Source organism: Salmo salar, chromosome ssa10, assembly GCF_905237065.1.
Source record: "Salmo salar chromosome ssa10, Ssal_v3.1, whole genome shotgun sequence".
Classification (NCBI taxonomy): Eukaryota; Metazoa; Chordata; class Actinopteri; order Salmoniformes; family Salmonidae; genus Salmo; species Salmo salar.
In genome coordinates this window covers 24,227,371-24,365,617 of record NC_059451.1, presented here as the reverse complement: position 1 = coordinate 24,365,617, position 138,247 = coordinate 24,227,371, and the positions used below count along the sequence as shown (strand labels likewise).

General features: G+C 46.7%; 1 protein-coding gene across 1 annotated transcript; it reads left to right on the top strand.

Annotated features, from left to right (window-relative positions):
* Positions 1-30,674: 30,674 nt before the first annotated feature.
* trabd2b (TraB domain containing 2B) lies at positions 30,675-132,842 on the top strand. Its single transcript, XM_014216488.2, has 7 exons — positions 30,675-31,211; positions 34,399-34,968; positions 91,252-91,398; positions 101,200-101,374; positions 129,439-129,535; positions 131,431-131,691; positions 131,903-132,842. The coding sequence occupies exons 1-7, from the start codon at positions 31,104-31,106 to the stop codon at positions 132,138-132,140; spliced, it is 1,596 nt and encodes a 531-aa protein (XP_014071963.1). The 5' UTR covers positions 30,675-31,103; the 3' UTR covers positions 132,141-132,842.
* The last annotated feature ends 5,405 nt before the right edge of the window (positions 132,843-138,247 follow it).

Sequence of the window (138,247 nt, the reverse complement as noted above, 5' to 3'; positions counted from 1 at the left end):
TTGACCAAATACTTATTTTCCACCATAATTTGCAAATAAATTCATTAAAAATCCTACAATGTGATTTTCTGGATTTTTTTTCTCATTTTGTCTGTCATAGTTGAAGTGTACCTATGATGAAAATTACAGGCCTCTCTCATCTTTTTAAGTGGGAAAACTTGCACAATTGGTGGCTGACTAAATACTTTTTTGCCCCACTGTATCTATTCACACATGTAGATGACAACTTAGTTCTGTTTATTAAACCCCCTAAGGTCGGTGTCCGCGCCCCTGTACTAATCCAATTAGCTTAATAAAAAAATCCCCATAGAAATCTGTCAGTTTAAACTACAGATATCAGTTTTTTGCATTGGATTAATTTCAATCGACCGCATCTGCCCATGTCGCACTTTCACATCTGAGGTGAAAGGTGACTCTTCTCACAAAATCGTCTGTAGCAACCAAACGGTTTGGCCTAAAAAACTATTATGATCCCTCAATGGAAAGATGAAACTCTCACGAATACGATGGTGTTCTCCCCCACAAGCGTCTTGGGACTCGTCTGAAGTCGGTACAGCCGATCTGCCAACTTCTGTCTGTATCATCCCAACAGTTGCTGTAGGACACCCACAGGCCTCACAAGACTCATCTGAAGGTCCCCAGGTACCAGTTGAAAAAATTAATAGAAGTATATATGGAGACTATTAAGTACCAAAAATAAGTGGTTAAATACATGTAAAAAAAAAAGTACAAATGTTTCCTGATCTTTCTTATATCTCTCAGATATATACAGTGAGGGGAAAAAAGTATTTGATCCCCTGCTGATTTTTTATGTTTGCCCACTGACAAAGAAATTATCAGTCTATAATTTTAATGTTAGGTTTATTTGAACAGTGTAAAGGCTGTCGTCGGAAGAAGTGGACCAAAATGCAGCGGAGTTAGCGTTCAACATATTTAATACGAACAACGTGAACACTATACACAAAACAAGAAAACTGACAGCCAACACAGTCCTGTCAGGTGAAACACACTAAACAGAAACAATTACCCACAACCCCCAAATGAAAAGTAGGCTACTTATGTGTGACTCCCAATCAGCCACAACCCTCTACAGCTGTGCCTGATTGGAAGTCACACGGCCAAAATAAACGAAACAATCAACACACACACTTCTCTTCTGCCACGTCCTGACCCAACTACACCCTCTATTGATCAGGATGTGACAGTACCTGCCCCTCAAAGGTGCATACCCCGAATGCACCTACACTGAAACAAAAAAAATCCCCCCCCAAAAAATGTCTCCCCCCTAAACAATAAGGGAGGGAAGGGTGGCTGCCGTCAACGACGGCACTGTGCTACACCCCCCCTCCCCAACCCACCTAACCTGGAGGTGGATCAGGTGCGGGACGTGGCCTCCGCTGCACCCTTGGCGTCACCCACTTAGGTTGCGCCCCTGGCCGCACCGGAGGACTGGTGGGCGACCCTGGTTGCACCCGGCTGGCGGGCCACTCTGGCTGATCCGGGCAGACGGGCCACTCTGGCTGATCCGGGCAGACGGGCCACTCTGGCTGATCCGGGCAGACGGGCCACTCTGGCTGATCCGGGCAGACGGGCCACCCTGGCTGATCCAGGCAGACGGGCCACTCTGGCTGATCCGGGCAGACGGGCCACTCTGGCTGATCTGGGCAGACGGGTCACTCTGGCAGCTCCGGGCAGACGGGCCACTCTGGCAGCTCCGGGCAGACGGGCCACTCTGGCAGCTCCGGGCAGACGGGCCACTCTGGCAGCTCCGGGCAGACGGGCCACTCTGGCCGCTCCGGGCAGACGGGCCACTCTGGCAGCTCCGGGCAGACGGGCCACTCTGGCAGCTCCGGCACGGCGGGCCACTCTGGCAGATCCGGCACGGGGGGCCACTCGGGCTGGGCCGGAGGACAGGCGGGCCACTCGGGCTGGGCCGGAGGACAGGCGGGCCACTCGGGCTGGGCCGGAGGACAGGCGGGCCACTCTGGCAGATCCGGCACGGCGGGCCACTCTGGCAGATCCGGCACGGCGGGCCACTCTGGCAGATCCGGCACGGCGGGCCACTCCGGCAGATCCGGCTCAGGATTCACCAGGCTGGGGAGACATGAAGGAGGCCTGGCTCTGGGCGCAGGCCCTGGACTCACCAGGCTGGGGAGACCCACTGGAGGCCTGGTCTGAGGAGGCGGCACGGGCTTGACCAGGATGGGGAGACCCACTGGAGGACTGGTCCGTAGAGGAGGCACGGGCTTGTCCAGGATAGGGAGACATGCAGGACACCTGGTTCTGGGCGTAGGCACAGGACGTGCAGGGCTGGGAAGACATGCAAGAGGCCTGTTTCTGGGCGCAGGCACAGTCTTCACCAGACAACCAGCACGCACCTCAGGACGAGTATGGAGAGCTGCCTCAGGTGACATCATATCCACGACACGCTCCGTAGGGCGAATGCCGTGCCTTATGCACCAAACTAGCAGCTCTCTCCTCTCTCTCTCCTTTAATTTCCCCATTAACTCCTTCACAGTCTCTGCCTCGTACCCCTCGCTCACCTCCAATGTCAACCCGGCTGTCTCTGGTTCCGACCTGGTCCCGTGTGCCCCCCCCAAAAAAATTATTGGGGCTGCCTCTCGTGCTCGTTGCGCTCTCTCTCCTCATAGTATCGCCTCTCCGCTCTCTCCGCTTCAATCTCCCACTGCGGGAGGCGATAATCCCCAGCCTGAGTCCATGGTCCCTCTCCGTCCAGGATTTGTTCCCATGTCCACGAGTCCATCAAGCTGTACTCCTGGTGCTGCTCCTTCCTCCGCTGCTTGGTCCTTTTGTGGTGGGTAATTCTGTAAAGGCTGTCGTCGGAAGAAGTGGACCAAAATGCAGCGGAGTTAGTGTTCAACATATTTAATACAAACAACGTGAACACTATACACAAAACAAGAAAACTGACAGCCAACACAGTCCTGTCAGGTGAAACACACTAAACAGAAACAATTACCCACAACCCCCAAATGAAAAGTAGGCTACTTATTTGTGACTCCCAATCAGCCACAACCCTCTACAGCTGTGCCTGATTGGAAGTCACACGGCCAAAATAAACGAAACAATCAACACACACACTTCTCTTCTGCCACGTCCTGACCCAACTACACCCTCTACTGGTCAGGACGTGACAAACAGTGAGAGACAGAATAACAACAAAAATATCGAGAAAAACGCATGTCAAAAATGTTATAAATTGATTTGCATTTTAATGAGGGAAATAAGTATTTGATTCGCCCTCAATCAGAAAGATTCTGTCTCCCAGGTGTCTTTTATACAGCTAACGAGCTGAGATTAGGAGCACACTTTTAAAGGGAGTGCTCCTAACCGCAGCTTGATACTTGTATAAAAGACACCTGTCCACAGAAGCAATCAATCAATCAGATTCCAAACTCTCCACCATGGCCAAGACCAAAGAGCTCTCCAAGGATGTCAGGGACAACATTGTAGACCTACACAAGGCTGGAATGGGCTACAAGACCATCGCCAAGCAGCTTGGTGAGAAGGTGACAACATTTGGTGCGATTATTCGCAAATGGAAGAAACACAAAAGAACTGTCAATCTCCCTCGGCCTCGGGCTCTATGCAAGATCTCACCTCGTGGAGTTGCAATGATCATGAGAACGGTGAGGCATCAGCCCAGAACTACACGGGAGGATCTTGTCAATGATCTCAAGGCAGCTGGGACCATAGTCACCAAGAAAACAATTGGTAACACACTACGCCATGAAGGACTGAAATCCTGCAGCGCCCGCAAGGTCCCCCTGCTCAAGAATACATATAGATGCCCGTCTGAAGTTTGCCAATGAACATCTGAATGATTCCGAGGACAACTGGTGAAAGTGTTGTGGTCAGATGAGACCAAAATGGAGCACTTTGGCATCAACTCAACTCGCCGTGTTTGGAGGAGGAGGAATGCTGCCTATGACCCCAAGAACACCATCTCCACCGTCAAACATGGAGGTGGAAACATTATGCTTTGGGGGTGTTTTTCTGCTAAGGGGACAGGACAACTTCACCGCATCATTTGACGGGGCCATGTACTGTCAAATCTTGGGTGAGAACCGCCTTCCCTCAGCAAGGGCATTGAAAATGGGTCGTGGATGGGTATTCCAGCATGACAATGACCCAAAACACACGGCCAAGGCAACAAGAAGAAGCACATTAAGGTCCTGGAGTGGCCTAGCCAGTCTCCAGACCTTAATCCCATAGAAAATCTGTGGAGGGAGTTGAAGGTTCGAGTTGCCAAACATCAGCCTCGAAACCTTAATGATTTGGAGAAGATCTGCAAAGAGGAGTGGGACATAATCCCTCCTGAGATGTGTGCAAACCTCGTGGCCAACTACAAGAAACGTCTGACCTCTGTGATTGCCAACAAGGGTTTTGCCACCAAGTACTAAGTCATGTTTTGCAGAGGGGTCAAATATTTATTTCCCTCATTAAAATGCAAATCATTTTATAACATTTATGACATGCCTTTTTCTGGATTTTGTTTTGTTATTCTGTCTCTCACTGTTCAAATAAACCTACCATCAAAATCGTAGACTGATCATTTCTTTGTAAGTGGGCAAATGTACAAAATCAGCAGGAGATCAAATACTTTTTCCCCCCACTGATATATATATATTTATTTATTTTTTTAACCTTTATTTAACCAGGTAGGCAAGTTGAGAACAGGTTCTCATTTACAATTGCGACCTGGCCAAAATAAAGCAAAGCAGTTTGACACATACAACAACACAGAGTGTTTCAAGGACAGCTTTTTTCCATCTACGTAACATTGCAAAAATCAGAAAATTTCTGTCCAAAAATTACGCAGAAAAATGTATCCATGCCTTTGTTACTTCTAGGTTGGACTACTGCAATGCTCTACTTCCCAGCTACCCGGATAAAGCACTAAATAAACTTCAGTTAGTGCTAAATACGGCTGCTAAGAATCCTGACTAGAACCAAAAAATTTGATCATATTACTCCAGTGCTAGCCTCCCTACACTGGCTTCCTGTTAAGGCAAGGGCTGATTTCAAGGTTTTACTGCTAACCTACAAAGCATTACATGGGCTTGCTCCTACCTATCTTTCTGATTTGGTCCTGCCGTACATACCTACACGTACGCTACGGTCACAAGACGCGGGCCTCCTAATTGTTCCTAGAATTTCTAAGCAAACAGCTGGAGGCAGGGCTTTCTCCTATAGATGTCCATTTTTATGAAATAGTCTGCCTACCCATGTGAGAGACGCAGACTCAGTCTCAACCTTTAAGTCCTTACTGAAGACACATCTCTTCAGTAGGTCCTATGATTAAGTGTAGTCTGGCCCAGGGGTATGAAGGTGAACGGAAAGGCTGGCGCAACGAACCGCCCTTGCTGTCTCTGCCTGGCCGGTTTCCCCTCTTTCCACTGGGATTCTCTGCCTCTACCCCTATTACGGGGGCTGAGTCACTGGCTTACTGGTGTTCTTCCATGCCGTCCCTGGGAGGGGTGCGTCACTTGAGTGGGTTGAGTCACTGACGTGGTCTTCCTGTCTGGGTTGGCGCCCCCCCTTGGGTTGTGCCGTGGCGGAGATCTTTGTGGGCTATACTCGGCCTTGTCCCGGGATGGTATGTTGGTGGTTGGAGATAACCCTCCAGTGGTGTGGAGGCTGTGCTTTGGCAAAGTGGGTGGGGTTATATCCTACCTGTTTGGCCCTGTCCGGGGGTTTCATCGGATGGGGCCACAGTGTCTCCTGACCCCTCCTGTCTCACTCCAGTATTTATGCTGCAGTAGTTTATGTGTCGGGGGGCTAGGGTCAGTCTGTCACATCTGGAGTATTTCTCTTATCTTTTCCGGTGTCCTGTGTGAATTTAAATATGCTCTCTCTAATTCTCTCTTTCTCTCTTTCTTTCTTTCTTTCTTTCTTTCTTTCTTTCTTTCTTTCTTTCTTTCTTTCTTTCTTTCTTTCTTTCTTTCTTTCTTTCTTTCTTTCTTTCTTTCTCTCTCTCGGAGGACCTGAGCCCTATGACCATGCCACAGGACTACCTGGCTTGATGACTCCTTGCTGTCCCCAGTTCACCTGGCCGTGCTGCTGCTCCAGTTCCAACTGTTCTGCCTGCAGCTATGGAACCCTGACCTGTTCACCGGACGTGCTACCTTTCCCAGACCTGCTGTTTTCAACTCTCTAGAGACAGCAGGAGCGGTAGAGATACTCTCAAAGATCGGCTATGAAAAAGCCAACTGACACTTACTCTTGTGTTACTGACTTGTTGCACCCTCGACAACTACTATGATTATTATTATTTGACCATGCTGGTCATTTATGAACATTTGAACATCTTGGCCATGTGCTGTTATAATCTCCATCCGGCACAGCCAGAAGAGGACTGGCCACCCCTCATAGCCTGGTTCCTCTCTAGGTTTCTTCCTAGGTTTTGGCCTTTCTAGGGAGTTTTTCCTAGCCACCGTGCTTCTACACCTGCATTGCTTGCTGTTTGGGGTTTTAGGCTGGGTTTCTGTACAGCACTTTGAGATATCAGCTGATGTAAGAAGGGCTATATAAATAAATTTGATTTGATTTGATTTTATGCATGGAGTAAAACAAACCTACAGTCAATAATATAGTAGAAAAATAAATCTATATACAAAGTGAGCAAATGAGGTGAGATAAGGGAGGTAAAGGCAAAAAAGGCCATGGTGGCGAAGTAAATACAATATAGCAAGTAAAACACTGGAATGGTAGATTTGCAGTGGAAGAAAGTACAAAGTAGAAATAGAAATAATGGTGTGCAAAGGAGCAAAATAAATAAATACAGTAGGGGAAGAGGTAGCTGTTTGTGCTAAATTATAGATGGGCTATGTACTGGTGCAGTAATCTGTGAGCTGCTCTGACAGCTGGTGCTTAAAGCTAGTGAGAGAGATAAGTGTTTCCAGTTTCAGAGATTTTTGTAGTTCGTTCCAGTCATTGGCAGCAGAGAACTGGAAGGAGAGGCGGCCGAAGGAGGAATTGGCTTTGGGGGTGACCAGAGAGATATACCTGCTGGAGCGCGTGCGATAGGTGGGTGCTGTTATGGTGACCAGTGAGCTGAGATAAGGGGGAACTTTACCTAGCAGGGTCTTGTAGATGACCTGGAGCCAGTGGGTTTGGCGACGAGTATGAAGCGAGGACCAGCCAACGAGAGCGTACAGGTCGCAGTGGTGGGTAGTATATGGGGCTTTGGTGACAAAACGGATAGCACTGTGATAGACTGCATCCAATTAATGAGTAGGGTATTGGAGGCTATTTTGTAAATGACATCGCCGAAGTCGAGGATCGGTAGTATGGTCAGTTTTACGAGGGTATGGCAGCATGAGTGAAAGATGCTTTGTTGCGAAATTGGAAGCCAATTCTAGATTTAACTTTGGATTGGAGATGTTTGATGTGAGTCTGGAAGGAGAGTTTACAGTCTAACCAGACACCTAGGTATTTGTAGTTGTCCACATATTCTAAGTCAGAACCTTCCAGAGTAGTGATGCTGGACAGGCGGGCAGGTGCAGGCAGCGATCGGTTGAAGAGCATGCATTTAGTTTTACTTGTATTTAAGAGCAGTTGGAGGCCACGGAAGGAGAGTTGTATGGCATTGAAGCTCGTCTGGAGAGTTGTTAACACAGTGTCCAAAGAAGGGACAGAAGTATACAGAATGGTGTCGTCTGCGTAGAGGTGGATCAGAGACTCACCAGCAGCAAGAGCGACATCATTGATGTATACAGAGAAAAGAGTTGGCCCAAGAATTGAACCCTGTGGCACCCCCATAGAGACTACCAGAGGCCCGGACAACAGGCCATCCGATTTGACACATTGAACTCTATCAGAGAAGTAGTTTGTGAACCAGGCGAGGCAATCATTTGAGAAACCAAGGCTATTGAGTCTGCCGATGAGGATGTGGTGATTGACAGAGTCGAAAGCCTTGGCCACTTCAGAAAAAACAACTATCTGTTGTTCAATGTGGTGAATCTGTTATTCAATGCGTTTGAATGGGCTAATAGCAGTAAGGCCAAATAAAATGTTTAATTAAATAAAACATTTGATACTTCAAGGGGTCTTAAAATTCTAAATCAAACAGCAAAATTATAGTTGGTATGACCTTTAAACAATTCTGTATAGTTTAGTACAATTTTAAACAGACAAAATGGCGGAAAGATAGGCTCACAATAACTGGTGATGAGTCCTTAGACTACAGTACTAACGCTTCTTCTTCACAGTTGATTTACCTCTGTGTGTCTGAGTGAGCATCATGGGTATGGAATTAGTAGCCTGCTCTCAGACACAGTCATGATTAATTGGGGAGCAGAAAAAATGAAATATGTTGCCAACCACAATAATGGCCCTGGTGTACATTTTAAGCACAAATAGGCCGATATCCATGGCTTTCCTGGTCAGCATCACTGACTTTCATAAATAACCAAATTAGCACAGCTTCAGTGCTCAGCTTGAACCCAGGCACTGGCGATGCAGAGTAATCTGTTATTCTAACTCACCAAACAGAGAAAAACCCTGTGAAGATATTCACTTCAACAAACGGAGACCATTTTAACAAGTCTCAATGGTCCATGTCTGTTTAAAAGTCCCTAAGTGTTAAAACATTACCTTGCATTATCTTACACTGAGAAATACTTTTCATTTGACTGAAGCAAGGGTAAGTAATGAGGATATTGGTTTACAAGGTGGTCCTTGGTATGCATGTCAGACTCCATGTCTATCTATGAGGGGTCAGTGTTCCTGGAGTTGTGAATTGATGTGTTTTTTAAGTGAACAGGAAAAGTGACAATTTCAACACCCCTATAATTACTTCCACAGTAACACGGAGGGTGACTTAGCAGCAGGGAAGTTAATTAGGCCAGTGTATTCACGCTGGGGCCGGTCCAATCCTGGTCCCCCTGGGCTGTGGGCTGGCTGTGTTTGGTTTGGCTCAGTGCCGCTGGGCTGGTGGAGGGTGCAGGTATCACACCTGATTAATGACTGGCTCCTCTGTCCTCAGGAACTTCCTGTTGTCCTTGGCTGAGCCTTCTCGATCTGCTCTCTTCTCTCACTTTATAACACACATTGACACACACGTGCACGGACGCATACACACACTAACACATGTACACACATGCAACTACACTTTAAACTTTACTAATGTGTTATTCATGTGTTGTAATCAATTTCATGAACGTGTTGTACATATCATTGTGTGCATTTCTGACCTGCTGTGTGTCCCTTACATTCCTCTATATGTGACCTCGGTGTCTAGTGTTATAGGGGTTAAATGGGTTAATGGAATCAGTGGAGCGCTTGCTTGGGAAACATTGAGGGAGGTTCTCATAACAGCCTCCAAACTCATTCCTCCATTCCCCATCTCAGTGCCTCGGTCTCATCTTTCTCCCAAAAGTCTCAGCCAGCCCTCGTGTTTCCCCTCACCAAGATTCCCCCTATCAGCCTGAGAGAGAAAAAGATAGATAGAGAGAGAGAGAGAGGGTGAGAGAACAAAAGACGTGAGAGAAACTAGATAGAGGGAGAGTGAGAGAGAGAGAAAGATTTAAAAAAAGAGAGAGACAGAGAGAGTTAGAGAGAGAGAGAGACAGAGAGAGTGAGAGAGCGAGAGCGAGAGAGCTGCCTAGTCATCTGTGTGGCCCACAAAAGGGACTGACCAGAGAACACACTAAATTCTTCTGTTTGTCGGCTTCCAGTGTCAAGAAGATAAATGGTTCATTATACCATTTGTGTGAGTGGGTGTGAGGACTGTATCAGAATATGTGAATTGCTGACTATGTTCAACTATATTTGTGTATGTTTTGAATCATGTCTGGGACAAGGTCTGGAGCTATGGCTGAAGTCTAGATGTGGATGGGGCTGGGGCTAGGCCTGGGCCATTTGCAGAGGCAGGGTATAGCCTCTGGAGTGGGTTGAGACCAGATCATTATGAGATTTGTTTTAAAGAGGGATGGTTAACCACATAACGGCCCTGCTGACGGAGAGTTGAATGGCCTCCTGGGTTTGGGGAGGCTCAACGAGGCACTGGGTGATAAATCACAGACACTGCAGGAGGAGACCACAGGGCCAGCCTTCCTTTACCATGCATTTTAGCAGGCCTGCCTTAGAAAACACTGGGCTACACACACACACACACACACACACACACAATAATTCCATTTCCAGCCACACTAATTCCATTTCCAGCACCTCAGCCTGTATTTGACATAACATCCATTCGATTTTAACGAGACAATCCAGGTTTACAGTAATGTGCTGAAGGGCATATCAGCTAGTATTCCAAACCAAAGGATTTTATTAATCACTAATCCTCCTTCTATGCCTTACTGTGACACTCTGTCAGATCCATGGAACCATCACTATAAACCATCACCCACACTATAAACAGATATCCTTGTCGGTCTGTTGGATAAAACATCTCAGTGGTGAAGGACAAGGTGTTTATTTTTAGAAGCATAATAATGACTTAGTGGACTGTAATTCAAAACCATGCATCACTTTCATCACAAGGATGATGTGATTACTATAATTGTACAGATTAGAGACATTTAGAGACATTTATGTAATGTTTATGTACCATGCTCATATGATTTTTCGTCTTTAGAGCCAAGATCTGATGGAGAGACATGGCTAAAATACTGATATCAAATGTTGTGTAATTTCCTCATATCTACAGTGCATTGGGAAAGTATTCAGACCCCTTCACTTGTTCCACATTGTTACATTACAGCCTTGTTCTAAAATTGATTAAATAATTTGTTCTCTTATCAATCTACACACAATACCCCATACAGTGAAAACAAGTTTTTAGAAATGTTTGCTAATTTATTACAAATAAAAAACAGAATTACCTTATTTACATAGAGTATTCAGACCCTTTGCTATGAGACTCTAAATTGAGCTCAGGTGCATCCTGTTTCCATTGATCATCCTTGAGATGTTTCTACAAATGTATTGGAGTCCACCTGTGGTAAATTAAATTGACTGGACATAATTTGGAAAGGCACACACCTGTCTACATAAGGTCATACAATTAACAGTGCATGTCAGAGCAAAAACCAAGCAATGAGGTCAAAGGAATTGTCTGTAGAGCTCCAAGACAGGATTTTGTTGAGGCACAGATCTGGGGAAGGGTACCAAAAACATCCTGCAGCATTGAAGGTCCCCAAGAACATGGTTGCCTCCATCATTCTTCAATGGAAAAAGTTTGGAACCACCAAGACTCTTCCTAGAGCTAGCCACCCGGCCAAACTGAGCAATCGGGTGAGAAGGGCCTTGGTCAGGGAGGTGACCAAGAACCTGGTGGTCACTCTGACAGAGATCCAGAGTTCCTCTGTGGTGATCAGAGAACCTTGCAGAAGGACAACCAATCTCTGCAGCACTCCACCAATCAGGCCTTTATGGTAGAGTGGCCAGATGTAAATTAATCCTCAGTAAAAGGCACATGACAGCCCGCTTGGAGTTTGCAAAAAAGGAACCTAAAGGACTCTCAGACCATGAGAAACAAGATTCTCTGCTCTGATGAAACCAAGATTTAACTTTTTGGCCTGAATACCAAGAGTCACGTCTGGAGGAAACCTGGCACCATCCATACTTTGAAGCATGGTGGTGGCAGCATCATGCCGTGGGGATGTTTTTCAGCGGCAGGGACTGGGAGATTAGTCAGGATCGAGGGAAAGCTGAACGGAGCAAAGTACAAGAGCGCTCAAGACCTCAGACTGGGGCGAAGGTTCACCTTCCAACAGGACAACGACCCTAAGCACACAGCCAAGACAAAACAGAAGTGGCTTCGGGACAAGTCTCTAAATGTCCTTGAGTGGGCAAGCAAGAGCCCAGACTTGAACCCGATTGAACATCTCCGGAGAGACCTGAAAATAGCTGTGCACCGACGCTCCCCATCCAACCTGACAGAGTTTGAGAGGATCTGCAGAGAAGAATGGGAGAAACTTCCCAAATACAGGTGTGCCAAGCTTGTAGCATCATACCCAAGAAGACTCGAGGCTGTAATCGCTGCCAAAGGTGCTTCAACAATGTACTGAGTAAAGGGTCTGAATACTTATGTTAATGTGATATTTCAGTTTTTTTTTTTTTACATTTGCAAAAATTCATAAAAACCTGTTTTTGCTTTGTCATTATGGGGTATTGTAAGTCGATTCTTGAGGGAAAAAACCTATTTAATACATTTTAGAATAAGGCTGAAATGTAACAAAATGTAGAAAAATTGAAGAAGTCTGAATACGTTCCGAATGTACTCTGAACAAAACTTTGAATGCAACAAGCAACAATTTTAAAGATTTTACGGAGTTACAGTTCATATAAGGAAATCAGTCAATTAAAATAAATTCATTAGACCCTAATCTATGGATTTCACATGACTCTAAAAAGACATTGGAGGTGGCTTATGGTAGAGAAATGAACATTCAATTCTCTGGTAACAGCTCTGTTGGACATTCCTGCAGTCAGCATGCCAATTGCACGCTCCCTCAAAACTTGAGATATCTGTGGCATTGTGTTGTGTGACATAACTGCACATTTTAAAGTGGCCTTTTATTGTCCCCAGCACAAGGTGCACCTGTGCAATGATCATGCTGTTTAATCAGCTTCTTGATTTGCCACACCTGTCAGGTGGATGGATTATCTTGGAAAAGGATAAATGCTCACAAACAGGGATATAAACAAATTTGTGCACAACATTTTTGAGAAATAAGCTTTTTGTGCGTATGAAACATTTCTGGGATTTTTATTTCATCTCATGAAAGATGGGACCAACACTTTACATGTTGTGTATATATTTATATAAAACAGATATTTCAAAGCTTTCATATAGAAATCAGATACTTTCATATCGACTTGTCCTTCCTCAAAAAGCTCACTGCCGTCAGACAGTCAAAGACAGAAGCAGTCCTATTGTGCTCCACAACCTTAAGTTCAACTTCACACACAGTTTGCCTGACACCAGATCCAGTTCTCCTTCCTCAAACACCATCCTCTCTTTCTTTTAGACAGACACATAGCAATAGAGCAAGCCAAGACAAACAGGAACTCTGGGATTGTTGGCATTTTTTCTCTCCATCTTTTCCCCCTCTCTCTGGATGGTAACTGGTGGTTGGGCTCTGAAATGTTTCAACCAAACAGAGAATTCTCTGTCAGGGCTTAAAGGGGATTAAATCTCACATTACAGACTGCGATTCATATAGACGTAGAATCCAGAGTCTTCTAAACAAAATGTGGACCTGTGGTGTGGACACAGGCTCCAGGCATAAGCAACAGTTTTTAGGAACTCAGTCAGGGTCTCATTTTACTGTTGAGAGTTAGAATAGTAGAATACACAATGTGCAATTTCCAAATGTGGTTGTGCGTCAGCAGTTTTTCTCTTCTTATGTCAGACACTGACAGTCACTCAATTAGCCATGTCAGTTAAACATTTTTAGATTGTTAAATTCGTCTAGCCAGCTATCTAAACTTATAGTAATCATGGCCAAATATCGACCGGGCACACAGGGCATGTGCCCAGGGGCCCTGACCTTCAGGGGGCCCACATTGATTTTGATAGTCACTTTCACTCAGATATCATAAACAGGGCATACGTCTTGACAAAATGGGTAGAATTGCAGGAAATTAGCTGTAAAACTGAAACATTCTTCTCTCTGCCTCATGGCAAAATTAGTAGAACTGCTTGACATTTTTTCTAAAATTGCTAAACTTCTCTCAGTCCCATGGCAAAATGTGTAAAATTGTAGAAATCTTTAAAACTGCAACATTTTCTCTACTGCCCATGGCAAAATGTGAGTTGCAGGAAATGTACTTTAAAACTAAAAAAAGAGGGGCCCCACTAAAATATTTTGCCTGCGAGGTGAGGGAGGAACCCCCAACTAAATCTCGCTTAGGGCCCCCAAAAGGCTAGGGACAGCCCTGTGTGGACATGAAATAACTGAAAATAACTGGAAGTAAGAACCACATTTATAAAGAATATCTCCTCCAATAATGCAGACGTCTTGAATTTATGTCTGTCTGTATGGAAAATTGTGACATTATCAAACATAAAGAGACTTGCATACTTCTGACAAAATGCATGACTGTCTCTGTCTTCAACCTTTGACTTCTCTAACTAATTTATGTTTTGGTGCTTTAACACATGACTTTGGTACTTGGAGGGCCTTGATGTAAACAAAGTGTGCCATTATTATCATTTAGATAAGCCATCTACCATTAATGTTACATGTCTCGTCAACTAAATGATAATGTTCTTCAACCACTAATTGAGCAGGGATCATGTTTTCAAACATGGCGGTGTTATGATATGGTCTGTGTACACTGTGAGTGGGTATTGAATCACAGCCTGTGTCGCAGTGTTACCTGCCCCCACTGTCTATATATCTACAATCACATGCCTGTCAACCAGCCATGCCTCATTTAGACCCTGGAGATACATGATGAACTGAAAACTAACCGCTGACACCAGTTCTGACATGCCCAGTTGCCCACAATGGATTTAACACAAACACAATTCTCAGAGGTTTATAATATGACCTGGGTGGACTGAAATGGCTCCACTTCTAGAATCATGATAAGCGAGAGAACAGTGACAGTTAGAACAGCAGGCCTTGTGAAGGACCTTTATGGACTCAACACACCACTCACTGAAGGACCTTTATGGACTCAACACACCACTCACCGAAGGACCTTTATGGACTCAACACATCACTCACTGAAGGACCTTTATGGACTCAACACACCACTCACTGAAGGACCTTTATGGACTCAACACACCACTCACTGACGGACCTTTATGGACTCAACACATCACTCACTGACAGACATTTACATTTACATTTAAGTCATTTAGCAGACGCTCTTATCCAGAGCGACTTACAAATTGGTGCATTCACCTTATGATATCCAGTGGAACAACCACTTTACAATAGTGCATCTAAATCTTTTAAGGGGGGGGGTTAGAAGGATTACTTTATCCTATCCTAGGTATTCCTTAAAGAGGTGGGGTTTCAGGTGTCTCCGGAAGGTGGTGATTGACTCCGCTGTCCTGGCGTCGTGAGGGAGCTTGTTCCACCATTGGGGTGCCAGAGCGTCGTGAGGGAGCTTGTTCCACCATTGGGGTGCTGAGCGGGAACTGTGCTTCCTCAGAGGTAGGGAGGCGAGCAGGCCAGAGGTGGATGAACGCAGTGCCCTTGTTTGGGTGTAGGGCCTGATCAGAGCCTGAAGGTACGGAGGTGCCGTTCCCCTCACAGCTCCGTAGGCAAGCACCATGGTCTTGTAGCGGATGCGAGCTTCAACTGGAAGCCAGTGGAGAGAGCGGAGGAGCGGGGTGACGTGAGAGAACTTGGGAAGGTTGAACACCAGATGGGCTGCGGCGTTCTGGATGAGTTGTAGGGGTTTAATGGCACAGGCAGGGAGCCCAGCCAACAGCGAGTTGCAGTAATCCAGACGGGAGATGACAAGTGCCTGGATTAGGACCTGCGCCGCTTCCTGTGTGAGGCAGGGTCGTACTCTGCGAATGTTGTAGAGCATGAACCTACAGGATCGGGTCACCGCCTTGATGTTAGTGGAGAACGACAGGGTGTTGTCCAGGGTCACGCCAAGGTACTTAGCTCTCTGGGAGGAGGACACAATGGAGTTGTCAACCGTGATGGCGAGATCATGGAACGGGCAGTCCTTCCCCGGGAGGAAGAGCAGCTCCGTCTTGCCGAGGTTCAGCTTGAGGTGGTGATCCGTCATCCACACTGATATGTCTGCCAGACATGCAGAGATGCGATTCGCCACCTGGTTATCAGAAGGGGGAAAGGAGAAGATTAATTGTGTGTCGTCTGCATAGCAATGATAGGAGAGACCATGTGAGGATATGACAGAGCCAAGTGACTTGGTGTATAGCGAGAATAGGAGAGGGCCTAGAACAGAGCCCTGGGGGACACCAGTGGTGAGAGCACGTGGTGCGGAGACAGATTCTCGCCACGCCACCTGGTAGGAGCAACCTGTCAGGTAGGACGCAATCCAAGCGAGGGCCGCGCCGGAGATGCCCAACTCGGAGAGGGTGGAGAGGAGGATCTGATGGTTCACAGTATCAAAGGCAGCAGATAGGTCTAGAAGGATGAGAGCAGAGGAGAGAGAGTTAGCTTTAGCAGTGCGGAGAGCCTCCGTGACACAGAGAAGAGCAGTCTCAGTTGAATGACCAGTCTTGAAACCTGACTGATTTGGATCAAGAAGGTCATTCTGAGAGAGATAGCAGGAGAGCTGGCCAAGGACGGCACGTTCAAGAGTTTTGGAGAGAAAAGAAAGAAGGGATACTGGTCTGTAGTTGTTGACATCGGAGGGATCGAGTGTAGGTTTTTTCAGAAGGGGTGCAACTCTCGCTCTCTTGAAGACGGAAGGGACGTAGCCAGCGGTCAAGGATGAGTTGATGAGCGAGGTGAGGTAAGGGAGAAGGTCTCCGGAAATGGTCTGGAGAAGAGAGGAGGGGATAGGGTCAAGCTGGCAGGTTGTTGGGCGGCTGGCCGTCACAAGACGCGAGATTTCATCTGGAGAGAGAGGGGAGAAAGAAGTCAAAGCACAGGGTAGGGCAGTGTGAGCAAGACCAGTGGTGTCGTTTGACTTAGCAAACGAGGATCGGATGTCGTCGACCTTCTTTTCAAAATGGTTGACGAAGTCATCCGCAGAGAGGGAGGAGGGGGGGAGGAGGATTCAGGAGGGAGGAGAAGGTGGCAAAGAGCTTCCTAGGGTTAGAGGCAGGTGCTTGGAATTTAGAGTGGTAGAAAGTGGCTTTAGCAGCAGAGACAGAAGAGGAAAATGTAGAGAGGAGGGAGTGAAAGGATGCCAGGTCCGCAGGGGAGGCGAGTTTTCCTCCATTTCCGCTCGGCTGCCCGGAGCCCTGTTCTGTGAGCTCGCAATGAGTCGTCGAGCCACGGAGCAGGAGGGGAGGACCGAGCCGGCCTGGAGGATAGGGGACATAGAGAGTCAAAGGATGCAGAAAGGGAGGAGAGGAGGGTTGAGGAGGCAGAATCAGGAGATAGGTTGGAGAAGGTTTGAGCAGAGGGAAGAGATGATAGGATGGAAGAGGAGAGAGTAGCGGGAGAGAGAGAGCGAAGGTTGGGACGGCGCAATACCATCCGAGTAGGGGCAGAGTGAGAAGTGTTGGATGAGAGCGAGAGGGAAAAGGATACAAGGTAGTGGTCGGAGACTTGGAGGGGAGTTGCAATGAGATTAGTGGAAGAACAGCATCTAGTAAAGATGAGGTCAAGCGTATTGCCTGCCTTGTGAGTAGGGGGGGAAGGTGAGAGGGTGAGGTCAAAAGAGGAGAGTGGAAAGAAGGAGGGAGAGAGGAATGAGTCAAAGGTAGAAGTGGGGAGGTTAAAGTCACCCAGAACTGTGAGTGGTGAGCCATCCTCAGGAAAGGAACTTATCAAGGCATCAAGCTCATTGATGAACTCTCCAAGGGAACCTGGAGGGCGATAAATGATAAGGATGTTAAGCTTGAAAGGGCTGGTAACTGTGACAGCATGGAATTCAAAGGAGGCGATAGACAGATGGGTCAGGGGAGAAAGAGAGAATGTCCACTTGGGAGAGATGAGGATCCCAGTGCCACCACCCCACTGACCAGAAGCTCTCGGGGTGTGCGAGAACACGTGGGCAGACGAGGAGAGAGCAGTAGGAGTAGCAGTGTTATCTGTGGTAATCCATGTTTCCGTCAGCGCCAAGAAGTCGAGGGACTGGAGGGTAGCATAGGCTGAGATGAACTCTGCCTTGTTGGCCGCAGACCGGCAGTTCCAGAGGTTGCCGGAGACCTGGAACTCCACGTGGGTCGTGCGCGCTGGGACCACCAGGTTAGAGTGGCAGCGGCCACGCGGTGTGTAGCGTTTGTATGGCCTGTGCAGAGGGGAGAGAACAGGGATAGACAGACACATAGTTGACAGGCTACAGAAGAGGCTACGCTAATGCAAAGGATATTGGAATGACAAGTGGACTACACGTCTCGAATGTTCAGAAAGTTAAGCTTACGTTGCAAAAATCTTATTGACTAAAATGATTAAAATGATACAGTACTGCTGGCTGGTGAAGTAGGCTAGCTAGCAGTGGCTGCGTTGTTGACTTTGTTTGAAAGAGTAGCTGGCTAGGTAACCTCGATAGTTTCAGTACTACACATTAACATGATACAAAGGCAACTATGTAGCTAGCTAACATAACACTAATCAAGACGTTCCTTTGCAATGTAGTTAGTTTCTACAATGCTGCTCGTCGGTAATAGTTGGCTAGGTTTGGAAATGGCGTCGCGGGGGACGAAAAATAGCTGGCCAGCTAACCTCGATAATTACTCTAAACTACACAATTATCAAACTATGACAAACTATGACAAAGACAACTTATTGACTAAAATGACTAAAATGATACAGTACTGCTGGCTAGTAAAGTAGGCTAGCTAGCAGTGGCTGCGTTGTTGACTTTGTTTGAAAGTGTAGCTTGCTAGGTAACCTCGAAAGTTTCAGTGCTACACCATTATCATGATACAACGGCAACTATGTAGCTAGCTAACACTAGCTAACCTGGCTAGCTAACCTCGATAATTACTCTAAGCTACACAATTATCTTAGATACAAAGACAGCAAAGACAACTATGTAGCTAGCTAACACTACACTAATCAAATCGTTCCGTTGTAATGTATTAGTTTCTACAGTGCTGCTAGTCGGTAGAAGTAGGCTAGCTAGCTAGCAGTGTTGACTAAGTAGGAGAACGGTGGCGCAGCGCAGCGGACGAAAATAGCTGGCTAGCTAACCTCGGTAATTACTCTAAACTACACTATTATCTTAGATGCAAAGACAACTATGTAGCTAGCTAACACTACACTAATCAAATCGTTCCGTTGTAATGTATTAGTTTCTACAGTGCTGCTAGTCGGTAGAAGTTGGCTAGCTTGCTAGCAGTTGTTGACTAGCAGTTGTTGACTAAGTAGCAGAACGGTGGCGCTGCGCGGCGGACGAAAATAGCTGGCTAGCTAACCTCGATAATTACTCTAAACTACACAATTACCTTTGATACAAAGACAGCTAAGTAGCTAGCAAAAAAATTGCTCAGATCAAACAAATCAAACCGTTGTAATGTAATGAGATGTAATATTACCTGCGGAGCGGACTGCAGCACGACTACTCGCTCCAAACCCGGAACTTTCAGACCTTTATGGACTCAACACATCACTCACTGACGGACCTTTATGGACTCAACACACCACTCACCAATGGACCTTTATGGACTCAACACACCACTCACTGACGGACCTTTATGGACTCAACACACCACTCACTGACGGACCTTTATGGACTCAACACACCACTCACTGACGGACCTTTATGGACTCAACACACCACTCACCGATGGACCTTTATGGACTCAACACACCACTCACCGATGGACCTTTGTGGACTCAACACATCACTCACTGATGGAGCAGAAATCCAATTCAGCTGGACAGCGGGCTGTGTATCGCAACGTGTGCCAGAAATGACTCATGAAATAATATTTGGGCAGCTTCAATATGAAGACTGCAATATCAAAATGTGACAGTCATCACTGAGTGTTTCCAGTGAGTGAGTGGCCGTAATATTGGAGCCGATGTGATTTTCAAACATGGTCCCGTTCCTCGCCTCAGTAGGTTTTTCTGTGCTCACCCCTCACTCATAAATCAAGTGGGTAACCTGTTGTGCGTGCTGCTGAGTTTTTAACCTCCCAGCATGCAATATGTGTTTTAACTCTACGTGGTCCTTCCCTCAAACCCACACCACTAAAACAAACCCTGTGTATACCTCAACATGCGGTCCAGCCTCCAACACACTCCACTCACAGCCCTCTCTACCTCGCCACAGCACTGCTTTGAGCTGATGTGTGTCCATCGGGTGTCAGGGTAATGGATGAAGCTGGGCTCTGCTACCCACTGGAGCGCATTCCTACTAATGGGCTTTCCTGGTGGGGGTATTAACCTTCACACCATGCTGCCTGCTTGCTACCTGGGTCTGGGACTGACTATGCTTGGGGCGAGGTTGAACATACCTGTGAAATCAGCAACAATTCATCTTCTATGAGGAGGGCAAGAGGCCTGGTGTGGACTAGCGGCTGTCAACATTAGTGTTGTTGATGTGCTAGGCTGGAGGCACAAGGGACTGAGCTATAGAGCTGAACTCAGCTTTCTACCAGGTTGAGGAAGGATATAGTGTCCTTACCCAACACACTGTATTGCAGTACACAGTCTCAGCTTATAGTGCATACAGTGCAGGTAGATGAGAGGCATAACTGTATACAGTATAAATACACGCGCACACACACACACACACACACACACACACACACACACACACACACACACACACACACACACACACACACACACACACACACACACACACACACACACACACACACACACACACACACACACACACACACACACACACGGCCAAAGAGACACAGTCACAACATCCTCCCAGAAGTAGAAACATGGATCCTGGCAGGACAATAAATAAATCAAAAATGAAAGGAGAGCGAGGTGCATTTTCTTTTCTTAGGCATAGAGTAGATTACAGTATAAACCTTGACACATGTTTGGGATCAGCTGAAGAAGCAGAAGATTACTTCTACTCTTTTCCTGGAAGGCCTCTCTGTTTTGTACGTGTGTGTATGTTGCAGTTCACTCACAAAGGCCTGTTTCATGTGTTTCTTCTTTGTTTGGGAGAGGGGGAGCTGAGGCGGCTTCCAGGCGGGCCCTGCTGACAGCACTTCAGCTCTAAGTCTAGCAGGAGAACAAGTCAAGTGTGAGTGAGGAGAGGCTGTAGAGACGCCCAGAGAGGTGTGCAGTCTGGACAAGGAAGCAGGCGGACTACACACATGAGGAGGGGTGGGGGAGAGCTTCACTGAGCAGACCTTTCCTCCTTTCCGCCACCTTTCATCCCCATAGCAGAACCTATTTGGTACCAGGTAGAACTCTTTTGGGTTCCATGTAGAACCCTTTCCACAGAGGGTTCTACATGGAACCCAAAAGGGATCTACCTGGAACTAAAAAGGGTTCTCCTGTGGGGACAGCCGAATAAGCCTTTTTTCTAAGAGTGTACAGTCCATCAGACCATCAGTGGTTTTAGTTCTGTCACTCAGTGGATTTACTACCATGACAAATGGAACAGGGTCTTCTGGGTTATGGGAGACCAACACAGAGTCTGTGCCACTCTGAGCGCCTCGCTTTGATCAAGGAATGGAAACCAAGACAACCAAGCAATGACCAGACCGAGATGACAGAGAGAGGGAACTGGAAAAATAAGGGGGAAGACCATAAAAAGAATAACTGAAAGGAAACAGAGAAGTAGCTCTGCATTACATTACATTCATCGTCAACATGCCCTTGAAAAGGGCCTTTCAAATGAAATTCCCTTGAAACCACTCAGTCCCTCCCTCTCCCACGGCCTCGTGCTTCGTCCTGGCATTTCTCTAGACCTTATTAATCACTGAGATCTGAGGAGCGTTATCTGTGAAGCCTCCATGCTGCGCTATCAGTCAAGGCGTCAGGGTTAAAAAGTTCTCTCTCGCGCGCCAATATCTGTGTGGGTTGTGAGAGTTGGGGATCGTGTTACAAGCTGGAGGCATGTTGCTCCCTGCGCTGCAGCCCAGGAAGACCCAACAGAGCACAGTGTCGGCCATGTTGTACAGGCAGCACTCCAGGATAGTTGTCTTGATAGGATCTGAGGAATACCAGACCTTCTCCAGCATCTTATCATGTAATGGCTGACTGACTGTGAACTACTGAACGCCTGAACTAGGTGTTCAGCAGCTGACAAAGAAGAGTTAGTTCTGGTCAAGTTAGATCATAAAGGCATGATTGATGTAAAATAGATGGGTAAATATTCAGACTTGGGAGCGAAGTCAATATCCTGAAGATTGAGCATTCCCAACATACACAGACACACAACCATCCACTCATAAAGTCATATCCTGAATGATGTTATAAGGCCCAGCGGCAGTACACAGTACCACCCCAGAGTTGGTGAGTTAGTCTGATGCTCAAGACAAATACTAAATAAACTGTGGATGAACGCAGCATAAACAAAGTTAAGGTTTCGCCCCTGATGAAAACGCTGGCATCCACACACACAGCTTGCTGCGGCTCCAACAGAGGACAGGCTTTATTTCTCTGGGCAGAGCACTGGACTCATGGCTCCTGTCCCTGGTCTGCTCACGCTACAGACAGAATGAAAAAGTAGAGCACAAAAACCACACCCTATAACATGGGACGGACAGCTGTATCTGAGCATCGTCTGTGAGCCCACAGAATCCATTTCTTTGGTTGCGATAATATCCTTATTGGTCGATATGCTTTCTGAATTCAATGCTGATCCCATTGTTGCAAAACCTAGAAATGAAAGCTGCTTGCAATTTAATCTTTTTCAAAACTAAATGAAATGTTAATCTTCAAAGGAAGGTCACGTCTAGATCTCTATTCAATACAGTCTAAAGAAAACTGAGTCTAAAGAAAGACGGATCCTAAAAACAGCATGCAGGGGTGTCTGTGGACCAGTAGGACCTGGAATGACATCATACTGCAAGGTGTTTATGTGTTTCTCTATGAGCCGTTGAGTCGGGGTTTGGCGCATTGGTTTCACAATCACTCCAACCAGGATAAGCTGTCTGAGAGACCAGAATAGCAAATGTGAAAGGACTGTTGACTGACAACAACGTCATACAACAATGTCATATTATTTCCATAATATTATGATATCCACAGCATCCTTTGTCTGGCTCTGAGCTCTACAGTCCTGTCACAATGGCTGCTGTAATCCTACATGATGACTGGAGACAGAGTTGTATTCTTCTTCACTGATTCTTTTACAATGCAGATAGATTTACTTATCAGCAGGAGAAACTCCAGTCATTCCCCTCTTCTCCTGTATAGGGAGGGAAAAGGCTAACAGGGACCCCTGAAAATACATCATACAATGAGTCCCATGCGCTGTGATCAATGGGAAGATGCAATGCATCATGGGATCAGAGGACGAGTGAGTGTGCCAGCCAGTCCTTTGATGTGAGTGCTCAATGTGCTTCAGAAGACAAACACAGGGGTCCATTTGTGTGTGTGTGTGTGTGTGTGAGAGAGAGAGAGTGAGAGAGAGAGAAAGTAAATATTACTCATTTTCAGTGGTGTAAAGTACTTAAGCAAAAATACTTTAAAGTACTACTTAAGTAGTTTTTTGGGGTATCTGTACTTTACTTTACATTTTTGTCAACTTTTCCTTTTAGTTCACTACATTCCTAAAGAAAATAATGTACTTTTTACTCCATACATTTTCACTGACACTCAAAAGTACTCGTGACATTTTGACAGGAAAATGATCCAATTCACCCGCTTATCAAGAGGACATCCCTGGTCATCCCTACTGCCTCTGATCTGGCGGACTCACTAAACACAAATGCTGTGTTTGTAAATTAATGTCTGAGTGTTGGAGTGTTTTAAAAACACAAGAAAATGTGCTGTCTGGTTTGCATAATACTTTTGATACTTAAGTATATTTTAGCAACTCCATTTCCTTTCGATACATATGTATATTTAAAACCGAATACCTTAAGTCTTTTACTCAAGTAGTATTTTAATGGGTGACTTTCACTTTTACTTTTTTATTAAGGTATCTGTACTTTTGCTACAGTATGACATTTGGGTAATTTTTCCACCACTGTTCATTTTCCACAATGGAAACTTAGATTATTCTAATTTTCCACTCTATCACATATAATCTAAAGAAAGGAGAAAACTAATTCCAAGCAGCAAAACATCCCCTGACTGTCACCCATTCCGTCTCTCTCTCTCTCTCCAGTCTCTCCTGTCACCCATTCCATCTCTCTCTCTCTCCCCAGTCTCTCCTGTCACCCTTTCCGTCTCTCTCTCTCTCTCCAGTCTCTCCTGTCACCCTATCCATCTCTCTCTCTCTCCAGTCTCTCCTGTCACCCTGTCCGTCTCTCTCTCTCTCCAGTCTCTCCTGTCACCCTATCCATCTCTCTCTCTCTCCAGTCTCTCCTGTCACCCTGTCCGTCTCTCTCTATCTCTCCAGTCTCTCCTGTCACCCTATCCATCTCTCTCTCTCTCCAGTCTCTCCTGTCACCCTGTCCATCTCTCTCTCTCTCCAGTCTCTCCTGTCACCCTATCCGTCTCTCTCTCTCTCTCCAGTCTCTCCTGTCACCCAGTCCGTCTCTCTCTCTCTCCAGTCTCTCCTGTCACCCTGTCTGTCTCTCTCTCTCTCTCCAGTCTCTCCTGTCACCCTGTCCATCTCTCTCTCTCTCCAGTCTCTCCAGTCTCTCCAGTCACCCTATCCATCTCTCTCTCTCTCCAGTCTCTCCTGTCACCCTGTCCGTCTCTCTCTCTCTCTCTCCAGTATCTCCTGTCACCCTGTCTGTCTCTCTCTCTCTCTCCAGTCTCTCCTGTCACCCTGTCCGTCTCTCTCTCTCTCTCCAGTCTCTCCTGTCACCCTGTCTGTCTCTCTCTCTCTCTCCAGTCTCTCCTGTCACCCTGTCTGTCTCTCTCTCTCTCTCCAGTCTCTCCTGTCACCCTGTCCATCTATCTCTCTCTCCAGTCTCTCCTGTCACCCTATCCATCTCTCTCTCTCTCTCCAGTCTCTCCTGTCACCCTATCAATCTCTCTCTCTCTCTCTCCAGTCTCTCCAGTCTCTCCTGTCACCCTATCCATCTCTCTCTCTCTCCAGTCTCTCCTGTCACCCTGTCCATCTCTCTCTCTCTCTCCAGTCTCTCCAGTCACCCTATCCATCTCTCTCTCTCTCTCCAGTCTCTCCAGTCTCTCCTGTCACCCTATCCATCTCTCTCTCTCTCCAGTCTCTCTTGTCACCCTATCCATCTCTCTCTCTCCAGTCTCTCCTGTCACCCTGTCCATCTCTCTCTCTCTCTCCAGTCTCTCCAGTCTCTCCTGTCACCCTATCCATCTCTCTCTCTCTCCAGTCTCTCCAGTCACCCTATCCGTCTCTCTCTCTCCAGTCTCTCCTGTCACCCTATCCATCTCTCTCTCTCTCTCTCCAGTCTCTCCAGTCTCTCCTGTCACCCTATCCATCGCTCTCTCTCTCCAGTCTCTCCTGTCACCCTATCCATCTCTCTCTCTCTCCAGTCTCTCCTGTACCCCTATCCATCTCTCTCTCTCTCTCTCCAGTCTCTCCAGTCTCTCCTGTCACCCTATCCATCGCTCTCTCTCTCCAGTCTCTCCTGTCACCCTATCCATCTCTCTCTCTCTCTCTCCAGTCTCTCCAGTCTCTCCTGTCACCCTATCCGTCTCTCTATCTCTCCAGTCTCTCCTGTCACCCTATCCATCTCTCTCTCTCTCCAGTCTCTCCTGTCACCCTATCCATCTCTCTCTCTCTCCAGTCTCTCCTGTCACCCTATCCATCTCTCTCTCTCTCCAGTTTCTCCTGTCACCCTATCCATCTCTCTCTCTCTCTCCAGTCTCTCCAGTCTCTCCTGTCACCCTATCCATCTCTCTCTCTCTCCAGTCTCTCCTGTCACCCTATCCATCTCTCTCTCTCTCTCCAGTCTCTCCAGTCTCTCCAGTCTCTCCAGTCACCCTATCCGTCTCTCTCTCCAGTCTCTCCTGTCACCCTATCCATCTCTCTCTCTCTCTCTCCAGTCTCCCCAGTCTCTCCTGTCACCCTATCCATTGCTCTCTCTCTCCAGTCTCTCCTGTCACCCTATCCATCTCTCTCTCTCTCCAGTCTCTCCTGTACCCCTATCCATCTCTCTCTCTCTCCAGTCTCTCCAGTCTCTCCAGTCTCTCCTGTCACCCTATCCATCTCTCTCTCTCTCTCTCTCTCCAGTTTCTCCTGTCACCCTATCCATCTCTCTCTCTCTCCAGTCTCTCCTGTCACCCTGTCCGTCTCTCTCTCTCTCCAGTCTCTCCTGTCACCCTGTCCATCTCTCTCTCTCTCCAGTCTCTCCTGTCACCCTGTCCGTCTCTCTCTCTCCCCAGTCTCTCCTGTCACCCTATCCATTTCTCTCTCTCTCCAGTCTCTCCTGTCACCCTATCCATCTCTCTCTCTCTCTCCAGTCTCTCCTGTCACCCTATCCATCTCTCTCTCTCTCTCCAGTCTCTACTGTTACCCTATCCATCTCTTTCCAGTCTCTCCAGTCACCCTATCCATCTCTCTCTCTCCAGTCTCTCCTGTCACCCTATCCATCTCTCTCTCTCTCTCTCTCCAGTCTCTCCTGTCACCCTATCCATCTCTCTCTCTCTCCAGTCTCTCCTGTCACCCTATCCATCTCTCTCTCCAGTCTCTCCTGTCACCCTATCCATCTCTCTCTCTCTCCAGTCTCTCCAGTCTCTCCTGTCACCCTATCCATCTCTCTCTCTCTCCAGTCTCTCCTGTCACCCTGTCCATCTCTCTCTCTCCAGTCTCTCCTGTCACCCTATCCATCTCTCTCTCTCTCCAGTCTCTCCAGTCTCTCCTGTCACCCTGTCCATCTCTCTCTCTCCAGTCTCTCCTGTCACCCTGTCCATCTCTCTCTCTCTCTCCAGTCTCTCCAGTCTCTCCTGTCACCCTATCCATCTCTCTCTCTCTCCAGTCTCACCTGTCACCCTATCCATCTCTCTCTCTCCAGTCTCTCCAGTCTCTCCTGTCACCCTATCCATCTCTCTCTCTCTCCAGTCTCTCCTGTCACCCTATCCATCTCTCTCTCTCTCCAGTCTCTCCTGTCACCCTATCCGTCTCTCTCTCTCTCCAGTCTCTCCTGTCACCCTATCCATCTCTCTCTCTCTCCAGTCTCTCCAGTCTCTCCAGTCACCCTATCCATCTCTCTCTCTCTCCAGTCTCTCCTGTCACCCTATCCATCTCTCTCTCTCTCCAGTCTCTACTGTCACCCTATCTATCTCTCTCTCTCTCTCTCTCTCTCTCTCTCCAGTCTCTACTGTCACACTATCCATCTCTCTCTCTCTCTCTCTCCAGTCTCTCCTGTCACCATATCCATCTCTCTCTCTCTCTCTCCAATCTCTCCTGTCACCCTATCCATCTATCTCTCTCTCCAGTCTCTCTCCCTCCTCCTGATTGCTGAGAGATAGCCATCCACTGCATGTTATTACACGCAAGTGGGGTGATCTTACAGCAGAAACAGTGGAAAACACACACAACCCCAGAGCATCCTGATGTACAGTAGTCAACCTCCTACTTTCGACTATGTTGTCCAAAACATTGTTTCAGTCTCTGTGTGCTCCACAAACACAGAATCAGTCATAGGAAAAACACGGAAGTTGAACACAGATTGAGCGGTAGATAGGATAACAGCCGGTTTCAACATACACTACTGTATCTCTCCTCCCTACCATCCATCCATCACTGCCTGGAGCCACGTTATATATGATGGAAAGTTTTCTGGATCAACTGAACCCCTTATGACAGCCTTCCCCTCCCCACTACTACACAGAATTTTACCCCTCGCTACCTACAGGACATCGGGAAAGTGAAACCACAATAAGAAAGAGTCAATATTATTCAAAGTACACAAAGCAGGAAGATGTTTCAGCAGGCTGAACATGGAGAGGGGGAGAGGGGGAGACAGTGTGTAGTGTAGCTCAAGGCAGTGTGTGGATGAAGGGGCAGGACGGGCTGAAGCCTGAGCTCCACAGTCAATCACATTGTCAGCCTCTCCTGTGAAGTAAAGAAGCCTGAAGCAGTGTTGGGCCATTCTCTAGACACATCATCATCATCCATACTCACATTCTCTGTGATATTCTTTCTTTATCTACCATCACTACGTCAAAATCTGTCTCTGACTATTGTCAGACTACGTCTCTCTCACCCCTTGTCCTCTGCAAGCTACCGTAAAAAGTGTAGGTATTAACGCACTTCTGTATTCCACCACTAGGGGTCCCTCTTCACATGATGAACGCCATCATACATTGTGACACCGTAAAACAGTTACAATGGACATGAATGTGTCCTCTTTTATACAAAATAGATGTGTAGACACAGAGAGAGACAGAGCTAATACCTCAGCTTTGGTCTTCTGCAGAGCATCAGGCCGGCTGTCATGAAAGCCACATGGACATGTATACACAAGACCCATAGAGCTGTGGGCCAGCATGTATTACCAGAGGACATTATCAGAGGACATTACCAGCAGGCATTACCAGAGGACATTACCAGAGGACATTACCAGAGGACATTACCAGAGGACAATACCAGAGGACAATACCAGCAGGCATTACCAGAGGACATTACCAGAGGACATTACCAGCAGGCATTACCAGAGGACAATACCAGAGGACAATACCAGCAAGTACTACCAGAGGACATTACCAGCAAGTACTACCAGAGGACATTACCAGCAGGTATTACCAGAGGGCATTATCAGAGGACATTACCGGGCTGGCATTACCAGCAGGCATTACCAGAGGACATTACCAGAGGACATTACCGGGCTGGCATTACCAGCAGGCATTACCAGAGGACATTACCAGAGGACATTACCGGGCTGGCATTACCAGAGGACAATACCAGAGGACAATACCAGCAAGTACTACCAGAGGACATTACCAGAGGACATTACCAGAGGACATTACCAGAGGACATTACCAGAGGACAATACCAGCAGGCATTACCAGAGGACATTACCAGAGGACATTACCAGCAGGCATTACCAGAGGACAATACCAGAGGACAATACCAGCAAGTACTACCAGAGGACATTACCAGCAAGTACTACCAGAGGACATTACCAGCAGCCATTACCAGAGGACATTACCAGCAGGCATTACCAGAGGACATTACCAGCAGGTATTACCAGAGGGCATTATCAGAGGACATTACTGGGCTGGCATTACCAGCAGGCATTACCAGCAGGCATTACCAGCAGGCATTACCAGCAGGCATTACCGGAGGACATTACCCACAGGCATTACCAGATGACATTACCAGCGGGCATTACCAGCAGGGATTACCAGAGGACATTACCAGCAGGCATTACCAGATGATATTACCAGCAGGCATTACCAGAGGACATTACCAGTGGGCATTACCAGAGGACATTACCAGGGCCTTTGTTAGGGCTCTCTTTCACTTTGTCCATGTGCATGTGTGCACTCACGCACATACTTTTCTTATAAGCATATTATACCGTAGTGATCAATGTCTGAAAATGGACATTGAAAATGCATATCAACGCCAGGTCCAATCATGGATGTATTGTAAAAGTTTCCCCACTACCAAGATAACTTACGAATGGAATTGAAACAATGTGCACATGCACAGAATAAGAGCTTTGTCTAACTTACTGTCCCCCTCGTGCTATCTCTTTCTCCCTCTCTCTGTGTCTTGCTAACACGTCCCCAGACATCCATTTTCAGGAGTGAGGGTTTTCTGTGGTTTGCAAACAGAACATTAACTTTAAAGTATTTTCTTATGCAGTCTGTCTCTGGTCTATATATGCTGTAAATCCTGGCCGTTGTCCAGGAATCTCCTGCATGCAGCCGCTCATAAGCCTCGTCTAACCAGCCAAGAATGTGAACCAGCCTCCTTCAAAGAGAAGCCTTTCACAAGGTGTGGTTAAAGCAGGTAACTGTGTCTGCAGGTGGTCACATTACAACAGAGAAGGCTGCAACTGAAATCACCTGTCTTGCACAAGAACTAACTGCAAGGGGAGTTGCAAGGGCAAATAGGTACATTCGGATTAGATATGAGTAGGCCAAGTTTAGGAGGTAGGTATTCTTATACTGATGCATGAAAAAAGCTACTTTGAAAATGTTTTCATAACCAATACTGTGGGGTAGACATAAATCAAACCCTTAGTAGACTGATTTGGAATCAGTTCTTAGATGAAACAATCACAAGTCAGCTCAGCAAAGTGAATGTTAAAAGAAACTTAAGCAACAACCCCAGAACAAACAGATAATTTGTTACATGTGTATCCAGAATCCAGTTGGAGAAACGTGAGGACAGTCGGAGTCAAACACAGACCAGGCGTCCAGAGATGAGAGGAGAGGAGTGAGGAGAGTTAAAATAAGACAGAGGACAAAGAATGGCTTGTCCAGGGCCTTTCTGCCATCGCCCCAGTGAGGAGGCCCGGGTGGCACTTGTTTGAGGGGCTCCCATGATAAATGGCCCACTACTTGATTCTGTCACACTGTCTGCCACGTGGACAATAACATGGGTCATGGCATAGTTTTGACACTGTGGACTGAAGAGAGGGAAAACTTTGTCTCTCAACATGGCCATTCATCGGAACCATTCAGAATTACACATGATGACCATATCTAAGAGGGCTATTATAAGATAAATAAATAAAAAACTCTTCACAGTTGTCTTTACTGAGATGTTTAATTGTAGGCATTAATCACTCATGACACTGGGTCTAAGGGCCCATATTAAACTCTTGTGCAAAACGTGTCAAACAAGCAATGACAGTGATAAATGTGAACCAAATGAAAATGAAACATGTGACATGTTTAACAGAATTACAGATTTTTTGAAGGACTCCTGGCTTGAAAGGCACCAGACTGGCATTGCAACATTGTCTCTCACCTGCCCTTTCGGTGGTTGGCAACATGGCATTGCATTATTTTGATTCGTGCAGGGTTTTAAGCACTGGAATTACAGATGACAGTTTGAATAACTCCATCTCCCATATCATCTCTCACTCACACGCAAAGCTGTGCTCTCCCTTTCCCCTCAAAACCTACGCTCCCCTCCTCTTAAAATAAGCAGTTGGGGAAAATATTCAAAGCGTACCACCTCTTCCTCCTCCACTCAACAAGCCAGGCTTCAAACTTCTAGAGCGCACTGCGAAAACTTTCCCCTGCAACTGCTGAAAAACCGACTGACACAGGACAGCGCCGAGTGAGAAGAGACAGGGAAAGCAGAACGCGTAGCCCGTTAATAGTTGCCTGGGGTTTGGGAATGGCGGAGAGTCGGAATGACCTATGTCCTCCTTCCGAATGGCACATGTGAGCCGAACCCTGTCTCCTCCGGGTCTATTTTGTTACATGTTAGGAGGCGAAAGCCAGTAAACAGCGAGAAAGAGACAGGGGGAAGATTGAAGTATCTACAACAGCCTGTCGACACCACTATCCTCTCATCTCGAGATGGTCTGTCCGCCAGGACTTCGATGGTTCCTACTTACCGCTCTCTTGCACGCTGTCGCACCCCGGGACACCCGCGAGAGACCGAGGCAATGTGACCCACCGAAGTCGGTGAGTTGTGCGGAGTAGTTACAGTTACTTACCCGTTTCAGTAATGTCATGAGGCAATGTCACACATGAAGATGTCCTTGAATGGATAGATTCAAGCCTTTTAGCTAAATATTTTGGTTTAATTGCAAATGTACGTGTCTAGTCTATAACTGCCCCAGTTGGCTACAACAAATTATACAATTTAAATAAACGCACTTTTACGCAGTGTTCCTGAATAAGTTGTCTTATGTGCAGCGGGTAGGCCAATATAAAAATAGTGAGATATTGTGTAGTTATTGGCTTTTTGTGTAACAACCAAATTAATAACAACAACTTTTGAGTTTTATTGTTATGGAAATATTGTCATGCTATAATAACTACCTACACGTTAAATACAAGAACACTAATTATGTTTATAGCAACTTTATTAGGCTACCGTATTATTGTAGTATACTTATCACATGTATTATTATTATTATTATTATTATTATTATGCTATTATTATGCCATCATATTTTGTTAGGCTAATCCATTATTTCAAGGCTTCGTTAATAGGCCTATAGCCTACAAGTTGAAGAGGGAAAGCCCATGGCCTATAATTGAAACAATTTCCAATCAGCAAAGTTGCTTCCAATGGCACCTCAAAAATAAGTTATTTTACTTGACATAGCCTATTCTTGAGTTTCCTCATAAATCTGGGCCTGAAAAATGGAAGCAGTTGCCAAGCGAAATATGGTTCATGCGCGCCTACCATATGCCTGTTTATATGACACAAGATAGTGGGGAACACAAACGGGTGACTTGACTTTACATACATTTATTTGGAAAAGTTTCAATTACCTTTCAATCCAAACTGATCAAGTTTCAATGAAACACGACCTATTAAAACAGTTATCGGGCATATTTGCAAAATGATGGAATGGGCTTGTTTTCACAAAGGGAGTCAGCCCATACCAATTCATTTCATTTGAGTGTTATTTTATCTGGCCAGGACCATGTTGCACATGCTCCCGTCTGTATGTCTCTCAGTGTGAATTTCTCATATTTCTAATGAATTTTCTTCTGATTCTTCTCTTGTGCTGTTGCGTTGGCTGATGATAGAGACAATGCGTGCGGTACGCGTAGGCTACATGACTGGTCTGGTCTACATGACTGGTAGACTACAAATTCCCAGATAGAAACGCAATAAGCCTACATCATAACTGAAATTACATGACTTCAGCAATAACGTTAATTACAGTTCATTTTAACGGGGCATGATGTGATCTATTAATATAATACAAATGTGTTATAAGACATTATTGAAAATATTTATCAGGGTTGACTTGATAACATTGCTAGAACATAGTCCACAAAAGAATGAAATTGTTGGTATTGTTAACCTGCATCTTATAATGGCATTGTTGTCAGGGTCCAGGGATGGACCGTATATGTTGTTCCCCCTTCATGTGATTTGTAATACGTCAGTACAGAGGTCTCTGTTTTGTGTTAAAAGTAATTACCCAATAAAATTGAGTTGTTCACATCAGTGCTCCGGAGCGAGCTAGAAACAGCGCGCGAGGAGCTCTCCTCAGGTCTAGGCTCGGCCAAGTCAAGTAAAACGGACTTCAACTATCCTTATTCGATCGTAAAGAAGTCTTCCTGTCTCCGTGAAGACGAACAGACGTTTGACGATTTAATGATTAACAAATGATATGTATAACGTTACCAAAATATATAGCCAAAATATAGCCTAGTCAAAATGTAATAGTAAGAGCTGTAGGCGTCATGCATGCATTTATTTTGTTGTACTTAGGCTACGCTAATGTGAAAATAATTTTCAAAGAAACGTTTTGAAACGTCTTATTAATCACAAATTGCAAGTTTGAGAGGATGTGCAAGCATTTTAGTATAAAACATAGTTCAATGCAATAATTAGGCCTAAAATGAAATTTATGATAATAACAATCCCTTGCAAAAACAATAATATTTCCAAATATTTAATGCCTTTTGACAGGGTTTTGAAATCCTTTAAAAAATGTAATTTAAAATGACAAATGTTAGCATGGCATTGGCATTACAGTTGTTATTACAACTGGGGGAGTTTTCATTGAATTAGGGTAGAAATAAACATTTAAAGGGGCTAGATAGCATAGATAGCATATGAACATATCATGAAAGTCATTAAATAAATGTTTAGAATTACAGGAACTGTGCTTTAAAACGGCAACATTTTCTCTCAGCCTCATGGCAAAATGTGTACAATGTCAGGAAATGAGTTCTAAGACAGCAACATTTTCTCTCAGCCTCATGGCAAAATATGTAAAATAGCATGAGATTTGCTATAAAAATGCAAATGTTTCTCTCTGGGTGAGATTTGGCCTTTTTGGACCATGCTGGTGGACCCAGCGAAACTGTTCAGCTACTGATACAAATAAAAAAAATCCTCAATCCCAGCATATTACCAGCATCTCTATGGTTTGACTTATGTTTTGCAGAGCTATGATCTATGGATGTTTTTGTAAAGAGGACATAAGGACCCTCGTCAAATCCCTGGAATGTTAATGAACTGTAAGAAATAGACACATAAACAAAGCTTTTTCCATTTTATCAGACTTTTATAGTGTTCAGTAAACCAGATACAGTAGCCACGTTTAACAAAATGTTCAGCAAAGGCCTATTTGTGTGCATTTTGTTGTTTGTGTAGGCTATCCAATGGCTTTTGCAAAAAAAGTACTTCCTCAAGTAAAGGATATCCCAGTTAGGTGGGTTTCAGCAGTTTTATATGGTTCAGTATGTTTATACTGCTGTAGCAACCCTTGAAAAGCTTCCCAGCTTCACAGAGGCATTGGCAGCACAGCTATGCACCTCAACAATACACTGGGGTCTGTTTACAAGGAGAAAGCTTCACTATAAACTCATTGCCTCAGAACAGCAGACAGACAGACAGAGAGCAGCACAGTGGAAGTTAGCTGACAAGGTTTCATTGAGTCCCTTGCCTTTATCTCCAGCTGACATTTCAACAGATTCTATTGCATTGACCTGTATCTCAACCAACTAAAAAGCCTGTTTTGAATCACTAAATCACAAAAAGTACTTTTGACTTAACTACTGTCAATGGCCTTTACTCAGAAGGTTAATTTACTCTATTCAAATACTGATTGTCATAAACTATCTCTCGCATCTCCTCCTCCCCATCCTCCCCCTCAACCCCCCTGCGCCCCCATAGCAAACCGACATGAACTCTTTCCTCTGGACGGTGGAGCGCCCAGCTCCCTATCCCCCCTCCTATCTCTTTGGGACCATCCATGTGCCCTATACCCGTGTGTGGGACTTCATCCCAGATGTCTCCAAACGGGCCTTTCAGACCAGCGCCAACGTGTTCTTCGAGCTAGACCTGACTGACCCCCTGACCATCTCCAAGTTGACCAGCTGCCAGCTGCTGCCCCACGGGGAGAACCTGCAGACCCTGCTGCCCCGGGACCTGTACCGCCGCCTCAAACGCCACCTGGACTACGTCAAGCACATGATGCCCTACTGGATGACGGCAGACCAGCGGGGCCGGGGGCTGTACGCTGACTACCTCTTCAATGCCATTGCAGGGAACTGGGAGAGGAAGAGGCCTGTGTGGGTGATGCTGATGGTTAACTCTCTGACAGAGTCGGACGTGAGGTCGCGGGGGACTCCCGTACTGGACCTGTTCCTGGCCCAGGAGGCCGACCGCATGGGGAAGAGGACGGGAGCGGTGGAGCGGGTGGAGGAGCAGTGTCACCCCCTCAATGGACTTAACTTCTCCCAGGTAAGAGAGGGGGCTGTGGAGACGGTGGGTTTTGGACATGATCATTGGAGTTGGGGGATATGTGATTGTTGGATGCATTTGGTTGGCGGCTGGGTGCAGGGAGTTGGGAGATTTAATAGAAGGGAAGTCTTGGGAGGAGTTAGTGGAGAATGTAGAAGATGACAATGGGAGGAGTTAGTGGAGAATGTAGAAGATGACAATGGGAGGAGTTAATGGAGAATGTAGAAGATGACAATGGGAGGAGTTAGTGGAGAATGTAGAAGATGACAATGGGAGGAGTTAGTGGAGAATGTAGAAGATGACAATGGGAGGAGTTAGTGGAGAATGTAGAAGATGACAATGGGAGGAGTTAGTGGAGAATGTAGAAGAAGACAATGGGAGGAGTTAGTGGAGAATATAGAAGATAACAATGGGAGGAGTTAGTGGAGAATGTAGAAGATGACAATGGGAGGAGTTAGTGGAGAATGTAGAAGATGACAATGGGAGGAGTTAGTGGAGAATGTAGAAGAAGACAATGGGAGGAGTTAGTGGAGAATATAGAAGATGACAATGGGAGGAGTTAGTGGAGAATGTAGAAGATGACAATGGGAGGAGTTAGTGGAGAATGTAGAAGATGATAATGGGAGGAGTTAGTGGAGAATGTAGAAGATGGCAATGGGAGGAGTTAGTGGAGAATGTAGAAGAAGACAATGGGAGGAGTTAGTGGAGAATATAGAAGATGACAATGGGAGGAGTTAGTGGAGAATGTAGAAGATGACAATGGGAGGAGTTAGTGGAGAATGTAGAAGATGATAATGGGAGGAGTTAGTGGAGAATGTAGAAGATGGCAATGGGAGGTAATATGATTAGAAACAGTATGTTTCAAAGCTGTGTAGATGGTTTTAAAGTTATTATTGTGCCTGAGCCTTCCAAAACAGACATGAGCGCTGAATCAGCTGACGAGGTATCACGTTGACAGCGGTAAGTGTAACATGAATTAGTGAAGGTGTGAGGTAAAAGAGTGTGTGGGATGGGTAGTTCTCTTTTCACTGGGCTGACTGCCTGTCTTGGTGCTATGATACAACCACTGTTAGTATCTTTCTCTGTAACTTAACACTGAAAGATGGACCGAATAACCAAATGACTTGATGACAAAAACATGGGGAGTATCCGTGTCTTATATCTCCTTGGAAGGGCTATAGAGGAAGGGTAACATGGAGGTCTAAGTAAAGGATGGCCCAGGAATGGTTAGGGGGAGGTCAACTCAAGTCAATCTTTCCAAACTCTGGGAGGTCCAAGCATGCCTTTGATGTGCTAGGACTGGGAGGCTATTCCCCTGCACACACACACACAGACACACACACACACACACACAGACACACACACACACACACACACACACACACACACACACACACACACACACACACACACACACACACAGACACAGACACAGACACAGACACACACACACACACACACACAGACACACACACACACACACACACACACACACACACACACACACACACACACACACACACACACACAGACACACACAGACACACACACACACACACACAGACACACACACAGACACACACACACACACACACACACACACACACACACACACACACACACACACACACACACACACACACACACACGGCGTGCCTGGGCCTCCGTGTGACAGGGTGCGGAGCTCCTGCGCTAATTTGAGAGGCACTGGGCCCACACAGCCTCTCCTCTTTCATCAGCACCTCCTAACTACGCTGTCAAAGAGCACACACACACACACACACACACACACACACACACACACACACACACACACACACACACACACACACACACACACCACGCGTACACGCATACAGCTGTCCTGCACATGCATGGGAACCTGGAACACAACTGCCCTACAACGGAGCAATGTTGCAAGCCCAAGTCATGAACTGCTTCTCAGTGTAGTAGTATACAGGATACAGTGATAATATAAGTCTAATTTCTAATGACCACAGCCTGGAGCTAACACTCTATCATTAAAGCTCTTGGTGTAATGCCTGTTATTTCCAATGAGAACATGAGTAAATCACCAATACAAAGTATTGGACGACTGCCTGCCTTTCTATTGTTCCAGGGAAGGGAACTTTTTATAAGGCAGGTGTATTGTTGGATAACATTTGTGTTGTTGGAGGTTATTTTTTCTAAAATAATAATGAATAACTTGAATAAACTCTGTAGCATAATGGACTTTTGGACTTTTGAGCAAGCAACTTACCCCCCATCTCAAGTTGTATGAAAAGAGTTCAAAACCTGAAATGAAAGTGACATGGAAACAATTATAGTCAATTATAATTTGCAATGTAATTTGAACACTATGGTTGATTGGATCTCTCTCTTTGGTGATTGGATCTCTCTCTATGGTTGATTTGAACAAAGATGAGGTCAGGCTGACAGACTGAAAAAAAACGAGAGAAGAAAAGCAAGAGAGAGAGAGAGAGAGAGAGAGAGAGACGGTGAGGGAGGGAGGGAGAGCAGGGAAAGACTGATGTGCATCATGTCAGTGCGAAACCTAATCTGAAACATGAGCTCTTCTTCTTCTGTGGTGGCTAGATCTGACAGCTCCAAACCCTACTGTCCACATATAATTTGTTCCCAATAAACGTAGCTGCTTACAATATGCTGTAACTTGCCGCTCCCGCGTCACCAAGAGGGTCTCCGATGGTGATTCTTCATCGGCCATAATTATTTTCATACTGTAGGCACCTGGCCCCTGCACAGCCAGTGACCTGGAACTGTGTGGCTGGACCTGGGGCATGGGCTAGCCCAGCTTCGCATCCCCTTCCCTCAGATTCTCAGCATGGGGACAGTGTGGTGGCGTCACTGAGTCAACCATCACCCTGGGTCTCCTGACCTCACAGGAAGTGATCTGTCCGGATGAGAGGTATAACTGATAAACAGTTTCCCCCATGGTGAGAAGTGTACCCTGTGGTAGAGGCCTTCATGGGTCCAAAAAGTTGGACCCTGTTCTGAAATGGACATGGTGCTTTCCCATCCGGACCTGATATGCATAAATACATTTTTTAAATATAGAGACCAGTTCCGAATGGACCGGAGAACAACTAGACCCATTCCGTATAGACCTGGTCGGATCCAGACCTCGTCTGATCCAGTTGAGGGAAGCAGCAGAAAAGTCCATTTTTAAGCTACTTTATTAACCGGAGCTGATAAAGCGCAAGCGAGAGGAGGTAGAGATAGATGACACTCTAGCAGGGGTAGTGCTGTGTGTGTAGGCTACTGTGAAAGTGAGCGAGTGACACGTGGAACGGGGAGAAGAGAGAGATGAGAGACTGCAACCAACAAGCCGATTCGCGCTATAGTAGACTAATATCTACCATGACTAGGTTATTTATCTTCCAATAGGGTTACGTAGTACCTGTGTTGACAGCATCAAACCGTGAGAGGCTAGTTAAGCTAGGCTAATTGAGGCTGTATGCGCTTTCTCGTCCTACACAGTTACAAACAACTACTAACAACTAATCTCCTAACTTTTGCCCCTCATGGAGGCTCTATGACTGCAGACTATTGCCACTTTGATGACTTATGACTGGCCAACAAGCTACAGTACGCGTGCCACTCTCGTGAAAAGCAAAGAGCAGCAGCATAAATTAGAAAAAGAAATCCTCTCGCTCTCTGTCTACTGCAGCGGTCATCTTCTGATCTATACTTAACAAAAATATAAACGCAACATGTAAAGATCCCAGAAATGTTCCATACACACAAAAAGCTTATTTCTCTAAAATGTTGTGCACAAATTTGTTTACATCTCTGTTAGTGAGCATTTCTCCTTTGCCAAGATAATCCAGCCACCTGAGAGATGTGGCATATTAAGAAGCTGATTAAACAGCATGATCATTACACAGGTGCACCATGTGCTGGGGACAATACAAGGCCACTCTAATGTGCATTTTGTCACACAACACAGTGCCACAGATGTCTCAAGTTTTGAGGGAGTGTGCAATTGGCATGTTGACTGCAGGAATGTCCACCAGAGCTGTTGCCAGATAATTTGTTAATTTCTCTACCATAAACCAACGTTGTTTTAGAGAATTTGGCAGTACAACCGCAGACCATGTTTAACCACGCCAGCCTAGGACCTCCATATCCGGCTTCTTCACCTTCGGGATTGTCTGAGACCAGCCTCCCGGACAGCTGTTGAAACTGTGAGTTTGCACAAAGTATTTCTGCACAAACTGTCAGAAACAGTCTTAGGAAAGCTCATCTGCGTGCTTGTCGTCCTCACCAGGGACTTTCTTTACCTGACTGCCATTCGGCGTCATAACCGACTTCCGTGGGCAAATGCTCACCTTCGATGGCCACTGGCAGCTGGAGAAGTGTGCTATCCACAGATAAATCCCGGTTTCAACAGACAGCGTGTATGGCGTTGTGTGGGCGAGGGGTTTGCTGATGTCAGCGTTGTGAACAGAGTGCCCGATGGTGTTGGTGGGGTTATGGTATGGGCAGGCATAATCTACAGGCAACAAACACAATTGCATTTTATCGATGGCGATTTGAATGCACAGAGGTACCGTGACAAGATCCTGAGGCCTGTTGTTGTGCCATTAATCCGCCGCCATCACCTCATGTTTCAGCATGATAATGCACGACCCATGTCGCAAGGATCTGTACACAATTCCTGAAAGCTGAAAATGTCCCAGTCTTCCATGGCCTGCATTCTCACCAGAAAATGTTACCTGTTGAGCATGTTTGGGATGCTCTGGATTGATGGGTACGACAGGGTGTTCTAGTTCCTGCCAATATCCAAAAACTTTACACAGCCTTTGAAGAGGAGTGGGACAACATTCCACTGGCCACAATCAACAGCCTGATCAACTCTAAGAGAAGGAGATGTGTCACGCTTCATGAGGCAAATGGTGGTCACACCTGATACTGACTGGTTTTGTAATCCACGCCAAAACTTTTTTTTTAAGGTATCCCTACAGATGGAGCTCTGGCGCACTTACAGACCTGATAGAACTTTGGTTTCTGTGTGCAGTAGCAGTGAGGCAGCAGTGAGGCTGTGGAAACAAAGGCTTGGGGAGAGCATTTTTCATCTCCAGAGCTGTGGAGGGCGATGCAGGCAGACAGACGGGTGGGCCAGCCAGCACCAACCACTCTCCAAAGGCACGCTATCCACAGCAAGGGGGAACCTGCAGGAAGCCAGGACGTCTAGAGGAGTGCAAGCTGGTCACCGTCCAGCAGACGCTTTCTGAAAAAGTCAACAACAACCACAGGCACCTCTCTCCCACTCCCCCGTCTCAGTGCACTACATCCATATCTACATGTAGACCTGAGCCTCTGCTGCCTGCGTCTCTCCGTCTCTGGCCTGGTGTATAAATACCCCTATTTATTTACTCTGGTTCACTTTGCAGCTAAAGCACAGCCCTTGTCAGCGGGAGATGACATCACAGCTGTGGCCCCTTTCTCTGTGTTGGGGTCAGAGGTGGCGACGGGGCTGGCGGAGCAGTGGACCGTGAGGAGACTGTGAGTTCTGAGTTAGGAGCTGAACGTTCATGGGCCCCAGAACAGAAAAGGCTAAGTTACTGGGCTATTTTCCAGGCAGGTCACCCGTGATATCAGTCAGTATTCGACATCCATCCATGTCTGAGGACTTCGGGAGATGACGTGGAAACCGGCCACTAGGGGCATCAGTAAGTGCTGTCGGTTTTGCTAGGGCGTTCTGGATGGGGATGGCGGATGGGTGTAAGCATCTACTTGTGGTTCGAAAGGTTGCATGTTTGAATCCAGCGATAGAAAGTTGTTCTTGATGTTTTTGTTTTAAGCCTATCCCAAATCTTAACCCTTACCTTAACTATTCAGAGTTAATGCCTAAATTTAAGAATTGGGACTTAATGCCTAAACATAACCTTAAACACATTTAACGTTTGAGAAATTTGGATGAACGCCTAATTCTGACGTGAGACAGTGAGAGCTTGTTGCGATTTTCACTGTGACCTGGAGAGGGAGTCTCCTCAGCTGTAGCATTGTCAGCTTAGCAGGGACAGATCTGGTTTCTCCTCAGCAGGAGCTTGGGGTGCCCTGTGGTGCACTGTGACAGACACGTCTATTTCATTCAGCCCTGCCCCCGACACAGCTCAGTAGTCCTTCTCTGCTCTAGTAAAGACTTTAGGTTGAGACTTTCTGCTGTGCTGACATAGCATACAGTATGGGCCTCTCACATATTGTGGTTAGGTTGGTAAAAATATCCAGGGGGCATTGCCTTCCTATGCATACACAGAGTTTTGTTTCTCTAATTTAATACGTGTTAAACTGAAGATCATACGCTGAGTCTGAGATGATACGCTGAGTCTGAGATGATACGCTGAGTCTGAGATGATACGCTGAGTCTGAGATGATACGCTGAGTCTGAGATGATACGCTGAGTGACCAGAGAAATAAAGATCTCCCTTGTCTCGACAGGGTCACGGAGAGCACTGATGAAGACAAGCTGTGTTCAAAACACACATCTCCCGGGTGTCAAATCAAATCATGACAGAACACTTTTCAGTGTGTTCATTGGATGGCTCTCGTATAAATAACGCATATTTAAAGGGAGGAATTAGGTAACATATGACCTGGTCTTTAGTCAAATGTTTACATTCCATGGCTGGTGTGTTAGGATGGGTCTGGAGCGCTCCTCTGGCCGCAGGGCCTGGAGACAAGTGATGGAAAAAACAGTCGTCTCCTCTGCTCCCTAACCTGGCTCCTTCTGGCTCCATGCTCCCTCCCTCTCTCTTTCTCGCTCCATGTCTTGGGGCTGTCGCTGTCCCACTGCTCAACTGTACACACCTGGATCTGAACACACAGAACAGAAGAGTAGGAGAGTATAGTTCAAACACCGGGCCTCTCCTACTATGTGTCTACTATGGTTGGTACTACGACTTTGCAACTACGTTGATTGTTACATTGTTGGAAAGAAACCCCAAAGGAAACACTGGTAGATGTTCAACATCCATCCTCTTTACGAGTGACGTTAGAGGATGATGTCAAGCCTCATATGACTCCTAGTACAAATATGTAGAAAACTGCCGGGCAACACGTATCAGACAGGATATTTCCTGGCTCCGTTGGCAGGCGGAGGGCCAACCCCCGCTCTAATGACTTAATTGGCTTCTTAATGACTAAATTGCCCTTCTGCTACCCAGAACCACTTAGGCTATTATACACTGGCCAGAACAGTGGCTTACTGGGTTCCAGTGAGGAAGAGAGGCCAGATGTGGATGTAGAGTGAGTGGTGGGAGTGACGACTGTCGCTACAGGATATCAAAGAGATGGGGTGAATACAGGTTATATACTATTGGTTCAGTTAGACACAAGTTGGTCAGTTTCTTGCCGGTCAAGGATAATACTTGGTATTTCTATTCTATTCCATTCTATGGTTACTCCATAGAGCCACATCTCTGTGGTCTTGAGAAACACCATGTCCCCTCTCCCACCTCTCAATACCTGGCCAGAGGAGAGGACCTACTGTAGATAAGTCATGGATTCACCACACTGTCACTGAGGTAGCCACTATAGCGAGACAGTGGGCTAGAGAGAGTGCTATCCCATACCGTTGGGTTCCCAGTACCAAAACCATCCCTTTCCTGTTTCAAACGGAACACGGGTACCCATCTTTGTTTTAATGGCCGCTCGTCACGCTACGGATCATTATCCTCCTACTCCTGCTCTTTCTCTCATAGCTGACACTGTCTCTCTTTCTCACATACACACACCGCAGTGATCCATGCAGTGAAATACACACACGTACACACACGGACAATGAGAACATGGGTAACAAACGCCAAGCAGATCAGTCTAGGGGCAACAAAACAATGGAAACAAAACAGTGGATTTGGAGGTGGTCTCGCTGTGCCTCTGGGCAGGGGCATGTTTTTTCCTGGCAGGGTAGGTTGGATTGCGTTGTCTGAGGTAGCGGCTGATTGATCGCAGACAGGAATGTGACTCAGTGATTTCCTGAGCAACCACAGTTTCCCTGCTTGGAACCCTGTTGTCTGTCAGAGCGGGATAACCATCTTAGATCTGAATCACATACATTACAACCACCTTAACATTGCAGCTCCATGACTTGGTGTTGATGTGTTGTTGTCTGTGCACAAATGCTCACAGTCACAGATCACTAGCCTTGAGAAATTAAGTGTTTGTTTGTGTGTGTGTGTGTGTGTGTGTGTGTGTGTGTGTGTGTGTGTGTGTGTGTGTGTGTGTGTGTGTGTGTGTGTGTGTGTGTGTGTGTGTGTGTGTGTGTGTGTGTGTGTGTGCGAGCGCGTGTTTGTGCGTGTGTCACCCTCATAGGCAGGCTTGTCAGGGCTTAGGGGAGCATTAGTGGAGGCCTTTCACTGAACCCTGCTTTAATATGACCCATGCGTTTCCTCTACCCTCTGTGCCCTGTCCCCAGTTATACACACGCCAGTGAAGCACTTCAGTTCCGCTCACCCCCACCTCACCCCCAGTCTCACCCCAGTCTCACCCCCACCCCACCTCAGCCCCACCTCAGCCTCACCTCACCCCCATCTCAGCCCACCTCACCCCCACCTCACCCAAATCTCAGCCCCACCTCACCCCCACTTCAGCTCCACTCAGCCCCACCTCAACCCCGTCTCACCCCGACCTCACCTCACCCCTTCAACGCCCTCAAAGCGTTTGATGCTCGACTCTGCACCTCTGTACCAATCTTGTGTATTATTAAAGAGGAAGTGAAACTCAGTTCTGAGTCTTTGAGTCTTTACCTATATCCCTAAGGAAGGAGTCCATAACTGTTTGAGGATGATTGGTTAAGCAGGGATGCTCTTAGACTGGCCATTTTCTTTGTTGAATCAGTCCTGATTGAGGTCACACCCCAGACTATTCCTCTACTGCCACTGACAGAGTCAGAGTGGTGATGACTCAGGTCGTCCATCCACCCCAGCCCACAGACTGATGTGAAACCCGCCAGTTGAAGCTCTTGAAATGGAGCTCCGCTCATAAACTTTTACTGGGGTGCACATAAATCCACTGATTCCCGCTGTTCCCCCGCGCAACCGCGTGGAATGACGCCCACCCCCCCAGTTCCCTTGTCCCTCCCCAGGCCAGCAAGGAGGGAAGGCAGGACGCAGGCTCCACTGACATTAACAAGGCCTCAAACACACAGGCACTGATACCAACTCACTGAGCTCTGTGGGGAGAAATTACAGCAGAGCAGTTAGTCCAAACCCCATTCATCCATGTTTAAAAGCACTCGGCTCAGTCAAAGTTATTTTTGTTGATGGATAGTTTCATGAGAACACGTTGATCCCTGGGTCCAGCTTGGCTCTGGGTTGACCCAGTGATGGAGTAGTAAGGTCAGGGCTGGAAGGGATAGCTGCAGTGCCCACCAGTGTTAACACAATGTTATCAGTAAGGAAGAGATCCTTCCCAGTGTTCTGATAGGAAGGTCATGTTTCACTCCCCATCCCCGTCTCTGATGGATCGGCAAGGGTGTAACTGGAATACATGACCTCATAGTGTGTCTGGGGGTGGGAGTGTGTGTTTGTTTGCGTGTGTGTCAGTGGAGGCTGGTGACGTGAAAAATTGAGGAGGATGGGAGACCCACGGCACGGAGACGACAAAGTGTGTTTAAAAAAATCAAATTATTTTAACCTAAAGCATTTAATAGAGACAATTATAGTACAATATTATGGGGAATGGGAATGAGAGGGCTACTTACACATTGCTGGGAAGGAATCACAGCAGTGGTTGAATGAGGGTATGAGTCATGTGTTGAGGTTTTCAGAGGTTTGACTTCAGTGCAGGACAGGGGTTGAGGTGTTCAGAGGCTTCAGTGCAGGACAGGCTCACCATGAATGGACCGTGTTGGAGAAGAGCTCAACTCTTCCACTGAGGGCAGGACAGGATTTGACTGGGAAGACAAAAAACAAAAACACACTACTCTACATAGACAATTGGCAGGTCTACTCACATTTCTTGGAGAGGAGAGGGCACATGAGACGTGGCTTCAGTCAGGAGAATTGACAACGGTAGTGGTCATCACCTCTTAATCAGGGAACAGGAGGGGACTTAACTGGAAATACAAATAGTATATACATTCCATTACAGCAGCACCACCATAGGTTTGGTCAACAATTTTCTCCATGAAGTTAAGCTCAGACATCTCAGAATTCACAAAGTCAAACACAGACTGTGCATCTCTCCCACTCGACACATCAAAATAGCTCAAGAAATGTTCCTGGATAAAGCCCTGATCAGACTGGTGGCACAATAGGACCCAGAGTGATGGGGCAATTTTTTCCCACTTATCTGGTAACCTAACCAGGAAAACTCCGGACCCTACCCTATGACAGTGATTAATCAGTTTTAAAAAGGTTTTATACTGGCTATGACGGGATCCCTTTTTCTGATCAGGTCTGTTTTTAAACTCCTGGAAAAAACTCATGGCCATGGGGAGGATGAAAACCCTGTCAAACTGCAGCAGATGAATTATATTTAGACTAGACTAACAGGGGGGTTTCCTCGACCCAGACACAGAGACAACAACTGATGGAGAACAGAACTCACAGGGCCGAGCTTCCTTTATGCATGTTTGTATAGCGCAGGCCTATGCATCTGTAGGCCTAATAAAACATTTAGTCACATCTCTGTCTATGACATCACTATTATGTTGATTGATTCATTCCAGGTAATAATTTGGGATTAAAAAGGTCTAGGCAACCTAGCCAGTCCAAATTTGCATATAAACCAGATTTGATCACGTTCACAATTTGTTTACCCTACCAATTTGTTTACCCTCACCAGATGGACAGGATGGATAGGCTGCATGCAGATGCTATTATTAGTAGCCTACAGTTGATCATACTGAATAATTGTCTCGTTTTCTTTCCATACATCATGTCAGATCTGTAATGTTTAGGTGTGCCTGTAATGAAACATTTATGTAAAGAGTTTTTGCTTGTGTCTGTCCAGAGTGATGATGTGTTATCACCTTTGCTAAATAAATACCGGAGGAAAGTGGAAAGCCTACTTGAGCTCGCGCGAAAAAATGCACTACGTCAACCTTTCTTTTTAAATCTCATTTTTAATGGATGATGCGTTGGAAGCAATCAAATCATTCGGAATTGATTTCGACATCCCAGAGAAGGCAGTACAAACTTCCATATGCTCAGCAAGTGAAGCATCTTAGCGTTCAATTACCTCTGCAAGCTCCTTATAGTTGACCTTGTTAGCTGAACTTTCCCACTCGTCCACTACATTGTTGCGAGCATTAACTAGCCATTCTGGAGGAGAGAACTGCACTCTGGTAGCTAGCTACTTGCACCTAAAGTTAGCAAGACAAATTGAAATAAATTGAACTAACTCCACACAAAAAATTAAGTTCTAAAACCAAGAAAACAATATATAATCTACCTCCACCTGTAGTTTGAAGAAACGTATTTGAATTGAATAATATCCTAAAAATGCTCAACTATCACTATTCACTCTTATCTTTATCCAATATGCCACCAACTCACCAAGCTTCTCAACACATAGAAGCCCCATAATGCTCTGTGGAACAACAACAATACACCACCCTAGGTTCGTTCTCTGATCGTAATCTGTTCATATTGCAAAAGTGTTAATTGATTGGAGGACATCCTCCGGAAGTGGTTATAATTACCTTCTAGGTCTATGGAAGGGGGTGAGGCCTACAAGCCTCCTAGGTTTTGTATTAAAGTCAATGTAGCCACAGGAGGACGGGAATTGTAATTTCTGCTTCCAACGCACACCCTCAAACACGTAGATCCCCTGAACACAGCTCACTCTCCAGATCCCAATCACCTGAATTCTAATCACCTGTATGTCATTATCACACACTATTTAGTTCAGTTCTTTGCACCCCATCACTGTGAGGTATTGTTTGTTTTGAGACACACGTCTTTCTGAGCTCTGGGTTTCCCGTGATTTACTCCTCCCGTGTATGATAGTTTTTGCCTGCCTCACTAACGACGCCTTTTGCCTATTCCCTGCCTGTACTTTAGCCTATCGGATTTCTTGTTATCTATCTATTGCCTGATCTCCCGGACTACGTTACTAGCCTTTTCCCTGCCTGTACTGTTGCTCTTTTGGACCCCCTGTGTATGACCTTCCGCCTTCCCCTGGACCCAGCTACCTGCCTCCTCCTGTGTATGACCTTCTGCCTTCCCCTGGACCCAGCTACCTGCCTCCTCCTGTGGTCCTTTACAACAAACACCTGCTGCGCCCTGCGCTTGAAACCAGCTCTCTGTCTCCCATCATACTCATTACAGGAATAGCTGTTAGGCTACACCATGGTGCTAGCCTAGAGTGTGTTGTTGAGACTACTGTAGACCTTCATTGCAAAATAGTGAGTTTTAATCAGGTATTTGGTGACGTGAATATATTTAGTATGGTTTTATCTAAAAAGGATAACTTTTAAATGTTTCATTAAATTTTAGTTTTTGAATTCACTGAGTTCCTCTGAGGAGCCTCCACTGGTGTGCGTGTTTACATGTGTATGTCCGTACCTAGTGATGTGTGTGTGTGTGTGTGTTTACATGTGTATGTCCATATCTAATGATGTGTGTGTGTGTTTACATGTGTATGTCCGTACCTAGTGATGTGTGTGCGTGTTTGCATGTGTATGTCCATACCTAGTGATGTGTGTGTTTGCATGTGTATGTCCGTACCTAATGATGTGTGTGTGTGTTTGCATGTGTATGTCCGTATCTAATGATGTGTGTGTTTGCATGTGTATGTCCGTACCTAATGATGTGTGTGTGTGTTTGCATGTGTATGTCCGTACCTAGTGATGTGTGTGTGTGTTTACATGTGTATGTCCGTACCTAGTGATGTGTGTGTGTTTACATGTGTATGTCCGTACCTAGTGATGTGTGTGCGTGTTTACATGTGTATGTCCGTACCTAATGATGTGTGTGTGTGTGTTTACATGTGTATGTCCGTACCTAGTGATGTGTGTGCGTGTTTACATGTGTATGTCCGTACCTAATGATGTGTGTGTGTGTGTTTACATGTGTATGTCCGTACCTAGTGATGTGTGTGTGTGTTTACATGTGTATGTCCGTACCTAATGATGTGTGTGCGTGTTTGCATGTGTATGTCCGTACCTAGTGATGTGTGTGTTTACATGTGTATGTCCGTACCTAGTGATGTGTGTGTTTACATGTGTATGTCCGTACCTAGTGATGTGTGTGCGTGTTTACATGTGTATGTCCGTACCTAATGATGTGTGTGTGTGTGTTTACATGTGTATGTCCGTACCTAGTGATGTGTGTGCGTGTTTACATGTGTATGTCCGTACCTAATGATGTGTGTGCGTGCATGTTTGGTGCATTTGAAATATGATTAAACACAGTTGAGCGTGGGGTTAGCGGTTTGAAATCCCATGCCAAAACAACAGCTCAGGCCCTCAATGGGGAGGCTTAATAACAAAGAAAAAATGCTGCGACCATGAAAATGTTTCACTTTGTTAAAACCCCAACTGCTAATCTTTGGGCGATAAACACATTCTACGTCCATGTTCCCTCCACTGCCGGAAGAGTTCAGGAATTTGCTGAATTCAGGCCTCGGGTTCACCTTTCAAAGTTTTATTCCCAGGCACTTCTTAGAGACAGATTTAATTGACTAAGGGGGTAGGATGCTCTCTCCTCAACTCCAATTTCCTGATAATCTCCACCAACGGAGTTGAGCAGAGACCAGGCTTTGTGACATGAATTTCTGACTACATCGATTTGCCTAAGGTCAATATATAAAATGATTATTATGAAACTCTTACATTGTACCTATGTTTGTCCTCTGTAGTTGCTTGCCTTTCTTTGTTTGCTGAAATCCATACTTTTTCAATAAATGTTGATCAAATGTGTCAATTAAATCTCAACAAGGAAACTGTCAGTCGTTGTATTTGATTAAGTTTTTATTAAAACATTTGTATATCAGCAAACAAAGAAAGGCACGCATCCCCAGAGGACAAACATACTGTAGGCTCAAGGTAAGTGACACGTTTTATAATTGACATTTTTTGAAGTATTGACCTTGGGCGAATTGATGTAGTCGGAACTGAAATCCACAAAGCCTGGTCTCTGCTCTACTTCGTTGGTGGAATTCATCAGAAACATCCTTCTCCATGGAGTTGAGTTTAGTCAGCTACCCTCTTTTCTGCCCCTCAAATGACCCTCATCCCTCAATCCCTCCACCCTCCCTCCCTACCTTCTCTGCTGTCGTACATGATTCCCTGTGATTGGCTCAATGGTGGAGCGCAGGTTAGTGGTTGTGCTCTATTGTTCAGGTCAGTTGTAGAGCTGGGATTTGGGATTATGGAATGTTGGCTCCCCTTCTGCTGACGTGTGACCTCTATAGGCCTTACCTTGAGAGCAAGGAAACAGGGAGAGGAGAGAGAGAATGGAGGGAGGGAGGGAGCGCAAAGGAGAATAGGAGTGAGAGAGAGAGAAAAGTGGATATAGAGAAATAGGAGATAGAAACATAATAGGGGAGGGGCATGAGAAAAGAGAGAGATTCAGCAGACCCACGCCACTCAGAGTCAGAGCAAGATGAAAAAGAAATCAAAATAAATGACTCAATTTGGATGTGGAAAAGAGAGGTAGAGAAAGGGCAAAAAACACAGGAAACCTTTTACTTTCTTCACTGGGCAGGTTTTACCAAAACAAAAGAGATGTGCTTTGCTCTGCTGTGAGATTTCTCTCCCCTTTCTCCTCTCTCTCTCTCCTCTGTCTCTCCACTCAATTTCACCTGTCATTCACCGGTGGAGTTTTTCCCCCCTTTCCCAAGGCAAATGTTCTCTACCTCTCTTTTGTGCTCGCTGGAACAGTTTAAATACAGTACCAGTCAAAAGTTTGGACACACCTACTCATTCCAGTTTTTTTTTTTTTTTTTTTACTATTTTCTACATTGTAGAATAATAATAAAGACATCAGAACTATGAAATAACACATGTAGTAACCAAAAAAGTGTGAAACAAATCAAAATATACTGCTCAAAAAAATAAAGGGAACACTTAAACAACACATCCTAGATCTGAATGAAAGAAATAATCTTATTAAATACTTTTTTCTTTACATAGTTGAATGTGCTGACAACAAAATCACACAAAAATAATCAATGGAAATCCAATTTATCAACCCATGGAGGTCTGGATTTGGAGTCACACTCAAAATTAAAGTGGAAAACCACACTACAGGCTGATCCAACTTTGATGTAATGTCCTTAAAACAAGTCAAAATGAGGCTCAGTAGTTTGTGTGGCCCTAACCCTAACCTCCCTACGCATGGGCATGCTCCTGATGAGGTGGCGGACAGTCTGTGGTGCAACGTGGCGTTGGTGGATGGAGCGAGACATGATGTCCCAGATGTGCTCAATTGGATTCAGGTCTGGGGAACGGGCGGGCCAGTCCATAGCATCAATGCCTTCCTCTTGCAGGAACTGCTGACACACTCCAGCCACATGAGGTCTAGCATTGTCTTGCATTAGGAGGAACCCAGGGCCAACCGCACCAGCATATGGTCTCACAAGGGGTCTGAGGATCTCATCTCGGTACCTAATGGCAGTCAGGCTACCTCTGGCGAGCACATGGAGGACTGTGCGGCCCCCCAAAGAAATGCCACCCCACACCATGACTGACCCACCGCCAAACCGGTCATGCTGGAGGATGTTACAGGCAGCAGAACGTTCTCCACAGCATCTCCAGACTCTGTCACATCTGTCACGTGCTCAGTGTGAACCTGCTTTCATCTGTGAAGAGCACAGGGCGCCAGTGGCGAATTTGCCAATCTTGGTGTTCTCTGGCAAATGCCAAACGTCCTGCACGGTGATGGGCTGTAAGCACAACCCCCACCTGTGGACGTCGGGCCCTCATACCACCCTCATGGAGTCTGTTTCTGACCGTTTGAGCAGACACATGCACATTTGTGGCCTGCTGGAGATCATTTTGCAGGGCTCTGGCAGTGCTTCTCCTGCTCCTCCTTGCACAAAGGTGGAGGAAGCGGTCCTGCTGCTGGGTTGTTGCCCTCCTACAGCCTCCTCCACGTCTCCTGATGTACTGGCCTGTCTCCTGGTAGCGCCTCCCTGCTCTGGACACTACGCTGACAGACACAGCAAACCTTCTTGCCACAGCTCGCATTGATGTGCCATCCTGGATGAGCTGCACTACCTGAGCCACTTGTGTGGGTTGTAGACTCCGTCTCATGCTACCACTAGAGTGAAAGCACCGCCAGCATTCAAAAGTGACCAAAACATCAGCCAGGAAGCATAGGAACTGAGAAGTGGTCTGTGGTCCCCACCTGCAGAACCACTCCTTTATTGGGGGTGTCTTGCTAATTGCCTGTAATTTCCACCTGTTGTCTATTCCATTTGCACAACAGCATGTGAAATTTATTGTCAATCAGTGTTGCTTCCTAAGTGGACAGTTTGATTTCACAGAAGTGTGATTGACTTGGAGTTACATTGTGTTGTTTAAGTGTTCCCTTTATTTTTTTGATCAGTATATTTTGTATTTGAGATTCTTCAAAGTAGCCACCCTTTGCCTTGATGACAGCTTTGCGCACTCTTGGCATTATCTCAACCAGCTACACCTAGAATGCTTTTCCAACAGTCTTGAAGGAGTTGTTGGCTGCTTTTTCTTTACTCTGCGGTCCAACTCATCTCAAACCAACTCAATTGGGTTGAGGTCGGGTGATTGTGGAGGCCAGGTCATCTGATGCAGCACTCCTTCACTCTCCTTCTTGGTCACATAGCCATTACATAGCCTGGAAATGTGTTGGGTCATTGTCCTGTTGAAAAACAAATGATAGTCCCATTAAACGCAAACCAAATGGGATGGCGTATCATTGCAGAATGCTGTTGTAGCCATGCTGGTTAAGTGTGCCTTGAATTCTAAATAAATCACTGACAGTGTCACCAGCAAAGCACCCCCACACCATCACATCTCCTCCTCCATGCTTCACGGTGGGAACTACACATGGGGAGATCATCCGTTCACCTATTCTGCTCTCACAAAGACACGTGGTTGGAACCAAAAGTCTCAAATTCGGACTCATCAGACCAAAGGACAGATTTCCACCAGTCTAATGTCCATTGCTCCTGTTTCTTGGCCCAAGCAAGTCTCTTCTTCTTATGGTGTCCTTTAGTAGTGGTTTCTTTGCAGCAATCAACCATGAAGGCCTGATTCACGCAGTCTCCTCTGAAGAGTTGATGTTGAGATGTGTCTGTTACTTGAACTCTGTAAAGCATTTATTTGGGCTGCAATTTCTGAGGCTGGCAACTCTAATGAACATATCCTCTGCAGCAGAGGTAACTCTGGGTCTTCCTTTCCTGTGTCGGTCCTCATGAGAGACAGTTTCACCATAGCACCTAATGGTTTTTGCGACTGCACTCAAAGTTCTTGAAATTTTCCGAATTGACTGACCTTCATGTCTTAAAGTAATGATGGACTGTCATTTCTCTTTGCTTATTTGAGCTGTTCTTGCCATAATATGGACTTGGTCTTTTACCAAATAGGGCTATCTTCTGTATACCACGCCTACCTTGTCACAACACAACTGATTGGCTCAAACGCATGAAGAAGGAAAGAAATGAACTTTTAACAGGGCACACCTGTTAATTGAATTGCATTCCAGGTGACTACCTCATGAAGCTGGTTGAAAGAATGCCAAGAGTGTGCAAACTGTCATCAAGGCAAAGGGTGGCTACTTTGAAGAATCTCAAATATAAAATATATTTTGATATGTTTAACACTTTTTTGGTTACTACATGATTCCATATGTGTTATTTCATAGTTTTGTTGTCTTCACTATTATTCTACAATGTTGAAAATAGTAAAAATAAAGAAAAACCCTGGAATGAGTAAGTGTGTTTAAACTTTTGAGACCGTATATCAAACATATGGCAGCGTTTATAGAAGGCAAATCCCATTTACAAAAAGATTTCTGCAGCCGTAGTCCCTGAGAATAGTGGTTGTTCAGGGATTATATATGTCCTGATATCCCCAAACAGGGAGAGGACAGCAGACAGGAGGAGATAGTGTGGGAGAGATTGAGAGAAAAGGAGAGAGCAGGAGAGTGCTGGCCAGAACAGGAGAGACCAGAAAAGAGAGTAGAAGAGAGAGCAGGGCAGAGAAGAGAAGGAGAAAGTGCAAGACAGAGAAGGGAGATAACATGAAGGAGAGAGAGAAGAGATCAGTAGAGCGAGGGGTTTTATGTATCCCTGCTAAGATACTGTAAACTGGGTCCATGGCTCTCTCACCTCTCTCTGACAGGCCTGCCTCTCTGAAGCTGCCTCTGTGGTGTGCATCATGTGATGGGTAATTGGCCTGTGGTTCCACCACAGTTGTGCAAACAGATTAGCAGTGAAACGTGTCGGCTTGCAGGGCTCTCGCAGGGCTCGGAGGTGAATGTGTGTTCTGTGCTGTCTGAATCACAGATGTGGGTCTGTGTGGGAAAGAGTTTGATGGACTAATGGATTAATTGTGATCGGGTGGAGCAATTGGCTTATACAGTACATGCATTCCCACACCCGTACACACACACACACACACACACACACACACACACACACACACACACACACACACACACAGTACATGCAAACAGCAGAGACGCTGTATAGATACCCTAGTATAGTGTTAATTGTCCAGTCGTCCTTGTACCATAGCCTAAATGACTATGCTGTGAACACAGACCCTTTTGGAGAGAAAGGAGCTCAGTTTTGTGAGTAGACTCTACACACCATCAGCATTCCGGCAGCAAAGCTAAGGAGACAGAGACAGAGAGCGAGGGAGAGAGGGAGAGTAAGTAAGAAAGCGTCTGAACACGCAGGGCCATTCAGATATGTGAGTTTAGCTTGGCTCAGAAAAGTCAGTGTGTAAGCAGCCGGGGTAATTGGTTTCTGATGCCCCTGTCAGCCATGTGCCAGACCACCTGCCTGGGGTGGGAGGAGGAGGGAGAGGGGAGGAGAGGAGGGGGAGGAAAAGGGTGAGTAACAGCATCTCCATTTGCCACCCAAGGTGAATGCCCAACTCAGCTCACCCGAGCCCAAGCTATCCATAACCAACCCTCTCACCATAGCTCTGGCTGTGCCCCCATGGCTCAGGGCTGTAGCAGACTTTACAGTATGTGGCCTATGTCCCTGTGTCCCTGTCCCTTTATTGTGATGGTCAGTCAGCCAAATGGGGGGGGTGGATGGAGACCTGTCCTCGTTGTTGGATGCCAGCGGATGTGGCCACAGGCTCTTATGTCACAAAGCAACTTTACAGATCTCTTAATATGAAAAATATGGGGCCTAGACCGAGAACGCCAGAACCGTTTAAAGAGCTCAAGCCCTGTTATTTTACAGAGAAGCATTAGCAAATCCCCTCTTTTGATATATGTACATACTGTTGATTCTCGCAGGTAATACCCTCAAACACAGCTTACTGAATCCTAAAGACAGTACATGTGTTTATGTCATTGTCAGGCAAAACTCTCTGAGCAAAGCTCATGGATAGGGAGAGAGAGTTGGAATGGAAACACGCCTTTTTTATTGCCTTGACAAAAACCGAGGAAGAAAGAGAGAGAGGAAGGGAAAGAGAGAGAGAGAGCTTGAGTGGAGCAGACCCCCCCAAAGACTATGCTCAGCTGTGGTGGCAGCCAACTCAAGCACTTGCGCCGGTGGTGTGAATGGCCTTTTAATGCCTGCTAACAGCCTGGGTGTTTAGCAGGATGGAGATAGGATGGGGGTGACGACAGACAGCGTATGGACTCCCTGCTCTGCTGACTCCCTGCTTTGTCTCAGGGGCCCGGGACCCTCTTCACCTGCAGCTTCCCCTCTTACACACTGACACATAACTACTACATTCTACCACCTTTATTACACCCACTGTGTACACTCTCTGTACCTTGATTACACACTATTAACACACTGTGTACAGTCATAGGGTTAGTTACACCATACAAAAAGCTCCTCAAGTACATAATATCATCACATTGATACTGTATGCTCTTGTTCTCACAAGACTGTCTCTGTTTCAAAGTTCCAATTAATGTTCAGACAGTCATTAGTGACTTTTTAACTGCAGTTAGTGTATGTGGTGCATGTGTATGACCTGGAACAGATGTACTGTACCGTACAGTGAAACTGACAGCTGGAGGAACCGTCCCATTGAACCCATTGAGAGTCCACAGGTCACAGCCAGGGGAGTCAGGGGAGTCAGGAGAGTCAGGGGAGTCAGGGGAGTCAGGAGAGTCAGGGGAGTCAGGGGAGTCAGGGGAGTCAGGAGAGTCAGGGGAGTCAGGGGAGTCAGGGGAGTCAGGGGAGTCAGGAGAGTCAGGGGAGTCAGGGGAGTCAGGGGAGTCAGGAGAGACAGGGGAGTCAGGGGAGTCAGGAGAGTCAGGGGAGTCAGGGGAGTCAGGGGAGTCAGGGGAGTCAGGGGAGTCAGGGGAGTCAGGAGAGTCAGGAGAGTCAGGGGAGTCAGGGGAGTCAGGGGAGTCAGGAGAGTCAGGGAGTCAGGGGAGTCAGGGGAGTCAGGAGAGTCAGGGGAGTCAGGAGAGTCAGGGGAGTCAGGGGAGTCAGGGGAGTCAGGGGAGTCAGGGGAGTCAGGAGAGACAGGGGAGTCAGGGGAGTCAGGAGAGTCAGGGGAGTCAGGGGAGTCAGGAGAGTCAGGGGAGTCAGGAGAGTCAGGGGAGTCAGGGGAGTCAGGGGAGTCAGGGGAGTCAGGAGAGTCAGGGGAGTCAGGGGAGTCAGGAGAGTCAGGAGAGTCAGGGGAGTCAGGGGAGTCAGGAGAGTCAGGGGAGTCAGGGGAGTCAGGAGAGTCAGGAGAGTCAGGGGAGTCAGGGGAGTCAGGAGAGTCAGGAGAGTCAGGGGAGTCAGGAGAGTCAGGAGAGTCAGGAGAGTCAGGGGAGTCAGGAGAGTCAGGAGAGTCAGGGGAGTCAGGGGAGTTAGGAGAGTCAGGGTGCAGAAATGGGGAGGCTCTGACACCTCTGACATTATCATACGGGACGCGTGGGGACAGATGTAAGAGCTGAGTGACCTGTGCTCTGGTGTGTCTGTGCGTGCGTGCATGCGTCTGCTTTTCCTAATGTCTTACCGGGCCAATCCCAACCAGATCCTTACCCTCACAGGAAACACACTCTCAGAGTTCTGTTGACCCCTGTCTGTGGAGGTCATGTGTGACCTAGACCAGCAGGGTAAGAGACAAACACACACAGGCTCTGTTGGCTCTGCTGGACTGAAGCTCAGTGTTTGTGTGTCTTGTCAGTGGGAGAATAGTGTGTGTGCCATGTAGTGTGTTGCTGGGAAAGTGCAATGTTACATGAAGGGAGAAGAGTAGCCCCACTAAGAACCCTTCATTCACTGCCCCAACAACCTGGTAGGCCAACCTTCACACAGCTGACACATGTTAGCTAAACACCATGACATCTCTGCGCTTTCCAAACAAACTGTTTAAAGAGGTGTAGAGAACCAAGGGGAAACGGACAGAAAGAGAGAGGTGGGAGGATGAAGTGGAAGAGAATAAACAGCCGAGTGTGTTTTTATTGAGGCTCTCCGCTGTAGGACACGTTCTAGGCTGGTGCCAACATGGAGGAGCTGAGCTGCTGAGCGCCACTCTGTTCAAGGGGCTGTTTAAGCTTTAACATTTCTGCTCCTCCTCCTCCTCCTCCTCCTCCTCCTCCTCTTCCCTCGACGTTCCAACCACACTCATCTGGGACACCCTGATTATGTGTTAAAACCTCAGCAGTTTGAAAGGAGGGGAAAAGAGTTAGAAGTAAAAAGTGTGAAGTGTGGTTTCAGTCTGTTAGATATTCAAAGAATTCCATCAGTCCTCACTGTGGTGGTGAGCTTGGGGTTGCTGAGGAAGGGGGTTCTAAAGTAGGGGCACACGGTTTGGGAGATGTTTTTGTCACAGGTTGAACCTTATTCATTGAATGGATACTAGCGTACCTATTGCTCTCTCATCTCTTTTATGGTGTGTGTTCTTGTATGTGAGGCTTACTTCTGTATGTTGTCTTGGGTGGGTCAAAACCATTGCTCTTGGATGAGTTTCAGTCATTAGTTCTCCCTCATCTGGGTTGAAACCCAGTGAATGGCGACAGACCCAGGATCAGTGTTTGAGGGCAGTGTCCAGCCAGTGCCTGCTGATTTGGCAGTTGAAATGCAGTCTGATGCTTAGTCTCAAACTCAATTTTCTCCTCGAAAGGGAAACACAAATAAATTCCTTTCAATCAGCCAAGGGTTACTTTGAGGCTCATTTGGAAGGAATGTTATTGAAACTTAAAGTAACATTATTCAAAAGGTGAAATGTGCTTTCCTAAGCTTGATTTTCTCTCCGCTTTCCTTTGATATACTCTGGGGTAATCCAGGCGGAGTTTTGATGAAGACAAATTTTCCTACATTCTACTTTAGAAGTACAGAATAGATTCTCTGTTCAAGTAAATTAATGAGGGTTTTTTGGACTACGTAAGATACTGAGGTAGGCTACTGGATGTGTCATCCATGATTTCTGGGCTTGAGTTAGCTTGTCTCAGACAAGTTGTCTGTGTTGGAGGAGAGTACAGAGAGAGTCTGAACCTAGGCAGGTGAGTTCTGGTGAGAGGCTGATGATACTAAGAGGAGTATTGCCCAATAGTTAAGATGCCTTTCTCTCTCCATCTCCTCTGGCTCCCTCTGTCTCCCTCTCTTCTATCTGTCTCTCCCTCCCCCCCTCCCTCCGTTGGCCTCTATCTTTCTCTGGAAGTGCTCAGGGGAAAAGGTCCTGAGTTCAGCTCCTCTGAAAGGGGATCCAAACCGTCTGCTAATGAGAACGCCAAGCCTAACAGACTGACAGCTCTTGTGAGTGACGACTGTGCGTGCGTGTTTATGAGTGTGTGTGTGTGTGTCTATGTGTTTGGGGAGGGTTGGGATGGGTGGGGGTGCTGGGGTTGGGGGGATGGCCTTCAGCCGTGGCAAATATCTGTGTGCGTTTCTTTGGGGAGGCAAAGAGCCGTGGTTCACTTATTTTGACACACAGTACAGTACACACATGTGTATCCACACGGACTGCTAACATCTTCAACTCAGACAGGAATGAATGAGATATAGCAGCTTAATAAGAAGGGTTTGAATAATTCTGGCCAATAGTTTTGAAAGTGGTGGTCACGAGTCAAAATGGTTGCCCGTTTTTTGTGTACTACATCATCCAATTTGTGTGATATGTTACAAATACAAATTTGTGCAATATGTTACGAATTTGTTATGCTTAAGATCCCGGAGTGCACCTTTTATAGCCAACCTCCACCCAATCCTAGTTCCACCATTGCTCCAACCACTATCATCCCACTCCACCCTGTCTATCTACCCAGAGATCAAAAGCAGATGGGTGAGAGTGGAACGGGGAGAGAGAAAGTGAGAGAGACAGGGAGGGAGGGAGGGAGGGAGGGAGGGAGGGAGGGAGGGAGGGAGGGAGGGAGGGAGGGGGGGAGAGATAAAGGCAGAAAGGTCAGGCAGGGAGTGAGGGAACAGTCAGCCAGTCTCAGATGAAAGGAATCCCCCCAATCCTCTCAATGATAAACATGTGTCTCTGTCACCGTCCGTCCTCCAGTCTGATGATGCACGCCTCACAGGCGCTGTGTGTCCGACACACTGACGCTCCCCACCAACACCTCTCCCTATCCACTTGGCCCCAGGAGCCACCACAGCACTAACCAAGGCATCTAACAACTCAACTCATCTCTCGATTTCCCTTCACCGCTAGACGCCATGCCTCCTCTCCTCCTCTCCTCCACTATATACTGCTCTCAGGCATGGTGTCATACTGAATACCAGACGTTTAGGGATCTCTCTGCAGCCCTGTGTGTGTAACAGCAAATTAGGATCTCTGGTTGAAGGGGAGCAAGGGCTTTAAATACGAGGTTCCCCCTGGAGATGGTGGGTTAGAGTGGGGCTCTATGGTAGTCTGTTGACTCATGGCTGTTCCTGGATCATCTCCATGGGAAACTGGCGGGCCTAAAATGAACCAGGAGAAGTGGAGGGGGGAGAGGGGGTAGAGAAAGATGAGGGAGGGAGGGAGGGAGGGAGGGAGGGAGGGAGGGAGGGAGGGAGGGAGGGAGGGAGGGAGGGAGGTGGAAAGAGAGCGTTCTCTCTGAACCTGTAGAGGAGAAATCTGGGTAAACATTCTGATGCTTGTTGCTGTTGTTCTGGCAGAAAAGACCTCTGCGCTGCCTTTACAACAAACATTGTGTATGTGTGTGTTGTGTTTTTGGGTATGTGTGTGTTGGTTTTTGGGTATGTGTGTGTTGTATTTTTGGGTATGTGTGTGTTGTGTTTTTGGGTATGTGTGTGTTGTGTTTTTGGGTATGTGTGTGTTGTGTTTTTGGGTATGTGTGTGTTGTGTTTTTGGGTATGTGTGTGTTGTGTTTTTGGGTATGTGTGTGTTGTGTTTTTGGGTATGTGTGTGTTGTGTTTTTGCGTATGTGTGTGTTGTATTTTTGGGTATGTGTGTGTTGTGTTTTTGGGGTATGTGTGTGTTGTGTTTTTGGGTATGTGTGTGTTGTATTTTTGGGTATGTGTTTGTTGTGTTTTTGGGTATGTGTGTGTTGTGTCTTTGGGTATGTGTGTGTTGTGTTTTTGGGTATGTGTGTGTTGTGTTTTTGGGTATGTGTGTGTTGTGTTTTTGGGTATGTGTGTGTTGTGTTTTTGGGTATGTGTGTGTTGTGTTTTTGGGTATGTGTGTGTTGTGTTTTTGGGTATGTGTGTGTTGTGTTTTTGGGTATGTGTGTGTTGTGTTTTTGCGTATGTGTGTGTTGTATTTTTGGGTATGTGTGTGTTGTGTTTTGGGGTATGTGTGTGTTGTGTTTTTGCGTATGTGTGTGTTGTATTTTTGGGTATGTGTGTGTTGTATTTTTGGGTATGTGTGTGTTGTGTTTTTGGGTATGTGTGTGTTGTGTTTTTGGGTATGTGTGTGTTGTGTTTTGGGGTATGTGTGTGTTGTGTTTTTGGGTATGTGTGTGTTGTGTTTTTGGGTATGTGTGTGTTGTGTCTTTGGGTATGTGTGTGTTGTATTTTTGGGTATGTGTGTGTTGTGTTTTTGGGTATGTGTGTGTTGTGTTTTTGGGTATGTGTGTGTTGTGTTTTTGGGTATGTGTGTGTTGTGTTTTTGGGTATGTGTGTGTTGTGTTTTTGGGTATGTGTGTGTTGTATTTTTGGGTATGTGTGTGTTGTATTTTTGGGTATGTGTGTGTTGTGTTTTTGGGTATGTGTGTGTTGTGTCTTTGGGTATGTGTGTGTTGTGTTTTTGGGTATGTGTGTGTTGTGTTTTTGGGTATGTGTGTGTTGTGTTTTTGGGTATGTGTGTGTTGTGTTTTTGGGTATGTGTGTGTTGTGTTTTTGGGTATGTGTGTGTTGTGTTTTTGGGTATGTGTGTGTTGTGTTTTTGGGTATGTGTGTGTTTTATGTATCAGTTGTGTTGTGTCTTTATGTTATGTTAACTCACGTGGTTGTGGTGATGAGGATACAGCAGTGTTGGAGCGCAGATTCCCCCTCTCTGCCCCCCTCCCCTCCTGGCCCGGCGTTGTTAAAGGACCCAGCATTTCATGTGAGCTCCAGAAAACATGGTTGTTTAACAGCTGTGGTCAACACGGCTGTGTGTACGGGGCATGGCTGTGTCATTAATGCTCTACAGACCGCCGGCGTGGAGCCACGACAACCACCGCCACTCACCCACACTGAGCCTGGGACACTCACACACATACATTCACAAAAGCATGTTGCTGACACACACACACACACACACACACACACACACACACACACACACACACACACACACACACACACACACACACACACACACACACACACAAGCCTGAAGAAGGCACTGCATGCCGAAATGTTGGTTGTTACACCCATTAAATGTTTGGGAGCATTATTAGAGTGTGCGACTTTATTTATTTACACACACACTAACACACACGCACACACAAAGAAACACACACACACACACATGCACACACAGACACATGCACAGTAAAGACAGTCACACACATTCACAGACTCACAGACTCTGGGTTATGGTTAAGGTTAGGGTTAGGGTTAGGAGTTAGGTTAAAGAGTTAAGGTTAGGGTTAGGAGTTAGGTTAAAGGGTTAAGGTTAGGGTTAGGAGTTAGGTTAAAGGGTTAAGGTTAGGGTTAGGAGTTAGGTTAAAGGGTTGAGGTTAGGGTTAGGAGTTAGGTTAAAGGGTCAAGGTTAGGGTTAGGAGTTAGGTTAAAGGGTTAAGGTTAGGGTTAGGAGTTAGGTTAAAGGGTTAAGGTTAGGGTTAGGAGTTAGGTTAAAGGGTTGAGGTTAGGGTTAGGAGTTAGGTTAAAGGGTCAAGGTTAGGGTTAGGAGTTAGGTTAAAGGGTCAAGGTTAGGGTTAGGGGAAAGGTTAGGTAGCATGCAAATAGTTGCAAAGTAGTTAAAAAGTAGTTGCTAATTAGCTAAAATGCTAAAGTTGTCTGTAATGAGATTCACACACTCAACGTTTGGGTTGCTAGACTTTTGCGTTATTTAAGTTTCTGCTTTAAAACCTCTTAAATGTAGCTAAATGTAATCTAAAATGTAATCTAAATAATCCCCAAAAGTAATTATTGATCATGAGAGTGCCATAAACAGTAACTAGTAATGCTGCATACTCCAAGAAAGGATAACATCTCACCTTTCTGGTAAAAATAGTTATGAATAACAAAGGTGTAGTGACATTTGAGGACACAAGCTGAAGTACACAGTACAATTATGAAAAATAATATGAAATATTTTATAATATGTATTTCCTATTCAACAAAACTGTAAATAAGGCTTGAAATTACTTATATTTTTTTCTAAATATAGCATAATACATTTATAAAACTTCTAACTGTAAGATTTCAACTTCCTTATAACTGTAAAATACATACTTATATATTTAGTGTTAGAGAAAATGTACATATTTTATAAAGTTCTCGCTTGATTCAAACGTTTGCCCCCACAGATGTTTTGGCTTCCTAAACTTGTTAGTAACTCACCTTTCATCTATATTAATATTGTCCATCTATGACAAGCAAAAAGTGTTTTTTGTTAAAAATTGCTGAATTATTTTAAATGACTGGCTATACATCGATCTCTGAATGCGCTACAGCGACGAAACCACGCTCTCCTGCTGCGTTACGATGTAAGGATTCCAGCAGTGGCGTGTATACCATGGATGCCAAGGGAAGCCAGACTTTCCCAAAAAATGTACCAAGAAAAAAAACATACAAAATCATTTATCTTTCGTCTCTGTGTTTCACACATTTCTTTCAATTCACAAGAGGCTGAATATATCTCCCAGGAGAAAGTATCAGAGCGAATGAAACAGCACCCCTCTGCCTCAGTATGTGTAGCGTATCTATCTGATGCTGTCTGGTCAGAAAGAGTATGGCATTGGTGCCTCCCGTAGCCTTGAATGCAAGGGAAGCCAGCGAGCATTTGGACTCCCATGATATTTTTTAAAATAATAATAGCCAATCAGCGTTGAGCTAAACTGAGTGAGCGCAGCTGTAAATGGTCCTGGCACACCAAAAAAAAGTGTCAAGGGAAGACAGTTTGGATTTGGCTTCAGGCCAATCACATCACAAGCCAAACATCATTAATGACAGAAGATAACTTGAATTGTTGCATCTCGTTGTGTTGATGTCATCTGCACATGTCATCTGCTGATATCAGCTGATGTACGAAGGGCTATATAAATAAATAAAAATAAAAAATAAATAAATAAATACATTTGAATCTAGTGGTTAGCTAGCTAGCTAAAATCGTCCCTTTCCTAAATTAGCCATGGATGGAGATAGGGATTTGGACTTGTGATTTAACTTAATTCTCCATACTGGCCAATGATTATAATGGCGATTCTGATTCAACCATAAATTCATTCATTGTTGTGCCCCTGGCCTGAGAGGATGGAAGTTCAATATGAAGCTAGATGTAATATGCTAACGTTAACTAGCTGGCCTGGTGCATCATTACCCATGAAAGCAAGTTAGGCTAGCGAGCAAGTATTTTAGCCAGGTAGCCTAGGACAGCAAAAAATAAAAGCGTGTACTGTATGACAGAGTCATAGACCGTTTAGGCAACATGAAAGAGGAGGATGGTTTTAGTGTTTCTCTACAAGTAGGGTGATTCAAGATGTTTTTCTACTTGCACGAATGCGCATAGAAATTAGTACCATGGCCAGCCACATCATATTTAGCTTACATTGATTGGACTAAATCGTTTTTTTGGTATATTTTAGTTGTCACTGTATTAGACTAAGAAGGTGATTAGATGATGTTGAAATGGTGCTGGAATAGTGGAGGCAGCTCCAGTCTTCTTTGCTACTTGCGGTTACTCTCTGTGGTTCTAAATCAATAGTTGTTTAGTCCGAAAATGTCGGAAACATTAACTTGCTTGACCATGCTGTTGGTCGTGTAATTGTTTGTAACATACAATATGTTTTGTCGACTTCACCAGACTGATGTTGCTCTCTGGTTTTGTAATGAAACAAATGTGTGGTTGAATTTATTCTGCCACTCTGTGTTCTCATTGTCTCGGCCTTTGGCCTATATATCACGGTGTCAAGGCATATGAACTAACAGGTTATAGAGCAAACAACACAATTATCACAACACATAAGTTGTAATATGGATTTTATTCAGCATTGGGTTGCCATGTGATTTTACCCACGCTACTGGGTTCCAGGCAGTGGCTGTGATGTAGGGTTCAGCCAGGAGTTGATGGACAGACGGAAGAGCGAATAAAATGGTAGATGGGACATCCCAGCTTCAAGTGCTGTTAGATTTCACATCCGGCTTCACACAGGCAGAAGAGACATACTCCTGTGTCTGCGAGAATCAGGGCTACCGCTCAATGCAAGCCATATGTTGGTCAGAACCATGCATGTCCCCAAAACAGGGGAATTTACATCTTTAAATGAATACTTTGGGATTTTGGCAATGAGCAGGGGTGTAGTGACATTATTTAAGGAGAGGGAGTGTTTTTTTTTTTACATAACATAATAATGTCCTCAATCAATGTTTGTACCGACAGATGTGGCCAATTGAATAGCCTGTAATGATAGAATATGCATAAAATGCATCTTCCAATTGCAACATCAGCCTATGCCCACACATACAGTGGCTTGCGAAAGTATTCACCCCCTTGGCATTTTTCTTATTTTGTTGCCTTACAACCTGGAATTAAAATAGATTTTTGGGGGGTTTGTATCATTTGATTTACACAACATGCCTACCACTTTGAAGATGCAAAATATTTTTATTGTGAAACAAACAAGAAATAACACAAAAAACTGAAAACTTGAGCGTGCATAACTATTCACCCCCCCTCCCGAAGTCAATACTTTGTAGAGCCACCTTTTGCAACCATTACAGCTGCAAGTCTCTTGGGGTATGTCTCTATAAGCTTGGCACATCTAGCCACTGGGATTTTTGCCCATTCTTCAAGGCAAAACTGCTCCAGCTCCTTTAAGTCGGATGGGTTCCGCTGGTGTACAGCAATCTTTAAGTCATACCACAGATTCTCAATTGGATTGAGGTCTGGGCTTTAACTAGGCCATTCCAAGACATTTAAATGTTTCCCCTTAAACCACTCAAGTGTTGCTTTAGCAGTATGCTTAGGGTCATTGTCCTGCTGGAAGGTGAACCTCTGTCCCAGTCTCAAATCTCTGGAAGACTGAAACAGGTTTCCCTCAAGAATTTCCCTGTATTTAGCGCCATCCATCATTTCTTCAATTCTGACTAGTTTCCCAGTCCCTGCCATTGAAAAACATTCCCACAGCATGATGCTGCCACCATCATGCTTCACTGTGGGGATGGTGTTCTCGGGGTGATGAGAGGTGTTGGGTTTGTGCCAGACGTAGCGTTTTCCTTGATGGCCAAAAAGCTACATTTTAGTCTCATCTGACCAGAGTGCCTTCTTCCATATGTTTGGGGAGTCTCCCACATGCCTTTTGGCAAACACCAAACATGTTTGCTTATTTTTTTCTTTAAACAATGGCTTTTTTTCTGGCCACTCATCCGTAAAGCCCAGCTCTGTGGAGTGTACGGCTTGAAGTGCTCCTATGGACAGATACTCCAATCTCCGCTGTGGAGCTTTGCAGCTCCTCCAGGGTTATCTTTGGTCTCTTTGTTGCCTCTCTGATTAATGCCCTCCTTGACTGGTCCGTGAGTTTTGCTGGGCGGCCCTCTCTTGGCAGGTTTGTTGTGGTGCCATATTCTTTCCATTTTTTAATATTGGATTTAATGGTGCTCATTGGGATGTTCAAAGTTTCAGATCTTTTTTTATATCCCAACCCTGATCTGTACTTCTCCACAACTTTGTCCCTGACCTGTTTGGAGAGCTCCTTGTTCTTCATGGTGCCACTTGCTAGTTGGTGCCCCTTGCTTAGTGGTGTTGCAGACTCTGGGGCTTTTTGGAACAGGTGTATATATACTGAGATCATGTGACACTTAGATTGCACACAGGTGGACTTTATTTAACTAATAATGTGACTTCTGAAGGTAGTTGGTTGCACCAGATCTTATTTAGGGGCTTCATAGCAAAGAGGGTGAATACATATGCACGCACCACTTTTCCGCTTTAAATTTTTTTGAATTTTTTGAAGCAAGTTATTTTTTTATTTTAACTTCACCAATTTTGGACTATTTTGTGGAGGTTTATCACATGAAATCCAAATAAAAGTCCATTTAAATTACAGGTTGTAATGCAACAAAATAGGAAAAACGACAAGGTGTGTCACGGTTGTCGTAGGGTAGAGTGGACCAAAACGCAGCAGGAATATGTGCACTCATCTTCTTTTATGAAATGGACAAAGAAGGTAAACCAAAACAAACACGTACACAAAAACACAACGACCAATAACAGGCCGTTAAGGCACAAAGCTATACACAGCACAATCTCCCACAAAAAAAACCATGAAAACAAACTCCTAATTATAGGACCTTCAATCAGAAGCAACGATAACCAGCTGCTTCCAATTGAAGGTCCAACCCCAATAAACTAAACATAGAAATATCTAGACTAGACAGAACATAGAAATATACTAACATAGAACAGTGCCCAAAAACCCCGGAATACATAAATCAAACACCCCTCTACATAGACACACCCCGAACCACATAAACCAAATACCCCCTGCCACGTCCTGACCAAACTACAAAAACAAATAACCCCTTTACTGGTCAGGACGTGACAGGAGGTGTTTTTTGTGTAACAGTAACTTTATAGGCCTACTATGCTATGGTATTATATTTGATTCTGTTATGTGAAATGCAAATGAGTCATTACCTAATGTTGCAAGACACTGATTCATCTTTGATCTAACTTTACTAAACAAGCACCATTGTGAGAAGTGATAATCTTCTATTTGTAATAATAATAATGTGAGAATTATGACCATTAGGCATAGGCAACAGATCTTAATGAGATGTCATTTTAAGCGATTGGAGGGCCCTTCGTGGTGCTGAAAGGACAGCGCCACTGTGCCAGGATTTCGCAGTGATGTTCAAGAACTTGTGGTGTTGAAGAATAGCTGAAAGATGGCGCTGCCATTCGGCCAAACCACAAACTAACAACAATCATTTGCAGTAGGCCTATAGCCTAATAGGCCTATGACTACGTGGTATACCGTGCCTTCGGAAAGTATTCACACCCCTCGACTTTTTCCACATTGTGTTGTGTTACGGTCGCCTGAGTTGAAAATTGATTAAATTGAGATATTGTATCACTGGCCCACACACAATACCCCATCATCTCAAAGTGGAATTATGTTTTTAAGAATTTTTTATAAATTATTTAAAAATGAAAAGCTGAAATGTCTTGAGTCAATAAGTATTCAACATCTTTGTTATGACAAGCCTAAATAAGATATAAAATATAAAATGTTATAAAATTTGCTTAACAAGGGGTATAAAATTTGCTTAACAAGTCATACACTACATGACCAAAAGTATGTGGACACCTACTCGTCGCACATCTCTTTCCAAAATCATGGGCATTAATATGGAGTTGGTCCCCCCCTTTGCCGCTATAACAGCCTCCACTCTTCTGGGAAGGCTTTCCACTAGATGTTGGAACATTGCTGCGAGGACTTGCTTCCATTCAGCCACAAGAGCATTAGTGAGGTCAGGCACTGATGTTGGGCGATTAGGCCTGGCTCACAGTCGGTGTTCCTATTCATCCCAAAGGTGTTCCATGGGGTTGAGGTCAGGGCTCTGTGCAGGCCAGTCAAGTTCTTCCACACAGATCTCAACAAACCATTTTTGTATGGACCTCACTTTGTGCACGGGGGCATTGGCATGCCGAAACTGGAAAGGGCCTTCCCCAAACTGTTGCCACAAAGTTGGAAGCACAGCATTGTCTAGAATGTCATTGTATGCTGTAGCGTTAAGCTTTCCCTTCACTAGAACTAAGGGGCCTTGCCCGAACCCTGAAAGAAATTCCCAGACCATTATTCCTCCTCCACCAAACTTTACAGTTGGCACTATGCATTCAGGCAGGTAGCGTTCTCCTGGCATCCGCCAAACCCAGATTCGTCCGTCGGACTGCCAGATGGTGATGCATGATTCATCACTCCAGAGATGCATTTCCACTGCTCCAGATTCCAATGGCGGCAAGCTTTATACCACTCCAGCCAATGCTTGGACTTACGCATGGTGATCTTAGGCTTGTGTGCGGCTGCTCGGCCATGGAAACCCATTTCATGAAGCTCCCGACGAACACTTCTTGTGCTGACGTTGCTTCCAGAGGTAGTTTGGAACTCGGTAGTGAGTGTCACACACCGAGGACAGAACATTTTTGCGCACTACGTGCTTCAGCACTTGGCGGTCCCGTACTGTGAGCTTGTATGACCTACCACTTTGCGGCTGAGTAATTGTTGCTCCTAGACGTTTCCACTTCACAATAACACTTACAGTTGACCAGGGCAGCTCTAGCAGGGCAGAAATTTGACGAACTGACTTGTGGGAGAGGTGGCATCCTGTAACGGTGCCACGTTGAACGTCACTGAACTCAGAATTTCCTTCATTGATTGTGACAGATATTGTTTTCCGTGACCATGTGTGCTGGATCCTGTATATAGTACAGACAGCTGATTTCTGATTCCACTGTGACACCTCCCTCTCTCTTGTGTAATACAGGAGACTAGCCTAGTCTAAACAACAACTACCAAATAAAAGTAAATGTTAATTAAGAGGGGCTTGGGCCCAGCAGGGAATGTGGTGAGATAGAGACGAGGAGGAGGGTTGGCAAAAAGACAAGGCCACCGTCAACTCCACAACAGCAGTATACAGTACTTTACACACATCCATGTATTCTATACCCTAGAACAGAGGAGGGATCTCTTCCTTTACAACAACACTGAAATAAACAGCTTTAGAAACTGAGCGCGGCCGATGGGAAATTGCTTCCGCTGTGGTGAGACCCTGGCTTATTAGAGGGAGCGGTGTGAGAGGGTGTGGGGTTTGGTGTGGTTGTAGAGAGAGGGGAAGGGGGGGGGCGAGAGCTCAGGCCCCATGGTCAGCCCAGGCAGACAGTAGGGCTGCAGTCTCAGCTCTCAGGCACAGATCTGAGGAGAGATAGCATCACGGTCAGGACAGGGTCAGAACGGGGTGAGTGAGGTGAGGGTGAGAGGAGGGGGTATAGGAGGAGGGTATGTGTGTAGGGAGTGTATGGAGGGTGTTTGTGCTCTAACAGCACCCTTTCCTCCCCCAGCTTCCCCCTCAGACCCAGAGGTGACACAGCAGCCAGATGCACCATGGGGGCCAGACTGAGTCCCTTCTCAGGACCCACAATGCAATAGTAAAGAACAGTAAGGAATAGGATATACTGTGGTAGTACACGCTGATTCACATGATCCTAGCAGCAAGGGGTCATTGCTTCTCTATAGCTAACTGTTTGTTAAACAAGAACAAGAGGTCCACTGTAGCTTCAGTATGGTGAAATAGGAAACCACACTACATATGTGCATCAGCAAACCTACTCATATGTAGGCACACTTGAAAGCTTGTGTGTCCCTACTCCAACGGCACAACCCTGTGTGGTGCAGAAACACAATACCAATTTTCCACTGATCGTTGAGTCGCATGACTCAATCCCTAAAGGACACCTCCCTCCCTACCGTGAGTAATTGCCTCGTTTGTTAAAGTATCGGTTTCCTTACACTCCCTCCAGCCTCTCTATAGCTCCCACATTTAGAGGCAACCTGCCTGGAAATGTGTGGACCACCTATCAGAAAAAAAACCTATATGCTGTGATGCTGCCCAGTACAGGGTCTGTGTCTGGGTGACTGACTCTGACTGCCCCAGCCTGTGGAGGCTTCTCTGTTTTAGGGACAGAAGGAGGAACAGGACTCCCCATTCTAAAGCAGGAAGGGAACGACTCATTGGATGCAATCAGCAGAAACCAGACAGTCCAACTTTACTCATAGGTTTACTATTGTACACATAGAAGGTCTGGGTCCAGAACAGGTAACCCTACCCCAGAATCTCCAGAACACTACCCTACAATTACCACTCTGCCATGTTTATATTGTTAAGGAGAACAGTTATGACACTTTGTTTGGCCACTTAACCAACAACAGGAATGGATGTGGTTGAATTCTGTAGTTGGAAAATACAAGGGAGATACTAGTCCAGCCTCTACTGTTGTCTGTGCATTCATCTTCCCTGTACTGTACTCTTCCATGAATGGTTTCAGAACGGAGAACTCTGCCCTACTACAGAGGAGTTCCAATCTTGCTTACATCGCCTGTCTTTCTCTGCTTTTCCCCTCATTTGTGGACTTGGGGGATGATTAGTGGGCCATTTAAAACCACAATCCTGTGATTTGTTGGTCACCCTGACCACAGCTCCTCAGCGCCACGCCGCGTCTGCCCTTGAGCCCAGCAGGCTTTGTGTTTAAGTTGCTACTCTTACACGGGCCGTTCCCATGCACCAATTCTCTCTGTCAAGAGCTCCGCTCAGCTGTGGTCCAAACCAAATGTTTTTCCAAATAGAAGGGGAGTGCTAAAACTATTACTAATCTCAATCATAGTCATCATCATATTTCTGCATAGTGAGCAGTTTCTTCCCCGTGGCCGTGGTGGCTGGCTTTCAGGCTGTGGGAGGTTATGGAAGCGGGGAGGGAGGGAGTGTTTGGCTGATGCAGGGCAGCATTGATGGAGAGAGGCAGCAGGGGGAAGTAGGGGTGGTGGGGGCAGCGCTGGTGGCAACATTTACCGAACTGTGGTTCTGTTGTGGGGAGCCTGACAGACACCAGAGCTGCTTTAGCTCATGTCTCAAGAAGGGAAGAAAGGGACAGAGCAGAGAGGGACAGAGCAGAGCAGAGAGGGACAGAGCAGAGCAGAGAGGGACAGAGCAGAGCAGAGAGGGACAGAGCAGAGCAGAAAGGGACAGAGCAGAGCAGAGAGGGACAGAGCAGAGCAGAGAGGGACAGAGCAGAGCAGAGAGGGACAGAGCAGAGCAGAAAGGGACAGAGCAGAGCAGAGAGGGACAGAGCAGAGCAGAGAGGGACAGAGCAGAGCAGAGAGGGACAGAGCAGAGCAGAAAGGGACAGAGCAGAGCAGAGAGGGACAGAGCAGAGCAGAGAGGGACAGAGCAGAGCAGAGAGGGACAGAGCAGAGTAGAGAGGGACAGAGCAGAGCAGAGAGGGGCAGGGCAGAGAGGGACAGAGCAGAGCAGAGAGGGACAGAGCAGAGCAGAGCGGGACAGAGCAGAGCAGAGAGGGACAGAGCAGAAAGGGACAGAGCAGAGCAGAGAGGGACAGAGCAGAGCAGAAAGGGACAGAGCAGAGCAGAGAGGGACAGAGCAGAGCAGAGAGGGACAGAGCAGAGAGGGACAGAGCAGAGCAGAGGGACAAAGCAGAGAGGGATAGAGCAGAGCAGAGCATTGAGGAACAGAGCAGAGAGGGACAGACCAGAGCAGAGAGGGACAGAGCAGAGCAGAAAGGGACAGAGCAGAGCAGAGAGGGACAGAGCAGAGCAGAGAGGGACAGAGCAGAGCAGAGGGACAGAGCAGAGAGGGACAGAGCAGAGCAGAGCATTGAGGAACAGAGCAGAGAGGGACAGAGCAGAGCAGAGAGGGACAGAGCAGAGCAGTGGAGAGCAGGGTAGTGTTTACGCCTCTCTGTTATCATCCCTTTTCCAAAGCCTGCATGCACCACCTCACCCAGATGCATGTACTCAGCGAGCCAGACAAAACAACAAACAAACAAAACAGAACATGAGGTTCACACACCCTCTTCCCGCGTCCACACAAAACATGAGAAGGAATAAACCTTCTCGTAAATAAATGAGAGAGATTACATAAACATTCTAAATCTTGGACAACGCTCAAATCAACACAACCCAGAGCCTAACTAAAGAGTCATGAAATAATTATAGGCTTATGAGAGTAGTAAAAGGCCCCAGCTCTGATATGACATCCAGCTCTGTTCTCACCAATGGCCAGCACTGTCTTACCCATTTTACCCCCCAGCAGCCACCATTACCACCACCAACATACAGTACAGTAACCCTTACTGTTAATCGCTATTATTATTCATCTACTACAGTATGCCCATAGGACACCTCCTGTCCTGATAAGTGTTAATGCACCAATCAGACCCATGGAGTTATGACTGTGTTATTATCATGAATGGGAGAGCCATCAGTGGTTGCTGCCCAATATGACTGACTCTACTCCCATTGTTTCCTTTTCAAACAGGCCTAAAGGGATCTGGGATACATTTCAAGTGTCTCTCTTATAGTGGATCCTTTTGGGGAGCTTTGTGTTTAGGTTAGGTCTAAGGGGCTAGGGCTCTGTGTATTGTCAGGGTGTGAAGGTTATATATGGTGAGAACTGTATCTAGGCTAGGTGTAACAGAGGGTTAGAAGAGCTGTTGATTCTACAGTAATGTAGGTTTAGGGTTTGGGCATGGGGGACGAGTTGTGGACTAATTAGGACTAGCAGTAAACAGGGAGCCTTTCTCTCACTGCCAGCCTGTTGGATAACTCATCTCTCTCTCTCAATTCTCACTCTCTCTTTCTCCCTGTCATCTCTGTCTGTCTGTTTCTCTCTCCCTCTGATCGTTCTCCATCGCTCCCTCAGTTTTTTCACTTTTTCTGTCCATCATGCAGGTTGGGTTGGCTTGGCTCCCTGTCATGGATTGGCCAGTGGTGAAGGTGGGGTTATTGGGGGGTTGTAGGTGTGTTGGCAGAGAATGTTGGGGGGGAAAGGGGTAGTCAGGAAGTGGAAAGAGAAGGCTCAAGTGTACCCTTGTTAATGTAGATTAAAGAATAAAAGGCTTCAGACTGGCTGTTACTTCATCTGCTTTCAATTCACACTCTCTGCTTCCAAGGTACTTTTGGACAGTCCTCTGGAGAGACTGAGAGAGAAGGGGAGAGAGGGTAGGAGAGACAGAGAGAGAGAGAGGGGATGCCAGGGGCTAACATGACGTATTCCTCTGACCACTGGGGGGGGGTGTTGTGTGTGTATACTCTCTCTGTGTGTGTGTGTGTGTGTGTGTGTGTGTGTGTGTGTGTGTGTGTGTGTGTGTGTGTGTGTGTGTGTGTGTGTGTGTGTGTGTGTGTGTGATGTACACTCTTAGAAAAATAGGTGCTACAGTATCTAGAACCAAAAAAGGTTATTCGGCTGTCCCCATAGGAGAACCATTTGAAGAACCTATTTTGGTTCCTGGTAGAACCCTTTCCAAAGAAGATTCTACATGGAACCCAAAAGAGATTTACCAGTAACCAAAAAGGGTTAGAATTTGTGTAGAATTTGAGTTTGAGTGACAGGAAGTGGAATTTATACAGTGCAATTCAAAGAAATTCCACTCAGTCATAGAACATGAGAATTTCATTGAGTCTGACAGGTCACACTTTCAGATACCAAAGAATATATCACATTTCTCTGGAAACAATATTTATATACTCTTTTAACCTGAGTGCTTACGCTCTCAGAAAATAGGTCCTATCTAGAATCTAAACGAGTTCTTTGGCTGTCCCCATAGGAGAACCCTTTGAAGGACACTTTTTGGTTCCAGGTAGAACCCTTTAGGGTTCCATGTCGAACCCTTTCCACAGAGGGTTCTACATGGATCCTAAAAGGGTTCTACCTTGAACCAAAAACGGTTCTCATATGGGACAGCCGAAGAACCCTTTTGGAACCCTTTTTTCTAAGAGTGTAGAATAGCAAATTATATTTCCACCAACCATTCCATTTGTTTGGCTTCTTTTTGAAGGCTAGGGTCAACTTGAGGGTTAGACTAAATGTAAGTAATTCATGAAATATAGTAACTTGGAATATTCATATACATTCGTTTTCCTTGATCATTCTTTTCTTTTCAGTTGGTTCATCAATATTTTATATGCATGTATATAGTGACATGTTTAATGTTTTATGTACAATATGTATATTTGTATAGACTACACCTAATATAGAATAGAAGAGGCACTGAATTCCATTATATTTCCTTTAATTTAAATTCTAATTACAATTCTGTATCAATTCAAGAATTGAACTGGAATTTATTAGGCATTCTCAGTTCAACTCTGAATTGAGCACAACCCTTGTGTGTGTGAGAGTAAGAGGACATGTCTGAACAGCAGGGTTCTCTGACAGGCTGTCCAGTGAGGGGGAATCCACAAATATCCACAAAGATTTTTCACCAAGAAAAAAGCAGTTGTGTCTTTTGAAGGACATATGTAGGATCTTAATTTGAGTTTGCTACAGCAGAAAAATTATCCTGCAGCAACAGGAAATGTGAATTATTATGTGGATTATAATTAATGGACATTTTTTGTAGGGGTTGATACATTTTTCGTTAGGGCAAATCAAGTGTGACATTTTTAAGTGGAAATTACAAACTTTAGAGGCCTTTTTAAACCCATAGTTGTGAGTGCATGCCGTCGGGCCTGCAGTGGAGAGCTGAGCGGGGTTTGTGCCTCTCTTACACACTCTTTCTCAGACAGCTTGTTCTCATTGGGGAGATGATTTCTGATCTGTCTTCAACGGATGTGCTGACAGAAATTTTTCAAAATATAATAAAATACATTGAAAATGACAGGGCAGCATGACCCTCAGGCACCTTGTGATTCCCCCTGAAACGCACCCCCCCCCCCCCCACACACACACACACACACACACGTACTATCTCTGTGTATTTTTCATTGCCCTCAAGGTACAGCCTCTCCAGATTGACTGTGCTCCGTAAAATTTGACATTTCTCCCTCTGATTTGCCGTGAAATGATGTGTTTGTCTGGGATTACGCTGCGTTAGTGTTTGGTGTCTGGAGGAGCCGTGACTGAGGGGAGTAGAGCCTGCCCTCTTCCCTTTGGCTGCTGCTGCTCAGTCAGACAGACACTGCACTGTACACTCTGCACACACACTGACTGCACCATAACACACAAACACACACACATACACTCAGCATACACACTGACTGCACCATCACATAAAAACACACACTGACAACACCATAACACACAAACACACACACATACACACAAACACACACTGACCGCCCATAACACACAAACACACATACACACATACATACAAATACACACTGAACGCACCATAACACACAAACACACACTGACCGCACCATAACACACAAACACACACACACAAATACACACTGACCGCACCATAACACACAAACACACACACACACACACACACACAAACACACACTGACCGCACCATAACACACAAACACACACACACACAAATACACACTGACCACACCATAACACACAAACACACACACACACAAACACACACTGACCGCACCATAACACACAAACACACACACACATACAAACACACACTGACCGCACCATAACACACAAACACACACACACACAAATACACACTGACCGCACCATAACACACAAACACACACACACACACACACACAAACACACACTGACCGCACCATAACACACAAACACACACACACACAAATACACACTGACCGCACCATAACACACAAACACACACACACTCAAATACACACTGACCGCACTATAACATACATGCGTGGCACACACACACACACACACACACACACACACACACACACACACACACACACACACACACACACACACACACACACACACACACACACACACACACACACACACACACACACACACACACACATATAGACACAAGTAATGTAGAAAGGAGTGAGAGCAGAACGCAGGAAGGAGGAAGAGAAGATGAAAGCAAAATAAACAGGGTTCAGACAGACGGTGGTGGGAGGGAGAGGCAACCAATCAGAGGAAGAAGAAGGAGAGGAGAGGGGAATGAAGAGAGAGGGTGAGTGATGTTGTTGATAACTGTGTGGAGGATCGAGGTCTGTCTGGATGGAGGGCTGAGGAGAGGAGAGGTGGGCTGGTGGAGGGCAATGCAGGGCCAGCTGTGCTCCAGACCTGATCGAAGAGGGGGATGGATGGATGGGGTGGGCAGGGGAAGAGCACAGAGGCTTTCTCTCCTGCTCTCCTGCTAACTATAAACACATGGCTTTCGCTCTCTCTATCCCCCCCTCTCTCTGTTTCACTCTTACCCCCCCTTCACAAATGGACACACAATGCACTACACACAGACATTAACTCATACATAATAGCCTTTCAATCATGCTCCTTTTATATGGAAATGCTGCAGTTATTTAAATGCTATACAATGCCATAGTCCTGCACACTACACAGGCAATATGGAGCAAATTGAGAGTGCCGCTTATCAATCAGTGCAGGCTCCAGTAATGTCAGTCTGAACTGACACAGGCCCAAGATCAGATGTATGAGGCATGAGGACTTCACGTCACACTTCATCTGAGCTGTGTGTGAGAGATGGGCTGTACCTGGCACTGCCTTCACACACACACAGCTCTGGTGACAGGAACCACTCAGCACAACCTCGGAGGAATTAAGTCTTGCAAAGGGACTGGTCCTACTCCCACACTGCTGCTCATATCCCCTGAATCTGCATGAGTTTTCTGGCCATGGCACAATTTATCTTCAATCATACACAAGATTATGTGCTACTCTCATGTTTCAGCAGGACCTTAGAATGGGACGTTGCAGAAATACAAATCATTCTTAGGGAATTACACTGTCTAAAGCTATTAAATGAACCAAAGCAGACTGCAAGATAAGAGAAAAGTGGCCCCTTGGTTGGAGCTGTATGTTTTATACATGCAGGAGTCTCCCTGGTCTTTCTGACTAAGGAATGAGTCCACTCATCTGGTTCTGATAGCATAACACATCATAATGGAGGCCGATGAAGCCCATGGGATTCAATAACATCATTCCCTGGGAAAAGAGGAGCTATATGCAGAATGTGTTGGTGCTCACAGTACAGGCCTGTCTGTAGGCTGTGGGCTGCTGGCTTACACAGGTCAGGTCTTTCTGTGACCTAACAATGGTACTGCTATGTTCCTCTGCTCCTTTCTCTACACCCCCACCCCTTACCTCAACACCCAGCAGTGCTGAAAGACAGTAAGATTGAGCACTATTTCACCCCTTCCCTTCTTTCTTATTTAATTCCTCCCACTCTGTCTTTCTCTTTTTCTCGCACCATTTCTGGGTATTCACGGTGAAGAGGCAGCTGGTCTCCAGCTCAAATTATAATTTATTGTTTTCAAAATGTTCAGGCGGGAAGGAATGGATGAATGGTGTTATTTGGGCTGCTAAATCAAACAGCAGGGTTTGTTTGTGGACAAGTGTAAAGAGAGCAGGGTCGATCCTCCCACAAGTTCTTATTTACTGGGCTGGGGGCTAGGGAGAGGGGCTTTGGAACCAAGGCCAGGGTTTGGACTGAGAGAGATGGGGTCTGAAGGAGAGCAAAGAGTGGAGGCTAGGAGACGGAGAGATTGACCAAGGGAGAAGGTCAGAAAGGAGGGATAAGAGAAAAGGATGAGGAGATTTGTCCCCCGCCAGGCTGAGATGGTCCTGCAGTGCCCATCACCGGAGCCCCTGGGTTGGGAGAGAGAGGGGAAGGAAGAGAGGGAGGAGGAAGGGGGCAGGAGAGGGGAGGAAAGAGAGAAGAGGGAGGCTTTCTGTAGAAGCTGGGAGCACCAGGCTGCTGCCACTGGGATTGTCCCCAGGTAATCCCTGGATTTCCTGGGCTGAGAGAGACAGAAGGGTGAGAGAGAGAGCAGGAGAGATGGAGTGGGAAGAAGAAAGATAGAGATAGATAGGGAAAGTCAAAACCAGAAACGATGTCTTCAAGGGACAATAGTTTAATCTGGCTGTGTGTGTGTGTGTGTGTGTGTGTGTGTGTGTGTGTGTGTGTGTGTGTGTGTGTGTGTGTGTGTGTGTGTGTGTGTGTGTGTGTGTGTGTGTGTGTGTGTGTGCTTGCATGTCTAGAGTGGGTATTAACCAGGGTAAAGACTGTGTAAGGGACCTGGCTGTTGCTATTGCCAGATGTGATCAGCTGAAGGCATTGCTTACCTTCGAATAAGCGAAAGTTACACAAAAGAGGCGCCAAGGGGTTGTAAAAATATTTAGGCAATTCTTGGAAGTTGGAAATCCCATTTGAAAGCATTGTTATGTTTTATAGCACTGACAGGTTACAGGGTTACCTAGAAAAAAGAGCATGTGTGAAGGATAGCTGATAAAACTGTTAGAGACAATGGTGAAGCTACTACCAGCAGAGATTGTACAGACAAGTTTGAAGTGTTCTTGTGCGTCACAATCTCCATTTCCTACAGTAATCTATTCAAGGTGTGTTTCAGACTGAACGTAAAAGATCAGACGACGTTGCTTTTGAAAGAGCAATAATGACATGGTCAGTATGACATTCAAACAGGTATCAAGCAGACACTATAAAGATATTAGGTGAAAAGAGGAAATGTATACTTTTCAGACTTCTGTGATCAGACAGTAGACGGTGGGAGTTTAGGAGAGTTTAGAGGATTGGGACTTGGTGTCTTTTCATAGGCAGCGATGCACAGGTTCTCTCAGGCACGCACGCACAAGCATGCACGCACACACATAGCCGCAGGAAGTAGGGGCGCTGAGGGTGCTGTAGCAACCCCTGATAAATCAGAATCCAAGAAAAATATGAATATATAAGTTATTTCACAAAAGCAGTGTCCTGGGCATTTACTAGTCCTGTATTAGCTGACCGATATAGCCGTCTGTACCGCAGGCCAAAAACAACATCTGCACCCCCACCCCCAAACATCTTCCCGCGGCTATGTGCACACACACAGACACACACACACACAGACACGCACACACGCTTGCACGCTTCAAAGAGATCACACACTCACAAAACCTATAGTATCCCCCGTAGTGGAGCCACTCAGCAGAGTGTTTGTACGATGATTCCCAACCCTAGTTAACTCTGGATGTTATTACAGCCACGTTCACCCCCGTGGTCCCAGGCCACTCTGAATCCCATTCCCTTTGGGCTAAGCCCCATGCCTTCCCAGCCGAGCCCGGCCGAGCGTGTCCCTGGGTTAGGGGTCCGGGGTCTGCTGATGAAACACAACCACCTCTAGGAGCTCCCAGGGAGAGGCAGGCAGTGGAGAGGAACAATGCCTTAAGCTGTTTCTCTATGTATCTTGATCAGTGGTGATTAAATATCTGTGAGCAGACTTCTTAAAATACTTCTCAGATCTCTTGCCTGATGCTGGCAGGCCTCTCCATGCTTCTCATGCCGCTCATGCACCTGTGCCTATCCAACATCAGACCCAGTGCCCACTTCCAGTTATGATGCCTCCCTATCCTGACCACTCCTCCAGAGGAAATACCCCTCCATCTGCATAACACATGGTTCCATTAGAACCTGCCCTTATCTGTTTAACCTTCTCCACCTCTCTCTTTCTCTCTTTATTTCGCTCCTCATTTATTTTGTTGTGTCAATGTACTTTGAGAGGGTAGAAGGGTGCCCCATTCCTCAGTCTCAGTGGAGAAAAAGAGAGAGAGAAAGAGAGAGTGAGAGAGAGAGAGAGAGAGAGAGAAAGAGAGAAAGAGAGAAAGAGTAGGAAAAAGAGTTTGAGTTTTAACACCTTTTTTCAAAGAGTGAAAGAGCGAGAAAGAGAGAGAAAGAGAGTTGGGGAGGGAAGGGAGTGGGAGGAGTGAGGTAATTGACATGAGCGAGCAGTCCAACACCTTGTCAACAGCACCTACTCGTTACACGTTATAACAGCATAAAAGTCTCAGAGGGAAAAGCAGGAACACTAATGCTAACAAACAGCCAGAGTCTAATACACTTCAAGGTCAATTGCTTCTATGCACACACGTGTTGATAAATGTGGGGGTTTTTTCGGCTCCTTCTCCTTTTTGGAAAAGAATGTTAACGTTCTCTCGTTTTTTTCTATCTCTCTTTCTTTCCACAGACCACTAATGAAATTTTGGAATACTGACGTTCCAAGACTGTCAGCGTGGAGCACTTTCCAGCTTGGATCTTTATGCAATCTTTACTAAATTATAATTTGAGGTTCTCACGAAGGCGTTGTGATGAGTAACCTGTGTGAAGTGAAGCGTGTTGATAAATCACATGCGATAATCACCACCCACTTCTGCAAGGTACTGTGATGGCCTATGTCAGGGGTCTAGCCTGTGACAACCTGTCCCATAGGCAGAGAGAGAAATCAAATCTAATTCAATCAAATGTTATTGGTCACATACACATGGTTAGCAGATGTTAATGCGAGTGTAGGGAAATGCTTGTGCTTCACGTTCCGACAGTGCAGTAATATCTAACAAGTAATCGAACAAATTCACAACAACTACCTTATACACACAAATGTAAAGGGATGAATAAGAATATGTACATATAAATATATGGATGAGCGATGGCCGTGCGGCATAGGCAAGATGCAGTAGATGGTATAGGATACAGTATATACATATGAGATGAGTAATGTAGGATATGTAGGAATTATTAAAGTGACGTTTTTTAAGTGACTAGTGATACCTTTATTGAATCCATTTATTACATTTATTAAAGTGGCCAGAGATTTGAGTCTGTATGTTGGCAGCAGCCTCTATTTTAGTGATGGCTGTTTAGCAGTCTGATGGCCTTGAGATAGAAGCTGTTTTTCAGTCTCTCAGTCCCAGCTTTGATGCACCTGCACTGACCACGCCTTGATGATTTCTTTGGCCTTCCTGTGACATCGGGTGCTGTAGGTGTCCTGGAGGGCAGGTAGTTTGCCCCCGGTGATGCGTTGTGCAGACCGCACTACTACTGGAGAGCCTTGCGGTTGTGGACGAATCATTTGCCATACCAGGCGGTGATACAGCCCGACAGGATGCTCTCGATTGTGGTTCTGTAAAACTTAGTGAGTGTTTTAGGTGCCAAATTTCTTCAGCCTCCTGAGGTTGAAGAGGCGCTGTTGCGCCTTCTTCACCACGCTGTCTGTGTGGGTGGACTATTTCAGTTTGTCCGTGATGTGTACGCCGAGGAACTTAAAACTTTCCACCTTCTCCACTACTGTCCCGTTGATGTGGATGGGGGATGCTACCTCTGCTGTTTCCTGAAGTTCACAATCATCTCCTTTGTTTTGTTGACGTTGAGTGAGAGGTTATTTTCCTGACACCACACTCCGAGGGCCCTCACCTCCTCCCTGTAGGCCGTCTCGTCGTTGCTGGTAATCAAGCCTACCACTGTAGTGTCATCTGCAAACTTGATGATTGTGTTGAAGTCGTGCATGGCCACGCAGTTATGAGTGAACAGGGAGTACAGGAGAGGGCTGAGAACGCACCCTTGTGGGGCCCCAGTGTTGAGGATCAGCGGGGTGGAGATGTTGTTTCCTACCCTCACCACCTTGGGGCGGCCCGTCAGAAAGTCCAGGACCCAGTTGCACAGGGTGGGGTCGAGACCCAGGGTTTTGGAGGGTACTATGGTGTTAAATGCTGAGCTGTAGTCAATGAACAGCATTCTTACACAGGTATTCCTCTTGTCCAGATGTGATAGGGCAGTGTGCAGTGTCGTGTCTTTGGGGTACCATTAAACTGAAGACATGTTTATCAATTAACTCCCTGTAATTATTATCACACGATTAAACTGATTAATCGTTTAATTGTAATTAACTAGGAGATCGGGGCACCAAGGAAAATATTCAGATTACAAAGTTATAATTTTCCTAATATAACTTTCCTATATTATAACATTATATATTATATTCTATTATAGTATAGGCCGATTATCTTCTGGTTTAAATGGTGTATTTTACCTCGCGTCCAGTCTCATTCCAAACGTCGTAAATTGTTGTATCTGCACGAACCCAGTCTTTACTAAAATCATCCATACATCAATTGTCTTAAAATCATTTATTTACTAAACTAAGTAATTCACATAAAGTATACAAACAGTAATTATCATCACAAAGAATTGGTAGAGTAATGTGCCCTAGTGGGCTAAAACAGGCATGGCTGGTGTCTTGTTAACAATGGGTCATAAAGGGCAGCTGAGAAGACCCTACAGTTCATTAATATTAACAACTGACATGCTAATCCTTTGCCCATGAACGCTCACTCATTTGAGAACAATTGCAATCAATATATATTTACGCTCAGTGTGTCGTCGGGATCCTTGTTGGAGCGTCGTTCGGTTGGAGAGTTCTGTCCGCGTTCTCTCTCTCTCTCTCTCTCTCTCTCTCGGTTAGAATGGATCTTTCAAAGCGACATTCATTAATGTCGTCATAGAATGGATGTTTCGTTGGTCATCGCGTTCAATGATATAATTTACTTAGCTGCAGACTAATAATTAATATCAAAGACTTGTTCTTATTCTGTCGGTATCAATAGTCTAAAAGTTAACCACGTGGTATAGTTCACTTTCAGTAGAGTACTTGGATGGTCAAACCTATTGGCCAACTCGCAATGGAGTGGAGGCCGGGTCTCTTAGACTAGTAAGTCAGGTTTTTTTTTATAGTGAACATAGAACAGGCTTGTCAAATGACACCTGGTCCTGTCTGTGTCCCTGGGGGCGTGCCGATGACTGAGTTAGACTTGGTACAGAAATACAATTCTATCACATTAACATCAGTACATAGCATCTCAATGTATTACAAAAGCTTTATCCTTATTAATACATTCTATACAACCATGTGGATGCAAGTCTCATTACTGAGGCTATTATATAAACAGTTTTATGGTAATATGGCTATATTGTCTCTTCCGAGTATCACAAAATTGTACCAAGCGGACCAGTTCGTAGCTGGATTCTTCACCAATCTTTCATACCTTCTCCAGAACACAAATGTCGCTTGGCTCCCCAATTCTGTGAGTTGGAAGAATTTCCTGTGTCTCTCTATGGGCCATGTGGCCCGATACTCTCCTGGAATTTGAATACTTCTTCACACAGGGACTGGGTGGGGGAAGGTAGGTTGGGGGATGGTGCAAAGGGGGGGAGGGGGTCAACTGTCCTCCCTGTACTCAAAGAGGCCAACGTCATGACAGCAGTCTGACGGCGATTGCATCGTCTGTGGACCTATTGGGGCGGTAAGCAAATTGGAGTGGGTCTATGGTGTCAGGTAGGGTGGAGGTGATATGATCCTTGACTAGTCTCTCAAAGCACTTCATGATGACAGAAGTGAGTGCTACGGGGAGATAGTCATTTAGTTCAGTTACCTTTACTTTCTTGGGAACAGGAACAATGGTGGCCATCTTGAAGCATGTGGGCACAGCAGACTGGGATAGGGATTGATTGACTATGTCCGAAAACACACCAGCCAGCTGGTCTACGCATGCTCTGCGGACGCAGCTAGGGACGCAGCCTTGCGAGGGTTAACACGTTTAAATGTTTTACTCACGTTGACCACGGAGAAGGAGAGCCCACAGGCTTTTTTCATCTGAAAGACAGCCACTCTGTCTGTCAACACACACACACACACACACACACACACACACACACACACACACACACACACACACACACACACACACACACCAGTGGGGATCGATTCCGTTTAAGACGAGGGAGTACAATTCTTTTTTTTTATGAGCATGGCCTTATTTCTATTAGAACATATTGGATGACTGTCATTCCTATTCCATTCACCCAGTACAAAGTACTCTAATTTTCCATATACCCATCATGAGGTTGCTACACGAACAAAAGTATGTGGACACCCCTTCAAATCAGTGGATTCGGCTATTTCAGCCACACCGTTGCTGACAGATGTATAAAATTGAGCACACGGCCATGCAATCTCCATAGACAACCTTTGGCAGTAGAATGGCCCATACTGAAGAGCTCAGTGACGCTCAACGTGGCACCGTCATAGGATGCCACCTTTCCAACAAGTCAGTTAGTCAAATTCCTGCCCTGCTAGAGCTGCCCCGCTTAACTGTAAGTGCTGTTATTGTAAAGTGGAAACGTCTAGGAGCAACAATGTCTCGGCCGCGAAGTGGTAGGATATACAAGCTCACAGAACGGGACCGCCGAGTGGTGAAGCGCATAGCGTGTAAAAATCGTTTGTCCTCGGTTGCAACACTCACTATCGAGTTCCAAACTGCCTCTGGAAGTAACGTCAGCACAAGAACTGGTCATCGGGAGCTTCATGAAATGGTTTCCATGGCCGAGCAGCCACACACAAGCCTAAGATCACCATGCACAATACCAAGTGTCGGCTGGAGTGGTGTAAAGCTTGCCGCCATTGGACTCTGGAGCAGTGGAAACACGTTCTCTGGAGTAATGAATCACGCTTCACCATCTGGCAGTCCGATGGACAAATCTGGGTTTGGCGGATGCCAGGAGAACGCTACCTTCCTGAATGCATAGTGCCAACTGTAAAGTTTGGTGGAAGAGGAATAATGGTCTGGGGCTGTTTTTCATGGTTCAGGCCCCTTAGTTCTAGTGAAGGGAAATCTTAATACTACAGCATACAATGACATTCTAGATGATTCTGTGCTTCCAACTTTGTGGCAACAATTTGGAGAAGGCCCTTTCCTGTTTCAGCATGACAATGCCCCTGTGCACAAAGCAAGGCCCATACAGAAATGGTTTGTCGAGATCAGTGTGGAAGAACTTGACTGGCCTGCACAGAGCCCTGATCTGAACCCCATCTAACAACTTTGGGATTAATTGGAATGACGACTGCAAGCCAGGCCTAATCGCCCAACATCAGTGCCTGACCTCACTAATGCTCTTGTGGCTGAATAGAAGCAAGTCCCCACAGCAATGTTCCAACATCTAGTGGAAAGCCTTCCCAGAAGAGTGGAGGATGTAATAGCAGCAAAGGGGGGACCAACTCCATATTAATGCCCATGATTTTGGAATGAGATGTTCAATGAGCAGGTGTCCACATACTTTTGTAATTATAGTTATCATTGTGACAGACAGCAACACATTAAATTTTATTTAACTAGTCAAGTCAGTTAAGAACAAATACTTATTTACAAATACAGCCTAAGAACAGCAGGTTAACTGCCTTGTTTAGAGGCAGAACAACAGAGTGTAATCATTAGTGCAACAGTTGCAAACAACATTTTCTATTGAACAAATGCAGGTATGTTTATCCCCGTTTCGTTCCGTTTGCTTCTTTAAGAAATCTTTTTCAACAGAATTGGGGGAATGAATACACACCTGAGCACACGCAAACACGGTTCACTTTCATAGCAGCCACTTACAAACAGCATGATCACTTTGCTCGTCCTTCTTGCATCTACGCGCTCTTCTCCTTTCACCTTTTCCCTTTGCTTGTGGTCTTCAGTGCACAACACATCAGATGGCTGTGACCAGGCGAAAAAAACGTTTCAAACCAAACCATCATATCCTAACCACTAACCACTACACACAGCCTACTTTAAAAATATATATATAATTATTTCACCTTTATTTAACCAGGTAGGCCAGTTGAGAACAAGTTCTCATTTACAACTGTGACCTGGCCAAGATAAAGCAAAGCAGTGGGACAAAAAACAACAACACAGAGTTACACATGGGATAAACAAAATTACAGTCAATAACACAATAAAAAAATATATATACAGTGTGTGCAAATGGAGTAAGGAGGTACAGTAAGGCAATAAATAGGCCATAGTAGCGAAGTAATTACAATTTAGAAAATTAACACTGGAGTGATAGATGTGCAGATGATGATGTGCAAGTAGAACTACTGGTGTGCAAAAAAGCAGAAAAGTAAATAAAACCAATATGGGGATGAGGTAGGTAGATTGGATGGGTTATTTACAGATGGGCTGTGTACAGCTGCAGCGATCGGTTAGCTGCTCAGATAGCTGATGTTTAAAGTTAGTGAGGGAAATATAAGTCTCCAGCTTCAGCGATTTTTGCAATTCGTTCCAGTCATTGGCAGCAGAGAACTGGAAGGAAAGGCGGCCAAAGGGGTGCTGGCTTTGGGGATGACCAGTGAGATATGCCTGCTGGAGCGCGTGCTACGGGTGGGTGTTGTTATGGTGACCAGTGAGCTGAGATAAGGCGGAGCTTTACCTAGCAAAGACTTATAGATGACCTGGAGTCAGTGGGTCTGGTGATGAATATGTAGTGAGGGCCAGCCGACGAGAGCATACAGGTAGCAGTAGTGGGTGGTATATGGGGCTTTGGTGATAAAACGGATGGCACTGTGATAGACTGCATCCAGTTTGCTGAGTAGAGTGTTGGAGGCTATTTTGAAAATGACCGCCGAAGTCGAGGATCGGTAGGATAGTCAGTTTTACGAGGGTATGTTTGGCAGCGTGAGTGAAGGAGGCTTTGTTGCGAAATTTTGGATTGGAGATGCTTAATATGAGTCTGGAAGGAGAGTTTACAGTCTAGCCAGACACCTAGGTATTTGTAGTTGTCCACATATTCTAAGTCAGAACCGTCCAGAGTAGTGATGCTCGACGGGTGGGCGGGTGCGGGCAGCGATCGGTTGAAGAGCATGCATTTAGTTTTACTTGTATATAAGAGCAGTTGGAGGCCACGGAAGGAGTGTTGTATGGCATTGAAGCTCGTTTGGAGGTTTGTTAACACAGTGTCCAAAGAAAGGCCAGATGTATACAGAATGGTGTCGTCTGCGAACACTTGGATCAAGGAATCACCCGCAGCAAGAGCGACATCATTGATATATACAGAGAAAAGAGTCGGCCTGAGAATTGAACCCTGTGGTACCCCCATAGAGACTGCCAGAGGTCCGGACAACAGGCCCTCCGATTTAACACACTGAATTCTATCTGAGAAGTAGTTGGTGAACCAGGCGAGGCAATCATTTGAGAAACCAAGGCAGTTGAGTCTGCTGATAAGAATACGGTGATTGACAGAGTCGAAAGCCTTGGCCAGGTCGATGAAGACGGCTGCACAGTACTGTCTTTTATCGATGGCGGTTATGATATCGTTTAGTACCTTGAGCGTGGCTGAGGTGCACCCGTGATAAGCACGGAAACCGGATTGCACAGCAGAGTAGGTACGGTGGGATTCTAAATGGTCAGTGATCTGTTTGTTAACTTGGCTTTCGAAGACTTTAGAAAGGCATGGCAGGATGGATATAGGTCTGTAACATTTTGGTTCTAGAGTGTCACCCCCTTTGAAAAGGGGGATGACCGCGGCAGCTTTCCAATCTTTAGGATCTCAGACGATACGAAAGAGAGGTTGAACAGGCTAGTAATAGGGGTTGCAACAATGGCGGCGGATAATTTTAGAAAGAGAGTGTCCCGATTGTCTAGCCCAGCTGATTTGTACGGGTCCAGGTTTTGCAGCTCTTTCAGAACATCTGATATCTGGATTTGGGTGAAGGAGAAGCTGGGGAGGCTTGGGCAAGTAGCTGTGGGGGGGTGCGGAGCTGTTGGCCGTGGTTGGGGTAGCCAGGAGGAAAGCATGGCCAGCTGTAGCGAAATGCTTATTGAAATTCTCGATTATCATGGATTTATCAGTGGTGACAACGTCATTGTCAACATAGCTACTAGAACTAACGCTTTAGTAACCCTGCTACAATCATGCAGTACAGTGTACAGTCAGAAAGCCGTTTAGCAGTTATACCGGCGGGCCCCGGTGACAAACCAAAAGCTTCCCTTTACTTAGAAAAGTTCCAGTGTTGGATTGCCATAGCCAGCAAAATAACATGAACTGTGTGTTTTAGTAGGCTAAACTAGCTGAAATCGCTAGCTAAGTAAGTGAAAGTGAAAGAAAAATATATGAAGTGCATTCGGAAGGTATTCAGACCCCTTGACTTTTTCCACATTTTGTTACATTACAGCCTTATTCTAAAATTGATAAAATAGTTTTTTTCTTCTTCTCATCAATCTACACACAATACCCCATAATGACAAAGCAAAAACAGGTTTTTACAAATGTTTGCTAATTTATTTTAAAAAATTACATTTACATAAGTATTCAGACCCTTTACTCAGTACTTTGTTGAAGCACCTTTGGCAGTGATTACAGCATAGAGTCTGCTTGGGTATGACGCTACAAGCTTGGCACACTTGTATTTGGGGAGTTCCTCCCATTCTTCTCTGCAGATCCTCTCAAGCTTTGTCAGGTTGGATGGGGAGCGTTGCTGCACAGTTATTTTTAGGTCTCTCCAGAGATGTTCGATCGGGTTCAAGTCCGGGCTCTGGCTGGGCCACTCAAGGACATTCAGAGACTTGTCCCGAAGCCACTCCTGCGTTGGCTTGGCTGTGTGCTTAGGGTCATTGTCCTGTTGGAAGGTGAACCTTCACCCCAGTCTGAGGTCCTGAGCGCTCTGGAGCAGGTTTTCATCAAGGATCCCTCTGTACTTTGCTCCTTTCATCTTTGCCTCGATCCTGAGTAGTCTCCAAGTCCCTGCCACTGAAAAACATCCCCACAGCAATGCTTCACCGTAGGGATGGTGACAGTTTTCCTCCAGACGTGTCACTTGGCATTCAGGCCAAAGAGTTCAATCTTGGTTTTATCAGACCAGAGAATCTTGATTCTCATGGTCTGAGAGTCTTTAGGTGCTTTTGGCAAACTCCAAGTAGGCTGTCATGTGTCTTTAACTGAGGAGTGGCTTCCGTCTGGCCACTCTACCATAAAGGCCTGATTGGTGGAGTGCTGCAGAGATGGTTGTCCTTCTGGAAGTTTCTCCCATCTCCACAGAGGAACTCTAGAGCTCTGTCAGAGTGGCCATCGGGTTCTTGGTCACCTCCCTGACCAAGGCCCTTCTCCCCTGACTGCTCACTTTGGCCGGGCGGCCAGCTCTAGGAAGATTGTTGGTGGTTCCAAACTTCTTCCATTTACGAATGATGGAGGCCATGGTGTTCTTGGGGACCTTCAATGCTGCAGAAATGTTTTGGTAAACTTCCCCAGATCTGTGCCTCAACACAATTCTGTCTCAGACCTCTACGGATAATTCCTTTGACTTCATGGCTTGGTTTTTGCTCTGACATGCACTGCCTTTCCAAATCATGTCCAATCAATTGAATTTGCCACAGGTGGACTCCAATCAAGTTGAATAAACATCTCAAGGATGATCAATGGTAAAGGTATTTCGTTTTTTTATTTTTAATACATTTGCTGAAATGTAAAAAAACCAGTTTTCACCTCATCAATATGGGGTATTGCATGTAGATTGCTGAAGTTTTTATTATTTTATTTAATCAATTTTAGAAAAAGGCTGTAATGTAACAAAATGTGGAAAAAGTCAAGGGGTCTGAATATTTTAGGAAGCTCTCTCTTGCTCTCTCTCTTGCTTCTCCATCATTTAAAAAATAAATAATTTATTAAAAACTGGTCAACTATTGTCTTTCTCTCTCTTTGAGTCAACTCCTCACCACATTTTATCCACTGCAGTGCAAGGTAGCTGTAGCTTATGCTTTCAGTACTAAATTATTTCTCTGATCCTTTGATTCGGTGGACAACATGTCAGTTCATGCTACAAGAGCTCTGATAGGTTGGAGGTCGTCCTCTGGAAGTTGTCATAATTACTGTGTAAGTCTATGGAAATGGGTGAGAACCATGAGCCTCCTAGGTTTTGTATTGAAGTCAGTGTACCCAGAGGAGGACGGAAGCTAGCTGTCCTCTGCCTACACTACACTATGGTACTACCCTATAGAGTGCTGTTGAGACTACTTTAGACAATCATTGCAAAAGAGTGTTAAAATAAATTATTTGGTGACATTATATATTTAGTATTGTTTTATGAACAAACAAAAAAAGTTTTTATGTTTAACAATTTTTATTTTTATGAAATTCATTGAGGACAATGGTCCTCCACTTCCTCTGCTGAGGAGCGTCCACACACACACACACACACACACACACACACACACACACACACACACACACACACACACACACACACACACACACACACACACACACACACACACACACACACACACACTCATTCAACACATCACAGCAAAGGCGCTATGGCAACAGCACAGAGATGTGCAGTCTCCGCAGTGTGAGAAAAATATTGACTTACCACACCTCACCACTCACAGCCCCCTTTCCAAAAATCCCTCCACCCCCTTCCTCACTCCCTCACTCCTTCCCTCTTCCTCCACCAGGTCCAGAGTGTCTGGTGCAGTTTTCTGTATTTAAGGAAACTCACAGCACTGGCAGCAGTACAGAGGGGCTGGCAGCCCCTACCCCAGCCCGTACCTCAGCCCTCTTTCTACCCAGGGCCTGCTCTGGCGTTGCTCTTGGCAGCAGTACAAAGCCCTGGGCAGGCATAGAGCCGTGTGGGTCAAGGATTTGGGCAACGCCAACGCACATATGTGCTTGAGCTTGCCAGGCCTCACCTTCCAACGTGACCCGGCGTTGGGGGAGGGAAAATTAAGACAATAAAGCAAGCAGACGTGAGATAGAAATAAATATATGAGGTATTGTCATTATGGAGCCGGCAGGGGGTCCTGGAGCGGGAATGAAAGCATATTTGCCGTTATGGCCACAGGTTTGATCAAGGCCCATTTTGGGATTACCACTTTGGCAGGAGGACAGCACGCCGCTGCGCTCTCAGCTGAAAATAGATTCTGTGAAATGCGTCTAATAAAATAAATAAGATTACTCACCTCTCTCCTTACAGTGTGAGAGGCTGAGTGAGGTCCTGGGGTTGCGTGCGTGCGATTGGGAAAGATGAGAAGAGGTTAGAGAGTGGACTGAGGGAGGGAGGAAGGGAGGAACGAACGAACGAAGAGGGAAAGGGAGAGAGAGGCATCCCTGCTGTCAGCTCTCTAGTGTTTTCTCCCCTCGTTAGAACAGAGGCACCCTATTAAGGCACTGCCTGGAAGACTGGTTAGCAAATCCATGACCTCAAACTACACAGACTAGAGAAAGAGAGAGAGAGAGAGAGAGAGGATTAGGGTGTGCTGAGCTCATTGTTAAGGTTACTAACAGTTTAAGCAACATTCAATAAGGCAATACAATAAGGCATTTATCAGTTCAATAAGTGATTGCAAAAACGTAACATAATTGTGTGAATTATTACATATAACTCAGAGTTGAATTCGGGATAGATCAGTTGCACGGCTGTATGCCTTAAGCCTACACACAAATCATGTGGATAGGCTGTCGACCATCAGTATTTACCATAGCCATCACTTTTCTTTACTGACCCGGCTGGAGGCAATTAGGAATAAAGGGCTGGGCGGAGAAGTAAATAGCGATGATATACAGTATACATGCATACTGTACATACGTACGTAATCAAGGGTGCAAATCAACTGACCGCACCACCGTAGGATATGAATGTGTCAGTGGGCGGAATGTGAGACAGCGTGAAACTCAATCCGGTGTACTCTGAGTAAACCACTCTCTCCCTCGCACCCTCCACCTAGCGCTCCTGTCAGAACACTTATCCCTGATTGACAGCTGGCTGGGGGCTGCCAGGCCAGTCAGTGGTGGGTGTGGGAGTGAGGGGGCGGGAGCTGGGAGGGTTAACCCCTGGTGTCTGGGACAGCTGCAGTGTCGCTGGGCCCGCTTGCTGCTGCACGCCATAAATTATCTCTAAAGAGGGTTTACTTTTTATTTTAATGGGGGCTGTAAATTTACATTGTTGAGGCCCTGAGAGAGCTATTTTTAAAGGGGCACTCTCTGTCTTTTCAGCTCTCCTTTCTATTTCCCTGAGAGAGGAGAGGGGTGGAGACACTGGAGCTTTGCCATCCGTCTTGTGGTCTTTTTTACCTGCAGCCAGTTTGCACTTGATGGGCAACATTAGGAAACTAATAGAAATAAGCTTCTGTAAACTATACATCATACATTTCCACTACAGTGTGCCTGTACAGTGCAGTATGTGTGTGCTTGTGTTAGTGTGAGTCATAATACAGGGAAAGTTCCAGTAGTGCTGTTATGCTCTCATTGTTCCACACGGTAAAGTCCCTAACAGTTCCTCCCTCCTCCGTCTGCAGGTGCTGTTTGCTCTGAACCAGACCCTGCTGCAGCATGAGAGTGTGAGAGCAGGCAGTCTGCAGGGCTCCTTCACCACAGAGGACCTCATCACACACTATAACTGTGGAGACCTCAGCTCCATCATCTTCAACCATGACACTTCACAGGTACGTCCACCAGGGCTAGAAGACCCAGTGGGGCTAAAGCCGTGTTATTCCATCGTGGTCCTGAAGATACAGGCTTTTGGTCCTGCTCAGCACTAACACACCTTACCATCAAGCCCTGACCTACTATGACCACACACTATGGTTTTGGGGCGGCAGGTGGTTAGTGGTTAGAATGTTGAGCCAGTAACCAAAAGGTTGCTAGATCGAATCCCCAAACTGATAAGGTTAACATCTGTCGTTCTGCCCCTGAACAAAGCAGTTAACCCACTGTTCCTAGGCCGTCATTGTAAATAAGAATTTGTTCTTAACTGACTTGCCTACTTGAATAAAGATTAAATAAAAAAAATACAAAAATGGTTGTCACACACCATGTACTATAAATTCTCTATGGTCATACCAACTACAGTATGATCATATTTCAACAGTCAAAAACACTGTACATGTATATGTATGTATATGTTGTCACACTGACTACACCCTCATGATTATCACTGGCCATAATATAAGCACTGTTTAGGAGTCTGAACTAGGGTCAATTCAGCATATTACAATCACTTTACCTTCACAGGTGTATTATTAGGTCCAGACAAATGACGCAATAAGACATTATCTTCTATCTCCTTGGCCCCTAAAGACCATGCCTCCTACAGTTGTCTCCATCGTCCCTCCACTAAATCAGTCCAGTTAGCCTTGGTTCTTTATATAACAATAACACATAATTAACATTCCATACCACATGCTATAACCATCTAATGGTTGATGGCGGTGCCTGGCCGAGCTGATCTATGGCAGGCCTTATGAACTCTTCCGGAGTAGCAGGTGTTCCCTGATAAATGGATGGTAATCCCCTGCCCCCATGCTCTCCCAGCTCCATCTTCATCTACTGGGGGCCTGATGGGCCGCAGGGGGGAGAGGTTAATGCAGACGGCCTCCTCAGTCCCAGCCTCAGCCTATCCACCAGAGAGTGTAGCGCAACTAGGAGGTTCAAAGGGAGCAGGCTTGAGGAGGCCTCGGCCAGGGCCGTGACCAGAAGTGAGGAAGGGAGGAAATATTTCCCTGTCATTTCTCATTTCCTGAGCAGCCAGTATAGAGTGCAGCTAATGGGCCTTCCTGTGATAGGTTATCTGCATGTGGTTACCCCCCCCCCAACCCCCTCCCTTTGACCATTAAACGCTCAAGCGGTCCTCATTCATCAGAGAACCGATGGGGCCTCCCTCCTCACTCTCTTTACTTTACTTTTCTCTGATTCTCCTTCTCTAGCCCAGTCACTCCCACAGGACTCACCAGTGCTAACCAGAGCAGAGAGCGCGAGAGAGAGAGAGAGAGAGAGAGAGAGAGAGAGAGAGAGAGAGAGAGAGAGAGAGAGAGAGGGCAAGAAAGAGACAGGGCATGAAAGAGACAGGAGAAAAGAAGAGAGAGAGAGGATTTGAGGGAAAGGGTATTTAGAAAGAGGAAGGAGGAAAGTTTTAGAGATAGAGATACAGTATATAGACAAGGAGGGATCATCGCTGTATCAGAGAATGGTAATGTCCCTGGTTACACATGGTGGCATATAGACCAAAGTGTTTCAATACAGTTCTTAGATGTACCATGAAATCCAGGTCTTGAGAGAGAGTAGAAAGACAGACAGAAAGAGAGTGAGAGAGAGAGAGAGAGAGAGAGAGAGAGAGAGAGAGAGAGAGAGTGAGAGAGAGAGAGACAAAAAGAGGAGATTAAGAGACTGAGATCGGAGAGAGAGAGAGTGAACGAGAGAGAGACCGAGAGAGAGAGAGCAAGCGAGAGCGAGAGATCGAGAGCGAGAGTGAGACAGAAAGAGGAGATTAAGAGACTGTGAGATGAGAGAGGGAGAGAGGGATGAGAGTGTTTTGGGGAGCACGTGAGATAATTTGTATTTTTTTCATTGGGGGTGGTTACAGGCACAATATTGACATTTATATAATTTCATATTCCATATATTTTCAATTCATTATTTCATACATTGTACCTGTGGACTGCCACTCAGAAGAAGAAATATAAAATAAGAAATAGAACATCACAATAAGTGCATAACTACAAAGCCTTGATCATTTTTATCATATTTTAAAGTTGAAGTATTCATTACTTCAGTATAAACAGGAAAAAAAGCTAAATAAAAAGTGGGTCTCCAACCCCGACCCCCCCATCCCATTCCCCCAAACTGTCTCCACTACCAACCACATCCCATTCCCCCAACCTGTATCCACCGCAACCCCCATCCCATTCCCCTAACCTGTCTCAACCCCCGACCCCCCATCCCATTCCCCTAACCTGTCTCCACCCCCAACCCCCATCCCATTCCCCTAACCTGTCTCCACCCCCAACCCCCATCCCATTCCCCTAACCTGTCTCAACCCCAACCCCCCATCCCATTCCCCTAACCTGTCTCAACCCCCGACCCCCCATCCCATTCCCCTAACCTGTCTCCACCCCCAACCCCCCATCCCATTCCCCTAACCTGTCTCAACCCCCGACCCCCATCCCATTCCCCTAACCTGTCTCAACCCCCGACCCCCATCCCATTCCCCTAACCTGTCTCCACCCCCAACCCCCATCCCATTCCCCTAACCTGTCTCAACCCCCGACCCCCCATCCCATTCCCCTAACCTGTCTCAACCCCCAACCCCCATCCCATTCCCATAACCTGTCTCAACCCCCGACCCCCATCCCATTCCCCTAACCTGTCTCCACCCCCAACCCCCATCCCATTCCCCTAACCTGTCTCCACCCCTCAACCCCCCATCCCATTCCCCTAACCTGTCTCAACCCCCGACCCCCATCCCATTCCCCTAACCTGTCTCAACCCCCAACCCCCCATCCCATTCCCCTAACCTGTCTCAACCCCCAACCCCCCATCCCATTCCCCTAACCTGTCTCCACCCCCAACCCCCATCCCATTCCCCTAACCTGTCTCCACCCCCAACCCCCATCCCATTCTTCCCTAACCTGTCTCAACTCCCAACCCCCCATCCCATTCCCCTAACCTGTCTCTACCCCCAAACCCCCATCCCATTCCCCCTAACCTGTCTCACACCCCCAAACCCTCATCCCATTCCCCTAACCTGTCTCCACCCCCAACCCCCCATCCCATTCCCCCAACCTGTCTCCACCCCCAACCCCATCCCATTCCCCTAACCTGTCTCAACCCCCGACCCCCCATCCCATTCCCCTAACCTGTCTCCACCCCCAACCCCCATCCCATTCCCCTAACCTGTCTCAACCCCCGACCCCCATCCCATTCCCCCAACCTGTCTCCATCCAACCCCCATCCCATTCTTCCAACCTGTCTCAATCCAACCCCCCATCCCATTCCCCTAACCTTTCTCTACCCCCAAACCCCCTATCCCATTCCCCCAACCTGTCTACACCCCAAATCCCTCATCCCGTTCCCCTAACCTGTCTCCACCCTCAACCCCCATCCCATTTCCCCAACCTGTCTCCATCCAACCCCATCCCATTCCCCTAACCTGTCTCTACACCCAAACCCCCAATCCCATTCCCCCAACCTGTCTCGACCCCAAACCCCTCATCCCATTCCCCTAACCTGTCTCAACCCCCGCCATCCCGTCCCATTCCCCCAACCTGTCTCCACCCCCAACCTCCAACCCATCCCCCAATTTGTCTCCACCCCAAACCCCCTCATCCCATTTCCCGAACCTATTTCCATCCCCAACCCCCAATTCCATTCCCCTAACCTGTCTCTACCCCCAATCCCCCATCCCATTCCCCCAACCTGTCTCCATCCAACCCCCCATCCCGTTCCCCTAACCTGTCTCCACCCCAAACCTCTCATCCAATTCCCCTAACCTGTCTTCACACTCAGCCCCCCATCCCATTCCCCCAACCTGTCTCCACCCCCAACCAAATCTCCTTGGGTTTTCGCCTGCCATATCAGTTCTGTTATACTCACAGCCATTATTTTAACAGTTTTAGAAACTTCAGTGTTTTCTATCCAATACTACCAATATGCATATCCTAGCTACTGGGCCGGAGTAACAGGCAGTTTACTTTGGGCACGTCATTCATCCGAATTTCCGAATACTGCCTCCTATCCCTAAAAAGTTAAATAGTAACTGTATCCACTGGAGAATTGGGAGAGAGTGAGGTGATTGCCATCTAAGAGTCAACATATTTTTTTTGCATCAGTGCTGCCTGCCAAAAAATCTAATCAAAAATCTAAATCAAAACAAATTGTATTTGTCACATGCGCTGAATACAACAGGTGTAAAACTTACAGTAAAATGCTTACTTACAAGCCCTTAACCAACAATGTAGTTTTAAGAAAAAATATGTTTTAAGAAACTATTTACTAAATAAACTGAAGTAAACAATAAATAAGTACAAATAAAAATGAAAAAAGAAGAAAAAATAATAACAAAGAATTAAAGAGCAACATAAAATAACAGTAGCAAGGTTATATACACTGCTCAAAAAAATAAAGGGAACACTTAAACAACACAATGTAACTCCAAGTCAATCACACTTCTGTGAAATCAAACTGTCCACTTAGGAAGCAACACTGATTGACAATACATTTCTCATGCTGTTGTGCAAATGGAATAGACAACAGGTGGAAATTATAGGCAATTAGCAAGACACCCCAAATAAAGGAGTGGTTCTGCAGGTGGGGACCACAGACCACTTCTCAGTTCCTATGCTTCCTGGCTGATGTTTTGGTCACTTTTGAATGCTGGTGGTGCTTTCACTCTAGTGGTAGCATGAGACGGAGTCTACAACCCACACAAGTGGCTCAGGTAGTGCAGCTCATCCAGGATGGCACATCAATGCGAGCTGTGGCAAGAAGGTTTGCTGTGTCTGTCAGCGTAGTGTCCAGAGCAGGGAGGCGCTACCAGGAGACATGCCAGTACATCAAGAGACGTGGAGGAGGCCGTAGGAGGGCAGCAACCCAGCAGCAGGACGGCTACCTCCGCCTTTGTGCAAGGAGGAGCAGGAGAAGCACTGCCAGAGCCCTGCAAAATGACCTCCAGCAGACCACAAATGTGCATGTGTCTGCTCAAACGGTCAGAAACAGACTCCATGAGGGTGGTATGAGGGCCCGACGTCCACAGGTGGGGGTTGTGCTTACAGCCCAACACCGTGCAGGATGTTTGGCATTTGCCAGAGAACACCAAGATTGGCAAATTCGCCACTGGCGCCCTGTGCTCTTCACAGATGAAAGCAGGTTCACACTGAGCACGTGACAGACGTGACAGAGTCTGGAGACGCCGTGGAGAACGTTCTGCCTTCTGTAACATCCTCCAGCATGACCGGTTTGGTGGTGGGTCAGTCATGGTGTGGGGTGGCATTTCTTTGGGGGGCCGCACAGCCCTCCATGTGCTCGCCAGAGGTAGCCTGACTGCCATTAGGTACCGAGATGAGATCCTCAGACCCCTTGTGAGACCATATGCTGGTGCGGTTGGCCCTGGGTTCCTCCTAATGCAAGACAATGCTAGACCTCATGTGGCTGGAGTGTGTCAGCAGTTCCTGCAAGAGGAAGGCATTGATGCTATGGACTGGCCCGCCCGTTCCCCAGACCTGAATCCAATTGAGCACATCTGGGACATCATGTCTCGCTCCATCCACCAACGCCACGTTGCACCACAGACTGTCCAGGAGTTGGCGGATGCTTTAGTCCAGGTCTGGGAGGAGATCCCTCAGGAGACCATCCGCCACCTCCTCAGGAGCATGTCCAGGCGTTGTAGGGAGGTCACACAGGCACGTGGAGGCCACACAAACTACTGAGCCTCATTTTGACTTGTTTTAAGGACATTACATCAAAGTTGGATGAGCCTGTAGTGTGGTTTTCCACTTTAATTTTGAGTGTGACTCCAAATCCAGACCTCCATGGGTTGATAAATTGGATTTCCATTGATTATTTTTGTGTGATTTTGTTGTCAGCACATTCAACTATGTAAAGAAAAAAGTATTTAATAAGATTATTTCTTTCATTCAGATCTAGGATGTGTTGTTTAAGTGTTCCCTTTATTTTTTTTAGCAGTATATATACAGTGAGAGGGAAAAAGTATTTCATCCCCTGCTGATTTTGTACATTTGCCCACTGACAAAGAAATGATCAGTCTATAATTTTAATGGTAGGTTTATTTGAACAGTGAGAACACATGTAAAAAATGTTATAAATTGATTTGCATTTTAATGAGGGAAATTGGCGTTCCGGTACCGCTTGCTGTGTGGTAGCAAGGGAAACAGTCTATGACTAGGGTGGCTGGAGTCAATTTTCAGAGCCTTCCTCTGACACCGTCTGGTATAGAGGTCCTGATAGCACGAAGCTTGGCCCCAGTGATGTACTGGGCCGTATGCACTACCCTCTGTAGTGCCTTGCGGTCAGAGGCTGAGCAGTTGCCATACCAGGTGGTGATGCAACCATTCAGGATGCTCTCGATGGTACAGAGGTATAACTTTTTGAGTATCTGAGGATCCATGCCAAATCTTTTCAGTCTCCTGAGGGGGAATAGGCGTTGTCGTGCCCTCTTCATGACTGTCTTGGTGTGTTTGGACCATGACAGGTCGTTGGTGATGTGGATACCAAGGAACTTGAAGCTCTCAACCTGCTCCACTACAGCCCCGTCGATGTGAATGGGGGCATGCTCGGCCCTCCTTTTCCTGTAGTCCACGATCATCTTTGTCTTGATCACATTGAGGGAGAGGTTGTTGTCCTGGCACCACACAGCCAGATCTCTGACTTCCTCCCTATAGGTTGTCTCATCGTTGTCGGTGATCAGGCCTACCTCTGTTGTGTCATCGGCAAATTTAATGATGGTGTTGGAATCGTGCTTGGCCATGCAGTCATGGGTGAACAGGGAGAACAGAAGGGGACTGAGCACGCACCCCTGAGGGGCCCCGGTGTTGAGGATCAGCGTGGTAGATGTGTTGTTACCTACCCTTACCACCTGGGGGCGGCCCGTCAGGAAGTCAAGGGTCCAGTTGCATAGGGAGGTGTTTAGTCCCAGAGTCCTTAGCTTAGTGATGAGCTTTGAGGCCACTATGGTGTTGAACGCTGAGCTGTAGTCAATGAATAGCATTCTCACGTAGGTGTTCTTTTTGTCCAGGTGAGAAAGGGCAGTGTGGAGTACAATAGAGATTGCGTCATCTGTGGATCTGTTGGGGCGGTATGCAAATTAGGGTGGGTCTAGGGTTTCTGGGATAATGGTGTTGATGTGAGCCATGACCAGCCTTTCAAAGCACTTCATGACTACAGATGTGAGTGCTACGGGTCAGTAGTCACTAAGACAGGTTATGTTGGTGTTTCCTTGAAACATGTTGGTGTTACAGACTCGGTCAGGGACAGGTTGAAAATGTCAGTGAAGACACTTGCTAGTTGGACAGCGCATGCTCGGAGTACACGTCCTGGTAATCTGTCTGTGAATGTTGACCTGTTAAAGGTCTTACTCACGTCGGCTACGGAGAGCGATTGATTGATTGAGAGATTCAAGGAGCTATCATCTTTCAGTAACATAATAGATGCAAAGCATTGAATATTTATATTCAACCACTTAGAAATGGATGTTGTAACTTTGCCCCAGAGGCATTTAAATTCAGGGCACTCCTCCCACATCATATAAAGGAATGTGCCTACCTGATTTAGGGGACACAGTGAACACTTAGGAGTTGAGGCCAATTTCATCGTAAAATGTTTCCTTGGTGTTAAATACAGTCTGTGAACAAACCTACAATTTATAAATTGATGGTTCAGATTATGGGATGCCAAGGTCATATTTTTCCATATTCTGTTACAGTTAAAGGGTTGTTCAGATTCAATTAGATCTGTGGACCATCATTTTTTAATGGCTAGAGAATATAGATGATAACAGCACAGCTCATCACTCACACAAGCCTATGTAATTAGGTGCTTTTCATGCAGCTGTCCAGTCCTTTTCATCACATTTAGTGCTGCAGCTCAATCAGCAGCCAGGTCACCCGTGATACAAGTCAGAATTCAACATCCATCTTATTTTACAATGAAGGCTTACCCCTCCCCTAACAACGCTGGGCCAATTGTGCGCCGCCCTATGGAACTCCCGATCACAGCTAGTTGTGATACAGCCCGGTATCAAACCAGGGTCTATAGTGACGCCTCTATCACTGAGATGCAGTGCCTTAGACCGCTGAGCCACTTGGGAGCCTTCGAAAGACGTCGGGAGATGATGTAGAAAACTGGCCACTAGGGGCAGCAGTGAGCTCTGTTACATTCAAGTAGGTTTGGGTTTTGCTAGGGTGTTGTTGACGGGGGATGCAGATGGGCGTAAGCACCTGCCTCTGAAGGTTCCAAAGGTTGCAATTTTGAATCCAGCATTTTAAGCCCATCCCAAACCTTAACCCTTACCTTAACTATTCAGAGTTAATGCATAACCTTAACATTTCTGAGTTAATGCCTAAACTTAACCCTAAACTTAAAAATACAGAGTTAATGCCTAAACTTAACCTTAAACAGTTTGAAATGTGACGTTTGCAACAACTTCGAAATTTGACAAACATGGATAAATGTCTAATTCTGACTTGAGACTGTGAGAGCTAGTTGCAATCAGACACAGGCTGTGATCAGCAGCTACAGGTGTCCACATCATACAGCACATTTTAGAGCCCTCCAGGCAATCAGTCTTCAAAGCCACAAGAGACAACACAACCACACACACACACACACACACACACACACACGCAGGCACACGCACGCACCACACACATTCCCTCACACACCCCTCACACACCCCTCTGACCTGTTTTCCTGATAACCCCTTCCTTTCTCTCTCCATCTCTTTCTTCTTTTCCCCTCTCCCCTCGCTCCCTCCATCTCCACTGGAGAGAGTAGCCCTGGTCAGGAAGTGGAGAGGAACTTGTTCCTAACAAACACTTTGACCCCAGAGCTGTAAGAAACTGAACAGGATATTCCCTGAGAGCAGTACAGTGGGGCTCAGGTGCAGTCTGCTGCCTGGCCCTGGTGTGTATGTGTGTGTGCAGCTGTATAATAGAGCAGAGCAGGATCCTCAGCCTACCCCTGTAAAGGTGGCCCTTGAGGCCCCCCTCTATACGCCAGACTCCCTCCCACTACACTCCCATTCCCCCAGGACCTCTAATCATCCCTGCAGATTAACGGCCTGCCTAGCCCTCTGAGCCGGCCAAGAGCTGACTACAGCCAGGACGCTGTCGGCTGTAAATCAATCAAACCGCAATTAAACACACATTCTCACACACACATTCTCACACACACACACACACACACACACACACACACACACACACACACACACAACACACAGTTACACACACGTAGGCATGCAAACACACATGTACACACATCAGTAGAGTCAGTCCTCTCTCTCTCTCTCTCTCTCTCTCTCTGTAGCAGGTAGTCATTTTCCATCAGGCTGTCATGCTACACACGCTGGCAGAAATGTCAGGAACACTTTCTCCTGCCAGGTTGCACACTCACACGGTCACACGTGTGCCAGGATGTCACTAACACCCTCCTTCTCTCATTCTGTCCTTCTCTCTTTCCTTGTTCTCTCACTCTGTTCCTCTCTCTTTCCTTTTCTATCCCCTTCCCCTCCCTCTCCCGCTCTCTCTTCACCCTCCCCTCTTTCTTTCTTTCTTTCTTTCTTTCTTTCTTTCTTTCTTTCTTTCTTTCTTTCTTTCTTTCTTTCTTTCTTTCTTTCTTTCTTTCTTTCTTTATTTCTTTCTTTCTTTCTCTCTCTCTCTCTCTTTCTGTATGTCTCTCTCTCTTTCTCTCTCTCTCTCTCTCTTTCTCTCTCTCTCTCTCTCTCTCTCTCTCAGCTCCCTCACTTCATCAACAGTTCCCTACCGGCCCATGAGAGGACCACGGCGCTGCAGATTGACAGCTACTTCCGTCAGGAGCTCATCTACAAACGCAACGAGCGAATGGCACGCCGCATCTCCGCCCTCATCCAGCGAAACCCCTCCCAGACCTTCTTCTTTGCTTTTGGTGCAGGTAAGTGGGGAGGTTTGGGAGGTCATGAGTCCAGGAAACCCTGATCTATGGTCACCTCTACAGATTAAGGAGAGGATTTAGGGATTGTAATCTGAACCTAGATCTGTGCCTATGGGCACTTCAATGGGACCCCATCTCTGGTGCTTACAGAAACTCCGTGTGTCTATTTTTCACCAGCTCTGAAGCTTAGTGATGGGACAGAGGGAGCTGGAAGTGGCGGCAGGGTGGATGGGGGGACAGTAGTAAATGGTAGATGACCTGTCTTTATGGCCCAGTCAGAGGTGGGTTTTGTCAGCCAGTGCAGAGGAGACAGATGAAGTCAGGAGGCCATGTTCACAGTGCTCCCCTGCACCTCAGCCCTCCCTCAGCTGTCTCCAGCCACCAGTAAAGACTAATGGAGCGGAGAGCTGAGGAGAGGAACTTACAGTGCTACACACCCCACATCTCCGTGGAGGCAAGGAATTCTCACGGTTACAGTTGCGAGCGTGCATGTTTGTGTATCTGTGTGTGTGTGTGTGTGTGTGTGTGTGTGTGTGTGTGTGTGTGTGTGTGTGTGTGTGTGTGTGTGTGTGTGTGTGTGTGTGTGTGTGTGTGTGTGTGTGTGTGTGTGTGTGTGTGTGTGTGTGTGCGTGCGTGCTTGCGTGCTTGCGTGTGTGTGTGCGTGGTAGCACGTGAGAAAGAGATATCAGGTTTGTGTCTAGTGAGTGTTTGTACCAATGTTAATGTGTGTTTATGGCAAACAATTGGTGAGCAATTTTATCTAATTCACGTTTGAAAGCAAAACTGGAGAAAGAGCAGGACAATAATAGTCTTCAATGGTTACCAGATCTCTGGCATGTGGAAACATATGTAAAATACACTCACACACCCACACACACCCACACAAACGCAAACGTACGCGCATGCACACTCACACACAGCTATAGTGCCAATAACCAGCAGTTCCTCCCAAATCCAGAACTGAAGAAACCATGAGCTGTTTGTTTCAATTAGCATTCCATGCTAATGCTGCTAATGTTTCCTGAATGGTGCACTGTGTCCTGTAGGAGAGGTGAGTGTGTGTGTGTGTGTGTGTGTGTGTGTGTGTGTGTGTGTGTGTGTGTGTGTGTGTGTGTGTGTGTGTGTGTGTGTGTGTGTGTGTGTGTGTGTGTGTGTGTGTGTGTGTGTGTGTGTGTGCGCGTGTGTGTGTGTGTTTGTGTGTGCATGGGTATACACTGTATGTGTATTAGGAGTAACTAGTTAATTTTCATCTAATTAATCCATGGCCAGCATTCCAGTGAACCGGTGGAGGAAATAAGGCTTGATGAATCTGAAGATACATCCTTCCTTTATTAAAATGTGTTTTCATTGGGAACACAGAAACCCATGTGAACCACAGATAACAAGTGAACCAAAACCAGTCCTCCCAGCCAGAGCTAAGGAATGAGAGACAGAGCAGATTGGAGGAGTAGGGGATTTAGTGGGGGAGTAGGGGGTTCAGTGGGGGATTAGGGGGTTTTGTGGGGGAGTAGGGGGTTTAGTGGGGGAGTAGGGGGTTTAGAGGGGGAGTAGGGGGTTTAGTGGGGGAGTAGGGGGTTTTAGTGGGGGAGTAGGGGGTTTAGTGGGGGAGTAGGGGGTTTAGAGGGGGAGTAGGGGGTTCAGTGGGGGAGTAGGGGGTTTAGTGGGGGAGTAGGGGGTTTAGTGGGGGAGTAGGGGGTTCAGTGGGGGAGTAGGGGGTTCAGTGGGGGAGTAGGGGGTTTAGTGGGGGAGTAGGGGGTTTAGTGGGGGAGTAGGGGGTTTAGAGGGGGAGTAGGGGGTTCAGTGGGGGAGTAGGGGGTTCAGTGGGGGAGTAGGGGTTTAGTGGGGGAGTAGGGGGTTCAGTGGGGGAGTAGGGGGTTCAGTGGGGGAGTAGGGGGTTCAGTGGGGGAGTAGGGGGTTTAGTGGGGGAGTAGGGGGTTTAGTGGAGGAGTAGGGGATTCAGTGGGGGAGTAAGGGGTTCAGTGGGGGAGTAGGGGGTTTTAGAGGGGGAGTAGGGAGTTTAGTGGAGGAGTAGGGGGTTTAGTGGAGGAGTAGGGGATTCAGTGGGGGAGTAGGGGGTTCAGTGGAGGAGTAGGGGGTTTAGTGGGGGAGTAGGGGGTTTAGTGGGGGAGTAGGGGGTTCAGTGGGGGAGTAGGGGGTTTAGTGGGGGAGTAGGGGGTTTAGTGGGGGAGTAGGGGGTTCAGTGGAGGAGTAGGGGATTCAGTGGGGGAGTAAGGGGTTCAGTGGGGGAGTAGGGGGTTCAGTGGGGGAGTAGGGGGTTTAGTGGGGGAGTAGGGGGTTTAGTGGAGGAGTAGGGGATTCAGTGGGGGAGTAAGGGGTTCAGTGGGGGAGTAGGGGGTTCAGTGGGGGAGTAGGGGGTTTAGTGGGGGAGTAGAGAGTTTAGTGGAGGAGTAGGGGTTTAGTGGAGGAGTAGGAGGTTTAGTGGGGGAGTAGGGGGTTTTAGTGGAGGAGTAGTAGGTTTAGTGGGGGAGTAGGGGGTTTAGTGGGGGAGTAGGGGGTTTAGAGGGGGAGTAGGGGGTTTAGTGGGGGAGTAGGGGTTTAGTGGAGGAGTAGGGGGTTTAGTGGGGGAGTAGGGGGTTTAGTGGGGGAGTAGGGGGTTCAGTGGGGGAGTAGGGGGTTTAGTGGGGGGAGTAGGGGTTTAGTGGAGGAGTAGGGGGTTTAGTGGGGGAGTAGGGGGTTCAGTGGGGGAGTAGGGGGTTCAGTGGGGGAGTAGGGGGATTAGTTGGGGAGTAGGGGTGCTTTTCGGTTTGTAGGCACGGGACCATATAGAACATTTACTGCTTCAATATGTCCGATAACAACACTCATTTTCATTTTCCCATTTTGGGAATACTCTACACGACCCTGATGAAGGGCTGGTATGAGGTGGACTGGGAGGTATAGACTCTGATGTATTGCTGGTGTAGGGTGGACTGGGAGGTATAGACTCTGATGTAGGACTGGTGTAGGGTGGACTGGGAGGTATAGACTCTGATGTAGGACTGGTGTAGGGCTGACTGGGAGGTATAGACTCTGATGTAGGACTGGTGTAGGGTGGACTGGGAGGTATAGACTCTGATGTAGGACTGGTGTAGGGTGGCCTGGGAGGTATAGACTCTGATGTAGGACTGGTGTAGGGTGGACTGGGAGGTATAGGGTTGGGTTGGTGTAGACAGTTTGGTGTATGGTGAATGGCCTGTGATGACCTCTGCTGGGTGCCTGAGAGGTGAACAGGAGAGTGCCAGGTCACCTGTGGGTGGGCCATCTGTCTGTCTGTTCATCTGCGATCCTTCAGCTGAAAGGCCGGTATGTGTGTGTGTGTGTGTGTGTGTGTGTGTGTGTGTGTGTGTGTGTGTGTGTGTGTGTGTGTGTGTGTGTGTGTGTGTGTGTGTGTGTGTGTGTGTGTGTGTGTGTGTGTGTGTGTGAGTGTGAGTGTGTGTGAGTGTGAGGGCTGACAGGTAGTGTGAGCTGATGGGAAACGGCTGCAGCGCGGCCGTAACCGGGCGATAACCCGGGGAGTACATACACGCGAGCACCAGGCCGTGGAGACCTACGTTTCCTCTAGGTTTCTGCCTGAAGCAGCTCTCAGAGAAGCTGATATCAAAACATCCCACAGTCACCTTCTGACATCAACTTCTGCTACCACTTTACTTATGAAGTGTTCTAATGCCTGATGAACATGCGTAGCACATTATAGATGCATTCATAGAGCATAGTACTGGGGAGGCCTATGGGAACACAGACCGGGACTCTCTCTCTCTACCACCATCTGTCTGTCTCTGCTTCATCTCTGTCTGTTTGTCTTTCTCTGTCGCTGTCTGTCTGCCTTGGCCCATCCATCCAGGGTCTTCTCTGGCACCCTCTCCATCTTCCCATCTGCAGACTCCTCAGAGTAGAGAAGAGCTGGAGGAGAACTAGTGTTTATAAGAGCTCCTTCCTTCCATATGGCCGATAACTATTAACGGCCCCCGCTGCATTTACCTTGGATGCCGTTCTTCAGGAACCATGTCCAAACTACAGAAAGAAAACAAGAACAGGAGGAAAAGAGCGGACGCTCAGGTTAAGGCCTTCTAGAGTTACCTGTGTTGTTCCATGCTTTTTCCGGGGGTAATTAAACTATACAATGTGTGTATAATGTGGTTTGGGCAGGCCATTCATCTTGCCACAGCATCCGCCCCCCACACCCTCTCCCCCATGCCAAAATCTCCCCCACAGTCCCAACGCTCTAGCAGCCCCATGGTACATGGTGTGTGTCTGACTATGGGTAATGAGATATAGCGACTCAAGGGCATTATTCATTTTCATACACAGCTTATTTATGAAAAGTGGGGATCATGGAGTCATAACATAACAAGCAGAAAATAAATACTCTCTGAATTTCTCTGGTGCCCCCTGTTGGGGGGAACATTTCTGGCATGAGAGTGGTGTTATAGTGAAGTGGGCATTGCTGCTCCACTTTATGCAATTCACTGTATATGCTGCTCTGCTAGGTACCAAATAATCACACTATTAGTCAAAGGAAAGAATCATTGAGGCTATGCTATCAACAGTATGTTAGGACAGACTGTCTTTTCGTACAGTCTGAACCTCCCCCTCTCTCTATATATCCAGTGCTTTGTTCTGTACTGTATGATCCAGGGTGTTACTGTTACTGTTACTGCTATGTACTGTTACTGTTACTGTTACTGTAGTGTTACTGTTACTGTTACTGTTACTGTAGTGTTACTGTTACTGTTGTGTTACTGTTACTGTTAATGTAGTGTTACTGTTACTGAAGTGTTACTGTTACTGTAGTGTTACTGGTACTTTTACTGTTGTGTTACTGTTACTGTTAATGTAGTGTTACTGTTACTGTTACTGTACTGTTACTGTTACTGTAGTGTTACTGTTACTGTACTGTTATTGTTACTGTTAATGTAGTGTTACTGTTACTGTAGTGTTACTGTTACTGTTACTGTTACTGTTACTGTTGTGTTACTGTTACTGTTAATGTAGTGTTACTGTTACTGTTACTGTACTGTTACTGTTACTGTTACTGTACTGTTACTGTTACTGTACTGTTACTGTTAATGTAGTGTTACTGTTACTGTAGTGTTACTGTTACTGTAGTGTTACTGTTACTGTTACTCTTACTGTTACTGTAGTGTTACGGTTACTGTACTGTTACTGTTACTGTACTGTTACTGTTACTGTTACTGTAGTGTTACTGTTACTGTACTGTTACTGTTACTGTAGTGTTACTGTACTGTTACTGTTACTGTAGTGTTACTGTTACGGTTACTGTACTGTTACTGTACTGTTACTGTAGTGTTACTGTTACTGTTACTGTAGTGTTACTGTTACTGTACTGTTACTGTTACTGTAGTGTTACTGTACTGTTACTGTTACTGTAGTGTTACTGTTATGGTTACTGTACTGTTACTGTTACTGTACTGTTACTGTAGTGTTACTGTTACTGTAGTGTTACTGTTACTGCTATGTACTGTTACTGTAGTGTTACTGTTACTGTAGTGTTACTGTTACGTTACTGTAGTGTTACTGTTGCTGTTACTGTAGTGTTACTGTTACTGTAGTGTTACTGTTACTGTTACGGTTACTGTTACTGTAGTGTTACTGTTACTGTTGTGTTACTGTTACTGTTCCTGTTACTGTAGTGGTACTGTAGTGTTACTGTAGTGTTACTGTTACTGTACTGTTACTGTTACTGTAGTGTTACTGTACTGTTACTGTACTGTTACTATTACTGTTACTGTACTGTTACTGTAGTGTTACGGTTACTGTACTGTTACTGTTACTGTACTGTTACTGTTACTGTTACTGTAGTGTTACTGTTACTGTACTGTTACTGTTACTGTAGTGTTACTGTACTGTTACTGTTACTGTAGTGTTACTGTTACGGTTACTGTACTGTTACTGTACTGTTACTGTAGTGTTACTGTTACTGTTACTGTAGTGTTACTGTTACTGTACTGTTACTGTAGTGTTACTGTACTGTTACTGTAGTGTTACTGTTATGGTTACTGTACTGTTACTGTTACTGTACTGTTACTGTAGTGTTACTGTTACTGTAGTGTTACTGTTACTGTAGTGTTACTGTTACGTTACTGTAGTGTTACTGTTGCTGTTACTGTAGTGTTACTGTTACTGTAGTGTTACTGTTACTGTTACGGTTACTGTTACTGTAGTGTTACTGTTACTGTTGTGTTACTGTTACTGTTCCTGTTACTGTAGTGGTACTGTAGTGTTACTGTAGTGTTACTGTTACTGTACTGTTACTGTTACTGTAGTGTTACTGTACTGTTACTGTACTGTTACTATTACTGTTACTGTACTGTTACTGTAGTGTTACTGTTACTGTACTGTTACTGTTCCTGTTACTGTAGTGTTACTGTTACTGTACTGTTACTGTTACTGTAGTGTTACTGTACTGTTACTGTTACTGTAGTGTTACTGTTACGGTTACTGTACTGTTACTGTGACTGTTACTGTTACGGTTACTGTTACTGTAGTGTGACTGTTACTGTAGTGTTACTGTTACTGTTACTGTGGTGTTACTGTTACTGCTATGTACTGTTACTGTTACTGTAGTGTTACTGTAGTGTTACTGTTACTGTTATGGTTACTGTTACTGTAGTGTTACTGTTACTGTTGTGTTACTGTTACTGTTACTGTTACTGTTACTGTTACTGTAGTGGTACTGTAGTGTTACTGTAGTGTTACTGTTACTGTACTGTTACTGTTACTGTAGTGTTACTGTTACGGTTACTGTACTGTTACTGTTACTGTACTGTTACTGTAGTGTTACTGTTACTGTACTGTTACTGTTACTGTTACTGTAGTGTTACTGTTACTGTACTGTTACTGTTACTGTTACTGTTACTGTAGTGTTACTGTACTGTTACTGTTACTGTAGTGTTACTGTTACAGTTACTGTACTGTTACTGTTACTGTTACTGTACTGTTACTGTAGTGTTACTGTTACTGTAGTGGTACTGTTACTGTTACTGTGATGTTACTGTTACTGTTACTGCTATGTACTGTTACTGTAGTGTTACTGTTACTGTAGTGTTACTGTTACTGTTACGGTTACTGTTTCTGTAGTGTTACTGTTACTGTTACTGTTGTGTTACTGTTACTGTAGTGGTACTGTAGTGTTACTGTAGTGTTACTGTTACTGTAGTGTTACTGTAGTGTTACTTTTACTCTTACTGTTACTGTAGTGTTACTGTTACTGTAGTGTAGGTATATGAAATATGATGAGAACTACATTGATTTGGGGTTCACTTATATTGGGAGTAGTGCCTTTCCTCAGCCACGGTGTGTTATATGTGCAAAAGTACTATCTCACAGCTCAATGAAACCTTCACTCTTGCGCAGACATTTAGAAACAAAACATGGCTATTTGAAAAATAAGCCACAGGAGTTTTTGGAGCGAGAATTAAGATGACTTTCAAGTAGTAAGACAACAGATACCATTAATAAGAAGGGGCTATAAGCGTCTTATATGGTGAGCTACTGAGTGGCTAGGACAGGCAAGCCCCCGTTACATTTATGGGGGGTCAATTAAGGAAGACATGCTCTTCTGCAAACCACTGGAAACCAGGACAACAGGAGAGGATATTTTTAAAGTACTGGGCAGCTTTGTGACAACAAATGGACTTTGGTGGTATCTGTACTAATGTTTTGGTATCTGTACTGATGGCTGAAAAGCCATGACAGGGAGACATAGTGGAGTGGTAACGCGCGTGCAAGCAGTTGCTCCCGACGCCACTTTGGTACACTGCAGCTTTCACCGAGAGGCTCTTGCTGCCAAGGGAATGCCTGACAGCTTGAAAGGCATTTTGGACACTGCAGTGAAAATGGTTAACTTTGTTAAAGTAAGGCCCCTGAACTCTCGTGTATTTTCTGCACTTTGCAATGATATGGGCAGCGACCATGTAACGCTTTTACAACATTCAGAAGTACGCTGGTTATCAAGGGGCAAAGTATTGACACATTTTTTTAAATTGAGAGACGAGCTTAAAGTTTTCTTTACTGATCATAATTTTCACTTGTCTGACCGCTTGCATGATGACGAGTTTCTCACACGACTGGCCTATCTGGGTGATGTTTTTTCTCTCCTGAATGATCTGAATCTAGGATTAAGGGACTCTCCGCAACTATATTCAATGAGCGGGAAAAAATTGAGGCTATGATTAAGAAGTTGGAGCTCTTCTCTGTCTACATTAACACAGACAACACACAGGTCTTTCCATCATTGTATGATTTTTTGTGTGCAAATGAACTCAAGCTTATGGACAATGTCAAATGTGATACAGCGAAGCATCTGAGTGAGTAATCTCTTTCATGCCCTGCCTCCAGTCCAGTTACCGATCTCTGAATAAGAGAGCCTCATTGAAATTGCAACAAGTTGTTCTGTGAAAATTGAATTTAATCAGAAGCCACTGCCAGATTTCTGGATTGGACTGCGCTCAGAGTATCCTGCCTTGGCAAATTGCGCTGTTAAGACAATGATGCCCTTTGCAACCATGTGCCTATGTGAGAGTGGATTCTTGGCCCTCACTAGCATGAAAATGAAATACAGGCACAGACTGTGTGTGGAAAATGATTTAAGACTGAGACTCTCTCCAATACAACCCAACATTGCAGAGTTATGAGCATCCTTTCAAGCACACCCTTCTCATTAAACTGTGGTGAGTTATTCACAATTTTCGATGAACAAATAAGGTTTTATATGTAAGATGGTTAAATAAAGACAAAAATTATTGATTATTATTATTATTATTTGTGCCCTGGTCCTATAAGAGCTCTTTGTCACTTCCCACGAGCCAGGTTGTGACAAAAACTCAAAAACGAGTGTGTGTGGCAGGTTTACAATGATGGCAAAAAACAACATTTGAGAGTTGCGCTGACCCTGGTGCTATAGGGGGTACGCAGCTGGAGGTTGAATGTTTGAAGGGGTATGGGACTATAAAAAGTTTGGGAACCACTGCTGTAGTGTTACTGTTACTCTTACTGTTACTGTAGTGTTACTGTTACTGTTACTAATACTGTTATTGTTACTGTCTCTGTAGTGTTACTGTTACTGTAGTGTTACTCTTACTGTTACTGTTACTGTAGTAGAGGTCGACCGATTAATCGGAATGGCCGATTAATTAGGGCCGATTTCAAGTTTTCATAACAATCGGAAATCGGTATTTTTGGACACCGATTTGGCCGATGAAATGTTTTTTTTTACACCTTTATTTAACTAGGCAAGTTAGTTAAGAACACATTCTTATTTTCAATGACGGCCTAGGAACGGTGGGATAACTTCCTTGTTCAGGGGCAGAATGACAGATTTTTACCTTGTCAGTTCGGGGATTCGTTTTTGCAACCTTCCGGTTACTAGTCCAACGCTCTAACCACCTGCCTTACTTTGCACTCTACGAGGAGCCTGCGTGGCAGGCTGACTACCTTGTTACGCGAGGGTAGCAAGAAGCCAAGGTAAGTTGCTAGCTAGCATTAAACTTATAAAAATCAATCAAGCTTCACATAATCAGTAGTTAACTACACATGGTTGATGATATTACTAGTTTATCTAGCGTGTCCTGCGTTGCATATAATCGATGCGGTGCCTGTTAATTTCTCATCGAATCACAGCCTACTTTGCCAAACGGGTGATGATTTAGCACTGTCGTTGCACCAAACCGAACCATAAACATCAATGCCTTTCTTTAAAATCAATACACAAGTATATATTTTTAAACCTGCATATTTAGTTAATATTGCCTGCTAACATGAATTTCTTATAATTAGGGAAATTGTGTCACTTCTCTTGCGTTCCGTGCAAGCAGTCAGGGTATATGCAGCAGTTTGGGCCGCCTGGCTCGTTGCGAACTGTGTGAAGTCCATTTATTCCTAACAAAGACCGTAATTAATTTGCCAGAATTGTACATAATTATGACATAACATTGAAGGTTGTACAATGTAACAGCAATATTTAGACTTATGGATGCCACCCGTTAGATAAAATACAGAACGGTTCCGTATTTCACTGAAAGAATAAACGTTTTGTTTTCAAAATTATAGTTTCCGGTTTCGACCATATTAATGACCAAAGGCTCGTATTTCTGTGTGTTATTATGTTATAATTAAGTCTATGATTTGATAGAGCAGTCTGACTGAGCGATGGTAGGCAGCAGCATGCTCGTAAGCATTCATTCAAACAGCACTTTCGTGCGTTTGCCAGCAGCTCTTTGCAATGCTTCAAGCATTGCGCTGTTTATGACTTCAAACCTATCAACTCCCGAGATTAGGCTGGTGTAACCGATGTGAAATGGCTAGCTAGTTAGCGGGGTGCGCGCTAATAGCGTTTCAAACGTCACTCGCTCTGAGACTTGGAGTAGTTGTTCCCCTTGCTCTGCAAGGGCCGCGGCTTTTGTGGAGCAATGGGTAACGGTACTTCGAGGGTGGCTGCTGTCGATGTGTTCCTGGTTCGAGCCCAGGTAAGGGCGAGGAGAGGGACTGAAGCTATACTGTTACACTGGCAATACTACAATTCCTATAAGAACATCCAATAGTCAAAGGTATATGAAATTGTCATGCTCTGACCTAAGAGAGCTGTTTTTTCTCTGTTTAGTTAGGTCAGGGTGTGATATGGGTGGACATTCTATGTTTTCTGTTTTGTTCACGTAACCTGACAGAACTGTTGACTGTCATTTTGTTTCTTTTGTATAAGTGTTCATTTTCATTAAAATATAATTATGAGCACGCAACACGCTGCGCCTTGGTCCCCTCTATACGACAATCGTTACAGAACTACCCACCACCAAGGGACCAAGCAGCGTGATATGGACCTATGGACATTTGAGGAGATAAGGAGGAGTATATCTAGGGCTTTGGAGGATTTAGGGGCAGGAGAAGAGCGCCTTCCAGGGGAACGGGTGGAGGCAGCAAGAGCGCAACAACAACGGAAGAATGAGAGGCAGCCCCCCCAAAAAATTGGGGGGGGCACATGGGTAGTTTGGCTGGGCCAGGGGTGAGACCTGAGCCAACTCCTCGTGCTTATTGTGGTGAGCATCTCACACTCTCCCTCCAGTGTGCCTCCATAGCCCAGTACGTCCTGTGCCTGCTCCTCGCACTCTCCCTCCAGTGCGCCTCCATAGCCCAGTACGTCCTGTGCCTGCTCCTCGCACTCTCCGTCCAGTGCGCCTCCATAGCCCAGTACGTCCTGTGCCTGCTCCTCGCACTCTCCGTCCAGTGTGCCTCCATAGCCCAGTACGTCCTGTGCCTGCTCCTCGCACTCTCCCTCCAGTGCGCCTCCATAGCCCAGTACGTCCGGTGCCTGCTCTGCGCACCCGGTCCTCAGTGCGTCTCTCCAGTCCGGTGAGACCTGTTCCAGCTCCACGAGAAAAGCCTCCAGTGATAATCTATGGTCCGAAGCCTGTAGAGATGATCCATGACACGAAGCCTGTAGGGATGTTCCATGGCACGAAGCCTCCAGAGGTAATCCATGGCCCGGAGCCTGTAGGGATTATCCATGGTCCGGAGCCTGTAGGGATAATCCATGGGAAGAAGCCTGTAGGAATGATCCATGGCCCGGAGCCTGGAGAGATTATCCATGGTACGAAGCCTCCAGTGATGATCCATGGCGCGGAACTTGTAGAGATGATCCATGGCATGGAGCCTGCAGCAACGGTCCCTAGTCCGGAACCTATAATGACGCTTCCCAGTCAGGAGCCTCCGGCAACGCTCCTCAGTCCGGAGCCTCCAGCGATGCTCCTCAGTCCAGAGCCTTCAGCGACGCTCACCAGTACGGAGCCTCCAGCGACGCTCCCCAGTCTGGAGCCTCCAGCAACGCTCCTCAGCCCGGAGCCTCCAGCGACGCTCCCCAGTCCGGAGCCTCCAGCAACGCTCCCCAGTCTGGAGCCTCCAGCGACGCTCCCCAGTCCGGAGCCTCCAGCGATGGTCTGCAGTCCAGAATCTTCAGCGGCGGTCTGCAGCCCAGAGTATTCAGCGGCGGCCTGCAGCCCAGAGTCTTCAGCGGCGGTCTGCAGCCCAGAGTTTTCAGCAGCGGTCTGCAGCCCAGAGTCTTCAGCAGCGGTCTGCAGCCCAGAACCTTCAGCGGCGGTCTGCAGCCTAGAGTCTTCAGCTGTGGTTGGCGGTCCAAAGCTTCCGGCGATGATCCACGGTCTGGTTCCTCCGGACACACAGAAGCGGGGGGATCAGCGGGCGGTGGGGGTGCTACGCCCCGAACCAGAGCCGCCGCCAAGTACAGATGCCCACCCGGGGGGGGGGGGGGCATCTGTCACGCTCTGGGAGGGGGGGGTACTGGGGGGGTACTGTCACGCCCTGACCTAAGAGAGCTGTTTTTTCCCTGTTTAGTTAGGTCAGGATGTGATATGGGTGGGCATTCTATGTTTTCTGTTTCGTTCACGTAACCTGACAGAACTGTTGACTGTCATTTTGTTTCTTTTGTATAAGTGTTCGTTTTCATTCAAATATAATTATGAGCACGCAACACGCTGCGCCTTGGTCCCCTCTATACGACGCCCGTCACAGAAATACAAATGGTATAGGAGAAATGGTCCTATAATAACCTCAACCTAAAACTTCTTACCTGGGAATATTGAAGACTCATGTTAAAAGGAACCACCAGCTTTCATATGTTCTCATGTTCTGAGCAAGGAACTTAAACGTTAGCTTTTTTACATGGCACATATTGCACTTTTACTTTCTTCTCCAACACTTGGTTTTTGCATTATTTAAACCAAATTGAACATGTTTCATTGTTTATTTGAGGCTAAATTGATTTGATTGATGTATTATATTAAGTTAAAATAAGTGTTCATTCAGTATTGTTGTAATTGTCATTATTACAAATAAATAAATAAAAATCGGCCGATTAATTGGTATCGGGTTTTTGGCCCTCCAATAATCGGTATCGGTATCGGCGTTTCTGTTACTGTAGTGTTACTGTTACTTTTACTGTAGTGTTACTGTTTCTCTACTCTTACTGTAGTGTTATGTAACATCAGCCTTCTACTCTAAGGACAGTTTCAGCATGGCATACTATACTGATGATCTGGCCAAGAAAATATTGTTCACTTTTCCATGTACAGAATGACACAGCACCAGCTGATAGTAATTGGTTAAGAGGTTAACAGCGTACTCACACGCACCTTCTCTTTCATTTGCCAACAAACACACAGCCCCCCTACCCTAACCCTAACCCCCCCACACACACACACACACACACACACACACACACACACACACACACCACACCCTTGTGGGGACACACAATTCAGTCCAATTCAAAATCCTATTTTCCTTAATCCCTAACCCTAATCCTCAACCTAACCCCTACCCTAACCCTAACCTTAACCCTAACCTTAACCCTAACCTTAACCCAGAAACCTAACCGTAATCTTAACCCTGAATCTAACCCTAGCTCCTAACCCTAACCCTAAAACTAACCCTAGCTCCTAACCCTAACCCTAAACCTAACCCTAGCTCCTAACCCTAACCTTAAAACGAACCCTAGCTCCTAACTCTAACCCTAAAACTAACCCTAGCTCCTAACCCTAACCCTAAACCTAACCCTAGCTCCTAACCCTAAACCTAAAACTAACCCTAGCTCCTAACCTTAAAACTAACCCTAGCTCCTAACCCTAACCCCAAAACTAACCCTAGCTCCTAACCCTAACCGTAAACCTAACCCTAGCTCCTAACCCTAACCCTAAAACTAACCCTAGCTCCTAACCCTAACTCTAAACCTAACCCTAGCTCCTAACCCTAACCCTAAACCTAACCCTAGCCTCTAGCCTCTAACCCTAAACCTAAAACTAACCCTAGCTCCTAACCCTAAACCTAACCCTAGCTCCTAACCCTAAACCTAAAACTAACCCTAGCTCCTAAACCTAAACCTAACCCTAGCTCCTAACCCTAAACCTAACCCTAGCTCCTAACCCTAAACCTAAACCTACCCCTAGCTCCTAACCCTAATACTAACACTAATTCTAACCTTAACCCTAAATCCCCTAGAAATAGCATTTGATCTTGTGGGGACCAACAAAATGTCCGCAGTTGGTCATATGTTTTGTTTGTTTACTTTTTTGGTGGGGATTTCTGGTCCACAATGATATAGTTAAACACACACACACACACACACACACACACACACACACACACACACACACACACACACACACACACACACACTCACTTTCTCTATATAACACAGCAATACGCACGTACATGTAGGAGGAGGAACTGGTGTGGCAGTGTTGGAGTCAGAGAGCAGTGTTTCAGCAGGTTTCCATTTGCTAGTTCCTTGATGCTGCCTTCATTCCCTTATTGAAAACATCCCCTGGAATGTCCTGCAGCAGCCATAGCCCAGCCACCACTTCACTGATACACACAGTGAAGGAGAGAAAGTGTGTGTGTGTGTGTGTGTGTGTGTCTGTGTGTGTGTGTGTGTGTGTGTGTGTGTGTGTGTGTGTGTGTGTGTGTGTGTGTGTGTGTGTGTGTGTGTGTGTGTGTGTGTGTGTGTGTGAGAGGGGGCGGAGGCGAGTATTTTAGACAAGTTGCTTTTGTCTGTTACACAGGTTTGTGACTTTGTGTGTGCACTGTGCATGTGTGTGTCTATGTACGTGTGTGTAATAGGTTATTGTTCATGTGTGGACAGATGTGTTTTGCAGTTGCATGTGAAGTGGTGGGTTAAAGCCATGGTTGTATTCTTGCACTCTAGATGTCGCCTGCTTTGTCACAACGCCTCCCCCTCTCTCTTTCTTCTCCCCTCTCTCTCTTCTTCCATCTGTCTCTGTCTGCTTTCCTGTCTGCCTCCATCCCCCTTTATCACACTGACTATCTGTCTCTCCTCCTTAACTCCATCTGCTCTGTCTCACTCTGTCTTTCCATGTCTTCCCGCCTCCCAGTAGGAAGGTTTTATGGAGTGAGAGAGGAGGAGACACCAGGGAAAGACGATTAGTTTAGTATTGTATTTGTACAGGTGTGGCATGGTGTGTGTTACTGTATCGGTGTGGGTGTGTATCATTTAACAGTGGTGCCTCTGTCTTAGTGCCCACCCTGTTGGGCTGACGTGTCCCTCTGCCTCACCCTGCGTGAGACTGACGATGCACAGGCCCCGTCTCCCCTGTCGCTGAGCTGGGACTGTGGCGGGGAGACTGCCTTTTTTGGCTCTCATACATCTTTAACTCACACGTACACACACACACACACACACACATATACACACAGACACACACACACATACACACAGACACACAGAGACAGACACACACACACACACACACACAGACACACACGCACACACAGTAGACAGGCAGATACACACACACAGGTGCTCATATAAGGTCCGTCTGATATTAGATTCACTACAAGTCAGATTATATTAAAACATAATGTTTTCATCAGTCATCTCCCCATTAGCAGAAGACCCAGTGTGGAGCCCCATCACTTTTCTGTCTCCTGTCCTTACAGTCTCTATACAGCGCAAGGCAGATTCATGACAACCTGTCACGAACATAGTATTGACATTCTTACATATTTTTTCAGTCCTGAGTCCTGACCCATAACATTCTACATACAGTATGTATGACACAGTCCCCTGTTATCATTATAACTACTAATAATTCATCTGCTGTAAGATTAGGGATTGGGCCCATAGTGCCGGTCCCTCTTTCTGTCAGGCCTGTAGCCTCTCTCAGACCCTCTCTCTGTCAGGCCTGTAGCCTCTCTCAGACCCTCTCTCTGGCAGGCCTGTAGCCTCTCTCAGCCTCTCTCTCTGTCAGGCCCATAACCTCTGTCCTTCTCTCTGTCAGGCCTGTAGCCTCTCTCAGCCCCTCATTCTGTCAGGCCTGTAGCCTCAGATCCTCTCTCTGTCAGGCCTGTGTCCTCTCTCAGCCCCTCTCTCTGTCAGGCCTGTGTCCTCTCTCAGTCCCTCTTTCTGTCAGGCCTGTGTCCTCTCTCAGCCCCTCTCTCTGGCAGGCCTGTGTCCTCTCTCAGTCCCTCTCTCTGGCAGGCCTGTGTCCTCTCTCAGTTCCTCTCTCTGTCAGGCCTGTAGCCTCTCTCAGCCCCTCTCTCTGTCAGGCCTGTGTCCTCTCTCAGTCCCTCTCTCTGTCAGGCCTGTGTCCTCTCTCAGCCCCTCTCTCTGTCAGGCCTGTGTCCTCTCTCAGCCCCTCTCTCTGTCAGGCCTGTGTCCTCTCTCAGTCCCTCTCTCTGGCAGGCCTGTGTCCTCTCTCAGTCCCTCTCTCTGTCAGGCCTGTGTCCTCTCTCAGCCCCTCTCTCTGTCAGGCCTGTAGCCTCTCTCAGTTCCTCTCTGTCAGGCCTGTGTCCTCTCTCAGTCCCTCTTTCTGTCAGGCCTGTGTCCTCTCTCAGCCCCTCTCTCTGGCAGGCCTGTGTCCTCTCTCAGACCCTCTCTCTGGCAGGCCTGTAGCCTCTCTCAGCCCCTCTCTCTGTCAGGCCTGTGTCCTCTCTCAGTTCCTCTCTCTGGCAGGCCTGTGTTCTCTCTCAGTCCCTCTCTCTGTCAGGCCTGTGTCCTCTCTCAGCCCCTCTCTCTGTCAGGCCTGTGTCCTCTCTCAGCCCCTCTCTCTGTCAGGCCTGTGTCCCCTCTCAGTCCCTCTCTCTGGCTGGCCTGTGTCCTCTCTCAGTCCCTCTCTCTGTCAGGCCTGTAGCCTCTCTCAGCCCCTCTCTCTGTCAGGCCTGTGTCCTCTCTCAGTCCCTCTCTCTGTCAGGCCTGTGTCCTCTCTGTGCCCCTCTCTCTGTCAGGCCTGTGTCCTCTCTCAGCCCCTCTCTCTGTCAGGCCTGTGTCCTCTCGCAGTCCCTCTCTCTGTCAGGCCTGTAGCCTCTCTCAGCCCCTCTCTCTGTCAGGCCTGTAGCCTCTCTCAGCCCCTCATTCTGTCAGGCCTGTGTCCTCTCTCAGTCCCTCTCTCTGTCAGGCCTGTAGCCTCTCTCAGCCACTCATTATGTCAGGCCTGTGTCCTCTCTCAGTCCCTCTCTCTGTCAGGCCTGTAGCCTCTCTCAGCCCCTCTCTCTGTCAGGCCTGTGTCCTCTCTCAGCCCCTCTATCTGTCAGGCCTGTTTCTCTCTCAGCCACTCATTCTGTCAGGCCTGTAGCCTCTCTCAGCCACTCATTCTGTCAGGCCCGTAGCCTCTGTCCCTCTCTCTGGCTGTCCTGTAGCCTCTCTCAGCCCCTCTCTCTGTCAGGCCTGTGTCCTCTCTCAGCCCCTCTCTCTGTCAGGCCTGTATCCTCTCTCAGTCCCTCTCTCTGTCAGGCCTGTAGCCTCTCTCAGCCCCTCTCTCTGTCAGGCCTGTGTCCTCTCTCAGCCCCTCTCTCTGTCAGGCCTGTAGCCTCTCTCAGCCACTCATTCTGTCAGGCCTGTAGCCTCGCTCAGCCACTCATTCTGTCAGGCCCGTAGCCTCTGTCCCTCTCTCTGGCTGTCCTGTAGCCTCTCCCAGCCCCTCTCTCTGTCAGGCCTGTGTCCTCTCTCAGCCCCTCTCTCTGTCAGGCCTGTGTCCTCTCTCAGCCCCTCTCTCTGTCAGGCCTGTAGCCTCTCTCAGCCACTCATTCTGTCAGGCCTGTATCCTCTCTCAGCCCCTCATTCTGTCAGGCCCGTAGCCTCTGTCCCTCTCTCTGTCAGGCCTGTGTCCTCTCTCAGTCCCTCTCTCTGTCAGGCCTGTGTCCTCTCTCAGCTCCTCTCTCTGTCAGGCCTGTGTCCTCTCTCAGCCCCTCTCTCTGGCAGGCCTGTGTCCTCTCTCAGCCCCTCTCTCTGGCAGGCCTGTGTCCTCTCTCAGTCCCTCTCTCTGTCAGGCCTGTAGCCTCTCTCAGCCCCTCTCTCTGTCAGGCCTGTGTCCTCTCTCAGCCCCTCTCTCTGTCAGGCCTGTGTCCTCTCTCAGTCCCTCTCTCTGTCAGGCCTGTGTCCTCTCTCAGCCCCTCTCTCTGTCAGGCCTGTGTCCTCTCTCAGCCCCTCTCTCTGTCTGGCCTGTGTCCTCTCTCAGTCCCTCTCTCTGTCAGGCCTGTGTCCTCTCTCAGCCCCTCTCTCTGTCAGGCCTGTGTCCTCTCTCAGCCCCTCTCTCTGTCTGGCCTGTGTCCTCTCTCAGCCCCTCTCTCTGTCAGGCCTGTAGCCTCTCTCAGCCCCTCTCTCTGTCAGGCCTGTGTCCTCTCTCAGCCCCTCTCTCTGTCAGGCCTGTAGCCTCTCTCAGCCCCTCTCTCTGTCAGGCCTGTGTCCTCTCTCAGCCCCTCTCTCTGTCAGGCCTGTAGCCTCTCTCAGCCCCTCTCTCTGTCAGGCCTGTGTCCTCTCTCAGCCCCTCTCTCTGTCAGGCCTGTGTCCTCTCTCAGCCCCTCTCTCTGTCAGGCCTGTGTCCTCTCTCAGCCCCTCTCTCTGTCTGGCCTGTGTCCTCTCTCAGTCCCTCTCTCTGTCAGGCCTGTAGCCTCTCTCAGCCCCTCTCTCTGTCAGGCCTGTGTCCTCTCTCAGCCCCTCTCTCTGTCAGGCCTGTAGCCTCTCTCAGCCCCTCATTCTGTCAGGCCTGTGTCCTCTCTCAGTCCCTCTCTCTGTCAGGCCTGTAGCCTCTCTCAGCCACTCATTCTGTCAGGCCTGTGTCCTCTCTCAGTCCCTCTCTCTGTCAGGCCTGTAGCCTCTCTCAGCCCCTCTCTCTGTCAGGCCTGTGTCCTCTCTCAGCCCCTCTATCTGTCAGGCCTGTTTCTCTCTCAGCCACTCATTCTGTCAGGCCTGTAGCCTCTCTCAGCCACTCATTCTGTCAGGCCCGTAGCCTCTGTCCCTCTCTCTGGCTGTCCTGTAGCCTCTCGCAGCCCCTCTCTCTGTCAGGCCTGTGTCCTCTCTCAGCCCCTCTCTCTGTCAGGCCTGTAGCCTCTCTGTGCCCCTCTCTCTGTCAGGCCTGTGTCCTCTCTCAGCCCCTCTCTCTGTCAGGCCTGTAGCCTCTCTCAGCCACTCATTCTGTCAGGCCTGCAGCCTCTCTCAGCCACTCATTCTGTCAGTCCTGTATCCTCTCTCAGTCCCTCTCTCTGTCAGGCCTGTAGCCTCTCTCAGCCCCTCTCTCTGTCAGGCCTGTGTCCTCTCTCAGCCCCTCTCTCTGTCAGGCCTGTAGCCTCTCTCAGCCACTCATTCTGTCAGGCCTGTAGCCTCGCTCAGCCACTCATTCTGTCAGGCCCGTAGCCTCTGTCCCTCTCTCTGGCTGTCCTGTAGCCTCTCCCAGCCCCTCTCTCTGTCAGGCCTGTGTCCTCTCTCAGCCCCTCTCTCTGTCAGGCCTGTGTCCTCTCTCAGCCCCTCTCTCTGTCAGGCCTGTAGCCTCTCTCAGCCACTCATTCTGTCAGGCCTGTATCCTCTCTCAGCCCCTCTCTCTGTCAGGCCCGTAGCCTCTGTCCCTCTCTCTGTCAGGCCTGTGTCCTCTCTCAGTCCCTCTCTCTGTCAGGCCTGTGTCCTCTCTCAGCCCCTCTCTCTGTCAGGCCTGTGTCCTCTCTCAGCCCCTCTCTCTGGCAGGCCTGTGTCCTCTCTCAGCCCCTCTCTCTGGCCTGCAGCCTCTCTCAGCCACTCATTCTGTCAGTCCTGTATCCTCTCTCAGTCCCTCTCTCTGTCAGGCCTGTAGCCTCTCTCAGCCCCTCTCTCTGTCAGGCCTGTGTCCTCTCTCAGCCCCTCTCTCTGTCAGGCCTGTAGCCTCTCTCAGCCACTCATTCTGTCAGGCCTGTAGCCTCGCTCAGCCACTCATTCTGTCAGGCCCGTAGCCTCTGTCCCTCTCTCTGGCTGTCCTGTAGCCTCTCCCAGCCCCTCTCTCTGTCAGGCCTGTGTCCTCTCTCAGCCCCTCTCTCTGTCAGGCCTGTGTCCTCTCTCAGCCCCTCTCTCTGTCAGGCCTGTAGCCTCTCTCAGCCACTCATTCTGTCAGGCCTGTAGCCTCTCTCAGCCCCTCATTCTGTCAGGCCCGTAGCCTCTGTCCCTCTCTCTGTCAGGCCTGTGTCCTCTCTCAGTCCCTCTCTCTGTCAGGCCTGTGTCCTCTCTCAGCCTCTCTCTCTGTCAGGCCTGTGTCCTCTCTCAGCCCCTCTCTCTGGCAGGCCTGTGTCCTCTCTCAGCCCCTCTCTCTGGCAGGCCTGTGTCCTCTCTCAGTCCCTCTCTCTGGCAGGCCTGTGTCCTCTCTCAGTCCCTCTCTCTGTCAGGCCTGTAGCCTCTCTCAGCCCCTCTCTCTGTCAGGCCTGTGTCCTCTCTCAGCCCCTCTCTCTGTCAGGCCTGTGTCCTCTCTCAGTCCCTCTCTCTGTCAGGCCTGTGTCCTCTCTCAGCCCCTCTCTCTGTCAGGCCTGTGTCCTCTCTCAGTCCCTCTCTCTGTCAGGCCTGTGTCCTCTCTCAGCCCCTCTCTCTGTCAGGCCTGTGTCCTCTCTCAGCCCCTCTCTCTGTCAGGCCTGTGTCCTCTCTCAGCCCCTCTCTCTGTCTGGCCTGTGTCCTCTCTCAGTCCCTCTCTCTGTCAGGCCTGTAGCCTCTCTCAGCCCCTCTCTCTGTCAGGCCTGTGTCCTCTCTCAGCCCCTCTCTCTGTCAGGCCTGTGGCCTCTCTCAGCCCCTCTCTCTGTCAGGCCTGTGTCCTCTCTCAGCCCCTCTCTCTGTCAGGCCTGTAGCCTCTCTCAGCCACTCATTCTGTCAGGCCTGTGTCCTCTCTCAGTCCCTCTCTCTGTCAGGCCTGTAGCCTCTCTCAGCCCCTCTCTCTGTCAGGCCTGTGTCCTCTCTCAGCCCCTCTATCTGTCAGGCCTGTTTCTCTCTCAGCCACTCATTCTGTCAGGCCTGTAGCCTCTCTCAGCCACTCATTCTGTCAGGCCCGTAGCCTCTGTCCCTCTCTCTGGCTGTCCTGTAGCCTCTCTCAGCCCCTCTCTCTGTCAGGCCTGTGTCCTCTCTCAGCCCCTCTCTCTGTCAGGCCTGTAGCCTCTCTCAGCCACTCATTCTGTCAGGCCTGTAGCCTCTCTCAGCCACTCATTCTGTCAGGCCTGTATCCTCTCTCAGTCCCTCTCTCTGTCAGGCCTGTAGCCTCTCTCAGCCCCTCTCTCTGTCAGGCCTGTGTCCTCTCTCAGCCCCTCTCTCTGTCAGGCCTGTGTCCTCTCTCAGTCCCTCTCTCTGTCAGGCCTGTAGCGTCTCTCAGCCCCTCTCTCTGTCAGGCCTGTGTCCTCTCTCAGCCACTCATTATGTCAGGCCTGTGTCCTCTCTCAGTCCCTCTCTCTGTCAGGCCTGTAGCCTCTCTCAGCCCCTCTCTCTGTCAGGCCTGTGTCCTCTCTCAGTCCCTCTCTCTGTCAGGCCTGTAGCCTCTCTCAGCCCCTCTCTCTGTCAGGCCTGTTTCTCTCTCAGCCACTCATTCTGTCAGGCCTGTAGCCTCTCTCAGCCACTCATTCTGTCAGGCCCGTAGCCTCTGTCCCTCTCTCTGGCTGTCCTGTAGCCTCTCTCAGCCCCTCTCTCTGTCAGGCCTGTGTCCTCTCTCAGCCCCTCTCTCTGTCAGGCCTGTAGCCTCTCTCAGCCCCTCTCTCTGTCAGGCCCTGGCTTCTGTAGCCTCTCTCAGCCCCTCTCTCTGTCAGGCCTGTGTCCTCTCTCAGCCCCTCTCTCTGTCAGGCCTGTAGCCTCTCTCAGCCACTCATTCTGTCAGGCCTGTAGCCTCTCTCAGCCACTCATTCTGTCAGGCCTGTATCCTCTCTCAGTCCCTCTCTCTGTCAGGCCTGTAGCCTCTCTCAGCCCCTCTCTCTGTCAGGCCTGTGTCCTCTCTCAGCCCCTCTCTCTGTCAGGCCTGTAGCCTCTCTCAGCCACTCATTCTGTCAGGCCTGTAGCCTCGCTCAGCCACTCATTCTGTCAGGCCCGTAGCCTCTGTCCCTCTCTCTGGCTGTCCTGTAGCCTCTCCCAGCCCCTCTCTCTGTCAGGCCTGTGTCCTCTCTCAGCCCCTCTCTCTGTCAGGCCTGTAGCCTCTCTCAGCCACTCATTCTGTCAGGCCTGTATCCTCTCTCAGCCCCTCATTCTGTCAGGCCCGTAGCCTCTGTCCCTCTCTCTGTCAGGCCTGTGTCCTCTCTCAGTCCCTCTCTCTGTCAGGCCTGTGTCCTCTCTCAGTCCCTCTCTCTGTCAGGCCTGTGTCCTCTCTCAGCCCCTCTCTCTGTCAGGCCTGTGTCCTCTCTCAGCCCCTCTCTCTGGCAGGCCTGTGTCCTCTCTCAGCCCCTCTCTCTGGCAGGCCTGTGTCCTCTCTCAGTCCCTCTCTCTGTCAGGCCTGTTCCCCTCAGGCAGGCCTGTGTCCTCTCTCAGTCCCTCTCTCTGTCAGGCCTGTAGCCTCTCTCAGCCCCTCTCTCTGTCAGGCCTGTGTCCTCTCTCAGCCCCTCTCTCTGTCAGGCCTGTGTCCTCTCTCAGTCCCTCTCTCTGTCAGGCATGTGTCCTCTCTCAGCCCCTCTCTCTGTCAGGCCTGTGTCCTCTCTCAGCCCCTCTCTCTGTCTGGCCTGTGTCCTCTCTCAGTCCCTCTCTCTGTCAGGCCTGTAGCCTCTCTCAGCCCCTCTCTCTGTCAGGCCTGTGTCCTCTCTCAGCCCCTCTCTCTGTCAGGCCTGTAGCCTCTCTCAGCCCCTCATTCTGTCAGGCCTGTGGCCTCTCTCAGCCCCTCTCTCTGTCTGGCCTGTGTCCTCTCTCAGTCCCTCTCTCTGTCAGGCCTGTAGCCTCTCTCAGCCACTCATTCTGTCAGGCCTGTATCCTCTCTCAGCCACTCATTCTGTCAGGCCTGTAGCCTCTCTCAGCCACTCATTCTGTCAGGCCCGTAGCCTCTGTCCCTCTCTCTGGCTGTCCTGTAGCCTCTCTCAGCCCCTCTCTCTGTCAGGCCTGTGTCCTCTCTCAGCCCCTCTCTCTGGCTGTCCTGTAGCCTCTCTCAGCCCCTCTCTCTGTCAGGCCTGTGTCCTCTCTCAGCCCCTCTCTCTGTCAGGCCTGTAGCCTCTCTCAGCCCCTCTCTCTGTCAGGCCCGTAGCCTCTGTCCCTCTCTCTGGCTGTCCTGTAGCCTCTCTCAGCCCCTCTCTCTGTCCCTCTCAGGCCCTGACGTGTTAGCTTAGCATTAGCCTGTGTGCTGGTGTTGATCCCAGGCAGCTCTAATTAGATCTGTAGGGCTCATTAGTCTGCTGGTAGATTACATGCTTCATTAGCCTCTGGAACAACATATCACAGCTCATTCAGCACTAATGGCTGCTACGCCACATTGCACTGACACTAGTACACTCACTCCATCTCCATAACTCTCCTCTAGCTAATACAAACACTCACATCCTCTTTGTCACACACACCGGCACACGTTGCAGACATACAAATGCACACAGACACAAGGTCCATTACACTTGCAATTCTTTACACAATTTGTCTAAAGTCTGTCATTAATTACTATGTATCAGCTGATCTGAGAGCTACAAATGTATCTAACATGTAGCAGAGGGACTTGTTGCAATAAAGAGGGGATGAGGGGGTGAAGGGTGGAGGAGAGGAAATTAAATGATGAAAGTTGGAGCAGGAATGAGATGAGAGCGATAAAGAGACCTTTGAGTAGGGGTCTATGAGGATGCCATGGCTTCCATCACATTCATGCACAGCATAGCTACCGTCAGCATGTGTGTGTGTGTCTGTCTGTGTGTCTGTGTGTGTAAGAAAGGAGCCTTTCTCCAGACGCCTGCCAGCTGCCCTCCCCCTCCCGTCCTGTCCTAGCAGAGAAGGAGTTAAGACCTCAGCTGTCAGCAACAAAAACAAACTGAGGGGGCAATTTTCACTAAATGTTTTAACCCCACCACAGGCCCAGCCCAGCAAATCCCCGTCTCCCCCGCCTCCCGATCTTTTCTCTTGCCTTACCTCGCTCTTTCATCTCCCTTCTTCCGCAGTCTCTCTCGCTCCTTCCCTCCTCCCTCCCTCTCTCTGTCTCTGTCTGCCAGGGGAGGTTAACACACAGCAGTGTAGCAGCAGTGACTGTAGCCTGTGGGGTCTGGCAGACACAGAGTGAGAGCATACAGACAGTCTAAATATGTAATGCCAGCAGGAAACACTTTAAATGTTCCTACAGAAAACCACTGGCCCCTACAGTGGTCCTGACATAGTCCATGTGGTGCAGAGCCAAGGTTGCCATGGTCAGGCTGTGTGTCTCTGAGTATGCAGCATAAAAGGGCTTGACCTACAGGGGGTAAATAAGTATAAATGGCTTTTTCTGACTTGATGCATTAGGGGACCTGGACCGGGACACGACCGTTCACAATCATTGGTCATCACACCCCACCGGTAATGGCATTCAGAGGGTCTCACCCACTCTACGGGGGGTAGTCAAGATGTGATGTGTATTGTCTTAAATAAACAGTTGTAGAAGGGTGCTATTAGCCAAGGAATCATTCCATGTTATACATATAAAAATGGCCGATGGTGTCTTGATGCATTAGGGGACCAGAACTGGGACACGACCGTTCCCGGTCATCGGTCATCACACCCCACCGGTGGAAGCACTTATTGGGCTGCATGCATAGGAAATGAAATCATTATGAAGGGGAGGAGGGGAGGAGAAAGGGATGAGGAGGGGGAAGGAGGGGAAGCACTCCTGATTCCCATTAATCCCACTACTAAAACAGAGCCTGAGAGCTTCAGGGTGGAATTTCCTGATTCCTTCCTTTAGATTTCCACGTCAAGCGAGAGCTGCTCTGTTCAACACCATGGTTCAGCTAGTTCAGATGCACTACGGCTAGAATTTCTCTCCCCCGGTTTGTTGACTGGAAGGCTGGGAGGTGATTTATAGATGAGCTGGTACTGTAGAAGTATACATGTACACCCAGGGTTACAGTGCAGGGATGCTGGAGTTATTAAAACTTTGTTACATTACTCATTCTCACATTGTGGAAGGGGCTGATAGTACTCTGGCAGTGAGTCAGACAGGGACTTCCCCGAGCATCTCTACAGAGGCAGGTACACACTCACACGCATGCACGTGCCCACACACAAGATTGCATGCATACACACGCATACCCACATATACACACACACACACACACACTTGCACGTTGTGAACGCGCACACACACATACATCAGATAGCACTCATATTTCCAATTAGGGTAGAGGAATGCGTCCTTCTTTTCCTTGGCCAACTTTTTTTCTTGGAGTCCAGATTTGTGTGGTTTGTTTCCATTCCATCACCACCCCTTTGTCTCTCTCCTCATCCCTCTCTTCTCTTGTCCTCTCCCTTTTTTTCACGGTCTGTTGTTCCACAGCCTGTGAAGCAACAGCTTGTGTTTGTTTGCAGCATAGTAACAGCGGCCAGCATGTGTTCTGTGTGTAGAGGTCTACGCCATCGTCCCCCTCCTCCACCTCAGGTGTCCACCAGCCAGCCTGCCTGCCCATGCTCTGAGAGCATGGATCCCTTCTTCTTACGCTGGTACAGCCTCCCTCTTCCACTTGCCTGTCCCTATCCACATCACTCTCTATAGTAGAGGGATTATCCCTATGTCCACTCACCATTCAGCGTCGCTTGACTATATTGACAGGGTGCAGGGATGGGTAGAGGGAGGGATGGAGGGAGGAGTGGAGCAAGGCGAGGATGGGCTGAGGGAGGAATGAGGTGCTGACACGGCTGGAGTCTGGCCCACAAAGCCCTCAGCCTGGGTGGCAACCAGACACACACTACTATAGAGGAGAGAGGGATGGGGAGAGAAAGAGGCTGAATATGTGGCTATTGACTGTGTGTGTTTGTGTGTGTTGCAGGTGTGTTTGAATGTTTGTTTGCGTGTGTGGGTTTTTTGGGTGTGGGTGAGGGATTGAGTGCGTTTTTACATATGAAATTTGGAACCCTCGTTCGGTTTCCTGGAGCATTTTTTATTTTTATTCTACAAACTATGTTTTGCTTTTACAAGACCTGTAAATAACTGTTTCAGGGTGTGATTTGAGAGATGCACATTCTACATAACGTTAGCAAGCTAGCTAGTTTACAGCGCGACTCGCACTGCCGCGTCACAATACCTGGTACTCTTGTCCTGGATTTTGGAACCGTTACTCACACAGGTCCAGGATTCGTTTCAGCCTGGGTTCGTTTCAGCCTGGGTTCGTTTAAGCCTGGGTTCGTTTCAGCCTGGGTTCGTTTCAGCCTGGGTTCGTTTCAGCCTGGGTTCGTTTGCGTTTCACACATGCTTTATAGCGTGGATCAGGGTACCTAAAGCTCCAGGCTCATACAGGGGATCCGTGAAAGCACCCTGACAAATCAAGAAAGAGAGAAGAATGCAAGATATCAGAAATGTATTTTCTAGCTCCTCTAATGGTCTCTAGAGTCAGAAACATTCCCTCTGAGAGAGACAGGAGGGTACACTTGGCCCCCTGTAGCAGGTGTGTGTTGCTGGCTACAGTCCTTAACTCTGTGGCTGTCTGGTGGCCAGGAAGAGAGATGACCACACACACACACACACACACTTCTAATTCATCCCACACATACCCCGGACCAGACTAAATGACTTCCTCTGCCTGTGGTAACCGTACGCCTCAGTAAGAACTCGGTTCAGACTGTTTATGTATGACATCAAACAGAGACAAAATAAACAAGACACATCAGACAGCTTGACCTCACAGGAGGAATACACAGGGCTTTTTTTCACTGACCGCAAAAGGGCTTCATAGCTGAAATGAATGAAATATCTGCTTTACACAGACAGGAGGGTCATTGAAGCTGTCAGCGTCCATTCTGGGAGCAGCCTTCAGCTGTGGAGGGGACAGGAGAGGACAGGAGAGAGGAGGAGAGGAGTAGAAAGGCAGAGTGGAGGGGGGTAGGAGTAGTGTCCATCGAATGTCCATATTGAATGTCCATCGGGGTGGTGGCTATTCAGCAGCCTGATGATCTGGGTGTAGAAGTTATTGGTCAGTCTGTTAGTTTTAGCCATGATGCTCCTGTACTGCCCGCGTCTGACTGATGGAAGCGGGGAGAACAGGCCGTGGCTCGGGTGGCTGAGGTCCCTGATGATCTTCTTGGCCTTCCTGCGACATCCCCCCACCTCCCTCCTCTCTCCTCTCTCCTCTCTCTCCTCTGGAGGGGCCTGGTGTGGGGGAGGGAGAGTGCTGTGATCTGGCCGACACTCTGCGGTAGCCTCTCCTCTCTCATCATGCCAATCCCAACGCAGCCTTTGAACTCCGCCGCCAAGAAAGTGTAGTACCGCTTTTTTCTCCTTCAGGAATGATCAGAAAAATCATAATAATAAAATAGAGGGTCTGAAAAAGCTGGCGAGCTAGGGAGCTTGAAGATTGTCAGCGTGCTGTTAATAAGCTGGAGGAGCGTGCTGAGGGGGTGATGTCAGAGAGCATTAGGCCTTATTGCTGGGTTGAGTGACACCTGGGATTATCAACTGTAGAGAGGAATAAAACAGCTTTCATCAGAGTGGGGCTGGGGCATGTCTGTTTGATGTCACACACACACACACACACACACACACACACACACACACACACACACACACACACACACACACACACACACACACACACACACACACACACATATATATATACACACAGGGGGGTTTGGGGAAGGGGGCCAGGAGCAGAGTGCACTACAATATGGGGTCATTAGGAACAAGTGTAGTGAATGATCAAGGGCCAATATGTGTTACGAACTAAGGATGGTCTCACTGCCACCATAACAGGCTCTGCCCTGTCTTCTCAGACCTCTGATTCAGACTAGAAACTATCATGTCTCCTCAGACCTCTGATTCAGACTAGAGACTATCATGTCTCCTCAGACCTCTGATTCAGACTAGAGACTATCATGTCTCCTCAGACCTCTGATTCAGACTAGAGACTATCATGTCTCCTCAGACCTCTGATTCAGACTAGAGACTATCATGTCTCCTCAGACCTCTGATTCAGACTAGAGACTATCATGTCTCTTCAGACCTCTGATTCAGACTAGAGACTATCATGTCTCCTCAGACCTCTGATTCAGACTAGAGACTATCATGTAACCATCTGTCATCATTACTAAAGAGAAGACATTTTCTGGACCACATTGCCTGATCAGGAAAAGCTCTGGGCCCTATCTGAGATGTGAACTGACCTGTTGTGTTTCCTGTTAGGTCACTTCCTGGGGAACCACAGTGTGTTGGACATCCTGAGACAGGAGGGCTATGAGGTGGTGCACACACCATCACACTACCAGGAACCAATCCCAGAGTGAGTACAGAGACACACCCCGCCACGCAGCAGGGCTACAACCCAAATACATACACACACAGACTACAGTGTTGTTTACACACTAACACAAACACACAGATTGATACATGTGTGTATGGGCATTGAGCACTAATTCATAAGAACCCTCTCACAAACACAGTCACAAGTTAGTCCATAACTTTACAATCCCACATCAACCATGTTCACTCCAGAGCAGAAACACATTACATGTACTAATTGACCCCCACAGATGTGCTAAATGTAGCACACATGTTTCAGTATATGTAGTACACCATTACAACCAGAACTCAGCTAAGTAGGAATCCTTTGATTCCTCCAACCCTCACTCCCTCACCCTGCCAGCTGTGAGAGGTGGGCCAGCCTGCTCCTTGCTACCCCTTGGCATGGCTACCTCATAGAAAGGCCTCAACCATTTGCCTCCTGGAGAGGGGTGCTGCATCTCCTCACACAAACCAGCCCCCAGTCTCCCGTGAACTCTCCCACCCTGAACAGGCAGGCAGCAGCAGGAGGACTTGGGGGGGGGGGGGTTGATCCAAGGGCCGAGCAGGTTGGGCCCATTAAAATAGCAGCGCTAATGGTTACAAGACTCACATGAACCAGGGTGAAAATGGAACAATTAGGAACAACAAGGGAAATCGCATAAAACAGAGCTACAGTAAAACCTCCCATCCAGCCACTGCTTTTACAAACTCACTTCCCCACTGCAAATTCCAGCTGTAACCAAACCGTTCCTTCCTGGCTCATACACAGAGCAGGCCCAGGCCCAGCCCCAGCCGAGCTGAAGGCCACAGCAGTTCTGTTTCAAAAACTGACAAGTGGACTGATTGTGGTCTTAACACAAAAACACAAAACCCCTCAAAGCATGTTGTGCTCTCTGATATGAGGTGACACAACAACACAATACATCAGGAAGCTTGTCGGGTGTTTATCAAGTGTAAACCTCAAAACTGGGTCTCTGAACCCAGAGGCATCACGTGTTCTCTGCTCAATAGAGATATTATGACAGAAGGAAAAAGTGAGTCAGTGTAGAGTGGCTATAGCAGCAAGCCACTGTAGTCAGTGTAACACTGGCAAACACAGAACTGAGCACTGTGTTGTCTGGACCTGGGGCCTCATTATGATGTCAAACCTCCAGGGTGTTTACTGATGGGAAAGCAATATGACCCTTCATATACATAGTAGGAAGAAGTTTCCTCTAGATGTTGAGGTATATGGGGTTTGGGGTTTTCTGATCCTATATCTGTGCCTACAGGCAACTACCGGTAACCAGATAGGGAAGGACAGGTAAGGAATGAACTCCTTGTGGATTAGTGTAGGGCCGTGTTTCAATACTTTTGAAATCTATTCTAACTTCCTCCTTTCCTGCTCGCACATGATTGTGTTGATCAAAGCAATGTAATAGAACCCTTACTTTCACCTATCCGACCGTTACATTAGTGACTACTTCAATGAAATGAATATGGTAAGGAGGAATTTCTAAGGTATTGAGTTGTCAGGGTGGTTGGGGCAGATGTCACTCAGACAAGCCTCCACATGGGTTACAGCTTCCTCCCTTGTGGCTTGTTTAGACACTTAGTCAACTTTTTACAAGCACAGAGGGCATTATGTCCCTGTTTGAAGTTCAAAACCCTTTGCACCATATAGATAGACTAGAGAGCACCGTGGTGGACAGGTCACCTTAAACCACACACCATTACACATTCACACACAGCATACAAGGAGAACCTGCCTAAAATATCTGACATAATATGCTTAAACTGCTCACCAACATTGTTCTGTTATCTTTAATCTATTCTAGTGATGAGTGAACATATAGCCAGGTCTATACCATAGTGCTATGATATTTAATAAGCATATAGTGTTCTGTTCCACAGAGAACCAACAGAAAACCCCAGCGATGGGGGCTCCGATGCGGGTACAACTTCTCCCTATGACTGGGTGACCAGCCCCTCAGACCTGGATGGTAGCCTGGATGGTTTGGAGGAGCTGGAGGATGAGGAGCTACCCCACATGCTGCTGCCAGACAGCCTGAGCCAGCTAGAGGAGTTTGGGAGACACAAGCGCCCCCGGAAGGCCCACCGCAGCCATGGCCGCCCACGCCTCTTCAGTGACCTGTGGGTCCGCATCGGTGACGGGTGAGAGAAGAAGAGAACCAATACACACACTGTCTCTAGGTATTTATTGAAACCATTCAATGACAACAGAAAATAGCATCAAATGAAGAGTAGCAGACAGTGCAACTGCACACTCATAGGACATGATGGACACTCACACAGCAAGAGACCTTAACAAGCTCTACCACAGTGTTCCTGTTAACCTGACTGATCTTGTTCTCTCACCCTCCAGCACCACAACTCCTCAGCCTAATGTGAGGATAACCAATGGCTATGTGACGGTGGAGCCTCTCCTCACCCACCAGGAGCAGAGGAGGAGGACAGGCCTCTACCCTCCAGTGGAACCACCCAGCCAGGCCTCACCCTCAGCGCTGCCCACCCCCAGCTCAGCCGAGTACACCATCGGCACCACCCACGCCCTCACCTGCCTACTAACGTTACTCACCTCGCACCTGCTGTTCACCTCCTGACCACATGGTGGAGCTCTCTCCACAGACAACAACTCACACTGTCTCTATACCTGAGCACTGTTATGTGCCAACAACCCTAGAAAATACAAAGATCTACATATAAAGATTCTGCAAATGGGAACTGGAGGTGGAAATAAACTGCTATGGGCATGGAACATAGAACATAGAACATGTAGACATGGATATGAGGGTAGAGGACAACAGACAGACACACCAAGGACTTCTGAGACAGAGCTGTCCATCTTCAGGCTTCTGTGAAGGGAGCAGGATCAGTCTGTGAAGAGTTATTTAAACTCACACTGTGTGGAATAACTTTCAACCATGACAAATAGATAAACGGTCTCTATCAGAAAACTAATGGAAGATACTGTATATACGACATCCATATTATGAAGTTGTCAGTTGTAGAGGCCAAGTCTTAAAATCACAAGAAAGCAATATGATAAATAATAATAATAAATGTTATTATTATGAATAATATTGATATTAATGATGAGAATAGACATACTAATCACTATAACAACAGCTATAACTCTGTAATAAGGTCTGATATCTTAAAGACATAGGACGTGGAGCACACATTGGACGTTTTTGTAAATTGTGCATTTTGTTCATAAAGAAATATTGTATATTTATTATTTCTCGAAGAGTATATTTTCTTGCATTTGATGATTCCTAGAAAAATAAACTTTTGGAAATTCACTCAAGTTTCTTGGAGTTCCTATTTCTCTAGGCCTGCATGTCGATACTAATGCCAGTTCCATTTCAAGCACGGTGCGCTAATGTAAAGGTAAGCTTTGACCTACAGAAAACGTAAAGGGGAATTCTCCAAGAAGTGAATTCACTGCCCTCTACTGGTTCCAATTGGAATGCAGGCGTTGTCATCAAGTTACACGGCATGCTTCCACTTTCACCACCAGGTGGCAACAGCGGCTTAAACAAAAAAATAAAATCACAAAACGCTCAAGCGCCAATATGAAACCAATTAAGACTCCATGGTCATGGACACTTCTGCTGCTCCCACCACTTTCAGCAACGCTCTGGTTAGCTTTTATGTAGTCACCGTATTATATATATTATGTGGAATTTCCAACAGTGTAGGCTTTAGCACAATATGTTATTTTTCTGCAGCAGGCTAGTCTACAACAGGTGGCGATGGTGACAGTGAGTTGACTATTCAAAGAACTCAAACAAAGCTAAGTGATTAGTTTATATATATATATATATATATATATATATATATATATATATATATATATATATATATATAAGATGACTCCAGTGAAAATACAACAATCCTAGTTTCTAGTTTTCAAAGTGCTATGTATATATATATATGTATATATATATATATACATAGCACTTTAAAACTAGAAACTAGGATTGTCGTATTTTCACTGGAGTCATGTTATTTTATCTAATCAGATTCAGTGTAGATCTCACAATAGGGCTATGCCTTTATTTATTTAGACGTCTCATTTGATTTAAAAATCGAAACACAATTTCAGTGGTTAAATTAATTTGGTTATTGTTGGCAGACTGGTTAAAAAACTATTATACTTTTTTCCAGTTGAGAAAACGAAACTCATTGACTTGTAACCAGTTGACGATATTTTTTTTGTTTGATCCAAAGAGTATTAAAACATGTTTTACAGTGTAGTCCTATTCCACACTGCATCTACCAGAGTAGGCTACCGCTCTTTAGATGTACTTTTACCTTTGGTATTTGATTTGTTAAAATCAGTTTTTTTTTGTGCAGAATAAAACAAAAGGATCGTTATGTCTTTGTTTCTTTGTTCAAACTGTCAATTCCATGTGACAGGTTTCTGACTAATATTGCCTAATGTGAGCAATCATCATACAGTATAGGCCTATGCAAGGAAAAGAGAGGTTAGTTCATTTTCTGAATTGTGGGAGCACCGTTTCACCTACAAAATACACAACGGTGATTAAAACGTTCTTATTTCAATGGGACAGTATAATATTATGCATAGCCTCAACCCTTATCTAGGCAAAGCCTGTCTATTTATATGAAACATGTTATTTATTTATTCATTCATTCATTATAATTTTCATTTAGTTATTGTCACACATTCAGTCATTCCCGAAGTCCACGTTGACCCATATGACTCATGCATGTTGTTGCTGGATATTCCTCTAGTCCTGTACACCGGCTGCTTTTAATTCACCTAACAGAGCCTTGCACTGCAGCCATCTGTTATAGGACGGAAACCCAACATACTAGACCCATGTCGTCCTGTATTTACTGGAAATATGGGTATGCTAATACATGGGAACAAGTCCGAGTAATAACAGACATTATTGTTGAATGTGTTGAATGTTGTTTATCAATGCTGAATGTGTTTATCATGATGAAATATTGAGGCATATGGATAGATATTGGAGCACAGATAGGCTTCATATCTATTCCAAAATATGGATTCTTAATCGATATCATAATAGTTTAAAAAAATCTAACGAACAGAGCATTGGTTGACTGCAACGTGTTTCACCATATAGTAAACACAAACCAGATGATACATCTATTCCATTCTTTATGAGACTAGGATAATATGAAAATGTGTAACATTCCATTTGAGATTGAAATCCATTTGAGTTTGGAAATATTTTTATTGAGAGACACCTGTTCAAATTGGCAGCAAACATACACTTTTGTCAAATGAAAGATAAAGAAGTAGCACAATAAGCTGCTATGAATTGATTCAACATGAAAGATACAAAACACAATCACAACTCACTCAATAAAGTACAATTCCCAGTACCTTATAATACAAATCAAGTATAACAGTGTGGATGCTTCTAGTGAAAGCCACTCCTTCACAAGTAGTATCCTAACTGCCACAGCCATTATACCAAGTTGTTCTGATGGTGGTTGCTTGCTGACTAAATCCCCTTCACCTAATTGAGATGCTCAAATGACACTCTAACCCCATTAATATTCATTGGATAATAAATTATGATAACTGTCTAAACTTTGTTCCAATTTCAACTTCCTACAGACAAAGTTTCTGGCATGATGGAGAGAGGGGAACAAGTTTTAAAAAATAAACAGCTATTTCGCCCCTTAATCCAAGACAGGACAATGTTTGCCTTTGCTAAAATACAATTTTCCCTGTGCTTTGGGGTGTTGTTTGACAGAGTGGGGGTCCTGACAGAGTTCACACAGGACTGACCCTCATACTGCCCAGGAGGGAGATCAGTCTGCATATAAATAAAAGATTACAGCTGAAAATCAATTTCTGGGCAAACTCATTAAAAATTCTTCTTCACCTTAAATGATTCCCCTTCTTTTTGAATTCTCCCCCTCTATCTCCCGGCGCTCCCCTTTCTCTCCTCCCTCCATCCTTCCTTCCCCTGTTGCTCTCCCCCAGCGGTAATTACCAGCACAAGTCGTTTTTTGCCCTTTGATTTGCACCGTTTCACAAATGAAGGTTAAGTTTGTTTAACCGCGGTGGATTTGCCAGTCATGTTAAAGCATATAATGTGGCAGGTCCTTGCTTTCTCCACACACCTCCACCCCTGGCCCCACTCCCACTCTCCACACACCTCCACCCCTGGCCCCACTCCCCCTCTCCACACACCTCCACCCTTGGCTCCACTCCCCCTCTCCACGCACTTCCTGGAAGGTTGGGAGGGGGGGGGGGCTCCAAGGTTAAGGCTCGCCAGGGCCCAGGGCCGAGGTGGGCTGCAATGGATCATGCACCAGACTGAGTTGACTTGACTGGAGGGGGATGAGGAAGTTGTTAAAAATCACCTCTGGTAAAAGGATTACAAATCAAACAAAAAAGCTTAGTGGTGTGTTTGCCTTGTGAGGACCTTTAGGTGCTTGCAGGAACCAATTGAAAGCAGCATGATGGAAGAGAGAGATAAGAAAGCAATTGTTATCCAGTCCAAGGTCTTCCATCAAGGACCAAAAGAAATCAACACCATGTTGCTTCTATTAAGGTTATAGTTTGTGAGTTGTGGTAATAAATTGAAAGGAAGGAAAATACACAAAAGACAGACACACCAATTATTGTATGTTCACATTTCAAATTGTTTCCCTTGTATGAACCTGTACATAGTAGAAATCCCAGAAGCCAAGGCATCAGGAGCTGCTAAGAGCATATCAAATGGATGGGTTTTGATTCTACAACTATGGCACAATTAAAACACAACACATACAATTGATACATATTGCCGTTAACAATCACCTTTTACACAAAGGTGTTAAACCAATAGTGACTGATACATATATGGAATGCTTCATCCATTTAGTATGATGAATTGTATATAGTAAGGTAAAGTAAGAAAATATACAATTTCTATCAACTTAACTAACCACTGGATAGTGAATGTTCCACCAAACCAAATGGCTGGCCTTCTCTGTCAAGACATCAGCAATAAAGCTTTGGAAAACAAAGTGGACTTGCCCTCGGATAGATAGCTGCCCTCTAAAAGAGAATCCCTCTGATAAAGGATGCTGAGGCACACTGCAGATGGGGAAACAAGACTCCTAGTATACTATAGGACATGACTAGAAACTACTAATCTTGTCTCTGCCAGGCTTAATCCATACTGTAGCAGTACAACTGAGTTCAATGGGTTTATAGTCAGGTGCAAGCATGGCCCTAAGACCAACTCAAAGAGAAACAGGGACAAATGAAATACAGTATATTATATACTACATTGTTCCTATTGTTTTGACTGTTTCCATACATTTATGTTATGGATACACATGGCAACTCAAAGCACTATCGAAGTGGCTGTTGGCCCTACAACATGGCCGTGTTTCCATTGAGATGACTGTTTTGCGACATGTGAGTGTGTGTTTTGAGGAGGTGAGAGCGAGGGAGAAAAGGACAGTGTGTGTACAAGGTAGAGGGAGAGGAGAAGGTGAGAGTGTTGTGTTTCACAGGTTTTTGCGACGATGCACTGCTTTATTATTCAGCACAAGGGGCACTTCACCAGCCGAATGGCTTCTCTTTGATATCGACAGCAGCTTGAGGGGGAGAGTGCACTCACAAACAGGCGCAGGCAAATTTATTCTTAAAAAAAAAAATAGTTGTGTACTTCTCTGGCAGCGGTGGCCGCACATGCGGGGAGCCAATCGCTTTGATGCTCCAACAGTGACACCCAACACAGTAATGAAATATGGTAATTACACACACATGAAAGCCATTCTACACAGACCAGGGGGAAAAGGGATACAAACAAATATGACTTTATCCAAAGATACCCTTTGTGGTGAATTCTCCTTTTCATAAACATATATTTTATTCTATTGGGGAAGCACAATGCAGCATGAGCCATCATTTGACCCAGCGAAGGCGCAGGGTAAGAGGTCCACTGATTAAGAACCTCATTGTTCACCCTCAACAATAACAACACAGATAAACAGAACAGGGGGGTCGTCCACTGTGTTCTTCACTGTGCTGCTGCTGTTTCCTTTCTGTGTCCCAATCACTAGTAAACTGTCCATAGGAGAAATGATTGGCAGGTCCTGTTGTGTTGGTCAAGGCACTCAAGGCAGTCAGTCTCCCAGCAGGGAATGCACATGATACTGGACATTGGGATCTTCATGTTATACCTTTTTGTGCCCAATTCTGTCTGCTCCATTGATTGACAGATACATGTTCCACTTGTACATTCCACACATGCCTCTCAATAGAACTACATGATGCACTTAGCTTATATCGAGCTAGGCGGCCAAGGAGCATGGGAGGTAGGGGTGGAGAGGTGAAGGGGGGATAGAGAGTGAAAGAGCATGCAAGAAAATGGGTGGAGGGGGCTGTCTGTTTGACCATCAGTGTTTGCTCTTGAGTCAGACAGCAAGAGACAACCCTTTCTCTCTTTCACATACACACACACACACACACACACACACACACACACACACACACACACACACACACACACACACACACACACACACACACACACACACACACACACACACACACACACACACACACACACACACCTTAGCCTTCCTAGCTTGGTCCCTCCAGGGAGAGAACTGGAGGTCAGGGAGAAGGTGGAGGTCAAACGGGCCTGGATCAGTCCTGCTTAAACACTGCTAATATGACACAGTGTGTGTGTGGGGG

What these genes read in the sequence shown, in the direction of transcription:
- trabd2b (XM_014216488.2), top strand. Translation starts at nt 31,104, where the DNA reads ATGGTCTGTCCGCCAGGACTTCGATGGTTCCTACTTACCGCTCTCTTG. An exon ending in CTTCTTTGCTTTTGGTGCAG is followed by an intron (nt 101,375 to 129,438) that starts GTAAGTGGGGAG and finishes GTTTCCTGTTAG; the next exon opens with GTCACTTCCTGGGGAACCAC. An exon ending in TACCAGGAACCAATCCCAGA is followed by an intron (nt 129,536 to 131,430) that starts GTGAGTACAGAG and finishes TCTGTTCCACAG; the next exon opens with AGAACCAACAGAAAACCCCA.